The sequence below is a fragment of the Stegodyphus dumicola genome, chromosome 6 (assembly GCF_044657685.1).
Source record: "Stegodyphus dumicola isolate Sdum_Otavi_A_Nest chromosome 6, ASM4465768v1".
Lineage (NCBI taxonomy): Eukaryota > Metazoa > Arthropoda > Arachnida > Araneae > Eresidae > Stegodyphus > Stegodyphus dumicola.
The window spans coordinates 137,725,532-137,869,710 of record NC_140773.1 but is presented as its reverse complement, the minus strand read 5'-3'; the positions used below and the strand labels follow the sequence as shown (position 1 = coordinate 137,869,710).

At 34.3% G+C, this 144,179-nt stretch overlaps 1 long non-coding RNA gene and 2 other non-coding genes across 4 annotated transcripts; 1 reads left to right on the top strand and 2 right to left on the bottom strand.

Moving 5' to 3' along the window:
- Positions 1–46,065: 46,065 nt before the first annotated feature.
- LOC118194657 (uncharacterized) lies at positions 46,066–143,055 on the top strand. Of its 2 annotated transcripts, none has more exons than XR_015041488.1 (3): positions 46,066–46,243; positions 47,338–47,376; positions 142,187–143,055. It is a non-coding gene; the product is annotated as an uncharacterized LOC118194657 (long non-coding RNA). The 2 variants fall into 2 exon arrangements; XR_004759127.2 differs by lacking the exon at positions 142,187–143,055 and adding an exon at positions 56,823–57,094.
- On the bottom strand, positions 78,723–78,795 carry TRNAV-AAC (transfer RNA valine (anticodon AAC)). Its single transcript has one exon. It is a non-coding gene; the product is annotated as a tRNA-Val (tRNA).
- TRNAV-AAC (transfer RNA valine (anticodon AAC)) lies at positions 95,631–95,703 on the bottom strand. Its single transcript has one exon. It is a non-coding gene; the product is annotated as a tRNA-Val (tRNA).
- Positions 143,056–144,179: the final 1,124 nt, after the last annotated feature.

Below are 144,179 nucleotides of genomic sequence, written 5' to 3'. Positions count from 1 at the left end.
AATTCTCTTCTATCTATTCTGCTTTTTCAGACTTCGGGTCTACATTTCTAATCCGTTTCGAGTTTTTTCTCTGACATTGCCTCTGCTCGAATACCAGAAATTTTATAGACCTCCCCAGGGAATTTTCTCATCTGCTCAGCAGTTTTCCTTGAATGCATTTTTGCTATTCAACTGATGAATTTTTAATACATACTTTGTAACTCATACGGAGCAAAGAGAGCTTGGCTCCCGTTACTACATTCAACAAATGGTCAAGTCTTGTCTCATTCCTTTGTCTCGCCTGCTGCTGCTTGATTAAATCAAGTCTCTCGCTTCGCTTTCCTTTTCTACTGTTTAGAACGTAAACTACATATATAGAAATTGTGGGTAGCATTTAGCATTCCTAATGTGGTATCAATTTAAGCAAAAATGTATTTCTGAAGAATTTTTTCCTCTTCAAAATAAAAATGATATTTTTACGGTCAAGCCAATTGTCACTTCCCCTCTAGTCATCTGCGCAGCAGATTTTCTCGACTGAAGCGTGAATTGGTTTCTTCTTTCTCAAGAAATACAATATCACATAGAAATGTATATATATTTTTGGGTACTGCCCATTGCAATAAAAAAGGGAGGTGCACAACTAGATGTTATAGCAATATCCCATATACAAAATTTCGACGCTCTACGCCTAATTATTTCTTAGTTACACGAAATACATACATACATACCTCACGAAAAAAATCCATTCTGAATCCATTTTACAATCCGGTTTAGAATAAAGTGTTATCTATTCTGTCCGTACGTATAGACGTATCCAAAAAAGTACTCAAAATGGATACGGGAAATGTCAAAATGGATATTTCTGTTTAAATCTGAAAAACGAAATTTTCGCGATAACCAGCACGTCTTATACTTCGCCTGTTGACCTCAGTAGTAATGAAAATGATTCTTAGCACTAGCACCCTGACCATTTTGGAGATCTGCTCCGAGAGTTTAATCTAGTGTTGCCTCTTCCTGGCATTCTCTTCTGGCTCATGACCGGTACTTCATTAGGCAGCCGAAAGTGCTATTGCTTTTAAGGGTAATCATGCTCTGCAGACTACTTTGACGAGAATCCTCAGTAAACCTAAATGCCTTAAAATTGGCAAGGGAAATAAGATTTACCTCATCTGTAGGAAATGTAATACTGATCATTTCACTGCTAAACATCTTCTCACCTGTTTGGAACTTCTACAGGAGAATCTGTTGAAAAGATCTATCTTCATCTCGGATTTAATGATGGTTCTTGGACTCATGGATCTGGTCTAGACTAATGCTTAACCAGTTAGAATCAGTAACAACAACAACAATAGGAAGTAAAAAACCATCTCCCCCCCACACCAGCGAATAGCGATTGATATCTTTCTTTTCCTTAATTGTTATGTTAGTAGTGATTTCGATCAATATCATGTCATGATTTCATTTTCTAACGTAAACTTTCATAAGTAGGAAAACAATATATTTTTTAAACTTTTATTTCTCTTCTTTTGTTCGATTATTATTTCTGTTAACAGAGCCTTAAATCTTTCTTATAAAATAATGAAAGGTTTGATGCTTTTTAGTATTATCTCAATACCTGCGGCATTTCGCTGATAAGACAAAGGCCAGTAGTCTTTATTTTCTCTCTCTTTTTTTTTTTAAGGCAGTAAATAGAATTAACGCTTTCAAGTGTTTTCCCCTTCTCTTCCTGTTATCTAAGCATTTATTATACCTGGTAGCTCATTGTTGTTCCTTATAAACACGTAAAAAAGTTGTGATGACATTTAACGGAAATTTTGCCCATTTATTGTTAATAACTCAAGCTAATAGTTAAATAGTTTAGTCCAATTATAATTAATAATTGAAGGCCATAGCTAAATAGTTTTCTTTCAGTGCAATTTTTTTTCATCGTTAAACATTAGATAATGAAGAGTTATGCAGACTGGATTTAACGGATGCCTGGAGCTCCAGTGAATGTTTCAGAGTTTGAAATATTTTTTTTTGTTAAATTTAAATTTCTTAATTTTTTATTAATTTATAGAGAAACTTCCAATCTGACTCTTTGTTCAAATATCGGATCTTGTATATGTTATCTGTGAGGCATGGGGGCACTTAAAATTATTGCGAGCTGAAAGTCCTCTCGACTCGTTGGTCGTAAAACACTGTAGAAGAAGACAGGCGGGAGATCTTTGGAACCGTTTTCCGGGTGAGGGCGGTTATTCAAAACTGAGACGGAACTGGACAAAGTGTCACTGTCCGCTATAAGCTGCCGAGGTTTATTCCAGTGGCAGACGACGCAGTCTTGTTCCTCTCCAAGACAAAGTTCGTGAACTTTTCTTGGTGTTACTATCAGACAAGTGAGATAAGTCGAAAATGCGACAGCAGACCCCTTACGCATTCAAACCTTTAAGAATAAGTCGTCTATAAAGATTTTGTATTTGCCTAATTACTCCGATCTAAAGCACTGTGAACTATCTCGGAGCGACCACCTTTGAAACTGAGCATTTTCGAAAAACGTAAATAAACATGGACATTGAAATCATCTAATTAAGACCTTGAGGGTTGAGGGGTTTTCGCTGACTCTTCATAGGAAGGCACAGAGCCCTAAATATTTGGATAATACGTATCCGTGAAATACATGTGAATAAGAGGCGCCAAATTAGCTGCGTAATTTTAGAAACCCCTTTAAAAAATGAATTATGGTCTCTAACTTTCAATTTTGGAACGTATCGAGAAGCACCGTTTTGAAATAGCATATATAAAGCAATAAACCGATTCTTCAGCACTTCCGCATTCATAAGCTTTTTTACTTCCTTGTACGAAATAAAGGAAGTATTGCGATCGGGAAAAATTCCGGTTTTCATATTTTCCTGGAAATACCCAATCTTGACCATCCCTGAATCCATTTTGAATAGTTTCGGGTGACGTCTAGAGGTGCGTATGCATGTAAGTACGTATATATGTATATACGTGTTTATCTCGCATATTGAAAAACGATTAGCTGCAGACTGTTGAAATTTTGTCTATGGAACTGATATATCATGTAGTTATGCATCTCTCTTTTTTATTACAATCGGACCATGAATTCATTATCCATGAATTTTTTTAGTAGAGTCAGAATTCAGTTTTCTTAATTCAGTCGGAGGGTAACATTAAAGCGTATTCATTTTTTTGACTTCTGCTAATATAAATCGTTTTTCTACAACTTTTTGACATTGGCAAAGCTAAAACGTAATATGCCGCTTCTTGTGCTGACATTACATTACTATTCAAACACATGTTAGTAATTTTTCCGAATTTTTTTTACACTTAAATTACTACTATTAACATCAGATGCTGCATCACGTTTAAGTTTAGGCATCTACTTTTCCAACGTAATTAACTGTGTATAATGCTATTCTGCATTCTTCCAAAACAAACTGTATGTATCCAGCCCCCCCCCCAAATAAATGCAGTATGGTTTTCTTTTAAGAATTGATATTTATTTCTAAACTAATAATATTTGTGCACTTTTTAATGAACTTTTTAAAGCTAAAACATACTGTTCTTTTACTATTTTAAATTTGGATAAAATATATTCAAAGGAAATAAGTTTTTGCTTTTTTGAAAAATATAACATTAAACTGCTAGATCCAGACAAAGATTTCATCATTCTTTTCATCATTATTTAAAGTGATTGTTCTTTTCATAATACACTGTGCAAAATTAAATCGACATTTTATTTTATTTTTATTTATTTATTTATTTATTTATTTATTTATTTTTGTTTGTGACTAGGTAACATGTTCAAGTTTTTGCATTTATCAACATTTTCTATGTGTTTTATTTTTTAGACTTTAGGTAAGATGGGGGGAGGAAAGATCTAACGATGGCGAAAGGAGTGCATCGTGTTAAAAAGGTTGAGAACCACTGTAAAAGAACTGAGCTAAATAATTTACAGTGTGATATAACTCTTATTCAAAGATATGAAGGTATAGATTTCATTACCTTCTATTCGTACTTAAAAACAGATAAGCTCAGTTATTGCTTTTTGCACTAGGAATAATCACTTTGTTTGAGAATAAAATTATAAGTGAACAGAATTTTTTTGACACTTGAATATTAATTAAAAAAAAAAGAACCCGATTGACAATAAATATCTACAATCCACGATGAAAAGAGTTTCTAGTAATTTCTCTCCAAGGTTACAAACTTTATCAAAATCGAAACACTATGAAATTTCAAGCTGTAGTAAGAAATAAAGAAGTTTGAAATTATTTACCTACATACATATTTTTATTTATGCGTCGGAGAAAAATTTCATAAATTAGAGGAAGAGACTAAATTGTATTCTGAAGTTTTGTCCCAAATGGTAAATTTTCTCTGAAAACTTAGAAAGTTTTGAAGTTTGTTTATTTTTAGTTTAAATAAAAGTTTATTATTTAATTATTAATTAAAAAGTAAGAATGATTTGAAAGAAATGTTAGTCATTATTATTATCTAATACTTAGTATCTTTAGCTGATCAAATCAACAACAATGCTATGCAGGTACAAAACGGAAAACAAACATAAATTTGATTTTTTCTTATGCGATGCTACTAGTATTGTTTATGTATGTTTTGAGAAATACCGTATTTGCCGGCGTATAAGACACACCGGGTATAAGGCGCACCCCTTTTTTATACACATTTTTGAAAGATAAATCTTTATTACTGATCATTATAATTCCGCCAAGTTCTTATCCATTTTCTCAGTTAGGGGTGTCTCTCTGCAGCTTTGTTTCCATGTTCTTTAGCATACTCAATCACACGTAGCTTGTATGCTACGTTATAGCAATTCCGACGTTGGTTTTGAACCATAACTTCTCAACAAATTTAAGAAAACTGAACGGTAGAAATTTCAAAGTCGTTCACAAAAATTGGAAAGTTTAAACGAACCCAGCTGTGGTCGTCGATGACAGAGCATGCGCATTCACTGAGCTCTATGTAACTGTAATATTCCCACACTCCTCAAGGAAACAAAAACAAAAACAAAAAAAAAACAAAAAAAAAAAAAAACGAATAACTTAGAATAGAGGAAATTTCCAGAAATGAATGTAATCAAGAGTATAAAACGCATCTCGTTTTTCAGACCTATTTCAGACCTAAAGAAAAAAAGTGCGTCTTCTACGCCGGCAAATACGGTATTTAATAAATTTCATATAAAGTTAAAAATTTATTTAAAATATTTTTTATTTTAATAGCAAAATTTTTCATTTTGTTTAAAAAAGCGTAAAGAAAGATTTCGCTCGTTAGCTGTTTTCAGACCATGTATGCGGCCCATGTGCAATTTCAGTTTGAAACCATTGATATGCCATGACCTTAATCCAACGCCTGATCTCTGATTTTTGCCCAATCACCATGTGAATTAATAATTGTATAAATATTTGCCGTTAATAAAAACTAATATTTTTTGCAATTTTGAAAATATCTTCTTTATTAAAGACTTGAAATTTAAATGAAATAAGTTTAAATGAAGTGCAGCAAAAAATGTGTTTAATAGGCATACTAGGAAAAGTGTATGTGTGTATGTAATTCTGGTAAAGCCTCAAGGGCTATCTGCCTAAAGGGAAGGATGCCTTCGTGGAGGACTTTATAAGGGAAACTGGCTCGTACACACGTTACACATGGGGAAAACCACGAAAACGCCCATGCAGCCAGCCCGTTCGCGGGATTCGAACCTCGGACCAAACTACTAGTGTTCAGCGACTTTATCGCTCGGCCACTGGTGGGCCCATACTAGGAAAATCCTAAGAGTTTTAAAATCAGTTAAGCAAACCAAATAAAAAAACACTTAAAAATCATCATGACGTATTTTATATAATTTAATTTTCAGTTCGTTATTATTGTTTTATACTTACATACGGCATCAAATGAAAATTCATTGTAATAGGTTGAAACTCATAACATCTTAAAGCAAATCAGTTAAAATCTCATATACATCTTTAAGGAATTTAATACTGTAGCAAAACGAAACTGTAAAATAAACCCTTGCAATACAAAATTTGAATGATACAAAAGCTGCATGCTTAACAAAGGGATTAAACTAATATCCAGTCTCAGTGATGGGTTGTGAGCATGGGGTCTTCGTGGCTTCCCCCCATATGTAACTGAATACAAGCAAATTTCCCTAGAAAGCCCTCTTCAAAGGTATCAACAGACCCTTACCAACAGACCTTATCCCTTAGACTAACAGTTCTGGTATTTTTGCCATCAACGCCAGAGCGGTAACCTTGGTGAACACTGGTAGTTCGACCTGGGATCACATTCCGCCGAAGGAGCTAGCTGCATGATTGGCTTTCGTGGTTTTCCCCAAGTGTAACGTGGATTCGAATCAGGTCCTTTTAAAAAGTTCTACACGAAGGCATTCCTTCCTATAGGCAGATAGCCCTTGAGTGCTTTGCCTTAATTAACCTAACCTAACATCGCATGTTTTGCATATTAAACTAAATAAATAATCTCATCAGAAGGAATGTCTCTTTCTTTACGAAAAAATGAGAGAAAACATGTGCGAGAAATGTGAAAATTTAGCTTTAAGGGTGTTAACAGAACATGAACAAGAAGGAAAAAAGTAAGGCAAACCAGACTGTCAAGAATCAATTGATGACAGAGCTAATTTTGTCAGAAACATATTTTTTCATAGCTAAAATGAGAGTGATTTTTAATCTCACAATTAAAATATAGATGAAAAATATTACAGAAAGTTTCAGTTTCATATAGTGCTGAGAAATTAATATTATTGAATTTATGCATTTTAAAAAAGAGCAGCTTCACTCTTAAATATCTAAACCATATAAACGCTTTAGATATTCCATCAGAAATGTATAGTTTTAAAAACCAAGCTATTTCCATAATTCTGGTCGCTAAAAAAGCAAAATCATGTCTTTCGAATATAATTAAGAAATGCAGTTTAGTTCGATCGTACATGAATTCGGAAATTACACTAAAACTATTGCCTCTCACTAATGTTAGGATGAAAGAAGCTTAAGATTTAAAATAATTTTTCTTAATTATGCAAAACTATCTTCTGACTCCCAAAAAAACTTTCAAATATCACTGTGTACAATACAAATAATCCAGTAGATTTTGAAAAAAATAATATCCATTTTATTTCGTTAAAAGCAAGAAAAATTTAATTATGAACAATTTTGAATATTACTATAACACTTTTCGTATTAACCCTAGTATGCAGTGGATTTTAATTTTTTTTCATTCTTCTTATTTTTAATTTTCCATTGTAAGAGAATCTTGCGATAATCATAAACTCCCTATTGAAACTTTCTTTAAGTTCTTAAGCAGGTTTTGTACATATTTTTATCTTTGTTTTTGTTATCGCAAGTAATAAGCGTTTAATTATAATAAACATTTTTGTTAATTTTACAATGTTTTTGAATTATGGAATAGGAATATTTCTCATCGGAATGCGCGAAAACATATCCTTCAAACAACGACTTGTTTCCATGCGAGATTTTGGAAGAAGAATAAGTTTAAGAGTAGCGGACGATATTTCTTATTTCAAATAATAAGCTGTTAGAAATTTTTATACCAAATAACTTGCTTTTTTAAAAAATTCTTTATCAAAATCGTTTTTCAAATGTGCAAATACCTTTTGTATTTATGAAAAAGGTACTTGTTTTCATTCTAATTTTCTGAATGCATTAAGTTATGATTTAAAAATATTCTAAGCGTTATGGTATGATTTTGTATAGTTACTTATGTTGAGCGTATATGCATACAGATACAGTTAATTTGAAAGTATATAAGAGCGCGTATTCACCTCTTTCCATCAGATAAAAAAAATGTCTCAGCACGGCTCTGGTTTGAGCTGTTGCATTTCACAAACTTACGGATGTTTCTCTCTTCGCGTGTTTTTAATATTTAAAAGCTGTTTATTTCTTTAATTTTCATCATTCTTTTAAACTGCATTAAATCGCCAGTAACTGCAATCTCGGATATTGAATCAAAAGATACGGTTCCAAGTTTAAGGATATTTGACATGGTATAATTATCATGGAAATTAATTTTAAAAATGCAAAGAACCCTTCCTAAGGCGGCCAACGATTCCACATCATTTAGGTTTTCTGTAAAGGTGGTTGTACTAGGGAGGTACTTTAAAATACCAGTTTGTGTTTTTAGTGATATGAGAAATTTTAGAAAGTGATTATTTTAGGGAGGTGATGGCAACAAAATTTATTTAAACAAATTTTTATAATTTCAGTTGTCACTCTTCTGCCGACAGAAGGCTTTTCCTACGTGTCTTATTGATCAAATAGGTACTGAAAGAGTATAATACAGTTGAAATACATCTTTTACTTGCATTTTCTGATTTCAGAGAGTATGTTACTCACTTTAAAAATAAGTATGATTACTCTGGTATCAATGACCTTCAGAATTTCTTTAATGATCGTGCTGTTCCTGAAAGCATTAATGACACTATCTGCTCTCATTTATTTCTTATATTCTTATCTTCCATTTAGTGTAGCCAGAAAATCTAAACCTGAATTCCAAGAGTACTGAGAACCGTGAACAATCACCTTAAACAATCACCAATCACCTGGATGGTGAAATATGAAGTTACGGAAAAAAAAAAAAAAAAAAAAAGTAATCCGACCGGAAAAAATTAGGTAAAAAATAACATTAGTGATAAGGGTTATTTACACTACACAGAATCTACCGAAAGTGACATTTTAGTACCGCATTTCTCAAACTATTTTCAGGTGGGGATCATTTTCATAAATTAGAAAGGTTCTTCGGATCACCTTATTATTGTCTCCTTCGAAAGCAATTTTTAGCGCATGTTACCATCCGTAAACTTACACTTACTATACAATGTAATACAATGTAATCAAATTTATTTAATTTTATATTGGTATAAAGCAATTAAGGTAACAGATGAAAATTTTTATTTGCTTCTTAAAATTTCAAGACTATTAGAATTGGATAATCTTTATCTTATTAAGTAAAAAATGAAATAAATGTTACTAGTAACATTGTTGAGATAAATCAATCTGCCGATTCTTTCATAGATGTTCTAGTATATTTGGATGTGTGCTAGTAAGACCGCCGCAATCACAGTGCTTCAAGTCTCTCTTTTGTTGATAAGACTAAAATGGGAAACCGTAGTAGAGTAAGTGGTAATAAGTTAATAAAATGTCAATCTTGAGAGAAAAAGTGATAGACGGTTGCAATGCGTAATTTTCAGCCATAGTGTTGTATACACGAATGGTGGCCTGCGGATGTGGTGGCACCGGACGTATGCGGGCCCCAGAAGCAATTCTATGCGACCCGCGAATACAATTCACGTGAATGAATTAGCAGTATTCTGAAAAGAATTTGAAGAAAATGTTATACGATTTTAGCGGTTTGGAGTCCAATTTTACATTATTTTCATTACCAAAAATGAACGTGTTTAAAGCTCCAGAAAAATCTAGAAATCCATCTAATAGAGTGTATACTTTTGGTATGCAGAAAACGGATATTACAATACAAAAAACTACATTATCATTTGAGTAAAATTAAAATAAATATAATTAATCCTATCCAGGATGTCAACTCTTAAAAGTAATCCCTATTCCTAAATATCGGTACTGAATATTACCTGCTTGAAATGACTGCCTCTGTAGAAAATCAAAATCATTTGAAATCATGGATGATCTTCTTTCAGAAAATTCCTTATATTCATGTTTTCATGGGTGTCTTTCATTTGGTCCCTTTCATAGGTAGTCATCTTAGGAGAGAGATCGCTTTGAAAATTCTTCTCTGTATCGGTATTCAACATAAGCGGCCATCCTCACAAGACAGTACAAAAGATATGCGTGGAATACCAGAATGTCATCCCAGCGGACAGATTCGAGAGTCGTCCACTCTTCTTCCCCTACCACCAAACCTCTCGAGAGAATTATCGGCTGTCTTTAAGTGCCCCCATATCGCATGCATTTAAAAACATCCACGTGTTTCTCCGGCATTCGAACTCCAGACAACGATACGGCGGTTAGCATGACTAGTCACTTTAACGATCAAAGTCTATGACACTATGGATGCTATTCATTGCAGTATAAAGAAATGCGTATTGCTTTTAAATAGCTAATTTTTTTTCGCTGATAAACAATATACTGTTACAGAATGGAAAGCAAACGAAAATCTTATGATGCTCTGAATCTGTTTTCATTTCTTCACAGCTTTCTCTTGGATTGCCAGAAAATGATTTGACGCCACATATTATGGAGGGGGAAGAAAAGAAAAAGGGGAAATCGAAGAAAAAGAAGAGATTGGTAGCCGTAATGGCTGGTTTTCAACATTATTACATAACTTTAACAGTGACTCCATTACAGAAGTCCTACTTCAGTTCAAAAAACAATGCTTTACTCTGCCAAGGAGACTTAACACCTTGTCATCGTGATCCAGAGAATAACAAACATTCAAAAGAGAGGCCCAATTCCTCGCATGAACTGGGCCTGAGCGGTTGAAATAGGTTGATCTACGTGGGGCGTCTATTTGTGGCGTCTTCGGTCTGAGGCTGAATCATTCATCACTTGCGAAGCATTCCGCTGCAGAATGAAACGCTATTTTGCTTTGAATCATCATTTTACTCTTGTATGGAAGGATGAATAACTGGAATACGTTTCGTTTATACTTTTCAAATAATACGATAATATGTTTTCGAATAATTTCTCAGTTTACATTGCAGACGTATAAGATTCTTTTAAATGTGCATAATGTGACGTGCACAGACTATGAACTACTCCCCTAATAAGATCGACAATTTTTGACGAAAATATTGGTCTTTTTGAAATTCCCTTTAGAGAGATGATATTCGACACCCAGAGACAAATTTGCAAAACCAAAAAACCTTTGGCCTTCATTTCATTCAATTCAGTATCTACTGTGGAATAAACTTACTTAATATTCTATACTACATCGGTGGTTATGGATGTTATATTTCCGTAAATAAAGACACTTTCCTTTAACTAAATCTATTTATGAAGCAAGACTATGTACAAGTATTACATACAGATTATAGGATATCTAGTTTATACCACTTTCTACACACTCTTAACTCTCTCTGACAAAACTCTTAATTAGCTAAACATACGGTCGGCACAGCGCCCTCTGTCTCTTTTTCTACATCTACTACATTAAAAAGATGAGTATCCTTCTTAATTTTTTATTCCATCAATATCTACACTAAAGTGAACTACTGAAGAACTAAAGATGTGAGCCATTGAATATATACTTTCATTCAGTTCAATAGCTACTACATTGAAAAAAGCGACTTCTCGTCTTGATTTCTTACAATATTGATATGTATATAGAGGAGAATTAATAGAGAGTAGCCTAAAAGGCTAACGCGCGCTACATAGAATGTATGGCTCTCTCACGAAGTAAGTAGAACTTCACAGTTAAATACTTCTCCTCATTTGCATTCAAACGCGATTCTAAAAATACGATCTGGCTGGAAGTTGTAAATTGAAATTCAGGAAGACAGGAAAGTAACTTTCAACTAAAAATTAACTGTTAGAAAAATTAACATAAACCTTACAAACTTTAATTTACTAAATTACAGAGAGAAGACCAAATTAATGCAATTAATATAAAAATTTAGAATTTAAAAAATTTTACTTCTTTTCATTGGCAGTTAACTAAATGATAACGCATCGCTGTGTGAGTACGAAATGATGGCCTAGTGTCTGACTTAAATATCAAAAATTAAAATGCGAAGTTTAAAATTTTGTTTCAGCTCTTTTTTTAACTTTGAACTCAAGAACTACATAAAATTTTATACATTTTGAACATACTGTGAGAGGATTTGGTGGCTCAGAGCATGTGTTCCGTTTGCCTAGGCCCTCTTTACAATGTTATTTATTTTCATGATTTAGCATAATTTTAGAATCGCTTTCAGAAAGTTTGTTTTATGGGAGAAGATCGACAGGAAAAATTTCACTATACTTATTTAGATGAACGTTAGTTCCAATCTGGCAGACTTGCCAGATTGGCATTTTACAAGTTTCGATATTGTTATATGAAATATATAAAACTATATCACATACACAGTTTTGCAAAATACCAGGGCTTAATTTCTAAAATTAGAAGTACTAGGGCCCTACGGAAGCCCGTCCGGAAACAGGAAAAAAATGAATAAATAAAATAAATAATACTTGAAACAAACTTCAATAAAACATAGAAATATAAATGAAAAACAATCAGTTATTAAATTAATAATAAATACTTAAATAAAAAGTAAACTGTCGTACCAAGTCTTAGTTGAGCTCCAGCTCGAATTACAGTTTCACTCGAAAAATAGGGAGACTCCGGCTGAATTTAAGCCTCGAATATACGATATAATACACTATTTTAAGAGACTATAGAAACAAGAATTATTCTTTTTTCAGCACACCCAATGAAATAAAATGTAAAACGATTAAAGTGTCACTAATGAGATAAGGGAGAATGCTAGACACATTATGAGATTAAGATTTGAAAGCAAAGAGAGAAGAGTCCATCACTTTTGACCACGATGCCCTGCCGATATAATTCTGACTTCAAGCAGAATGTAACAGGATAAAATAAGTTTCCCCAAATCCGATCCGATAATTACCGGGGCAAGACTGTGTATGTGAGAAATTTCGTCCTTCCACCGTATTTGATTTCATGGTTCAAAAAGTCTACAGGAGCTTTGCAGTGGGAAGTTACTAGAATTGCATGTGCGCGACACTTTTAAGACTTTCTGGGATGAAAATTTTATCTTTGACTTATTGGTGCCGGCATTTTTCCCCCTTTAAAATCCCAACCTCCGTTAAAGTGTTAATTCACTGAGGAAAGACAGACGTACATTCAAAAATTAGAATCGATTTTCAAGGTAGTCTGCTGAAATTATGGTTTACTTACATAACGAAGTACCGGTGCAATTTAAACTCAGAAATTATTGTAAGTTTTGTGTATAATATAAATGCAGAGAAAATTCTGGTAGTGACAACCTACCGAAGACGACAATTCTGAAAATGACTAGCATCTATGTGTGGAATTTTAGAAATTTTTTTTTCAAAAGTGAAACCACGTTGAAAAGCAGGTTCATTATGCGTTGAGGTAATAATAAATTAATCAACAGCAGTCATTAAGAGATTGCTGTAATTATCTTTCAATTAATATTAATTTCTGCAGAAAAAGTTAAACATATTTAAAAAACGCTGAATTATTTTTCTTTTTATCTTCTTCTATCGAAAGAAAAAAGTGAGCTTATCTTAGCAATTTCGAAACACACGCAGTCTTTTTCCTCCTTGAAATTAACCTTAATTAAAAAGTTGATTATAATAATTTGTTAAAGTTCTAATTAGCTCCTCTCATCTGTGTTTCGTCAACTTTGTTTCATCCTCTTGGCGACTCTGAGGAACACGCTCTTTAATTTTGTACACAGAATTTAACATGTTTACTGGCACTAATTCTTGAAATATCGTATTTCCTGGCGTATTTTTTCTCTAGCCTTTTAACGCCAGGTACTGAAATTTTATAGCTTGGGCCGCAGGTTGGACACATCTGGTTTAGACAATACAAGTATCTTCTTATAGCTATTTTAATTTGTGGCTAACGTAATAAATAGACTGATTAGCGTAAAATTGTTCTCATTCCTTTCATCTATTCAGACATGCAGAATTCACTTAAAGTAATAATAAAATAAATAAATTAAATTAAATTAAAAAAAACTGAAAGATTTCCGGTTTTAACAGCGTACCAGACGGTTAGCTTAGGCTTTTTTATATGCTTTCTCGCTGAGCTTGCAATTTATCTATCTGGTCTCGTACTCACTCCTGCTGATACAACAGTTTTGTCTTTTTAACTTTATTATCGAATATCGCTTTCTTTGCTCTTACGCCACATAAATTGAACAACAAAGTCACAAATTTTTAAAAGCAGCATATCTAGAATTTTCGAGAGAGTGTTAAACGTTGCTACCCTTTTTTTAGCCCAGAAGGGCTAATAGACTCGAACCTTACTTTTGCGTGGAATCGCTATTATTGTTAGTTCCTCTTTTCAAATAATTAGCCTCTGCCATGGCCAACCGCATAAAATAGTTACTGAAAAAATAATAAATATATAATACTCTCAATAAATCCAGCTATATAATTTCACAGATCTAACTAATAATTAGTTAAGTTATATAAAGAACTGCGTGTATTGCTTTTAAATCGCTTAGTTTGTTGATCAGCGGATCGAGTAAATTCAGAAGAAAATTTAACCAACTTAATTTTCGCCAGATGGTAACAAACTGGGGTTTGGAAGATAAAATTATTTTATATCGGGTCGAGGACAACACATTTCTTTTAAATTAGTTACTAACGAATTAAATAAACGAAAAGTGAGATGCTGATGTCACTGCTAACGCTGAAAAACTAACTAAAGTAATAACTGTAACTAAAGTAATAATCAGTACCAAGTAAAGTAAACAATAATTAAAGAAGGCAACCCATTCTCTTAATGCTCATTCATCTCATAATACCTTATCACGAACACAAAACACATTAAAACAGTTCAAAGAATGGACATAAAATTAGATCATTATTATGATAAATAACCTATTGTTTAAATGGCTCAAAATAACCTATTGTTTGAATCATTGGAATATTAAAATTCACAGTTTTAAATATATAAAAATAACATCTTACTTGTTTTCCAAAATAAAAGTCCTAAAATTTAGGATTTCATTTTAAACTGCTTCGCACATCATTGCCATTCTCAGCTTCGGTACAAAGAATTATTAAATTAAACATATGGATATTTTTCATTGTTTTCAGATGCTGTGTTAGTACTTTTGTTTGCGTGAACAGTTCGTATAATTTTTTTGAATAAACATGACAGAAGCGAAAAAAAAAAAAAAAAAAAAAAAAAAAAATCAACTAAAATGTTTGAACCTTTCTTACAACTCCTAAGAGGAACAATTTCTACAGGTTTCTTCAATTTACTTCCAAAGCATAAATATTATAGCGAATCTATATAAATGTATAAAAGATGGAAACACTTGACAGTTCTTAAATATATATATACATGTTTTACTTTTTAATCTAATTGATTTAAGTACCAGTGCATTTAAATCATAAGATGTCTAATTAGAAATATCAAACATTTTTATGAAATGACACTGGATGGACTGATTAAAATAATTATACACTTTCTTCTTTTTTAATGATAATTCTTTGGCGGCTAGTTTCCAGAGAAATAATAAAACTAATATAAAAAAAGGGGGGACAACTCTTAACACTCTATTTGGAATTCTAAAGAATGTTGTTCTTAAATATTTTGCGGTTTTGCTCTTGAAATTTACGTGGCGTAAATGCGAAGGAGATGATGCTAAATAATACAACTAAAAAATAAAAAAAAGAAAGGTTTCAGATTTTAAATTACTTTCAAAGGGGATTTTTTTTAACATTTTGTCTGTTACCTTTATTTATTAAATATCATGTTCTACGAACTCAAACCATAAAATTCAGTTCAACAGCAATATCGCAAAATAATTTTAAAATGAGCATATCTTTAGAATTTCCGATACACACTCCCTCGCTGGAGATAAAAAATGTTTTTTCTGTACAAAGTTGCCATGGCTCGCTTTGGAATCCTTCAGTTTGTTAATCAAAAATTCGTTAAAGTATTACAAAATGTGAAATCGCTAATAAAACAAATTCCAAATTAGGGCTTCCAGATGCCCATATTTGGAGGAAGATTACGTTATTCAGAATTGGATGGCTCTAGGTACCGTTGTTTTATCACAATGCGAGAAATATACATACATTCATGCAAATTCTTCATTATATAATGTCTTTAAATATAATACAGGGCGATAATATTTGGTGGCAGCAATTTGAAAAGTGAAACAACGCGTATCGTTAATCGATGCCAAATGCCAAAACTAAATGAATAGTCATTCTGAGCCAATTGCCCCTTTGGACTAAATATGTTAGTGAGTCGAAGAGCAGATTGATAACCTAAAACGTTCGGCCAACAGCATTAAAAATTTTAACTAATCCTCTGGTGTTATGTTAAGATCTGAAACTTTTCAGATTTTTCTTCATACAGTCTCATTTATTTATTTTTCTCACTGGGCGTCCATAGGGTTCCGGCACTTCCCATTTTAAAACACTGTCCTTTCCACCTATGTTACATGTTTTATTTCAAATCAAATTACTGTGACTTGCAAAAATTGCTAATCACATATTTAGAGCTTTCTGCATTGCTTTCCGTCGTTAGCGTTACATTTAACACAAGCAAAGGCAAAAAAGAACGTGTGCTTGAATTTCACGCATCAAATTCAATATTAAACCGCCCCTGCCACAGGGAAAAAATTCAATTTCTGCTTCCCCTAGATTTATTTATATGGATTTACACTTGAACAAATGGGGAGGGGATAAAATACGGAAAGAAATGGAACGATGCTACAACGTGTGCCTTCACGTTCATCCGGTAAGGTACCTTAAAAGGCCCCACGCACCCCCAAGAAATGCCTAGAATGCACACCGCGGTGACGAAAAGAAAGTCCCGTTTTTTTTCCCGCCTAAAAAGGATTTCCTGGGCTTCATGATCTCCTTCGTACGCTGGCCAAGAAAGATGATGTTATCCTTGCTTACAGGAAGCGTGCGCACAAATTCTTGTTCCCCTTCTCCCGATAAGATTATTTACTATCGTATTCTCGACGTAGAGGAAAATACAGCCTTTTCCGCCTGAATAAAGAATGCTATCATAAGTTAAAAAATGGAAAGATCGAATTTGTGCTTTTAATAATGATACCAGTACAATACTCTCTAAGACGACTAATCCCAAATAGTTTTATTCCTCTGTGAAGACGATTGCTTGAGAAAGCAAAACGACCTGTGTTAGTCAGCACCGTTATTTTTAAGTTCTGTCAGATGCAGGTAATTCGGAATAACTGAAATATTCCATTTATGGATATTAGATCGGCGTATAGTTCGACCGTGTCAAAAGCAACCTTACCTGGCATTCTTCCAAAACGCTTAGAATCTTCCAGAAGGGGTGTTAATTACTTGCCGGAGGGTGAGGGGGGGATACATGAGAGTTCGTCCTTCTCCGAACAGAGGAAATTTACTAGAAAGGAGAAAGTTTCTCTGTCATTGAGTGATCCTGTCATCAGTTGTTTTTCGTGCCTTTATTTTATAATTGCAGGAATTAAGGCGAAGATTAGCATTGATTTGCAACACTGAAAAACAAAAATTTTGATTTTTTTCATAACGTATGAATTTGACGTAAACAGTGCATATCTCCTTGCTTACTTTTGAAAATAAGATTTTAAAACTTATGGAGCTATATTTTTTAGCGGAAGTATTCCTTTTTGTAGTAAAAAATAATAATAATAAATTGCCAATAGGTTTTTATCCGATTTGAGCGGGATTTTCCATGACCGTATTTGATTTACCAATATTGCAATCGTTTATTAACGACCGAGCAGAGTCGGGAGCTGTACACTGGTGCTTTGCCGTGAAGCTGTCTTCACCGTTATAGTCTGATGGCTGTGTCGCTGATTCTTACAGCGTGTCTATAGTACTTTTTCGACGACTGTAACCGTGGTTTTGGAGCTGTCCTGATTAATATTGGTTCAATAAAGTCATCAAGAAGTATCGTCGCTATTTCACTCCAAATTCGCACGAACCCCGTACGAACGTAAAGGAAGAAAATAACGTAACAATATTAATAAATAAATGCAGAAAATAAAACACGATGTTATAATTTCTCCCGCCTTCTAAGCATCCTTCGTGGTGTGGTGGTCTGCACGTTAGGCCGATATTCCAGAGGTCCGTGGTTCGATTCCCGTTCTCGAAGGCGTTTGCTATTTTTCATCTTTCTTGCTTCCAAAAATATACCTAATAGTATCTCTACAGTGGCGCCCGAATTAAAAAGGTGGTGGATGATGATTCTCCCCACCCAGGATTTGGCGATAGGATCTCCTAAAAACCCCAGTCGCCCTTTAAAAGGGGAAGTATATAAGGTATTTGTTCCGCCTTCTTAGCATGCCTTTGTGGTGTGTTGGTCTGCACTCTGGGTCGGTATTCCAGAGGTTCGTGGATCGATTCCCGGCGAAGGTGTTTGTTCTTTTTCATCATTCCTGCTTCCAAAAATATACCTAATGTCTCTACAATGTAAACAAAATGCACATCAGCATGTTATCTTAGGTTATTGAAAAGTAATTTTCTGTCTCCTTAAACATGCGTTGTTTGAATGTCTCAAAATTAGCAAAATAAAGTTTGCTTATTAGCATGAAGATTACAGCATAACGGGCAGTTTAAAGTCAATCAAATTATTACGCATGATGTAATTTAAGAAATCATGTTGCTTATTGATAAAAAGCGTCCCGTTGTATTATTTATGTTACAAAATTCAATTATGTCCCATAAAGAAAGCTACTGCTTGTTGCAAACGGATAGCGTTTAGTGTTTCAAAAATGCCGAACTGTGGCCATAGATGAATGGAAAAAACACCGCTTCAGATTCCTTAGTTTACATTTTATATAATATCAATTCTAAAAATAGTGAATTATTTTTTCTCTAGTTTTATTTGCGCTTCATATATATATATATTATTAGAGAGTACAGGCTAAAGGAATCAGGGGTAATTTTTATACATTTGCTTTAATAGTTTCGAAGGTTTGACTATAGAACCTTCTTCTTCAGCTGCAGGGCTAAATACGACGAAAGACAAGCCTGCGCTCACGTGATACCAATAAAAACAAGAAAATACTGAAAATAAAATAAAATAAAAAAATAAACGAAAAACCACTACTGGTGCCATCTGTTGATGAAAATAAAAACAGCAGTGAAATTATTCCTATTGCCTGAACTCTTTAATTATTGTTATTTGGCATGTTATTTTTACTTTAATAGCATACATATGCAGTAAATAATACAATGAAAACAAGAGTTAAACCAGAAACCAATTATGCGCTGCAAGCTGGAACAACCAGTGGAAATATTTTTAAACTGCATCGAAAAAATTAATTCCAAATGTGTTCAAATAGTATTTGAGAGTTAGGAAAAATTAAATAAATTATTTTGCAAAATCAATATATCACTGTGAAAAATTTGTAAACAAATTAACCAATTTCTGAATCCAGTGAGCAAAAACTGCGAAAAAGAAGAATTTTACATCTCCCGGTGCATCTTCTTCAGAGGACGGGCGTATCCAGAGACCGCCAACTCCCTGGCGCAAACTGAATAAGTTTTGAATCTTATAATATATATGTTACGGTGAAACACCGAAATCTGGAGAATGTCACCGGTGAATGTCAACATTCACATAGTCTCTTGGTGTATGTCCGAAATATTTTCCAAATACTCTTCTTTCTGACTTACACCGGTCAATGTCGACATTCACCATGTACTAATTACACAGTACGTTTAAAACTTAGAAGTTAAAAACTTACTTAATTACACAGTACGTTCTAAATGAGAAAATAAAATAACAGTAATAAAACACTTACTAAATTATGTGATTCAAATCTTATTTATTGCAACAACTTAAACTATTATGGCACTTTATAACCTCTCTTTTCAACTTTCACCAGAGCATATCTGTGATTGTCGACATACACCGGTGAGGGTCCGAATATACAAGAATGTAGTTCAATATTCGATCTTTCACCGACGTATTTGATGAATGTTGACATTCTACGGTGAAAGTCGACATTCTCCAATTTCGGTCTTTCACGGTAATTATGTATATAAATGTGTGTATGCTTGTATGAGTGTATGTATAACACCTATTCTATTCTTTATTTCCCGTTCTGCAATTCCCAGGCCTTTTTTCACTGATCTTTGAGAGTTTACAGTTTTATCCTTCTGTTTAGTTACATAGCTAATTATTTAATTGTCAATTGTTTTCGATGCGGATACTAAAGTTGACCTCCGGGATTCTCTAATTGAGAGTCCTTAACTCCTTGTATTCAAATTTACATTCAGGGCATTGTTTGGATGTTTTCTATCTTTCTCTTTGACGTTCAGTTTTCCAGGTGCCGTATTCTTTTAATCGGTGTCTACGCTGGAGAGAATTTCATAATTCGTATTTTCAAAGTTGATAAATCTGAGTGACGTCATCCGAGCTCTTTTCCTCTTCTTGAGCTACAACTGCGTAAAGTAATTAGATTTTCAATCTTTTCATTCTCGCAGAATCCTTTAATAGCTTGTTAACTTCCATGAGTATTTTTAGACACCAGGTTTTCTCAAGTTTCTTTTTAATCTTGGAGGAACCCTTAGTACTATTTCTTAGCTCGAAGGGGACCTTTGCACAAAAATGATAAAGAGGGTGTTTACACATTTTCAGAATGATTTCGGGGGCATTTTAGTTAACCTTTAAAATGTAAACAGTATTCTTTTATGTTTGAACTGGAATAGTATTCCAGTTCCTTTCCCTGAATTATGTGTCTGTATCTTGATTTCCATGTTTGAAGGGCTTTTTCATAAAATTTCTAGAGGTACTGATTTTTATTCCTCCTTCACTTCTTTCCAGAGTCCATCCATCATGGTGTATTTGCGCTTAATAAAAGCTCCTTTCAAGAGACGAAAGGCGCAATAAGTCCATAGGTGAAACATCAGAGGACTTCACACGAATATGTTGAAAAGTTATGTATACAACACCTGCACCAATCTTCATTTTTTCAAGGACTGTAGGGCTAGTTTTCGAATTATGACTTGTTGCTTTGTCTTAATGAAATGTCACTCAATGAAAATCATTAGGAAAATGAAATTGAATTTCTTTTCATGTAGAAGTAATGACTGGCGGTTCTTCCCTTTCCGATTGAGAATGTTGCTTATTTTACAATTTTTCGCTTAGAAACTTTAACAAACTTTATATTCTACAATGTTTTTGAATCATGGAATAGGAATATTTCCCTTCGGAAAGCGCAAAATAACATCCTTCAATCCACAACTTGTTTACATATGACATTTTGAAAGAAGAATAAAATTAAAAGCAGCAGACGATATTTCTCATTTCAATTAATAAGCTGTTCTTCTGTGCAGGGGTGGGCTGAAATAAACCTTTGCCATGAAGCCACTCACGTTTCATTAAGGGAAAAGAAGAGTTCCCAATGAAAAAAATAGAATGTAGTACAACTCAAAACATCTGCAAGTACCGGGTCGAAAATCCCTGGCAGATATGCGGAAAATATGTGTACTTGAAGTACCTCTTTCCTTCATCCCCTTCTCTTGCGTGACAAAGAAAAGTCCTCATAATATTTCTTTTTTTATCTTTTTAGACTAATTATTAAATCGATGAAAATAGGCAATTAAGATTATGCAAGTATATTCACGCCGTGAACCCATCTAAGACGCGATATTGAGCAGGTAACACACACAGTTCCATATGATTCGGTCTTCTGTAAGGTGCTCGTGTTAAAAGAGAGGATGTGCAATATTGATGTTCATTTATGTTAACAGAAAAGTCGCCTTGATCAGTATAGTGGTTAGAGATCTTGGCCTGCTGAACTGTTGGCGCTAGTTCGAATCCCGGAGAAAGCATGGATGTTTATAGGTGTATAATGTCTGTGCAACAGAGAGGACTCTCAAAATCCTGGCAAGCTGAAAGTCCTCTCCAGTGGTTTGGTGGTAGAGGAAGAGGGGTGGGACATCCTTAGATCCGTTCCTTGGGATATTTTTCATCAAAAGTAGGGTGAAGTTCCATCACATTTGGGGTACAGTTAATGAGGTGGGTGTATACCTCTACGACCAATGGTGAAACTGTGGTGTCTTGCTCTTTTCTATTTGTACTTGTGCGCAGAAATAGTGGTCAGTTTCAAAACAAGGCCTTTCAGGAAAAGTGATCGCCTCGACAAAGGATGACTGCATTTCTGATAACATAAACAAGCATCTGTAAACAACATCACGTCTCTAAGATGACAACCTTCTCATAAGACCAAAATCATTAACATTATTGGGTATGAGTGGTTTTAAAGAGCGTTATTACACTGATAGCTTTCAAAGATTTACCGTTGTGGTAGTGACGAGAGGAATGACCTCCATTGTAAGAAATAACTCACAAGAATTTTTTTATCAGATCACTAGTAAACATGGGTATTGAAATCACTTTCCAAGACGACCTCCTCCAGAAAATAGCAAAATCTTGGGAGGCTGTCTTACCGTAATTACAACTTCATTTTACACCGTTTTCAAAGACTTCACATTTTGCTGTAATAAATAAAAATAAAAACATATGTACAATCCTATACCTATATATATATATACCACAACAGGTGGCATTTTACAGCCATTTAAATCTTTTGTGTGAAAATCGTACCACCCAAAATAATGCCGTGTACCGTTAGTGGTACATATACCATAATTAGTAAGACCCTGTTTCTGAGATATAGGAATGCAACGATTTATATAGCGGGAACAAACATACTAGTATTCCAACAGCTCTCTCTTTCCTGTTGCGGTCAACCTTGTATTTTTCAAATAGAACTGCCACTTCTCACCTTCCTCCTAATCAGAAGGGTTCCATCTCGAAATCCTAATTTCTATTAATGTATAGTTATCACTCTGCAGCTGTATTAATGGTGTCACACGACAAGGTAGGACGGACCGGTTTCGAACTTGGAAAAGGGCAAGGCTGCTTGGAATGGAATATATCGGGAATCTTTTTCTCTTCTACGCGCACCCTCCCGTCAGCCCCCTTTCGACACGAGCAGAGACGAGAGGTGGAACTCACTTCAAGGTCAAGTTTTGTCGCATCGCTCCTCTTAGCGTCAGCCACGTGCTGGGGCTGCTTCGAAGGTCGGAAAATCCGACGATATTTCTCTCTTGGCTCCGTTTAGCTGATAGCGGTGACTTTCCCAGAAACTCAGCGCATAGGATTTCCCTCCTTGCGCACGTGGTCTGTCGAATATCCGTTGAAAAGCAACTAGTTACATCACGTTGAGTGTGTAAACGGTGTGCTTGATGTTCAAGTGTACCGGCGCGGTTTGTTTACAAACAAAACACAGTGTACTAAAACATGTATGAATTACGTCAGCATTCTTGTTATTACTTATAAGTAGGATTTTATTACTACAAAACTCGCAGATCCACATTTTGGGCCGCGATTTTTTCGACGAGACGAAATAAAATAAATGCATAACTATCAGGGCACCCTATATTTTATATCGCTTTTACAAGTATTGAAGAAATTAAAAAAAATACTACGCTAATTTAATTAATTACATATATACCTCACCTGAATGAATAAGATTCTCCCAAAGCTGTACAGTAAAATCCCTCATAACCGACACACAATTAACCGGCATCATCAAAATGAACGCATTTTTAAAAATCTAAATCTATATCCGAAATAAGCCTATCAGATAAAAAAATCATCAGTAGTACCTGTAGGGCTGCTCTCGAAGTTGTGCTGTACCGCCTACTGATTTATAGAGGAGGCATTTTTTGCATAAAAAGAAGTTAACTAACAATCTGAATACTTAAAATGTTGAATATATTAGTGCAATATTCTGCCGCCCCCAAATGCACCCTATTATTCTATCATAGCATATGCAGATGACGTTATTTTTATTATAAACGGGAAATCAAAACTAGAATCAACAGCTCAGCGTTGGCTTGATAAGTTCAGAAATAGGGCTATTGATCACAAAATTACTATTCCACTTCCTAAGATTCAAGCTATGATCATAGAAGCTGTAGCCTCTTTTAAACGAAAGCTCACAATTAAATTAAATAGCACCCCTATTAAATCAATTCAAGTATTCAGGCCTCACAATCGACCCCAAACGTTTTTGGCTACCGCACCTGAAAAATATTAAGAATCGAGTTGAAATCTCGATTAATAACATGAAGCGGCCCACTCCTAAAAATGGTGGGGGGGGAGGGGTCTCTTCTTTCTTACTGAAAGTTTGGTATCAGATAGTCACAGAAAGAATTATTTTGTTTTGTGCTGATATCTGGACAACTTTTTTAACTAACCATGAATGCCGTCAACTTCTCTCCATGCAAAGAGTGCCTCTTCTTCAAATAAGTAGGGGGTATCGCACAACTTCGTCAGTAACCCTACAGGTACTAACTAGTATTCCTCTTCTCGACCTAACTGCGGAAGGATAAGCAATACATTCCTGTATATTACGACTGAGCCAACATATCACTCTATAGAACTTTCATTTTTCACCTTCGGAGTACGAAACAAAGATTTCAGATTACCTTTACCACCCCTCCTACAACGACATCAATTCTACATCAAAATGGGAGCTGCTTGTATTGGTCATTAACCCCTTCGCGCCGACTGTCACATATACGTGCCAGCAACGAACGCACTTACCTACCGGCCGACACGCAGGCGTGCCAGAGGATTGTTCCATTCTCTACCGACTGTCACGTATTTGTGCCAGTACTTTGGAACGTTTTTCAAACTATAATTTCTGCCACAAGATGGCACTGTATGTCCATATGGTTTCAGATACATGTAAATTAGACCTTCTACTCGAAATGAGAGAAGCATGACTCACATACACGTGTTTTTGATTATATAAACAAACGGGGAAGTAAATGTTTCCGAATGGCGTGATTTATGACGTCTCTTTAAATCGCACTTTATTCGCACGTGGTAGTTGTACACTGTAAGTAGAGAAGTTTTATTTGCTCTAAAGCGTTGGGTATTTCGGTTTGCAGTTCAGTTTTTAGAAAATAATTAGATCTTGTTAGACGTGAATTCTTTGTTTTTACCGTTGCAATGTCGAAGCGTCGAAAATGTTTAACAGAGCATGAAATAGCAGAAATGATGCAAAATATTTCAGATATTGATTCTGAAATTCTGATATTCTGATATTGATTCTGAAAGATTAACTGAAAAACATTTTCCAAAACTTTGTTCAGAAGAGACTGATAAGAAAATGAGACGACGATGCTTCGTTTGTTCACATTCCCGGAAAAATCCTCCAAAACGGCAAATGAGTTATTACGAGTGCAAGGAATGTAACGTAGGACTGTGTGTAGATCCTTGTTTTCAAATTTTTCATACGAAAAGAGAATTTTAAGTAATATATTTAGTTTTCAGATGTAGAATGTTAAAATTCATAAAATGGTGAGTAATTAAAATAAAATGTGTAAAATATGCATTTAAACAAGAAATAAGGTAATTAAAGTATATATATAAAAATATTTATAAAGCATAAGCCGTTTAAATACTCTATAGAGCATTATTAAACAATGCGTTGATACTTCGGAAATTTCATGGATTTAGGCTTAGTAGCAAAAAAGCCCCCGGCCCTGGAGAGACGCTCGCGTAAGACACTGCCGGCCTCAGCGATAAGCGCGCGTTTTCGCTACCCGGCTCGAAGGGGTTAAATGACTGTATATTGTTTCATTTTCAAATCAAAATTTTAAGGTGGAATCTTCTTTGAGTTCCCTTTCCTGATCATCATTTTTTTTATTTTATTTATTTATTTTTTTATCTCAGCAATATTCATAGGTCATTGTTTAATTTCTAAATTAAAGCTGCTAGAAGTGATAGGTTTATTCTTCTTCGGATGCACATGTATGGTCTAGCACAGGGATGGGCAAACATTTTCGGTCGCGGGCCAAAAATCGAAAAGAAAACGTTTGGCGGGCCAAAATATTTTTCTAAAATTTTAAGAACAATATACAAGTATTACAATTTAATTATGTTAATGAGATAACTGAAATTTCGATTTCATTTTTAAAAGTTACTTATATTGAGGTTCGAGGCGTGATGTACTGATTCTAAGGAACGAAGCTAAATGCGCATGTGTCAATCTACTTCTGAAATAATTCTTTCTAAGGTTTATGGTTGAAAACACTTGTTCACATATCTACGATGAAGCAAACATAGCACTGATTTTCTGGGCGTGAGATATTAAATTCGGGAAACTTACTTTCGATAATGATTTGTAAAACTCTAACTTTGGCATATTTAGAAACAGCTGCTTGAGATGATTGTCAGATTGCAACTCGATTCAAACTGCAAATCTGACCTCACTGCTTCCCAGTTTACGTTGAAAGGCATGGTAAAAAATCCAATTCTGTTTGAATGGCATTGAAATCTTGACATCTTCGTTCGAACTCAAAATGCAGTTTTTTTAAGCCATCTTCATAATTCTTAAGCTTCTCTTCAATTACTGAGGGTATTGAATTTAACCTCAAACGAGACTAGCTAGCTGCCCAGCAAACATATTAAGATTTACTAAGTTAAAATTAAGTTCTTTATAAGAGGTCTAATTCACCTATAATTGGATTCCTATATGTCTGCTCCCCGAGAAAGAGATAACGCTCGTTGACGTCAATCTATAGCTATAACTAACAAAGAACTTCCGCTGCGGATTCCGCTGCACTTTACGGATTAAAAGCTGTCTGTGCTTGCTATTTCTGGCACTTTATGTTTTGTAGAACAAAAATAGAGAGAGTAAAAAGATCATCAGTCCTTTGAAAAAAGGAAGAAATAAATAATATTTAAACAAAATAGAAAAGTAGATGGATATATAATACATATCTCTTTTAAATTGCCTCGGACGGAAAACTTTAAATTCTCTCCGTGGGCCGGATAGAACCTTCCGGCGGGCCGGAGTTTGCCCATCCCTGGTCTAGCATATCTAGTGTTCTCAGCTTAGGCTGAACGCTGGCACAGTCATGCTTATATATATTCACATGTACTGCAGCAGCAGATGCGCACGTGCGCTGCTGATTTCGGTAGTTTGCGTACAATATCAGGTAGAAAAGGGATAAAAATGCGTTGCACAGAAGAATGTTGAAAACACGATAGTGGTAAATGATAAAATGAAACGACGGAGCATTTCTCAATCGGACTTAATTGAAAACAAAATTATTGAATCCTCCTCTCTAAGGTTTAAAACAGGAATGAAAGTGTTAAGGCTCTTTTGGGAACGGGCTCAATCAACGCTTTGCCTGTCTAAGAGGACCAACTGTACAGGTGAGCGAAATAATGTAGAGTCATGTACGGTCGTGTTAGAGAGAATACATAGAAATATTTCTGACGTGCACAGTGAAGAAATGTTTAATAATTTCAAGAATATTCGAGTTCACTTTCAGTTTAACGTTTCCTTCATTGAAATAAAATAATTAAATGAAAATTATAGAAGTGGATCGATACATTTCCCTTTCCCAAATCAAAACAAAACTGGGCGGACAGTATCTATGATGAAAAGCAAAACAGCCAATTACACCTGACTGTGCTTTACAACAAAACCGCAGCCTAACAATTACAGAAATCGCATACGACACGCCGTATGAGAAAATTAGGATTCTTTACGTACAAAACAAGAAAATTATAATTGAGAAACACAATTCCATTTTTTTTTTTTTTTTTTTTTTTTTTTTTTTTAAAGTCTTTAAACCTCTTTCTGTAATATTTTCTTTAACAATGTGTGACCTCAATCTCTAAACGTCAACACTGAATCACTCTTAATTGAATACTGGTAATAACAATCTTCTATTAAAAACCTGAGGTTGTCATGGTAACGCGTTCTGTTGTGAACGTGATATTTAAAATGATTCAACGTAAAAGCGTAACTCTTTTCTCCGATTTCTTTACATGATTTCTAGGAAATCGAAAGACAAGTAATAGTTAGGAGATTATTGTTTAGCGTGGGATATTTAAATTTCGGTAATTATTGTTGCACAGGAAATTTCTAATTGCCTTAACAGTTCCTCTAAAGGTGTTGATGATGAAATTAGCGTGAGTGCAAAACTTATGAATAATGAGTAGGAACATCAGTTCTTTTGCTTCTGGAAAAGAAAATTAATTTTAATGTGTTTTAAACTGGGTAATTAATATATTTGCTCTCATATTTTCCCCTAATTTATATATAGTCCGAAGACTGAGAGGCGGAAATAATAAGAGTAATTTAATTTCCGAAGAAAGCGATTACAGTGAGAACATTACAAATGAGAAGCAATCAGAGATAAACTACTGGTAGCTGTCACAACATTATATTTATTAAAAAAAAAAGAAAAAACTGAAGGATACATAATCATGTTAACATTACAATACCTAATAAGATATCTTCATTTCTTATTTCCCTGCAACTTGAATCTCGCCCGTTCTTAATGTCGTTTCTGCTACTGCTTAGACCTCAAATTATCTATAAATAATTAGAGAAGAGGAACTCCGCGAAATTGTTGACTGAATGTCAGTTCGTGTTTGCTTCTCTGAGGTGTGGCGGTTCTTGTATTAGGCTGACATAAAGCTCAAGCGTTCGAAGGGAAATGTTTGGCCTGACACTTGCAGGTAAACTGCAAGGGTATGTTTTTGTTAAGAAGACGAAAACACTCAGGACATGGAAGAAATGGTTCGATTCTTAGAGATTCCATTTCTGACTTTAATTCTTGGAAATTTATAACATATCTTATCAGTGTAGTTTGAGACTTATCGACCAAACGAAAAGAGCGTTAAAGTTTCGCATCAAGGAACATGAATATGTCCGAAAAGGCGAAATTAACAGGTCTTCGATAGCTAATCGTAGACGGAAATTTAATCATAACTTTGTATCTACAAAAATTATTCAGAAAGCTTCTTCCACAGGGAAATTGGAATTTCTTCAAGTTTTTCACATTCACAGAGATTAATCTCGTTTAGCTAATCACTTCAGTTCCAGTCCACTCCTTCCTAACGCTTTTAAAATGCTATTAGCTTATTTTTTTAATTTTCGTTGCTACTTCTTTACTTTTAGTAACCGCTATTTTTTCCTCGAAAAGAATAGCATGAAATCTAAATTTGTGTATTCCAACTGAACGTTTGCAAAACTTTCAGAAACTGATTTTTTTTTCTTTTTCTTTTCCGTATACTCAGCCGAAAACTGTCCTTTGCGTCAAACTTAATTTTTAGCCCAAATGGGCGTTTGCTCAGAAGGGCTATGAGTCTCGTAGCGGCATTTTGTGTCGAATCACTAGAAACGGCTGTATCACTTTTCAAATTGTTGCCATCAATATTATCCCCCCCGCAATATACTTAACGAAATTAAATAATGAAGAATCTGCATAAATGCATGTATGTTTCTCGCATTGTGAAAAAACAACGATGCCTAGAGCCATCAGATTTTGAATAATGTAGACCGCCACTCAAGTATGGGCACCTAGAAGCCCGAATCTTGAATTTCGAATATGTTTTATTATCTATTTCATATCTTTTAAACTTTAACGAATTTTTGATTAAGAGACTCAACGATTTCAAAGCGAGCAGTTTCAACACACTATACATAACGCGCGAGACTGTCTGTGGGAAATTCTAAAGATATGCTGGTTTTTTAAATATTTTTAGACCAAATGCTCTCGAAATGTGTATTTATGTGTAAATGAAAAAAACGCTTCTTTGGGTGTAATATAAAATCTGAAAACTTTCAGTTTTTTTTTTAAATTAATTTCGTAATGCCAAATACAGTGAGCCCTCTCTAAGAAGAACTCTCGCAGTTCCAGATAATATTACCATCTGTGAAAACAGTTATCTTTCAGAGATGATGTTTCATCCCAATATCTATATTCTCAAAAATACAAGTCAGTTTCAGAGTTATTAGTCTTAGAGTGTTCGTTTGGAGAGACTGTTAATTATAAAAGAACCGAGTGGGGATATCAGGAATTAAGAAATTTCCCGAAGCACGGATGGCTATAGGTCTATTTTGTCACTAAAGATGTCGGCACCTTTAAAAATCGACGATTGTTTGTTAAGACAGAAGCTATCATAAATGGGCTGTGACATAAAGATACAGGTACCTCAATGAAAGGTGCTTTTTCTCTAAGTTATTATTTGAATTTCTTAATGGTATTGGTACCTTTATAAGGAATTTGGCCTTCAGTCCGAATAAAGAGGATATGATATAAAGGTGCCAGCATCTCGTGGAAAGTTCCTTTCTTCAAGTCATAAATTGAGCTGAATAACGCATTTCCCCCCCTGGGGGTCGACTGAGGACAACTCCCGGATTTCCGACAGAGGCTTGTACTTGGAAAGACTCGGCTTTTGGAGTTTAAAATCAGTATTTAGAGTGACTAGAACCATCGATGGTTAGGTGGTCCGTCCAGGCGCGACAGGGACCGTAACGGTACTTTCAAATCTGTCTTGCGTTGTGTGATAGCTACACGGTAGATAAAATAATTGTTGTCCTCGGGAGTTCGTCTCCGTTGACCAGCTCAGGAGGATTGACTTTGTTAAGCATTGTCTTTATTTTTTGGTGGCCAGCGTTGTCTGGTCGCTCTGTTTTGCGTACATTTAAACCTAACCTTGTTCTTTGTTGCCCGAGGTTGACCACTGGGTCAACTGGGAGCTTCCACCACCGTGGATCGCCTGTAGTGGTCGAGGCGTGATATACCATGATAAGGGTTCTCGATAGCTTTGGTCAGGGAGTCTCTTCTCTCTAATACGCTACACTAGTGCACTGAGCTGAATAACGTTTCATAAGGGTCCGGGTACCTTTATACCAGGATATCCTTCGCAAAAGTGGTCCAATTGTATATGATGGTATGGCTATAATTTTATGCTAGAAATTTCGCCAAGACAGAAACCATTATAAAGGTACGAGACTTTGATGAAAGTTGCTTTCTTCGAGTTTTAATTTTAACTTCATAAGGGTGTGGGCACCTTTATTCCTGTCGGTAACTATTCATTAAAATAAAGGCCCGACGATAGGCATCCCAGCATCCTGTTAAAGGCTGCATTCTACCGTGGGGTAAATTGAACTTCATAAGGGTGAAGCACCTCAGTAGATAGAATATGTGAGTTCTGCGCCATGTGGCGCTGGGACTGCGTGGCGTTCATAGGGGGAAGGGAATTGAGCACGCAAGGGTTACTACGTCATCAGCCACGCAGCTTAACCTCAGACCAGTACCTCCTACATGAGGTACTGGATAAGCGCGGACATGAAACCGGATTACAACACCAACAGGATAAAACACGTGGCTGACGTAGAAAGATAATCCGAAGTGACAATGCGTGATGACGTCACGAACAGGATGCTACGCGTCTGAGGTTAAGCTGCGTGGCTGATGACGTAGCAACCCTTGCGTGCTCAATTCCCTCCCCCTGTGAGCGCCACGCAGTCCCAGCGCCACAGCGCCACATGGCGCAGAACTCACATATTCTATCTACTCACCTCTTATGTCTTGAGGAACAATGGCTTGCTTGCAAAAGGCATCTGTATTCAAGTTGTCGACTCTTCACTTACATCTTCAAAGGAACGTCCTGGAATCTCGATGAAGTACCATTCTTCATGATAGAAATTGAAACTTCTATGGGTGCCGGTACCTTTATGCGGTCGGCGACTGTTCACTTAAATGTCCAAAGAAATGCCCGAGAATGCTATGAAAGTTACATTCTTGATGATTAAGCTGAACTTCGTAAGGGTGACAACAGCCTTTGTGTCTTACGCTGAAGCACCCTTATAATTTGGCGAATATTGATCAACTTGCATAAAGTATCCTGGCACATTTAAGAAAATTGGCAGCGCTGGTAATCACCCTAATTTTCCCTGCCACTACATTCATTTCTGCGCACTATTTAGCGTATAATTCCGTGAGCGTCATTCCTCTGCATGTAACGTGTTTCGTTTGATGAAAGGCGTGTGAATCAAGGCTGACTTGAACTACAATATGAATTGAAGTGAAAAAACTAAGCACTGTGCATATTCTCTGAAAATTAAAAGATGTTCTTCCCTGTTTCGCGCACATTAAATTAGGCGACCAAAGCATTAATCATCTAGCGGCTTGGTAAACTGTTTTGCTATTTCGTGACACATAAAATCTTTCATTTATTTTAAAAACTGAAACGGTGCGTTGCTTAATCGACTGAATAAAATAGAACTATAATCTGTTATTTTTAAATAGGAACTTCAAAGTCATTTTATGCTTTTCCCGACTTGCCTCGTAACCGTGGAAATGAGAGCTTCGGCAGATGGTTCGGAGTCGCCCAAATTTTTTTCCTTCCCTTCATTTCCGTTTAGCGTGCTTCGCTTCATGAAAAGTCTCAAATGAGATGGGAAATATGTGGTGATGATGACAGGCATTGCGATCGCAAATGGGATAGAATAGCAGCAACCATGAAGTGCATGTTTTAACTAGACCATAGCCGTGGTTCCAGATGATTTTTATATCACACGGAGGTGATCTTAGAGGGGTGATGCTCAGTCTCGGTGTTTTCATGTTCTCGGAAATACTCGTCACTTTCAGAGACAATACTTTTGTAAGACGCTATTGCATTCTCCATACGTACTTAGCAGAGCAGCAGAATAATTACAGATGAAATAAAGTTTTTCTGTAAATTGTTAACCTCATTATTTTTGGAGAATTTTCAAGAATTGTAAATTCCATACCTAGGAACCTCATATGTCTCGTGAAATTCGAATTCAAAACTTTCTTTGAACGTCACCACCGCGATTGCGTACTATAATTTATACATAGCAAAAGCCAGAAAATAAACAAACAGATTTCTGGAAAGTTGTCATAAGACATTAAGTTTGCAAGATAACAGAATTATTAATCTCAATTGTCTGCCAGATATCAGAGAACGTATCGAAGTGAAGAGAACACAAGACCTGATAAGCGAGACTGAGAACAGGAAAAATAAGACAGAAACTGAAAATGAAAATATTAAGGACAAAAGGCGGTAGGGGGAAAGAAAAAAAAAAAGAAAGAAATAAAAAGAAATGAAGAGGAAGAAGGAAAAGCTGTAAAGCTAGAGAGATTTTATCATCGGAACTGAAAGCTGCTCTTGTCATTTATTCACATTACGCTATTATCATTTATTCACGTCTGTACGCACAATGGAATCACGTGACGCTTTCTTTTCCGTTTTATGAATTCTTTCTGCCAAGAAGCAGTTAAAGTGTTTATATAAAAATCGGGTGGAAAATAAGGTGGCATTCCACAGGAAAAAAATCTGTTCCAGAAGCACAAAGAATGCGATTCTCGCTTTTTTAGCTTCCTTAAAGACAAAGAACCCTTATTTGAAAGTGAGCATTATGATAACATAAGTAAACAAAGGCATTATACATCACCTCACTGAAACGACCACCTCCTCGGAAGACCAGAATTAGCTGGAACCATGGATGCCCGCTTAAAACTGGTTCAATTCAACTTTCATTAGTTTGACGCAGTGACAGGAATCGCTTGAAATGCAAGAAAATAGTTATTGCTTGTTGCAAAATAAATCACATAGAATTCAAATTAAAACATAAAATTTGAAATTGGTTAAAAAAACAAAAAGACAACGGGAACGGACGAGATTCAAGTTACAGAGAAGCAAGAATAAAAATATCTGATTAAAGTTAATATTGCTATATATTCTTACTGGGATGTAGGTTTCTTCTAAAGAAATAATATTGTGATAATTACCTGCAGTTTATCCATGAATAATTTTCATTTGTTACATTCTTACTGTAACCGAGTCCTTTGAAATTAAATTATTTGAAAAATTTTCTCTCTCTTAAAAAGAACTCACCATTTTTCGCTAAAACATTAAGTCTCTGTATATTCACCTATTCACCTTCTAAAATTATTTAGGGACGATAAGAGGCCTAAGGAATAGAAGAGACAACAATAAGAACGGGCCAGATTCAAGTTACAGGGCCAGAGCTTAAATACTCCAGGACTCACCGAAGGCTGGCTCCGGTACTTCTTACTGTATTCGATTAAAAAGTAGAAATATCAACCGATTAAATCAATTCGATTAAAAAGTAGGAAAAATATAAGGAAATGCTTTTATTGCTTTTAAATCGCTTGGTTTATTAATCAACAGCAGACAGATTAAATATGAAAGCGAGATATTTTACGCTTTACTGAACGGCAACACATTGGCGCGTGAAAGAAAAAAATGTTTTATTTCAGGTAGTGACGATGAATTGCTTTCGAATAATCGAGTTTGTTTATTAAAACTGAAATATAAATGTCTTACATTTTGCCGAATAGCAACAAGCTGACGCGAGGAGATAAAAAAATGTTTTATTTCGAACTGTGGCCATTGTTCGTTTCAAATCGCTGAGTCTATTAATCATTAAATTCTCACAAAAACATGAAATAAATAAAAAAACAAATTCGAAATTTACATGTGCGCATATTCAAGTGGAATGCTAAATGTGTTCCAAATAAGTACTAAATACGTTTTTTTCCATGAATGCAAGGAACAAGTAAACATTCATACATGTTTTTCATTATTTAATAGTAGATATTCATGCATAAAAATCAATTTCTGTAAATATTGTTAGGAATTTCTGTACATATGTAAATAATTTTAGTCAAATTACATGTGAAATTGTACTATTTCTTGTGTAATGTAACATGAAAAGCTTGAAAAGTCTAAGCTCTCGCCGAAGAATAAGGTTACAGAGGCTATTTAACATTACGTTGAGGTAAATAGCTATCTCGATAAATTTGGCGAGAACTCGCCAACTTGGCAACCATTTAACGCCATTTCGTTCGGTATATTGTAATTGATACTATAATTGACAAACTGTGATTGATCTCTATATGTAACTATACATCCGGCCGTTGTATGTAGTTTTAACCGTATATGGCTTCCAGTAATTTCGAGAAATGGAAGATAGTAGAGATTTCTCGGCCGTCGGGAAAAACTATATAAGACCGGACACAGCATCAACTCTTCGTTTTTCAATTCACAGTAGACTTTTCACTGAGATACCTCCGTGTGAGCTTCGCTTATTATATGAACTTTGCACTGCATTGGGTTTAACATTCTTAGTAATTTAAAGTGTAACTACCGATTGTGCTCTGCGATACTTTGAAGAGCTGTACTTTTTTGCGGAAAGTTCCAAAACTGTACAGTGTTTCGTTTGGTAAAATTTAATTTTATCAAACTATCCTCGGTTTTGTGGGCATTTAGTCCATTACAAACCTGTACGAACGCCACAACATAAACAACGCCGTTATGAAAATCAAGATTTCTGTGTAAGCGAATGGCATTTCGATATATTATACTGTACACGCAGAGATTTTCTACACTAAATAGTACCCTTTTCTTCTAAATTGTATCAGCCCTTTTTCCGTATATTTACCAGCCCTTTTTCTGAATTATATTGACATTATTTCTAAATCACATAGACACTTTTTTATACCAACAGGCAACGACTACTGACTTCACGCAACTGTGGTAAAAGATCTTTTCTACTGTTCTAGGAATCTAGCTGATCTGAAAGTAATTCCGAGTTCTGGAATAGGTTTTGGAACAAAATTAACTTGCAACATTTTTTTTCTTTCCGAAAAAATTCTAATGAAAGATAACACTAAAACTATTAAAATTTTAAAAACAATCTAGCAATCATAAGAAAGGGGAAAAACAAAAATTTAGAATTCGAAAACTGTCTGATATGGCCAATTCCATGTTTTAAGTAGCAACGAGCTTTAAATAAAATATCAAGTGAGTCTTTGCTTAAAGCTCATCGTTATTTAAAATAATAGAATTGATTGCTGGTTTGGCAAATAAAATCTAAGTTTACAACTTTTAGGCTCAATGTAAACATTACTCTTTTTTATTATTCTGTTCTCCCATACAATAGGTAGAAAAACGCGCTCACGTACGCATCCGTTCTAATGCAATTAGAAATTATCGCATCGATCGTAGTACATCCTCTGGGCATATAGTGATTTGGATTCACAAATCTATTACTCAAAAATCACAAAATCTTTAAAATTAGCATATCTTTAGATTTTCCGATCGTTTATTCTTGTCCAGGCTTTCTTATCTAATCATTATTTCCTATCTTGTTCCTTTGCGGTTTTGCAGCTGAGGATGGTGGTTCGGTAAAACCATCGAAACTAGTCCTGTGAAAATTTTGAAAATATAACGCTAATTTTTGTTGTTTGACTTCTGAAATAGCAATAATGTTTGGTGGCAGCATCCTTTTATTTGAAAAGTGATTCGATACAAAAGTGAGACGAAGACAAACTTGTGTATTGAGGCTGATACATTTAACTGCTTGGTATCCAGAGCTCTTCCTCATAATGAGCTTATTCTCGTTGCATTTGGCACAATTCCGAGAATAAATTTGATGCTTATAAATGTAACTGTCAATCACATACATGTTTTAAAAATAAAATTTGAGAAGCTAAACTGTCATACTATATTTCTTCGCGAAAATGTGTTCGGAGCTTCAAGTTAAGTATCACTTTCGGTTTATCATTTCAAGCCAAAATAAGTCAAAACCTAATAAGTTCTTCCCATCGATATAAAAATCTTGAATTCTAAAACTGGAAAAATTTGGATTACATTTGAATATAGGTTTTCATTAAAAATTCTTACGAGCTTATAAATAAAGTACCACTTCCAGTTGTCCCTTAAAAACTGCTATAGGTTTTATTATAATGTGATAATTTTTTCAACCTCCAAACAAAATCTTTTATTTAAAAAGCACGATCAGAAATAGAACTCTGTATTTTCGGTGTCTACGTATAGTCTTCCAATGAGGCTATCAAAGGGGCGATAACATGATGAAGTTAGGTTATCTGAATATATTTCAAAGCATGCGTATGGGGGGCGTTGTGTTCGTGGAGGACCTTTTTAAGGACATTGGCTAATATTCACATTACGCACGAGGTAAACAACAAAAACATCCATATTGTCACCTGTTCGCTTGGGTTCCAGCTAGCAGTATTTAGCGATATCCAATCTGCCGCTGACGACATAAAATTTTTTGCTTTGTCAAAATAAATAAATAAATACTATGCTGCAATCTGTCTCCGTATCATTAAGTGTAAATCAAGAAATTGCAGTGGACCTTCTCTAATGCGACCACCCCTGTTTTAGGTGACTTTATCCTTTCGTAGAAGGGGTCGCCTTAGGGAAATAATGTCCAGTACTGGTATTTATCTACCCTTATCAAAAATGCCGGTGACTTTAAGAGATGCTCTTCTTAGACATACTATAGCCAAGAAAAGATTATTATAATATTTGGTTTACTAAAGTTCGAAAAACGTGAAAAAACGAAAACGTTAAAAACGTAACTTATTTTATAATCGAGAAAAAAGTTGTAGCCGACTTTAAATAATTTTTTTTTAAATGCATGTAGCGTATTATTTAGTATCAGTTGCATTTTTGCGTTACAAATTTATTTTTGAATTGAACAATAAAACGCAGCTGATTCTAATAGTCCGCAAGGGAATCTCGCGGAGAAGAGAGGGAAATTCCGATCAGAAATGGAATATATTTTCTCACTACTCAATAACAGCATTTCTGGCGCCATCTATCAGGCAGCAGTATAACTTTTGCAGAATGTAAATGTTTAACTATTATTTACTAAATTATCGTTACCAGCACAAACAAATTTGTGGAATTTGAGATGCGCAACAGTAGTTGCGGTTTCTAAAGATTAGAATTTGAATTATGTTCGCTAAAACTAATTGGTTTTGATTAGAGCTGGAGTAAAAGTTAAGGAGTATAAAAGCACGTGCTTTTAGAGCATCAAGGGGACACCACAAAAAGGATCCTTCGGTATTCAGGAAACGGGGCACCACAAAATTTTCCAGTGTCGGTTGCACTATGGAATGCATGGTGCCGCTAAAATAAAGCCGACAGAGAGAAGGAGTGAAGAAAAACTGGGGTAAACTTAGCGAAAAGCGTGGAATTCAAAAACCTAAATCTTCGCGCTTTTTTCATTACTCAAATCTTTGCAATGCTTAGGTAAAAACTGTTATAAAAATGGTTTAATTTTTTAAGGATTAGTTTCACTCACATGTGGTAGGGGCATGGATTAAAAGAAATATGATGCAGATAACACATGACTTCTTTGTACGCCTATTACATTACACATACTTTTTGTTGTACTTCATTTAAACTTATTTTCTCGAATTGTTCTAACTTAATGAATCCATCCCTCAAAGCAAGTTGAAAATGACATCAAGAATTGCAAATTTTGAGACTAAATATCCCGTCAAATTTGCCGAACGGGGATGAAACCTCTTGTTTTTTCGTAATGTGTATAAAATTTTCCCAAATGTAAGTGTAGGACCTAGGAGGCAGCATAAAAACTTAGATTCCGCTATTTGTCCAATATTCATTTTTAAAATTTAAAATTGACAAAACTAGAGTATTTTCGTCATTTAAAACACTTTTGTATTTATAAGTGTTAAGTCATTAAGACTATTTAACTGTAAGATTACGTCATTTTTTCTCTTCTTGGCGCCTTGCATGGCGCAGATGTTCATTACAGCAACCCTGTAAACGCTTACTCAGTTTTATTTTTTATTGCTGTTGTTGTTAGTAGTAAGTCATCGCTTGAAAGATGGCACGCATTTTGATTAAAGTTGTCGAATAAAATATTTAGTACAGTCCACTTCTAGTTAATTTGAAATTGTTGTATAACAACGCACGCATCGCATGAACACTTTATGGCCCGTCGAGCCACAGGTAAAAGACATTGTTGCTAAAATTAACTTTTTAGAACATTTAGAATACTTTCGTTTGGTTGTATTACGCATAACTTCATATAGAGTGTTTGGAATGCTTTCGTTTTCGTGTGGATTACGCAATTAAGATTGAATACTGTGTCATCGTTCATTTCCGGTGTTGCTGTCGAGAAATCTGCAATCACGGTAAGTGATAAATTATTTATTTGTTCATGATCAGGGAATTGAAAGCAATTAAAGCTAACAAAAAGAGTTTAAAATGCAGTATCAGAAAGTTTGAAAATAAGGTAAATTCTACAGTGGATGAAGCAGATATTTCCTTATTGGAGTTATACGAATCAAAAATATTAGAATTTAAAAAGGAATTAAGTAACATTTTCGATTCTTTATTTGCACATTGTGAAGAAAAGGAGAAAAGGACACTGACGAATTCATTAAGGAAAAGGAAAATGTAGTAGATAATCTCGATGAAATTCATTTGAAAATTAAAAGAAAAATTTCTGAGATCCGTTCTCAAAGGAATAGCTGCTCAAATGAAAACGGTTCGAGTAAAGACATAATTGTTTCGGATATAAAATTGCCTAAATTGTCTCTTCCAATATTTAGTGGGAAAATCGAAGAATGGATTGAATTTGAGGATTTATTTTCCGCAGCTGTGCATAAAAATAGCAAATTAACTAATGCGCAAAAATTTCAATATTTAAAGAGTTCGTGTAAGGCAGACGCTTTAAATATTATTCAGTCCATTCCAATTTCAGATTCGAATTATGACATAGCATGGAATCTGTTGGTTGAGCGCTATAGCAACAAAAAAGATTTGATCAATTCTATCATAAAGAAATTAATTTCTATACCTCAAACGAGTGATTCTACTTCGTCGCTTTTAAAATTTATCGATAAGGTGCATGAATGTTTACGATCCTTGGAAGCATTGGAGCAAAAGGTGGAAGAATTTTCAGACACGTTAATTGTTTATTTATTAGTTGAAAAGTTGGATAGAAATACTCGGTGTTGGTGGGAAAGGTCACTTAAAAAAGACGAGATAGGAACGGTTAAACAACTGACATGTTTTTTGAAGGAACACGCTCGCACCCTATCACATTACAAACCTCCGCATGGGGAATCGAAACGTTCATTTAATACCAAAGCTCTTACATCACTTTCGGAAAATTCAAAAAATTGTCCTTATTGTAAAGCTGATCATTCATTGTTGAAATGTGCGCAATTCTTAAATCTAACAGTCAAGAAACGATTGGAATTTGTAAAGACAAAAAAACTGTTTCAATTGTTTATCTTCGGTCCACACAATCAAGGATTGTAAAAGTTCTAATACATGCAGAAAATGTCAGAAATTTCACAATTCGCTCTTACATTTTGATCGAAATGAAGAAAATTTCGATAAAGCAAATGGCACATCGAATCAAATCACAAACAAGACTAATAAATTAAGCAGTAATCTTTCTCCAAATGCTGATACATTTACTCCAATGGCAAGCAGCCAAAAGGTTAGTGACACTAATGAAACCAACCAAGCAAAGTCCATTAACGGTACTACGCTGAATATTTCCAGTTCTTTTAATAAACAAGTTCTACTTTCAACTGCAATTATTTTCGTTAAGGGTAATGATGGAAAATTTATCTCGCTGAGAGCCTTGCTGGATTCCGGTTCTCAAACTAATTTCATTACTAAAGAAGGTGCTGAGTTATTGAATTTGAAGAAAAGAAAAATAAACGCTTCTATTTCAGGTATCAATGGTACAGTTATGGGTGTTAAGGAAAAAGCTATAGCAACCATCGCTAACGCTACTAGAGATTTTATTCGTACCTTACAATTTTTTGTTGTTCCAAAAATAACTCGGGTAACGCCTGCTAGATATATAAACATTTCTGATGTTAAGCAGTTGCAACTCATTGGTTTAGCTGATCCAGAGTTTTATAAACCTGGTCAAATACATGTTTTATTATCTAACGAAATATTTTTTGATTTACTGGGAACAAATAGAATAAATATGCAAGACCTGATTCTCCATCAGTCAGTTTTTGGATACATCGTTAGCGGGTCAGTGCGCATGCCGCAGCAAGGCAGTGTTGATAATTTTTGTGGGTTTGTGGAAAATGGGGATAATTTATCTGACAACATGAGAAGGTTTTGGGAGATTGAAGGTATTAATGAAGCAAAAAAAGTGAAAAGTCAGGAAGAGGAATTTTGTGAACAGCACTTTCTTCGTACACACACGAGGCAAGATAATGGCAGATATGTAGTGGAAATGCCAATTAAGGAGGAAGGACTTAGCCTTTTAGGCGAATCGAGAGAAAACGCTAGTAAAAGACTGAATTATCTACTTAAACGCTTCACTCGCAATCCCACAATGAAACACTTATACGAAGATTTCATTAAGGAATATAATAAATTAGGCCATTCCGAAGAAATTGATGAAGGGGATAGCTCTAGTTTCTCATATTATCTTTCTCACCATGGGGTTTTCAGACCTGAGAAACCTAGCATTAAACTTAGGGTAGTGTTCGATGCCACTGCTCCTACGACTACTGGAATTTCGTTAAACGATATTCTGCTGAATGGAGGGTTAGTTCAAGACGAACTATTTGATATTATTTGCAGATTTCGAACGCATAAAATTGCCTTCACAGCAGACATTGTAAAAATGTATCGTCAGATTTTGATTAAAGAACATCAAAGAGATTTATTACGCATCTTATGGAAGAGTAGTGAAGAAGAACCAGTTAAGGTCTATAGACTGAAGACTATAACTTACGGTACTTCCAACGCACCATATCTAGCAACACGCACACTTAATCAATTAGCAGAAGACGAGAAAAATAATTTTTCGTTAGCAGCGCCAATAGTACAAAGGGATTTTTATGTCGATGACGTACTCACAGGAGCCCATACTCTAATAGAGGCTAAAGAATTACAGTCGCAATTGATTAACCTATTATCACGTGGAGGAATGCGTCTGCACAGATGGTGTGCTAATCATCCTGATCTTTTGCAGTTTCCGGATGGACAAGAGGAATATTCTTTCAGTAATTTCGATGACGATCAGAGCATCAAAACTTTAGGATTATTATGGAATCCAAAGATAGATTGTTTTTCGTACAAATCAACGATCAAGAAACCAAATACTTACACAAAGAGAACAGTGTTGTCTGATATTGCTCGCATTTATGATCCATTAGGACTGCTTGGTCCAGGGATAACAAAAGCAAAAATCTTCATCCAAAGGCTTTGGTTATTGAAGCTTGATTGGAACGATCCGCTACCCGAAAGGATAATTAAGGATTGGCAACTTTTTATTGATTCAATGCAATCTATCAACAATTTGAAAGTCAGTAGATATGTTTTACAGGATAGTTTTTCTGATATACAAATTCATGGATTTTCAGATGCATCAGAACACGCATACGGAGTAGCCATCTATTTACACTGTAGAAGTGACAATAATTTATCTTCACATTTGCTTTGCAGCAAGTCCAGAGTAGCTCCACTAAAACCGCTGACAGTACCTCGACTGGAACTCTGCGCAGCTGTACTGCTAGCACAGCTTGTTGCAAAGGTGGTGCCTTTATTGAAATTGGACATCAGTAAAATATGTCTGTGGTGTGACTCAACCATAGTGTTAGCATGGCTTCAGAATCCCCCGCATGTACTAAAAACTTTTGTTGCTAATCGAGTGTTGCAGATCCAAGAGCTAACACATACACGCCAGTGGAATTATGTGCGTTCAGAGGAGAACCCAGCAGACCTTATTTCCCGAGGACTGAGTTTTGACAAGCTGCATGATGCTGATCTGTGGTGGAAAGGTCCTCCATTCTTGAGTGAGGGTGTCATACCTAACAAGAACATTGACTTTGAACAATTAGAAAAAACAGAGACATTTTCTAATGAACTGAGAAAAAGAACTGACATTGCTTGTTTATGCACTTTGCCTTCAAAATTTATTGATAATGTCCTAGATATCACTAACAATTATTTAAAATTATTACGTATTGTTAGTTATATTTTCAGGTTCATTTGGAACTCTAGGTGTGCAAAACAGAAAGAAGCACAGAGAAGAACAGGAGGAGTAAGTTCAAAGGAATTAAATGAGGCAGAATCCTTTTTAGTAAGAGAGGTTCAAAAATGTAGTTTTTATTCAGATTACAACTCCCTCGCACAAGGTAAACCCATTAATAATAAAAGTAATTTACTTTCTTTGAACCCTTTTTTGGATGCAAATAATGTAATGAGAGTATGAGGCCGATTACAAGGGGCCAATGTAATGTTTTCACAAAAACATCAAATAATTTTGCCTGTTAAATGCAAACTAACTAAGCTGATTGCTGAGCATTATCATCAGAAATATTTACACGTAGGTTCGCAAGCATTATTGTGTTTTATGAGACAGAAATTTTGGCCATTACAAGGTAGGAATTTAACTAGAAAGTTTACCCATGAATGTATAATTTGTAGTAAAAATAAACCAGTCACTATGGAACAAATTATGGGGCCATTACCTGCAAAGCGCGTAAATCCAAGCTCACCCTTTAATCATGTCGGCACCGATTTTTGCGGTCCATTTCTTATTAGGTACAAGGGACAGATGAAGGGAACTCTTCATAAGGTATATTTAGCTCTTTTCATTTGCCTTATAACAAAGGCAGTGCATCTCGAACTAGTGAGTGATCTCACCACTGACGCATTTATTGCCACCTTAAAGAGATTTATTACTAGGCGCAGAAAATGCTCAATCATTTTCTCAGACAACGCAAAAAACTTCGTTGGCGCAAATGCCGAATTGCAAAGAATTAACAATTTAATTAGAAATCCTGACAAAAAATTAGCAGATTATTTAGGTGAAGAAGGAATAGTATGGAAGTTTATTCCCCCACGGACACCTAATTTTGGTGGACTGTGGGAATCTGGAATAAAATCCGTGAAATATCACTTAAAGCGGATTGTAGATAATGCAAGGTTGACTTTCGAGGAGTTATTAACTGTAGTAACTCAGATAGAGTCTGTTTTAAATTCTCGCCCTATTACTCCCTTATCTTCCGATGTAAATGATTTAGAGGCATTAACACCAGGTCATTTTCTCATTGGAAGACCCTTGAATGCTATAGTAGAACCCGAATTAATTGATATACCTGAAAACAGACTCTCAAGATGGAAACGAACTACCAGATTTGTCCAGTTGATATGGAATCGTTGGTATAGGGACTATTTAAACACACTACAACAGCGTTCAAAATGGAAGGTAGAACAAACGAATATTAAAATAGGTATGCTAGTACTAGTTAAGGAGGATGAGCTTCCTGTCTGTAGATGGGTGTTAGGGCGCATTACAAGAATTTTTCCTGGAGTTGACGGTAAGGTTAGAGTAGTAGAAATACAGACAGCAAAGGGCATCATTAAGCGTGGAATTACAAAAATTGCAATTTTACCCCAAGAAGAAGCTTCCTAAGTTAGTTAAGTGTTAGCTTATTATTATAAAACTTGTATTGTAAATTGTATTGTGCACAAAAATTTGTATTGAAAATTGAATATTATTATATTGAATTAAGAGATGTTATTCGTATTGCATTATTGTATAAGGTAGTAATTGTACAATTTTGTAGGTTATTATGAGTATTATCGAACGAAATTATTGAAGTAACCCTTCAATGCCGGGGGGTATGTTAAGTCATTAAGACTATTTAACTGTAAGATTACGTCATTTTTTCTCTTCTTGGCGCCTTGCATGGCGCAGATGTTCATTACAGCAACCCTGTAAACGCTTACTCAGTTTTATTTTTTATTGCTGTTGTTGTTAGTAGTAAGTCATCGCTTGAAAGATGGCACGCATTTTGATTAAAGTTGTCGAATAAAATATTTAGTACAGTCCACTTCTAGTTAATTTGAAATTGTTGTATAACAACGCACGCATCGCATGAACAATAAGAAAGGAGAACAAACTAAAAAAGACCTATATATATTATACAATTTTTTCAATATTATACAATTTTTGTATACAGAAATTATTAACATTTTTTAAAAATTTTTTAAAAATGTTAATAATTTCTTTTCTATAGTTTATCGTTTTTGAGTTAGGGAGATATATACATTTAAAATTCTACAGTACCTCACATTTTTTTTGGAAACTTCTGTTTTTAAATTTTATTTGCAAATGTATTTGACTAACTATTAAAAGCCAGACTTCATTTTTTTTCTAATATATTATTTTTTTGTTTTTGTTTTAAGACTTTTTTTTGGAAAGTAAATAGCATCAAAATATTCTTTATAATAAAATGATTTCTTCCAAAAGTGTTAATCAATAACTCACAAAGTAATTTGGACAGTCCAAAACTTTTGTTGAGCTGTTTTAGTAGACAATGTTTCTTGTCATAATTTTCTCTATTAAATTAAAATCCATTACAAGAATAATCGTCTGCGTTTTGAAAGTTTTACTTGTTTAGGAAAAAAAAAAAAAAAAGAAATTGAAGTGACCATCATATGACTTCATTGTATGGCCTATTAAATTAAACAGATTTTTTGCTGCATTTAACTTAAACATATTTCCCCGAATTTAATTAGAGATACATTTCTCAGTCAATTAATTCAGTTTTCACATCGCGGCAAAGCAAAAATACATCAAAACTTAAAATATCGTTATTAAAAACTGTAAAATAAAATAAATAAAAAAAAACACCAAATATAGTTAAAACAGTTTTAAAATAATTACAGTTAAAAATAGAGTTTCTACGCAAAAACAAGCAAATCAGCCAGCGGGAAGAAGACAGATTTGAAATGAAAGTTAATCAAATCTGTATCTTCACCTTTTTGAATAGGGTTTGTATCTCATTGTAAACTGATTATCCCCATTTATAGATTTTCTGCTGCGCTATTCACGTTCGTTTATAATGGAAATGAAAATAATATAAACTCGAACTTCAAATGACTAAAATATTGAAATCTTTGCAACATCGTGTTTGCAACAAATACATAACTGAAAGGTCTTCGCAGGCCACATTTGGTTCGGGGACGTGGCATTAGATTTCTCACGAGAGTTTTAAAATTTTCTGAAAAGAAAATAGAAAATCAGTTATGCTCTCATCTGGATCCATTGACACTGAATGAGACAATTCCTTTTAAAAGAGGCTAATTTTTCAAAGAACATAACTAGCACAGAGTTTTCCCGGTACAACCGAAACTTCATCAGCCGACCATACCACAGTTCCTTACGATTTTGGTCTTCTATGGAAGTAGCCTTTTTGTAGAGTTAATGTTTAATACTGATGTTTATTTATGTTTTAAGAAGTACTGTTACTTTTAGAAATTGCCATATACGACAGGCAGGCAGGCACCTTGGGAGATTTCAGTGTAATATAACAAAGTATTCAGGACTTGTTTTTAGCTGTTGTATACAATGCCTAAGTGTCTGTTTGGCAGATAACAGCAAAAACCTGTGACAGCTTATTTTTTATTTTCAAATTTATACTAATGAACGATCGCGACCAATCGCGAGTACAGATGTTAATTTTCAAGAAAACACCACAAACACCTTTATCGCAGAGGCAACTTTCCCGCGCAGAAGTTAGAATATGAAGATGTCAACAAGGATTGCTGTGTCACATACGAGGACACGCTCAGTTGGAGTTTTAAAAGAGTAACATCTGTCTGTCCCTTTTTTATTTTCTTTTTTTAATTCGAACTCGTAACAGACGGTTTCCAGGGAGGAAGTAGAAAATGCAGGTGTTAGAAGTAGAAGTCCGTTTTTTCTATAAAGCCCGACTTGCTTCTGATTCCCTTTCTCCCTCTCTTGTCGTGGGGGCATCTTTTGTCGGAGACGGTTTTCCAGTTGAAGAACATCCGAATCAAATTATTCCGTCCTTTTTCCTAAGATTCAAATGTAGGTTTAGAATTATTTCTTGAAACTGTTTATTTAAAATTTGCTAAAAATGTATCATTAAGCTTACGTACGTACACACGTATCTATGCATGTTTCTGGCATAACTCAATAAGTAGCCGTAGAACGTTGGAACTTTGTATATGGGACTGCTATAGCATGCAGTTGAGCATCTCCCTTTTTCGCAGCAATCGGCAGCAGCAAACGTGTATACGTATGCTGTTATCCGGCTCGGTGAACTCCGTTTTTTTATTGTGCATTTTTTGCTTTAAAAGTGATTATGTTGTTTCTATGTTCCGGTTAAGGTTTTTATTCCTTTAATTAATCTGCAAGCAATACTTGTAGAATTATTAACAATTTAAAAGTTTAAATGGCGTTCAGTCTAACGAGACCGCCATTTGTTTATATTTGAAACTTAGTACAATAGTCAGCTGGCGTACCAATTTCAGTACCTTTTTTCCGAGTGAGTAAGTTAATTTTCGATTTTGTGCACCGAAAATGTCTTCCTACCTGCTGGTCAAATTGCTTTTATGCTTAGAAATTCTAATTTTAACTGTAAAAAAATATACTTAATTGTTTTTAAATGTATTTCGTGTTTTGTGTTTTTCTGTATCTTTCAATTTTTAATGAAGATATTTTGAGTTTTCATGCATTTTTGCCTTGAAGCGAAGTGAGAACTGAATTAATTGAATAAGAAATATATCTCTAATGAAATTCGAGGAAATAAGTTTAAATGAAATGCAGCAAAAATATGTATAATTTAATGGGCCGTACATGGACGTTATGCGGTGTCCACATCAGATATTTTTCTGTTATGTTTATGCTGCATGATGTATTATATAACATGAGACTGATGCTTAAACTTTCCTAGTAAACGCTGCGTACTATATCTTCGTTCCCCTCCACAACGAATGTTTTCTATTTTTTCTATAAATGCTAGCTCTAAATTTCGGTGATTTCGTCAATAATATTTTTTTAAAAACTTATTTTTAACGTTGTTAATTATTTCTATTTTCGAAAGAGTTGAGATATTTATTCTTATAGTGTAGTATATATATATAGTGAGGCCTCTGTAAGATGATTCTTTATTTTTCTAGATGGTTCTGGTCTTCTGTGGAACCGGTCATCGTTCAGAGGTAACAATTCTAATTTATGTTCCCAAAAATATACGTCACTTTTATTGGTGGTTGTTTAGAGAAGTGATCACGACGAATACGTCTTTCAGGAATACTGGTCACTTTCAAAGGTGGTTGTCTTGGAGAGATTTTCGTTCGAGATGGTTTCACTGTACATATAAGACTATATTAAAATCTAAACATTGAATTCTAAAAATTTCGGATTCTAATATGAAAAATTATGTAAACCGTTATCCTAGCCAAGGCCGAGACGAGGGTAAGGCACTTGCCTCAGGTGAACAAATAGAAGGGGGGCCAAATTAGCTATTCTATCAAAAATTCAGAAAATTATTTTTAAAACATCTGATTTTTAACTTTTAATTTAGGAATACAACAGTGAATATTAAAAGAATTTTATGTTATAAACAATACAGCTGAAAAAAGAAAAGAAAATCTAATAGTATTAATTTATTCTCAAAAGACATGAGCTTTCACAGTATAATACTTTGTAACATTAAAATTTGTTATTGGAAGTAGCTTAAGCTCTTTACTTTGTCACAACAAACTTGCCAAAATCCATTAACTGAACATAGACGGCGACATAACTGCTGAGTTTTGCAATTTCATAAAATAATCCTTCTGGAATAGCATCCGAAGAATAAATAACGGTGATTGAAAATGAAATGTACCATATCATTAGTTATTGTACTTTTTTCTTTTCTTTTTAGTCCAAAGGGGCTTTGTCCCTGAGGGACGATAATTTTCGTTTTGCGTATTACCGTCGAATCACTCTGAATGTCCGTTTCACTTTTCAAACTGTTGCCACCAAATATTATCGCCCTGTATTATACTTGAAGAAATTAAATAATGAAGAATCTGCATAAATGTATGTATGTATGTTTCTCGCATTGTGATAAAAGAACGGTACCTAGAGCCATCCAATTTTAAATGACGTAATCCTACTGAGAATATGGGCATCTGGAAGCCCAAATTTGAAATTTGGAATTTGTTTTATTATCAATTTCATATTTTGTAAAACTTTAACGAATTTTTGATTAACAAACTCAACGATTTCAAAGCGAGCAATGGCAACGTTGTACAGAAAAACATTTTTATCTCCAGCCCGTGAGACTGTGTATCGGAAATTAATATGCTCAATTTAAAATTATTTTGTGATATTGCTCTCGAACTAAATTTTATGGTTTAAGGGCGAAAAACATGACATTTAATAAATAAAGGTAACACACAAAGTGTTAAAAAACGTCCATTCGGACGTAATTTAAAATCTGAACTCTTTCAGATTTTCTTTTTTGCAGTTTTTTTTTTTTTTTTTCTTTTTTCTTTTTCTAACAAATCAACCGCTTCAACAAATTTCAAGTATATTAATATTTTTTGGCACTGTACAGAGGATTTATAATTTTTTTGTATCTTCAACGAGTAGATGGAATGCATTTATATCCGTTTTGAAAACAACATTAAAAGATCATACAGATACACAATCGTCATAAAGAGCAAATGCTGTTTAAGAATTAGATCTACAAATAACAGAAGTATATAGATTATTGAAGGATATGGGTATTAAATCACAAATCTTTGCAATGGGCTGAGAATAACAACATTTTCAAACAAATCAATTTAAAATTTTTATGTTTGTTATTTGCGTGGAATTTAATATTGCGAGAAATCGAAAAAGTAAATAAAGCCTTGCAGGCAAAAACTATAACTGTGTATAAAGCCGGCACGCTTAATAGAGGGAGTATGTATTTCATTACAGGAAATGAGAGAAAATATTTCTCAATGCATTTTTGAAAAATGTAAAAATTTAGAGATTAATACATCATCAGAATTTGAAGAGAAACGAAAACGAAAAGTTAGTAAATGAAATTGTGAGGGATCAATTGATATAAACACTAAAACAAACAGCCGTCCAAGGACATCCCGGCATCCTCACGAAGTTTGCATTCTTTGTAGTTTAAACTGAAGTTTACAAGTAAGCCAGGTACTCCTTTTGTCTTGAGGAGCATTAATTAACTTACAAAAATTGCTAGCAACTTTATTTTAAGGATCGAAGTGAACAGCCAGCGACTGTTCACTTCGATCTTTAAAATCACGTCTCGGAATCTTGAAGAAGGTTGCATCCTTCAAGGCATAAATTGAAAGTCCTGTGGGTGACGGAACTTTTACGTTGAAATCGATGGCTATTCAGTTAGATCTTCTCACGGATGTGCAAATTGGTGAAAGTTGCATTCTTTATAGTAGAAAATGGAATTCATATGGGTGCCAGGTATTCCTCATATCTTGACGAACAATGGCTAAATTTGCATGAAGATTCCGGTACCTTTATGCTAGTTTTCCGCGCCCGTCAGATCACCTCCATCTGTCCCTGGTTTCTCTTATGACATGCAAATCCACACTGATTTGTATCGTCTCTCTCTCTCTCTCCTTTTTTTTTTTTTTTTTTTTTTTTTTTTTTTTTTAATAAACCAAAAACGTAATGTTTCGAGAAAGCATTGTTTGTGTACTTCTACACTCAGCATTTTTCAAAATCAGACCAAAAAAATTACAGTTGGCATCAGGGCATAGCCCCCAAACGAGACAGGTGATATTTCCTCTATGTAAAAATACCAGGGAGCGCGCAGCCACGTGTCTTTGGGGAGAATTATTGTATTCCTTTCTTAGCCTCTTTTTTCACCCCTCCCCTTGACGGGGTGCAAATGACCTCCATGAACTCGTAGTTTCTTGGCTATGAAAAATAAAGAGGTAAAGATCTGCAATCATGCAAAAAGAGGAGTTTTAAAAACAAAACTGGCAAATAATTTCTAAAATTCCTTTGTCACTATTTGTTGGTAACGTACTTCTGCCCGTGACGAATGATTTAGAACTTTGTTTGATATGATAAACGATGGAAAGGGAGAAAAAAATACCTAATTTTAGATTGAGAGAGGAAGAAAAAATGTAGAAAGTCGCCTATCGTGTAAGTGTGCCTATGTGTGCAATGAATAATGCGAAATTTATGTGTCTTTATGATATATCATGTCTCTTAAGAGCGTATTATATGTTTTATTAAATGATGTGTTGAAGGTATTAAATAATTATGAAGAATAATTTAAAAACATGGTGTTTGCAATGCTTCGTTGCAAACCTTCGAGCACTTCTGAACATTTGTTATTTATCAAAACTTTAAAATGAAGCTGAAATACTCTTATCAGGAATCTGTCGCTACGGAGAAACTTAGAGTATTTAAGATAGTTATTATCAGCGTAGGCAAGGCCAAAAATCAAATGAAATGGAGTAAAAATAAATTCTATAGATGTACACCCAAGAACACGCTACATTATAATGTATACCATATAAATTTACTAATTAAATTTATATATATTATAGCTTTATATATATTTACAGTTTTATAATTAAATTTGAAACATAAATATCTTACTCTTTCCGGAATGGCAAAACAAAAATTTAAAACCGCCGAATTTTTAATCAAACCTTCATAAAAAAAAATCTGATGAGGATACCACCATGACTTTCTTCTACGAAATATTAAATTATACGCATTTTTTGCTGCATTTCGTTTAAATTTATTGCCTTGAATTTCATTAGAGACAGATTTCTCATTCAATTAAATTCAGTTTTCACTTCGCGAAAATGCAAAAATGCATAAAACCTCAAAATATCTTCATTAAAACTTGAAAAATAAAGAAAAAATAAAACACCAAATACAGTTAAAATAATTAAAAAAACAATTTTTACAATTAAAATTAAAGTTTCTACGCAAAACAAGCAATTCGGCCAGCAGGCAAGACGGCAGAGTTTTCGGTGCACAAAACTGAAAGTTTACTTTTTGGGCCCATTCGGCAAAAAAACACTGAAGTTGGTGCAGAAATTGACTTAATTCACTATTCTGCTAAGTTTCAAATGTAAACAAATACGGCTGCTGTGGTAAACAAAAATTAGGCTTAGCCGCATTTAAATAACTTTCAAATTAAGACACAATAACACGCCGAATAAATACTGATTCAGAAGTCAAACAACAAAAATCAGCGTTAATTCACAAAATTTTCACAGGACTAGTCCTGTGACACAGGACTTCACAGGACTTAGTTTAGGTTCACAGGAGTTAGTTTCCTGTTTCACAGGACTTAGTCCTGTGAAAATTTTGTGAATTAACGCTGATTTTTGTTGTTTGACTTCTGAATCAGTATTTATTCGGCGTGTTATTGTGTCTTAATTATAGAAGCCCCAAACAGGCTTACATTTTGCTTTCTTTTTTGCACGTGGTGTGGCCGCCATTTTGTGATTGTAGGAGTTTCGGTGAGTACATTTTTGCAATTTTCAAGTTATGTTTATGTTTTGTACATTTGGATATTGTGCTTTGCTTGTCTGATTTCATGCATTTTGCTTACAAACATTTTGTTTTCTATTCATTTCAGTGAGGGATTTTTCTGCTATTTTGTGTGTACTTTATTATTGCTCAGTTAATTTAGTTTGATTTTCTGCATTGTTTATCATGCCTTCATCCGTTAATCGTTTCACTAAATTACGCCTGAAACGGCAAAAATTCCTGAATCATCTTGACTTTTTACTTAAATGTAAATGTAAAAAATTGATCCCCAATTTTATTCAAATCAAATCTAATCAAAAACCTTCGAGTCGAGTTTCAAGAATTCTGTTAAATTGCAAACTTGCCTTACTTCGGTCCGTGATAAGGGATACACGTCAACAATTGTCCAAAATTGAACATGAACTCTATAAGCTTCATCTGGAACTCGCTAAAACATATCCAAAATTCACTGCCCTTGAACAAAAGTGTTGGTCTAGAACGGAGAATGCAGTTAACCGTCATAAAAACACCCTTGCAGTTAAATTCGAAAAACTTCCTTTACAGTCTTCCAGTTCAAGTAGTTCAAAAAATCTTCCCATTGTAAACATCAAGCCAATAGTTAATATTTCTAATGTTAGTCTTTCAGAAGAACAAGAGAGAATTCTAAAATATAATTTTAACTTCTCACAAACCTGTAAACCCTCGATTCCAAAGATTTTGGCTCCTATCGAAAAAGCTTTCAAGTTCAGTAAAATTTCAGATTCACAGAAAGAAATGATTAGGCATCTTATCGCTCATAATGTGAAATTCAATAATAAACCTTTGAAACCAAATCTAACTGCGAGAGAAAGAGCTACAATGCGCGAGATTCATTCTAACCCGGATATTGTCATTTCAAAGGCCGACGAAGGTGGCCAGATAGTCGTCATGGATAAGAACACTTACATCGATGGTGTCACTAAACTCTTAAACGAAGGACCATATAATCCGATCCCTAAAGATCCTTCACCTTCGGACTTATCCAAAATAAAAACTGCGATCAAATCTTCGCAAATCATTTCAAGCAACTTAAAACATTCGCTTATCCCATCTGTTGCGAATTGTGCCAGATTATATGCTCTTCCCAAAATTCATAAAAGTGGTATTCCTTTCCGCCCTATTGTATCAAATTTAGGTACTGCCTCGTATCCATTAGCTAAATATTTAGTTTCTAGATTTTCCACTCTATTAGACAATAACATTTACACCATAAAAAATTCAATAGAGTTTGTAAAAAAGGTTAAAAACATTTCTCCTCGTAATTTACTCAGGTTTCTTTTGATGTAAAATCATTATTCACCAATGTCCCAGTGGAGGGTGCATTAAGATGTCTAGAAACCAGACTTCGCGAATTTCATTTCTCTTGCATCGAAATTGATGAGCTAATTTCTCTCACTCAACTCTGTTTGAAACAAACACATTTTGTTTTCCAAAATAAATATTACAAGCAAACTGAGGGATTAGCCATGGGAAGCCCCCTCAGTCCCATCCTGGCTGATATCTACATGTATTATTATGAATCAAAATTGTTTGAAACTTTAAACTTCCCGGCATGGTTCTGCTACGTAGACGATACTTTTACCCTGTTTGAAGGTAATAAAGATGATTTAAATAGAGTTCTTTCAACAATGAATTCTATTGATCCTGCTATTCAGTTCACTTTTGAACTTGAGACTTGCAATTCTCTTCCGTTTCTCGACATTCTGATCACACGTAACACATCCAACTTCAGTACTACAGTTTACCGTAAACCTTCATCGGTTTGCCTTCCACCACACTTTAAATCATGTCATCCGACTAAACAAAAGTTAGCTTCATTTTATTCCTATGATTTCCGTGCTCTTCAAGTTTGCTCCTCCAAACTAGCCCTTGATGAGGAACTAAATTATTTAAAAGCAATAGCTATTGACAGGGGCTTTTCACCCAACATTATTAATCAAGCAGTTAAAAAATTCTCATCTCAACACACTAAAAGCCACACTCTTATTTTAGGAGATTATAAAAATTCTGTTGTCATTCCCTTCTTTCCATCAATTAGCTATAAAGTTGCACATATTTTGCAGAAATTTAACTTTCGGGTTGTTTACTCTCCCATCAATAAAATTCCAACTTCTATACTCAAGGACCCCATTCCGGATATGAATTCCTGGGGTATTTATAGGATTCCTTGCCAGTGCGGTTTAATTTACATTGGCCAAACTAAGAGAGCCTTAAAATTTCGCGTCAAAGAACATGAGGCATATGTTAGAAAAAAGGAAACACAGAAGTCTTCTGTTGCTCAACATTGTTGGTCCGAAAATCACACTTTCAATTTTTCTGCTGCCAAAATTATTCAAAAAACATCTTCCATTGGAGAACTGGATTTTCTAGAGGCATTTCACATTCATAAAAATCTTTCTGTTCTAGTTAACGATCCTAATTCCAATCCAAATTTGCCTTCGGCTTTTAGAGAAATTATGTTTTAGTTCTGGTTTCGCCAACAGATGGCGCCACTTGCTTATTCTTGTCCAGGCTTTCTTATCTTATCTAAACATTATTTCCTATCTTGTTCATTTGCGGTTTTGCAGCTGAAGATGATGGTTCGGTAAAACCATCGAAACTAGTCCTGTGAAAATTTTGTGAATTAACGCTGATTTTTGTTGTTTGACTTCTGAATCAACTTTCAAATTGTTATTAATTCTACAACTATTGCATGTAAATTAACTAAAGGCTTCAAAACCTTAACCGGAAGATAAGAATAATATAATTCAATCATTTTAAAGCAAAAAAAGCCCAATTTACCAACATATAACAACACACACACACACACACAAAAAAAAAAAAAAAAACAGCTCACTCAGTTGAGTAATAGAGTGGGTATGTACAGTGGTGGCCAAAATTGTGGACACTTTTGGAAATTTTTATGTTTTTAAACTTTGTATGCTTATAGAAAATGTTACGTTTCGCAAAATGCAAACTTGTATATATCATTTTAAAGATAATTTATTACTGAATTCAATACAAAACACAAAATACAATTATTTGCAATACAAAAAACGTTATACGTACTTTAATATAAATAAAAAACACAGTTATGAAGTGGTTTGTAATGTCTAGCTTTTCTGGCCAATCACTATTTTTGTTCTGAGAACCAATCAAATGTTAGTAACTGCCAGTAGAAGCTGACATCATGCTTACACTTGAAACAATTCATTATTTTGCTTTGTTCTGTAGAAGGAGGACCTGTTTCTTATACACTGCAATTAAAAGTAGGAATTTTTGTAAAAATTTTTAACATTTAGTCAAGAAGCAATGACATCAAATAAAAGAGTAGATTAGACACCTAGAAAGAGATGTAATATTATTGTGTTACGAGAAAGTGGTCTTTCCTATGCTGAAATTGCAAGACAGGTGGGTTGTTCAGTGACTACATCTGGAGTCCGAAAGTTTTGTTTACGATATCAGGAAACAAATTCAATAAAAAAAATATGTAAGATGTAGAATAGGAAAAGAGCTACATTCTGACTGCATTCAAGCAACTGTGAAGGACCCAGTTAGTGTTATGATTTGGTCATGCATGTCAACAGATGGTATTGGTCGCCTTCATGTCATCGATGGGACACTGAATGCCAGAAAATACATTGACACTATTCTAGAACCAAAACTTCTACCTTCCATGACAGATCTCTTTCCCAACAGTGCTTCGTTTATTTTTCAGCAGGATTCTGCTCCTTGCCACACGACCAAAATATCGAAAGAGTGGTTTCTTACAAAGAGCATTAAATTATTGTCATGGCCAGGAAACAGTTCTGACCTCAATCCTATCGAAAATTTGTGGCACCGTTTGAAAACTCTTGTCCGAATGAGGCGCCCATCAAATAAAAGGGAACTAATTGAGGCTATAATTGTTTCCTGGCATCATGTAATAACGAAAGAATAGCTTAAAACTCTTGCCAGCTCAATAAAACGTCGATGTGAAGCTGTAATCAAAAATAAAGGGTACCCTACTAAGTAATGATAACTCACTGCAATCATCACTATCTAATGTATATCGATAACTATTATCGTTTAACTTTTTTTGTATTGCAAATGTTGAATTTTGTGTTTTGTATTGAATTCAGTAATAAATTCTCTTTAAAATGATATATACAAGTTTGCATTTTGTGAAACGTAACTTTTTCTATAAGCATACAAAGCTCAAAAACATAAAAATTTCCAAAAGTGTCCACAATTTTGGCCACCACTGTATATGTATTTTTGGTGCCGCCGATTGCAAGCACAAGGGAGGTGCACAGCTACATGTTATAGCAGTCGTATACTCAAAATTTGAACGTTCTGAGTTATGGGAGATACATACATACGTACAGACGTTACGGAAAAAAATTTCTTCTGAATCCACTTTAAATCAATTTTATAATCCATTTGGAGAAAAGCAGTCTTTCATTCTGTCCTTACGTACAGATGTCAAGCAAAAACATCGTTAAAACGCATTCGATAGCGGTCAAAATGGATATTTTCGTTGAAATATAACACTCGGAATTTTACGTGATTAGAATACTTCATTTACATCGTACAAGGAAGTAATAAATCTATGTATATAAATATATGTCGTAAGATATATGTATATAATGAGTGAGGACCTCACAGAGTGGTTGAGAGTCATTTTGAAGGTTAAGCGTGAGAAGTTCATTCGGAATAAAACTATAGATTTGTATGAAAGACAAACGTACGGACACTCTTCTTTATTTATATTTTAATAAATAAAGGTGACACACTGTTAAAAAAATATAATACAGGGTGATAATATTTGGTGGCAAGTTTGAAAAGTGAAACGAACATTCAGAGTGATTCGACGCAGAACGAAAACAATAGTCCCTCAGAGACAAAGCCCCTTTGGACTAAAAAATGAAATTAAAAAAAAAAAAAAAATAAAAAAAAAAAAAAAATAAAATAAAATACATGACTCCCTCCCAAATTTTTACAAAAATAAATAAATATAATAAAAATAATGATTATTAGTATTTTTCCTGTCTAACCTCTCTCGAGTCATGCGACTCTCTTTAGCCATTTTTAGCTTTTATGTATTTTCCTCTTTCTGCTCAGTTTTAATATTTCTCATGTGTAGGTAGGTTTCGAACCACATGTGCTCCGTAAGACATAATCCTTGGCCTTGACTAGAGAGAGACTGGAAGCTCTGACAGCGATAGTTAAAGTGCGAGATTTTTTTCATCTGCCGAGGTCAGGTGCTTCGGATGTCATCATGGCCCGTTTTGGCCGCCTTTTGAACGTGTCACCAATACGGAAATCTGTTAATATTTCTAAACGTGTACAAATTTAAATTTATGTCTGTGTCTTCATGTATTGTGATAGTGATGTAAATAAAAGATTGATGCATCATTATGCTATCATTCTTGCTTCTGGATTTTTCATGACTTCACAAGATACTCAAGACAAAGGGATTTCATTTGCGGAAATTAAATACTAATCATTCCTATGTAAATTCAGGAAGGGAAAACAAATATGAGAAAAATATGGATTTCGGGCAAGAGACAGGTTTCTTGGGGTTGAAGTGGGATCCGAATGAGGATAAAATTAATTACATTTGAGAGATTTTACATTCCATTGATGCTAGAATTACCAAGTGACACGTGCTGAGAGTTCTTTCAAAGATATATAACCCATGTGCAATGATTGTCCTTTTATAATAACAGTGAAAATTCTCCTACAAGAGATGTGCCAAGCGACTTAGAAACTTAATGGAGGACTTGGTGTTCTGAACTTTGTGAACTTGGATCAGTATCTTTTGAAAGAAAAAAAAAATTTGAAAGTGCAGTAATTTTTTTTTCTATGTATTAATGATGTAACTGTGCTCACATATATATATTAAAACTTAATATTTGAATAATTTTATTTGGAATGTTAAAAATCAAGTTTATATTTGTATGTCAAATGATTGTGAACAATTCTGATGCTTCGTATCATGATGTAATATTCTATTTGTGTTTTACTTCACGTAAATTCAAAAAGTTCCTGAATATAAACTTTGCAGAAAATCAATGGTAAATGAACACTGGAGGTCAGGTGGAAAGTATTATATAGTTGCTGCGCCATTCGATTAGAGAGCGTTGTCTGTGCTTCGGTAGTCAGTGGCAGACAAGGTGCTAGACATGTAAGATACGAAAGTTATAGATAGCCTAATAATGTATCGTAAATGAATTTATTTTTGTTACTTTATTGTTAATAAATTTTGTTATGAGATTTGAAAAAAATTCCTGCACCATTAGCCCCACTGAATCTTCAGATGTAATACTTGGCTCATTGTTAGTTGTTTAATCAACTCTGAAGCTTCTCTCGCAAGAAGCAACAGTAACACACACTGCTCTAGTGCCAAATAAATTAATGTAAATCTTTAGTGTCAAGTATGAATTAGGGACTGATTCTTCGAAGTCCATTTTCACGATAAACTTTTAGCATTTTAAATGCAGAGTATTTTTAGCTTTGTTCTTTTTTATATTTCTACATAAAGGTTTAAAGGTACATATAGTTAAATAAAATAAAGGCACATATAGTTAAACGTAAGATTTTTTGGAGGCCCCCTCTATCAGAGGCGCGGGGCGCTCCTGCTCCCTCGGTATGCCCCTGAATACACTAATTAAAATTTACTTATGCTGTTTGTTAAGCTGTAAGCTTATGCTGTAAGCGATGTTAAAAATTATTACAGCTTAGCTGTTAATAAACCACCAAGCTATTTTTATTTCAAAGATAATGGTATTGTTGACTATCACAAATCATTTAGCAATTAAAAAAAAAAAAAACTGACCTTCGAATTATACGGAATATCGAGTTTACGAGATTCTGTCGTACATTTATATACTATGATCAATTAGAGGGGACAGAAACTATCTTAATGTTCAACCAACTATGTTTTTTAAAAAGCGTGGCTCTTGAGTGTTCCATCAAAAATCAGTACTTGAGTGATGTCTTTCTGAATGTCCGCTTCGTCTTTTCCTCAACTTTTACGATTCTTAACCCCCCCCCCCGACTGCCTTGAGTAACATCTACTCTTCACAGCAACGTCACAAGAGATTTAATTTTTTTTTCTTTTACAATGGTAACGCAATTTTCCTTTTGTTCGAAACGACTTTCTTGCGTAATACTGACTCTTTCACCAAGTCTTGTTATCGCCTTCTTGTTATTATTATTTTCCCTCTCTCTCTTTTTTTTTTTTTTATTTACCGCTTGAAAGTTATTATGCAAAACTCATGTGAGAAAGTTTCGGCGGATTGAGTAATTTCTATCTTTACGCAAAAAAAAAAGTATTCAAACATGGCCATAAGATTTAAAACAGAAATTCTATTATGCTCTATTCTGAGATATAACTGGAACAGCGAATGATCAGTTTAAAGAAGATTTCACTCCTTAAATTTCTCTTAATCCTACCTCTTAGTAGATATGTCCGAAAGTGGCCAATAATTTTTAGAATAGGAAAAAAAGCATGGAAATTATCTGCGGATGGAGGTGATCTTCTCGGAGCTGGCAGTTTTCATAAATGTGCCTGCAGCTTTATGCAAGTTAACCAGATAGAAGGTTCAGATTCAAGTTAAACCAGATATAATAATGCCCCGCAGCATGAAGACGCAAAGGTGCCTGGCATTTTTATGAAGTTCATTTGATACCATAAAGAATGCAATCTTCATCAAGACCTTCAAATCTAATACGTTCCTTTGAAGATCTGTCGCCGATTTCAGTAAATGTGCCCGCCATATTGCAAGTTAGCTAATGTTCATTAAAACAAAAGAACTGCCTGACACTCTTACTAAGTTTAGTTTTTAACTCGATAAACGCATTTTTCATCAAGGCGCCGGGATGCCCGTGGTCGGGTCTTTATTTTAGTGAATAAAGGTGCTTAAATGTGTTGCACACTTATGAAGTACAGTTTAGAACTAAGAAAAAACAGCTTCTATTAAAGTGCCGTACATTTATGGTAGTCTATGTCTTGGCGAAATGTCCATCATAAATAAGTTGCTGGCACCTTTATGCAAATGAAATACTGTTTGCCAGCAGTCTTATGAAGCAGGTACCATTATTAAGTTCAGTTTACGACTTGAAGGAAGCAACTTTCATCGAGGTACTGGTATCTTTTATATCAGAGCATCTTTATTAGGACTTCTGGCAAAATTCTCTCATCAAGGTACCGGCACCATTACGAAGTGCAATTTATAACTTAGAGAAAGCACCTTTCGTCGAGGTTACGATTGCTATTGTCTTGACGAACAATCTCCAACTTGCATAAAGGTGTCGGCATCTTCAGCGACAGAGGAAGAATTTTAGCCCTCGTCTCCTCTGGAAAGTTTTCGAATTCCTGATAACCCCACCCGCCCCTGGATATCATGCATTCCCTCTGAGGCACGATTAAGAGAAAAGCCGTACTTAGGTATTTTTTTTACCTGAGGCAAAGAGGTAAATATGAGCCCCTATATACACTTATAATGTTTTGTGTTTTTTGCAAACATAAAAATGTAAGAAACGTTTGAAGACAAGTGAATTAACATTATGTCTTATAGGGTACCACAGAGACTGGGAAAGGGTATAAAGGACCCTTTATTTAACTCAAATAAAAGTTAACAGACGGACCCACTCGTGTTAATAAAATATAGCCAGCAATTATGGCTTAAATGAAGATAATGAATTTGATTTGACTAAGTAATAGTAAGCTAGCGTAACGACTACACAGTTAACGGACGCGTAAGTTGGCTCTGACATAAAGGTCCGCATGATAAGCCTAATGGCGAGAATAACGGAACGCCGCAGAATACTACTTTCAGGAGAATCGAAATTAGCAATGTGGTCTGATTCTACTTTCTAAAATCTTCCTTTAAATAGTACCCTCTCTCTTTCTGCCTCATTTGAATATCAAGCGAGCTAGAAATTTTTATATATTTAAAAAAAAATTTTACTTAAATTATTATATTTCAAAACTATGTTTCTACATGTGTTTCAGAGTCTAAAGTTAACAATCAAAATTTATTTTCGAAAATGAATAACCAACTCTTCGTAACCAATTTCGTGCCCCTTCTAGGTGTTTACCAATAGGCGAATGCTTCACTTACTAGTTATTTTTTAGAACAGGAAAATCGATTATCTGAATCCATTTTGTTCTTTTCGGTAAGAATAATTCTATTGCCATATAAAAAGCACAAAACGATAAAAATCAAATTGCGTTAAAAATAACTCTTAATGTCTTAAGAATAATTAATATTTACTAACACATGTAACTTTATTTTGCATCGAACAGCAATTTAGTAAACAAAAGGAGGCAAATAATAACAAAGAAAACCTTCTAAAAAGTTGATGAATGGAACTCCAGAACACTTTCCCGCTGTAGGGGGAAAAAAGCAGACTATCATAAACGAGAAATCGATTTTCTCCATCTGCTGCGAACTCAGATAACATATGCGCCATCTAGTGGCTGCGAAGTGTGTTAGGAGAATCCGATTTAAAATTTTGAAAATAGGAATGACTTTCACATAAACTGAAGTATTCTTTCTGTCAGTGGAATAACGTACCATTCCACCAAATGAAAAAGTTTTCATTTTCGAATTTCTTTTTTTTTAAATATTTTTTTCATGTTTTAAAATTTTAATAGCATTATTTCTATTAATCTTAAACACTCTCATAGCTATCTCATAATGTATTCTAAGGAAATGCTTTTTATGATTAGTTTGCTTTTTAGAAAGTGAATAAAGTGCACATATTACTGCTTCAAACTACTTCTTATGTGAAATATCTCCCCAATGGGGTCAGTATTGACTTCCCACCGGGAGGGGGTTCGATAAAATTTTAAAGGATAAAATTTAAAATTCGTGATCATTGATGATCACGAAGGCCGTTTGGGTGTCTACAGCCTAATATGAACCGGCAATCAAGATTACGTTAATTACCAAAAAAAATATTAGTAAATTTGGTAGTCAATTGTTTATTGATTTATACAGTAAGGCTGAACTGCGATATGTCGAATCTTGATATTATGATGTTAGAAGAGTTTATTATTCTGAAAGAGAATGTTCAAGCACGAGTTTATTCAAAACACATATGTGCGCTAATATACGGAATTTAAAATTCATCCGAAAGAAATATCCCAGCTAGAAAGTTGTTACTGAGAGAGAAATGCTGCATGTCGTTGTCTCCTCTATCGCTAGTCGTAAAGTTATGACATACTATAATATTAAGTAGGAAGACTACTGGGGAAATTATTACTTCCAGGGGCGGATGGGGCAATCGGTAATTCGGAAAATTTACGGCGTCACCAGCAGCTGTAGGTCTTCTTTGTTAACATGCCGTCACCTTTGAGGTAAATCGGTGATAATACGCTAGTATGGAAGTTATCATAAAGGTGCCGGCACTTCGACGAAGATACTTTCACCGGGTTATAAATTGAACTTAATAATGCTACCTGCATTATTGAGTTTACTTACTTAATGAGGGGATTAAGTACGATTCTTAATGAACATGCTCTGATATAAAGGTACCAGCACCTCGATGGAAGTTGCTTTTTTTCAAGCCATAAACTGAACTTAATGGTGGTACCGGCTTTATAAAGTTGCTAGCATCGTTAGCTTCATAAAGTTATGAGTATCCTTACCAAACACTGGCTCAACTATACAAAGGTGCCAGCACCTTATATAGGAGAGTTCAGTAAGATAAAAATCTGCACCTATGATGCATGCTTTCTCAATCTAAACTACACAAGCGTGCGGGCAGTTTTATACATGACAGTGACTATTTACTAAAATAAACAGCCGACCATAAGCATCCCGGCATCTTGAGAGCTGCATTATTTGTGGCGTCAGGGAGTTTCGCCACAAATAATGCAGCTTTCGTCACGATAAGGGTGCCAGCACTCCTATATCTTGACGAAGAGTGGGTATCGGAGACTGTTCACTTAGATCTTTACAAAAGCGTCTCCAAATCTCGACGAGGTTTTTAAAGTATGAGCTGAAACTCCCCTATGGGTGCCGGCATCTTTACATCTTACGTTATCTAAGTGATCAATTGTCGACGTGAAGTCGACAATTATTCACTTAGATCTTCATATGGGCGTTCCACCTTGATGAAAGTTACATTCTTCATTGTAAAAGCTGAAATTCATAAGAGTGCTAGGCATGTCTTGATGAATAACGGTTAATTTGCGTGATGGTGTTAGCACATTGGTGCAATTTCTCTACGCCAGTCAAATTCCTTCCTCCGCTCCTGATTGCTTCAGTACTCTCATAACATATGCTCACATCTTTTAATGGTTCAACTCTTAATAGCAGCTTTTAATGGCTCAACCGCTCAACTGATCGGCGTTGGGCTTTATTTTGCAACTTGTGCGGCAAACACTCGTGAATATTCTTATCCTCATGTGGACTGGCGTCAAATGAACACAAGCATTTTTCTAAAGGCAAATTACAAAATAAAGCAGCGTGGATATAACGTAGATTTTATTTATTTATTTTTTTCTCTTTTAAACTGTAATTATAGTCTTATATGTTTACAGAGATCACATTATTCCGGCAGGACAATTAAACCAGAAGGGGTAGGGAAAGTTAGAATCTCAAGACTTCATTGAAATTAATGTCTCCAAAAAGAGTTTACCAATAAAGATTTTTAAGTGCTAAAATAATATTAAAATTTATAAAACATTAAAAAGATTGTGTGACACTTACCATATATAATACGCGACATTAGAAGATCATTTCGTAATTTCAACAAAGCTGCAAACATTTATTTAAATTATGAATGAGATATATTATAAATTAAATAAATTTTAATTTTTATTAATTAAATACACTAATAAAAATTTTAAATAAACGTTTAATTATTTTGTGTTTTTAACTCGCACAATTTATTAATCCATGACAGATTAATTCAGTCTGAAAGATAAATTAGAGATCTTATGCTTTGCTGAACCGCAGCGACCTGAAAATCGGCTATGCACGAGAGCTTGTGGAAGACAAATTAAAGATCATACGCTGTGCGAAATGGCCAAGGATTGCTTATGAATTTTTTTCTGTTCTTACCTCATCAGTCTTCGAGGCATGATCGTATTTATTTTTTCGCGATGTGATTTTACACGTAAAGTGGAAACAATACACTCCATGGCAGAGCTGAATTAGACATTACGCAAAATAAGTACGTACTTGGACTCAAGGATAAAGAGCACCACGAAAAAGTTCTTGGAGCTCGTGGAAAATTCACCAAGAAAAATTCTCATTACTGGTTTTACCATGGAACATATAATGCAGCTGCGCGAGAGACAATAAATTGGGAATAAACAGGTTTTGTATGGTAAATATGTTACGTTGGGAGCGCCAATATCTTTGTAAGTGTTTAGGACCTCTAAATATCTTAACCCGACCCTGCGCCGTGGAAGTGTTAAAAAAAATTCAAAGTGCTCTTATTTCTAAAATTTTTGAATTTTATGCAGTGAGACCTCAAAAATCTCCTTTATGTTATTGAGGTTGATTAATAACAGTGGTAATCTTTTCAAAGTAGATAATGAAATCTTTATGTAATGGTTACTACTTCTTAAGATGACCACTTCTTAAAATAGCCAGTACTTTTGATAATATAAATAAATAAAGGTATTGAATATCTAAGGAAATAATTTTCACAAAAGACAATAAATCGTATGGAGCTTTGGGTAGTTAACTTATCTTACGGAAGTTTCGCTGTATTGTGAGGCTAATAATTATTTTCTGTATTATTTTCTGAAGTTTCGCTGTATTGTGAGGCTAATAATTATTTTCTCAAGATGATCAGTCATGGAATAAAGTGGTCATCTTAAAAAGATCACGCTCAATATCAGTGCTCATTTGTGCTATCAAAATTACTGGCCACTTTCAGAAACGGTCTTCTTAGGGAGAGTAGTAGAAGAATAGTATAAGAAATAAAAGCAGCAGAATGCGTAATTATTTTCCATTAACAGAAATAAGTATATATATGTAAGAATATGTAAATAATGTGTAAAAAGATTAAATTAGCAGCGAAAATTAATTTCCCTTCTCTATTCTAAAAATAGTAACCTCTATTTGCACTGCATCATTTCGAGAAAAATATATGTCATGATCTATGTATGATATGATGATCTATGCATGATCTATGATAATCTATGTATGACTCTTACGTAATTCTGATGATGTAAATTGGACTAAAACTCAAGCAGCCAATAATAATTTTACAGCAATATTAACTGTCCAATCAAAATGCTTTGAAAACCAAAACTAACTCATACTGCCTTCAATCAGTAAGATTTTAGAAAAAGTAATTTTGCAACGCCTTAATTTCCACATGTGCAGGAACAAGTCTATAAACGAAAAACAATATGGCTTCTGCGCAGGAAAGTCCACAGATAATGCCTTAAAACAACTGCTAGACAACATAGAGCAGAACAAAGACAACAATATGGACACACTGGTTATTTCGTTGGACATCAAAGGGGCATTCGACTCGTTGTGGTGGCCAGATGTAGTCGAATGCCTAGACATCATCAAATGCCCAAAGGAAATCCTGAATCTTATACGCAGCTACTTGCAGGATCGTTGGATACAGGTTACAACGGACAATGATGTACTCAAAGTCAAGTTGGAAAGAGGCTATCCCCAGGGTTCCTGCTTGGGACCTACACTTTGGAATCTTGTAGCGAACACAGCCTTTGCGCTTTATGACCAACAGCAAGGAGTGAGTATCCAGGCGTACGCAGACGACTTTTTATTGGTCATTTCTGGTAGCACGGACATTAGGTTAAAGGCACAAAACGCAATCAATACTTTTGCAAGCTGGGCAAATCAGCACAAATTAAATATCTCAGCAGATAAAACTAAACAACTGTTTATATGTAAGCATGGAGCGCGAAATAGGATTCCCAACATTAAGCTAAATGGAGTCTCTATAAAAAAGGTCACTGACCTTAAATATCTAGGTATTATATTTAACAATAGGCTTTCCTGGGTACCGCATATTAAAGAGCTTAAGCAGAAAATAAATCAAATTAGTAATACCATGGTTAGAACATCAGGACCTCATTGGGGCACTCCAATCACTATGCTCAAAAGCTGGTACAGAACAATCTCAGAAAAGATCATATTATATGGGGAAGGAAGCTTACTGCCCACATGAGAAGACAGCTTCTCACCATACAAAGAATGCAACTTTTGATCATATGCAAAGGTTATAGAACATCCCCAACTGCGGCACTGCAAGTGCTGGCCGGTATCCCTCCACTGGACCTTCTAGTGGAGAGAGAATCACTATTAGTAAGGACATTGCGCCTAGAAAATAACGTCTCTCTGTGGCAAAAGACATTCTACCATACAGACTATGAGAAGCGCAAGCCGATCATGCTTGGACACCCTGCAGATACTGATTTATCGCACACAATATACATGCAATACACGCCGCCAAATGAGAAGGCATTTGCCATTTATACAGATGGCTCAAAGACGGAAAAAGGCACAGGCTGCGCCTACTGTGTACTCCAAGAAGGAGAAATGGTTAAAACTTGGGAAAGACGACTGGCAGACAAAAATACCGTCTTTCAGGCAGAGCTTCTTGCATTAAAAGCAGCCATCAATTTGGCAAAATATCAATTAGGATTAAAGGTCAGCATATATAGCGACTCTGCCTCAAGTTTGGAGTCCATCCGAGGGCACAAGACAAGGAGTCCTTTGGTGCAAGATATTCAGAAAATTCTTCTAAGTATCCCACCAGATGACAGACCTATCCTGATCTGGGTTCCAGCTCATGTGGGTATTACTGGCAATGAAGCGGCAGACCTGCTTGCGAAATCGGCTGCCAATGACTCCAGTAGACTGGAAAGCGCAGTAAGTGTTCCGCAGTCCTATTTAAAAAAAACCACGCTCAATAGCCTTTTTCAAGAATGGCAGAAAAGATGGGAAAGGGAAAGCACAGGGAGGAGAACCTACAAGTTCTTTCCAAAAGTCACGTGCTCAGTTAATACATACAGCGGAGCACAAACTCAATTCTACACTGGCCATGGTCCCTTCCCACATTACCTTAAGAGATTCGGCATACGAGCATCAGATTTGTGTGAATGTGGTGCGGTAGGTGATGCAGATCACTTCCTCTTCAACTGCCCACAAACCAATAAACTGCATTTAAAAATGCCAAGCAGTGAATACTGGCCGCAATGGGCAGAGAATACCCGCGGCAACAAGCAGACGAAAACTAAAATAGAGGAGGTAATCAGGCTTTGCTCAGCAAGATTCTAAGAAATTCTCCCCCTCTCTTGAGAATTGTATCTTCGCAGCATAATTTTAATAGCAATTCAAAATACTACAACAACTGAACATCAACACTAGGAAAATAGCTCACCCCGTAAAATAATAACAGGACTGTAAGAGCAAAACTATTGTAATGTAAGCATATTACTATCCAGTTTATATGTACTTGATAAAAATAATATTGTAAAGCAGTTTAAATGATATTGAAAATCCAGTCAATGTGTAAATGAATTACAAGTTTAATTTTGATTATCTCAGTAAAAGTATTGTAAATATGAATTCATATAATGTCTAAATGTACACATAGCTGTCATGATTTTATGTATCTGTCATATGTAACTTGTACAAGACAATGATTGTAATCAACATATCTATGCTTATTCACAGGCCTTGTATGCCCATGTAATATTTATATGTATATTCTTACACGGAGGAAATTTTCCCTTCTGCCAGGATGACTACTAACACTGTAAGACTTTTACAACAAAGTTAGGTCAGTGGTTATCTCAGGCGGCGCTCAGTCTGACTTGAGATTTCATCCTGACCATTACGCACTTGCTTTCCACACTTTAGCCTACCTAGACTGCTGTCTGTCTGCTGCTGCTTTCTTGCTACAAAGTTATCAAAAATGTAAGCCTTTTGGAACATGCACATTTAATGTTCCGACTTTTGTGTAGCCGTAACATGTTGCTGAAAATAAAACTGAAGATTTAATCTGCCTTCGCCTCCAATTTCCTGGTCATTGCTTCTGAGCTTGAATATTATTACATATATATATATATATATATATATATAGCTATTTGAGAGTTACTTGGAAAGGCCTCCGTTCCTTTTATAAGGTAACTGGTCTTTGTGAACTGCATTATAACACTCCATTTATAAAAAAATTAACCACATTCCATTATATTAAAAAAATAAAAGTGGGAGCCTTCAATCTGAACATATAATGATTCGTAAATTTTAAAATCAATTAACATAGTTCCATACTACTTATGATTCCTATAATACTACTCAAAAACACTATTTGTTTAACATGTACTAATTTTTGATAATTATTTCATTCACTTAAAAATTCTTCAATTCAACAATTTAAAATTTTGAACATAAATTCAAAAATATAATTACCTACTTTAATATCCTTCCCTATAAATAGTTTAAATAACTTAAAATTCGTTACTTAATTTGCTTACACATACTTATAAAAAATCAGAAAAATTAATGAAGAAGAATTGCACATTTTCGCAAAACAGCACAATCAAATTGCAGAAATTTTAAGCAAAACTGAAATAAAAAGTATAGAATCCGCAGCATAGTAAATAATTCTGTCTCGTTCCTGAGTTAAATTCACGCGAAGATAACTTTTGAGCTGTCGATTGACGAAGTACTATCAGAACAAGCGGAAGCACAAATAATTTTTTTGTCGCACATACTTGAAGCAAAGCACAGATCGACGACCTTGAGAATATGCTGAATCTTCTTAAGCGGTAATTTACTGATAATTTAAAGCACTTTTTCCCTCCTAAATACTGTAGAGATCGTCGAAGCAAATTCAATATTCTTTTCACTAGACATTCGAATCGGGAGATTAGTTTCATTATGTAAACGCTACGCGTGATTATTATTATTATTATTATTATTATTTTTGAAGCACTTGCAAAACACCACAGCAGAAGGACGATACGTTATTTTTTAAATACTGAAAAAACAAATTTGACGATTCATTCTTTCACATTGCCTAAGAGCTGAATAAATTTTCCATTGTCTCAGGCTACTGGTAAAGACTAGTTGAAATAATAAAAGCAAAGAAAAGGCGAGGCACTGTTGATGCGCAGTAATCAGATAAGATAGATCGTCGATCCACATTCAAGAGGAAGGAAGCACTATGATTGCGTAGTATGCTAATATGTTGAGTTCGCAACATCTAAGAAACTTGGCAGTCGAGGCTGTTTGAATTTCATTTTTATTTTCCAGTTAACATTTGTGGCCACAGTTCGCTTGATTTTAAATTTTATTAGCAAGCAAGACAGCGAAATTACATCCTAGCAGGGCAGAGAGCGAAGCTGAAGAGCGTAGTTATGCAAGATGGAAGCACACGAAGAGAAAGGTTTTGGTTTGAGTTAAAGTTTCGGTTCCCAATTGTTACGACATCAGCCCTGTGCAGGCCATGCAAAATGGAATGATCTAGAAATGACTCAATCCAGAGAATTTAATGCGATTTTTAGAACCGAGAGGGTGAATTAAAGGGAATTAGGGGTTAGTTTAAATTATAATTTTGATTTACATATTTTTTATCTTGAAAACACAATTAAAATGTTATTTTGATTCTGCAAACTTCCCCAAGAAACTCCTCATCTGGTTACACTCTTGTACTAATAAATTCCTTTTAAAACAAAACAAAAAAAAAAACAAAAACAAAAAAAAAAAAAAAAAAAAAAAAAAAATTCATTCTTGAAAACTACGACGAAATACAAATTGTTAAAGACATGGTCCTTGATTTTTGTAAATTCAGATTTTCTAACTGTCTGGCTCTACGCAAAATTTATTTTACAGAAAATTTTCTGCATCTGCAGTTTGACAATATTCGAAACTCTAGCATCTTCAACGAATGTAAAATTTACTTCCCAGCTGTAGACACCAAACGAGTAGTTGCATTTAAATATCAAAAGATGTTAAGCAGCTTCCTTACTAACCACCATGAAATAGATGAGTCGGCAGAATGACATTGCAAATTACCAGTTTACAGTACTTACGTAGATGCTCATCACCAGCACATAATTACTGGCAGCCTGGATATCATGCAAAACGATCAACTAAAAACACTAATGAGTTATGCAGCAAAACATAGCCCAGTGAGATACATCAACAAAAATTGCTGTTACAAGACTTTCGAAAATAGCATCAACGAATTTATAGTTAAAGCAAGCTGTCAACTAAATTTACCTATAGATACCCTTTTATAAATGGAAAGATGAAATACTTAAACACATTTCTACCGCACTTAATCCCATTAAGTTTTAAAGTACATTAAATTAGTCACACCTACTGTCTGATATTAAAAAATAATAATAATAAAAAAAAAACTCTTTACTGTTACCAAAATAGATAAAGCAAATAACTTTAGCATTATATGAAAACAATTCTACGCAGCAATTATTAATAAAGAACTTTTCAACGCAACTTATCAATTAGCAAACAATACAGAAAAATCTATAATTAACAGAATTAAAACTTTTCATAAAAAACTAAATATCTCTTTAAATCTAAAATACAACAGATTTACTAACCTATATGCTCTTCCCAAATTCCATAAAACACAATTAAAATTCAGATTCATACCAAATGGAACTAATAACTACAAGAAAAATGTAGACTTTCAACGATTGTAAAATAATCATAAATATTGCTGAATCATTCATAATAACACTCCTGTCATTAATGCCATTCAGACAATCGACATATAAAACATTAACTGCTATGACTTACATATACTCATTTTTTATATACCTCATTTCCTTTAGAAGAAATCTATACTAGTCTACTAGATCTGCCTAAACTCTTTCCTGCTATGCTCACGTTTATGAACTTCAGTAAATGGAAAACCTACCTAAAATGCCCCATTTTCCATATCGACATTAAATTTCAAAATCAACTTTTTAAGCAAGTTAGAGGACTTCCAATGGGCACACATTCAAGTATTTCCATATGTAATCTCTTTTTATTTATCAAAGAATTTACCTTCCAAAAAATTTACAACAGCAAGAATTAAATTACTACAAGCATACTTACGGATATATAGATGATCTTATTACATTTAATAATTTTAACAAGATTGAAAACTCCAAGATTTATCCAGAATGCCTTAATAAAACTAATCATTCGCAAAATAACATCGACTATCTTGATCTTCAAATAATTAAGTACAAAAAATTTTACTGTTTGACAAAACGAGAAACTTCAATTTCAGTTCTAACAAATTAATAAATTGGACTTCCAACATCTCCAAAAAAGTTATTAGTAATACTATCTTAAATCAAATACAATGTATTAAAAATATTTGCACAGATACGATAGCTCTACAACGCGAAATTATGCTCCTTATTAAAATTCTCAAAAATAATCTAATACCAAATCAATTTATTAACCATTGTCTTAAAAGAGCAGGCGTTAAATACTCTCTCTAAATCATTTAACTGATAGAGATAATTTGTTACTAAACCTGAAAAGGCGGTATAAGTTGGATGACTGTTAGTCATAAGATTTGTAAATAACGTAATTACAGAAATAATTGTATGTAATGTAAAAAATCGTTGTTTTCTGGCGTTTTCTTATTTCTTTTTGCTATTACTAAAAAAATGAGCCTATTTCAATACTCTAAGTCTGCTCAATAGCTCGTTGGCAGTGAAGATTACTTCTCTTCTTCGACAATTAGCCAGAAAGTAGTTAATTTCCATTCACTAGTTAGTATATTCAAAATTTTAACAGACGCTTTCACTCACATAAGAACTCCGCAACAACCCCCCTCAAACATATCAAGTCCCTCCCACGTACCAAAAATAACTTCTCAAAGGTTCACCGCCTGTAATAAGTCAAAGTCTTCCCACTGCCGATAACGGAATCTCGGATAGTACGGCCTATAGCACCCCTTTTGAGTAAGAAACAGAAGAGAATACATTACTGACATCTGACTAGAAAGAATGTAAGTTAATTAATTCATATTCTGGCCTTTTATATTTCATGTACATTTCACATTTTACATTTCATATTTCTTATTATATATATTTCCATTTTTCAACTTTTATTTAATTTGTTTTTGCAAAGATAACATAGTTTATTATGTTTATTGTGTTTCTCATGTTTATTTCAATTGTTTTGAGTTTTGTTTCATAATTCCAGTTAAGATTATTACTTTTTATTATGTTTATTATTTTCATAAAAATAGTCTTGAATTAACATGCATAAAAGCGAGGGTGTCGGGGGACATTTACTCAAGTATCTTGTAAATTTTACTACATAATTTGGCTATTCACTCAAAATTTCTAAAGAATCTATTTATTGTATTAGCGAAAATGCTTCATTCAAAACGAGTTCTTTGGTACTCTAATTTGGCTTTAGTGTCTCAAGTTTTCTAAAAATCCAATCACTTAACGGAACTATAATTTTGGCCTAACTTAATTTGCCAGTTTGGCAGCATTCTTACTTGAGTAAACACCTTCGCATTTATTAATTATTGTTCACTGAATAGGAGTTGGTTTGTTCCCTTTGAAAAGTCAACTAGTTTCCGATCAATGACGATTAATTACTTGGTTTATTAAATTTCTTTTTCAAAGTTCGAATTTTTGTTATTCGTGATTTAAATTCTAGTCCCCTTAAAATGTTTTTTTTCATGATTTACATTCAAGTTCCTTTTGAAAAACTATTTTCGGAATTAAATTTCCTACTTCTGGGATCCCTCATTTTGATACATTCTGCTAAATTCATATTAGGAGATAATACAATAAATATTTTTTTAGTAAATAAATTATCAATGAATTTTAGTTCATTCAATATATATATATATATACTAATGCATAAAGAATGATAAATACTTTAAGGCGTCAAGTACCTTTAAAATGTCAAAACTTACCCAAAATACAGCACAATTAAGGCTCAATATCTTTACAATTGTTTATAAGCATGAAATTGTATACGCTTATTTCGATATAATTAATAATGTATTTACTACTTTTATTTTATATACAAAATATTAAAATACTTTAAATAAAACTAATTTTTTGCCATCTCATAATAATATTGTAAACGGGCATTTTTTGTCATCTCATAATATTGTAAACGGGTGCCTCCCGTTTACAATATAATGATTTAATATATAAGTTACAATAACAATTAATATACTTGTTATGTAAATAAATCAGTATTTTTAGCTGATTATTTTTTTTTTTTTTTCTAAAATAGAAAAATAATGTACAATTTAAACGAACTACTTTGAAAATAATATAATTTTATAGTTTTCTCAGAAATAACGTTTTTTTATTTGGAATATACACTTCTTAAGAAAAATGATGTCAACATATCATGAAGCTGGCTGATTATTTCTGACAGGCTGTGCGGAAATGTCACTGTGCATAATTAGTTAACACCCGCTAGAAAATTTCAAATTCCGGCAGAGCTGATATGCGCAAATGCCACTTGTATGGAGTTGTCATGCACGCATCACCCCCAACACACTGACGTAAAGCTCCACTGCAATAATGATAAATAACATCCCCGGGAAAGGATCCGAGGATCTCCCACTCTTCCTTGGCTTAAGGCCGACTGAAGCCCGTTCCTAAAAGAGCCTTAATACTTTTGTTTCCGTTTGACCCTTACATAGAAGGAATCAGTAATTTTATTCCCAACTGAGCCTCGATCGGGAAATACCGTCTCATTTCATTTGCAATACAGTCTGTGTTTTTAAACTCCCTTCTATAGATAATAGAAAGTTAAGTCGGTGTTTTCCGTCTCATAACACTTCTTTATTTTGGAATATTTTAGCAGAACCTTTTAACCTCGTTTTACACGTTTCCAAGATATGCCATAAGGCAACTTCTGATCCAAAAAATTTTAGGCATTAACAATATTTATCATAATTTTAAAGTCACAGTACAAGTTTACTTAATTTCATCTTTTTCAAAAGTTAAAATGTTAAGCTTTCCAAATTAAAATATCGATTTCCGTATCAGAATTTGGTGTAAGGTTGACGTAGTTTTAAAATAGAAAGTCAAATGCGAAGACAGGCAAACCACACCTATTTTGGTTTAACAAACGGAGGGTAAAGAGTCATGAACTCACCCGCCTTTACGTTTATACCAGGAGGTGGAAAAGAAGAGCTAATATCAGAAGGATGGTCACCAGCCAATTCCGGTTCGGGCTAAATCTGGAATAAATTCGTCAACCGGATAAGGCGGTTTTTGGCCCACCTCCTACCATCAAACCACACGAGAGAATTTTCAGCTAGCCAGTATTTTAAGTATTCCCATGCTGCACAGATATTGTTCACTTACAAATAACTGTGCTCGGGAATACCTTACCTTAAGGGAATACCTTAACAGGTTTTAAAGTAGATAATCAATAGTATATATCTGAAACAAGTTTTAAAATAGATAATCAATAGTATATATGTGAAACAAAAATAAAGTGGTTCTGCTAATATTTAGTAACTGATATTTGGAAATAAAAGTGAAAAGCGCAAGTGTGAGAAAACAAATGCGAGTCAGCGTGTTAAAACTAAGGGTATAGCATAGATCAGATAATTTCCAAACATATTACGAACAGTTCATAAATTAATTACTGTAAAGACATTATGAATAGTTTATTAACAAATTTCTGCACTTTCCTACTTAAAATTATGTGAAAGTACTTATTTATATGTTCTTGTTACATTTAAATTAGATAAATTCCGTTGCTGTTTTGAAGGATATTTATCTCATTTGTTTTAATGTTATCAAAATAGCCGGGGACACACGTAATCATGTTAAGCTGCGCTGTACTGTATTTCTCTTCATATTTTAAAATACGAAAAAAACTGATGTGGACACCACATGACTTCATTATACGGCCTGTTAAATACTGCAGAATTTTTGCTGCACTTCATTTTAACTTATTCCTGGAATTTTATTACAGATACATTTCTCATTCAATCAGTTCAGTTCTTACTTGGCGGCTAGGCAAAAATACATAAAATCTCAAAACACCATCATCAAAAATTGTAAAATACAGAAAACACTAAAACACCAAATGCATTTAAAAACAGTTTAAAAAGAACAACTTTTACAATTAAAATTACAGTTTGCATGCAAAAACAAGCAAGTCAGCCAATTCATTATTCTATTATGAGTTCCAAATGTAAACAAATGGTTGCCTCCTTAGTCCTAGCGCCACTTTTAAATTTTGATAAAGATTGCGTGCAGATCTTTAAAGGCATAAAAACCTTAGTCACTTTTAAAGCAAGAAATGCGCAATTTATCAACATATAAAAATAAAAACACAGAGCTTAAAGCCGGGTAAGAGAGTGGGTGTATATATAAATATATATGTAAAAAATAAGGAATATGTAAAAGATAAATTATAATTTAAATTAGCAGCGTAAATAAATTTTCCTTTCTGTTCTAAAAATAGTAATCTCTTTGCACTACGTGTTTTCGAAACGAATCCATGTTATATGTCTCTTACATAAATCTGATGACGTAAATGGAACTGAAACTCAAACACCCAATAATAACTTTACAGCAGTATTAATTATCCAATCAAAATGCATTGAGAACGAAAACTAACTCCAGTCTGAATTAAGATTTCATCCTGAACCTAACACACTCGCTTGCTAATCTTCGGCCTAGCTGGACTGCTGCTTCCTTCTTCAAGACGTATAAAGTTCTTGATGTCTTGATATTGTCTCGAAGTTTCACAGGTTGTAAAAACTCAAGTCATTTGCGAAAACTCAATGTTGTTGACAACAGAAATTTTTTCCAAAACATAGTTACGAAATGGTACTAACATAGTTACAAAATTGCATTACAACTAGTTTTTAAAAATGTAAATTTTTTGAATATGCTAAGCTGCTTGTGGCCGTAACATGTTTACTGAAATAAAAATGAAGATTTAATCTGCATCGGCTGCCAGTTTTCTATTCATTGTGCATCGGTATTTCAGGATTCTACGCCATCAAAATTCTTGCTCTTCATTACGAATTCAACCTGCGTTCTACACCATCCATATTGCAAAGTCCTTTTTTATTACATAATATATATATAGTTTGGTGCGACCGACTACACAAAAAAGGGAGAGTTCATAACTACATGTTATAGCAGTCCCATATTCAAAATTTCAACGTGTAATCATTTTTGAGGTATGCGGGATGCATACATACGTACGAACAGACGTCACAAATAAATCCACTCAACAATCCGTTTTTGAAAAAAAAAATAAAAAATAATAATAATCCTTTATTTAGTTCGTACGTACAGATGTATTGCAAAAAAATCGTTCAAATGGATTCGAGAGCGGTCAAAATGAATATTTTTGTTGAAACATGACACCCGAAATTTTTCGCAACTATAACACTACCTTTACTTCGTACAAGGAAGTAAAAAATATTATTTTTTTACTCGGTTTTCTGGAATAACAGAAATAAATTTTTGTTGCAGATTTTAAACACTTTAATTTTCCTATGGTAATTGATTAATTCTGTTGTTATCTGTCCATAATTTCCATTAGTTTCTCTTTCATCTGCCCACAAGTAAGCGCCATGAGCTGCTTTCCTCAAAACAAATTGCATATAAACCGTTTTATTCAGAAATAAGACGTACATTCATGCGTAAGCAGATCTACATCAAGTGCAATTACACTCGCAGAACCCGCTGCCAGATATATCTATGCCAGTAAACACATAACGCTATAATAACGATTCTGTAATTGCCAGGGAATGAGCCTTTAATTTGCAGTCTCTGCTCCAAAGAGAGCAAGGCCGTAAGCAAAACTTGCACCGGGTAGCAAAATCAGGAGCGTTTAATCGTCTCAGGGCGTGGTATATGAATGAGCAACATGAAGCAAAGGGTTAAAGTGAATTTGATAACAATTCGTTTACTCAAACATACGTTACGCACAATTACGGTGTGGCATTTCAAGCATCAAATCATGTTTTCATTCGTGACCCCCGCGGAAAGTTAGGCAGAATGGTGACAATTCGCTGCTCTGAGAGAGGTTACCACACGGGAAAGTTTGGCGATTCATGATTTGTTTTATCGCCAAGCAGGAAATGGAGCATTTCGCTGGCGCACTCGTCGATTGTTTTATTTAACCCGGTTCCATCTGTGAATTCTTGCTTCCGCTTGCTGTAGTAAAGGTGGGGCATGGCACTTGTGCACTGATGCGATCTTTCTATTAAAAAAGAAGAAAAAAGAGGGGGGGGGAATTGTGATTAAAATGACCATGAATTGGAGTTGCTTGTTCTTTATAGTATACATTCATTCACAGCATGGCCTTGTTGAAACTTCTTGGCTATATGGTAGGTAGCAAGCGCCATCTATGTGTTTAAAATAAAACTAAATGCTATTGAACTTTTCTAAGGCTTGCAGCTATAATTCTTGATTTTGTTCTTAGTGGAAAAAGCTACAAGTTGCACGGTATACGTTTAAAAAAATACTGGTCCTTTTAAAAGAGGCCGCCTGCAGGGGGAGATAGTTATGAAAAGTTTAGCTGCATCACTTTTTAGTCAGGGGTTCTGACCCGAAGGGAGAATTTATAATTTCAGGGAGATGTGGTTAGCTTTATTTTTCAGTTGTTAATTTTGCTTTTCATTAATTTTTATGTATCTTTTTATTGAATTATTTGTTATTAATTAAGCTCTTAATTAAACTTTTCATGGTTTTTTTAATTTGTCTTCTTATTTTTTTAATTTAATAGATTATACTGTGGACCCATTTTTATTTTGTGATTTTCTTTCATCTTTGGGTGTTCTGTCTACAGGTGGCTTTGTAATCTGCCGTTACAAATAAATAAAAAAAAAATGAATTTAATTATTAAATCTTTATCGACTAATTTATTTATTTTTGTTCATTTTTTCTGACAGTTCTGACCATAAAGCTATGGCACTTTTTATTTTAGAAATTAATCTTATATGACAGCTTAATTGTACTGTTTTTACCTCAGGACTTTTATTAATTTTTTATTTATCTTTTTATTTTTTACTAATTATTTGTTAATAATTGTTGAGAAAGATTTAAGTTTAATTGGAGTTAACCAATGCGCCGAATAGGGTCAGGTGGAGGAAACCTGGAGAGACAGCTTTGGCCTGTGAAGCTTATGCAAATAATTTTCTTATTTTTATACAACTGTTTGCCATTTACTTACCTTTTCATTGTTTTTTATTTATGTTTTTATTTTTAATTTAGTTATATATTTTAAAATTTTTGTCATCTAATTTATTTAATTTTTTGTTCTCTTTTCCTGACACCCTTCCATAAAGCTCCGGCATTTCTATTTTAGAAATTAAGTCTTATGTGACAGGTTAATTGTGCTATTTTTAACTCATGATTTTCAATAATTTTAGAATGTACAACTGACGCTCTTTAAAATAAACCGTCGAGTCAAAAAAGAAGGGGGAAGGCGTTGTAACAAGTTATCACTGTAACGAAAATTGGTTTAATATTCCGTCATCAGCTCGGGAATTTTTATACAGATCTTTGTAATAAGGATGGTTGCTATAAAGAGCAATCTATGATGAATTTCTACTGTAATATAAATATTTTTTTAAATAGAGAATTTTTAAATATTAGGTTTATTAAGTTATTTATTATTTAAAATTGAAATGAACTTTTACAGGCTGAATCACACATACTGAATGTAAATTTGCTTTTTATTTATTAATTTTGAAATTCTCTAGCAAGCGAAGAAGTTCTAGTCCTTTCATGGAACTAGAAATTGTCTAGTTCATGAGATAACATGCTTGATTCAGTAATTTATGAAATTTTGTTTTTAAATACTGCAAAATATTCACTGATTTTCTCCCTTCTGACTAATCTAGTTATTTTGAAGAATTATTTTAATTGCCCCTGCCCCCACACCACTTTCTGTATTACAATCAAAAACTTTTAAATTAAAAAGTTAACGAACGATGAATTCATAAAATTCATTCTCGAATTAAAATGAAAAAGTTCACCAAAATGCTACTGTCGTCAGCAAACCTTAAGAGGGGAAAAAAAAACACTTGTACCCGCCAGGGTTCGAACCTAGGACCTTCCGCGTGTTAGGCGGATGTGATAACCACTACACCACGGGTACATACGTCTCATTAGAAATATGGAATTAAAGTTACGAGGACATCATAATTTTCAAACCAATGATTAAAAAACAGTTGAAAGTTTTTCCCTCGGCACCCGAAGGAATTTTGTATTTCAATAAGATAATAGATATTTCGGTAAAAGCGCAGAATAGGCTGCATCAACAAAGTTCAGTAGGAGGAGCTGCGTGACGTCCATAAATGGGTGGGACTAAGCTTATGACGTCACAATGCAGTCTCGCATTTACACTAGGTGTACTTTCTATGTTCTCTTAAAAATAACAATAATAAATTGTTTATTATTGTAAATTAATATCAAATTCTTTACTTTTAATTTACATTTATAACATTTAACCTTAAGCATTACTGATAATAAGTATAATAAATTGTTTATATTTAAAATTACAATGATACAGTGAGCGAATTCTACCAATTATTAAAACGATAAACAACGTCGCAGTCTCTAATACTTGTAGAGCTTCAATATTTTCAAAGATTTTTATTAAATTATTATTATTTTTTTATTTATACAAATAAAATATTTTTTTTAAATTTAAATTTATATTGCGGAACGTTTCAATTTTATCATTTTTACAAATTACCTTCTTGCTACGTAACGACATAATTCCTTACATACCAATAATTAGACAGTTTTCATTATTTCTAAAAATTTTAAACTTTACATTAATAAAAAAAGAAGAATATTTTTTATTGCATATGAACATCATTACACAGCTTTCATATCAGTTTCTAAAATTCCTAAATCACGCCATATTCTGTGTAGGCATGCTAGAAATCTACGCATTAATAAATAAAAAAATCTAATTTCTCAGAATGAAAGAAAATAATATAATAAAATAAATACTACAAACTTGGAACACTAAGCAATGCTTCACATACGCACGCGCACACATATTATCAATGAACTCATATTATCAAGTGCAATTACGATACCAAACACTACGTATTAAAATATGAGGTAAACGTTACTTCAAGAGTTAAAGTTAACAATTTTGCTACTGTTGAGTAGATCGTCGGGCTATCGATATATGTCGTAAGTCGGAAAGCGTTATAAACATATCAAAGCCAAAAAATTAAAAATACAATTTAAATGAAAAATGACGTCTTAAATATAATTCACAATTAAAACAACAATACAAATTTAAAATACATTAACGATATCTTAAACATTGCACATAAATAAAGTTACATTACTGCTCGGCATCACACACAACCTCGTTTTCTCTTCTACACAACGATCAGTATTCGCTCGAAAAACAGCAAAGAATTCCACAAACTCGGTGTCCATGTGTTCATCCATCTATTTTCACTTAAAGAAAAATCAGAGAATTGCTCAAACTCAGCATTGCACAACACATTGACTTTGACCATGTGCACATCGATCTATTTTCACTTAAAAAAACATCCCAGAATTGCACAACCTCGGCATTGCGCACCACACTGGCTTTGCCCATGTGCACATCGATCTATTTTCACTTTAAAAAACATCCCAGAATTGCACAAACTCGGGATCGCGCACCGCATTGGCTTTGCCCATGTGCACATCGATCTATTTTCACTTAAAAAACATCCCAGAATTGCACAAACTCGGCATTGTGCACCACTCAAAATCGTCTATACGTCTCAAAACCGTCTCTCTACTAGTTTCATATTTGTTCCACAAATTGGGCACTTATATGATATTGCAATCAAACTTTTCTCCATACACCACTCAATAGCGCTCTTTTCGCCTCTTCGCTCCAACTGATTAAAAAAATCCAGATTCAGATACTCGTCCATTCTGCAGTAAGCACCGATTTAGACACACTCATCAATAACCAAAACATTCTTTAAGCAAAAGAATGCTTTTCTGTATTTTCAGAAATTACGGTTATAATTTTTAATTCATGCATTCAATATTTTTAATCGTTTGCTAAGGATCGTTTGGTATCTTAATAATACATTTGTGAGAAATAATTTGTTGCATTAAATGCTAACACTACCACACAACACACAAAAGTAGATTTATAATTTAAAAAATCTCGCACAGAACATTATAAACCTACCATTTCAACTCAGTTAAAATATAATTTAAGTTTTCTTTAAATACGAAGCTATAGCATACTTATAACTTGTTTTTAAGAAGAGGCGTAACCAATATTACGTCATAAAAAGGCGTGTCCAAGCATAAGAGAAGTAAACACAGCATCGACTGATGCAGCCTATTCTGCGATTTAGCCGATATTTCAAAGGATAATGATATTTTCGCCGAAAAATTATATTTTCCGAAGATGATTTTTCAGTTCTGTATTTGCAAATACGGTGTCGCAAAGATTTGAAGATTTTAAGCGTTTGAAGTCCGAGTTTATATTATTTTCATTTCCATTAAAAACGAAGGTGAGTATTGCACCAGAAAAATCTATAAATGGAGGTAATTAATTTACAGTGTGATATAAATTTTATGCAGAGATTTGAAGATACAGATTTTATTAACTTCATTCACATTTCCTAAAAATTAAATCAACACAGTTACGAATTTTTGCACTAAGAATAGTCGCTTTGTTTGGGAATGCATTTACATACGAACAGCATTTTTTCACTTTTTGAAAATTACTAACAAAACAGCCGATTGATCGAGGAGCATCTGCAATCCGCGATGAACATAATTTTTAATAATTTCTCTCCAAGTTTACAAACTGTGTCACAATCGAAACGCCATCAAGTGCCAAACTATAATAAGAAATAAAGAAGTTTATCATTATTTACATACCCAAACATTTGTATTTTTATCCATGTGCCGAAGAAAATCTATGAAATAAGAGAAAGAGACTAAATTGTTAATATTTATACTAAAGGTTTTCAGCAGCTGGTCAATTTTCGCCGAAAACTAAGCAATTTTTCTCAGTTTGCTTATTTTCAATTTAAATTAAAGTAAGTTACTTAGTGATTAATTAAACATGCAAGAGTTATTTGAAAGAAATGTCAGTCTAAGAATTTAATGTTTAACTATCAGTATATTTGATCTGCAAAGTATAACCAACAAAAATTTCTTATAGGTACCAAACTTTAGATTTCAGATAGGCGGAAAAAAAAAAAAAAAAAAAAAAAAAATCTGAATGCTTTCAGATTTTACATTATGCCCGAGGGGGCATTTTTTTAACGTTCTGTGTTATATCGCAAAATAATTTTAAAAGAAGCATATCTTTAGAATTTCCGATACACAGTCTCACGCGCTGGAGATAATTTTTTTCCCTTACAGTGCTGCCATTGCTCACTTTGAAATCCTTGAGTTCGTTAATAAAAAATTCGTTACAGTTTTACAAAATATGAAATCAATAATAAAAAAAATTCCAAATTTCAAATTTGGGCCATATTCGCATTAGGATTACGTCATTCAAAACGAATGTCTCTAGGTACCGTTGTTTTATCACAATGCGAGAAACATACATACATTTACGCAGATTCTTCATGTTTTAATATCTTGAATATAATACAGGGCTATAATATTCGGTGGCAACAATTTTAAAAGTGAACCGACATTTACAGTGAACCAACGCAAAATGCCAAAACGAAATTAATAGCCCTTCTGAGCTAACGCCCTTTGGGCTAATAAATATTATATTTGAATTACTTTCTTTGCAATAATATTATTAGTCTTTATGTATATTTTGATAAATATTTAGTGGGAAAATGTTTCAATTTATTTGAAGTATTTTTAAAATTTTGTTAGTAAAATTTCTTATTTTGTTAAAATGAAATAAACCGGTACGTCAGTTGTTTACAAATGTTGCATTCGGCCTGCATGCAATTTGAGCTTGAGGTGACTGGCCTAGAGCACACTTTCAATTAAATTTTTGCATTATTATTGCATCTAAGGTGGACACCATCTGCTAACTTTATCATCATTCGATGATGTACGCTTTCTTTTATTTTTGTGTACTTAAACTAAAGTTATTTAATGGTTATTTAAACATTTTTATAATTATTTGGAAAAAATGTTAGCATAAAAATCTAATATTTAACGTCAATATATTTGAATTATAAAATACGTCCAATCTTACAGTACCAAACTTTAGATTTCAGATTAAAAAACAAATTTGATTTTTGTTTCCCTTTGCTATATTAGTATTATTGTTTATGTAGGTTGTATTGTTAAGTCAAATAGAAAATTTATTTATTTTTTAATACAGTTTTTCATTTTGTTATAAAAAAATTCTGGCCCGTGAGCTATTTTTAGATCGTACATTCCAGTCCGCATTCAAAATTGGACGTCTCTAGGTACCGTTGTTTTATCACAATGCGAGAAACATACATACATTTATGCAAATTCTTCATTGTTTAATGTTTTTAAAATATAATACAGGTCTATGAATTTGAGATTCCTGATTAATTCTTAAATACCATCGTTCAAAAATAATTGACCTGCTTTTTGTTTTTCAAAGTAAATCATTGATCTTGATCTTAGTGCTCACATGCATTTCGGTTAACACTAGTGCTTGGACATTCTTTTTGAATGCAATCATCTCCTTGCATCATAATGATATCAAGATCAAATATATCGTTGGTCAGCGTTTCTATGAGCCATGCTGACATATTCAGATTTTCAGTATCTTGGAAAAGAACATTAAAATCTTTTAAATTTCGCAAAGCGGTTTGTATATAACCCTATATCTTTCGATAAAATTTCGCGCTCCCCTATTTTTTTTTTTTTTTTGTGTTTGTGTGTGCGTGTTCATGCGTTTTCTTTTTTATAATGCATTTTTTGCATAAAAATTCATATATTTTTTAAAAAATGTTACTCAGTTTTAAACTATATTAAATAAGTTTAATGTTTCCCCCCTTATTTTATGTGGCTTTTTCCTTACTATGTGATACAGCTTTACTTTAATAAGCAATTGATTATCAATTTTGTTAATAAATATTTTTGTAATCAATGGGATCTTAATCATGGCAATCCACTGCTGGTGCATATCCGGCTATCGACCCCTTAATTATCAACCATTAACTTTCTTTTACATTTCGTCGACCCGTATGGGGTCAGTACCGACCCCATTGTTAACCTCTGATCTAAGACGACCGCTTCCACAGTAGACTGAAAGCATCTGGAAGCACTGGCGGTCCTTTGAGAAAGCAACCGGGATAGTGATTAGTGACTCTGACTGCCGTGCCTAAGGGCCCGGTTCAAATCCTGGAGAAGGTCTGGATGTTTGTAAATGTATCGGGTCTGCGCGACATGGGGGCACTCTATGTATGCGGCCAGCCGAAATTCCTCTCGAGAGGTTGGTGGTAGGGAAAGAGGGGGTGGAAGACACTTCGGACCCATTCCCCCGAGTTGCTGTGCCTCAAAATTGGAGGGGGGAGGACTGAGCTAAAGTCGGGCTGTCACCTATATGGTACTCAGAGCTCATGCCAATAACAGGCGCATTTGACTCCTTGTCATGAAGAATGCCGTGGGCTTGCGCTGACCATTGTGAGGCAAGTGAGATTTGTAACGACAGGATTTACTGTCATTCTTTGCATCATTGACTACATTGTTACTAATGCCATGATAAAAAAATTCAAATTGGTCGCGCCGCTCAGATCACTTCCATTTGCTCCTGTATATTGATGTTCTTAGAAATACTGATCGCTTTCAGATTTGATCACGAGAGGAGTGTTCCATGTATAGGAAGAGTAAATAGATGAAAATTTACATTAGTACAATATACATTATTGGAAAAAAATTGAGTTAACATAATTATTAATGCCCTGAATATTTTGTACGACTATTAATGCGAGCATTTTATTTTGAGTATTTAAATGGTATATAGTCTAAAAGTATTTAAATGATATACTAAGAATTTTAAGCTTCTGCCTTCATTGTAGCGGTTTTTCTTAACAGGCCGATGAAATAGAAGATGTGCATCGACCGATGACCTCCCATCCTACTGAGAACTCCCTCCTTCGGACTTAAAACACAAACAATCCATGGTACCTCTTCGAAGTCAAAATGAGGTAAACGACGAAGCTATTCCTCCGAAAATATGACCTCGGTCACCATAGCAACGATCCGAGACGCAGTGGATGGTTACCATGGCAACCGATGAGGTCGGACACCCCGCGAAGGCAGCCCGCTTCCCCGTCCCCCTTTCCGTACGCCAAGCGGTTGTTGCCCCAGGTGTGGGGAAATTGATCCAATGTCTTGGGAGGGAGGGATTTTATTCCCTTTTCTGAGGGAAAAAAAAAGAGAATCAGCCCCGAGTGATAATCGGGGTTGTCAAAGCGAGAGTTTTGTCATTGCAGAAAAACGTGTTATGGATTTTGATTGGATTATCGCAGTCACGCGAGTTGAATGAGGATGATTTACGCATCACGCAGCGATAATTAATTAATATTTAAACGGTTTTGTTATTCATAACTGCGAGTTATTAGTGAAAATTGGCTCAAAATTTGCAAGAAGGGATAAATAAAGTAGGATAGGGTTCTGAAGTTTGTCGTTAGGGGTAATAAGATAGGCCTCTTGGCCAGTGCAAAAATTTTGTTCGGTCTGAAACTTGATGGTTTAAGATGGTAGATAGCTTAAGATTAGTTAGCGATACCTGTGCTAAATAGTAATTACTACTGTTGTAATTTTAATCAGCATGTTCCAAAAGTAATTCATGTCAAAAGTAGAGTACTTCATGCCTTTTGATCTCAAAGGATAACTAATTTATTTTCCTGCGTCTGGTATTTATTTAATTATTCTTTTCAAAAATTCTAAATTTTTTATTCTTTTTTTTTTAAATTTCTGAATTAAATTTTCTAGCCCAAAAGGCTATTAATCTCGAAACATAATTTTGTGTTGTTTCAACTTTATTCGACTCTGCTACCATTCGGAAAAGTGTAACATTTTGGAAGAATGGATTTTTTTTCATAATGAATCTGTCTATGATTAATTTATGTTAATTAACTAATGTTAATTAATGTTAACTAATGTTACTATAAATGCATATTCATCTAACACCCTACAAAAATTCTTCGCTATTCCACCTGGGGCATCTCTATGGATAATCCCTACTTTATCTACCTCTATGGATAATCCTTACTAACCTACATTGATTAAACATATTACTAAACTTTAATAGCGCCATTTTGGACGATTGTTAAAATTTGAACCCTTTGAGTTTTTTTTAAATTCTTTTATTTATTTTCCCTTCCTATTTAAGTTTTAATTCATCTAATTTTATTATTACTATTAGTTTTTATTTGATTTATTATTTATTTTGAAATTCGGAAAGAGCGCAGCCGTTTACGGATGAATAAACTTCGTTCAGCAGCTTATGTTGTTCTGATTTTTTATTTTATTTTATTTTTTGTTTAAATTATTTTATGATTAAAAATTTTCATTTTTAATCATAGACGCATTTCTTTTCAATTTGATCGCCTGTCCACATCTTAGTTTTTACATTATTTTAGTCACACCGATTAAAATCAACTGTTTCTCAGAAATCCAAATCCTTCGCAAATTAGCAACAAAATATGCGCACTTGTACTGATTCCGCCAGGGTTCTGTCCTGAGATTTTCCGCGTATTAAGCGAATGTGATAACCACTATACCACGTATATACAGCCTAACGTGGAAAAAGGCAGACTACACTAACAAGGTTATTACGGTAGCCACTAAAACTGGAGAGAGAATTAAAAGAGCTGAAAAATTTCTTTTTGGCATTCACTTTAGCCGTGCCACGATATCTGTCACAGGTTATTAGTAGGAGCAGATGGGGTTATCGGAAATTCGGAGGCATCCATCGCTATACGCATGCTTTATCACTAAAGATGCTGGCAAGAGTGGCTGGCAATAATCATGCACTAAAATGGCTGGCACTAATGATGCTGAATCTTTATATAAGTCGACGTTAGTTCACCAAGATAGAAGCCATCATAAGAGTACCGGCACCTTGACGAAAGGTGCTTTCTCCGAGTTGTAAATTGAACTTCATAATTGTACCGGCACGTTTATGCTGAGATTTCATCAAGTCTCCGAATAAAGATGCTCTGCAGCACTTGCACGAAAGTTGCTTTCTTCAAGTCATAAACTGAACTTAATAATGGCACTAACTTCATAAGGGTCCTGGCACTGTCTTAAGCACAATGGCCCACTTAAACGTACGGCACCTTTATGATAAATATTTAGCCAAGAAGAAGCCTTTATGAAGATACGACACTTTGATGGAAGTTGCTTTCTCCAAGTTATAAATTGAACTTCACAAGAGGGAAGGCACCTTAGTTCACGCCAGGGCATCATTGGCAAAACAGCGACACACTTGTGCAAATGTGCCAGCACCTCTAACATGGAAATTTTGCCATATAAGTAAAGAAAGAGATCGTAAAAAATTATGAAAATGGCATGCATCCTGCGGGACGGCTACTGCATATACCGTATGCCGAGAATGACGGTATCTACGGCTATGAAAAACAAAGACGTCATTAAATCACCATTTCAGTACAGTACATTTCCCACAATTGCATTTGTATTTTAGTATTAAATATCGTTATAATAATAGAAATAGCACATTTTGGAAGAAAGGATTAATTATTTTCTCTTTATTTGTTATTCAAAAATTTCGTGTGGTACACGTCCAAACGGATCTAGAACTGCTTTATGTCGTACAACCGAGTTATTACTGTACATTAAATCTTTCACAGTTCCTCATCGAGTGAACCAAAATCACTGTAACCGTGGGTAGTCGTCTTTAAAATGTTTTCAGTGTACTTTTCTCAGAAATTTTCATCACCTTCAGAAGCGGTTACCTGAGGAAAGGAGTCACTTACAGGAGGTTCACTATTGGGCTTGCATTTTAATATGTTTCTTAAATAAAATTCTGAAGAATTTAAAATTATCATTCGTAGCTTAATTTTTTTGTAAAACGAGTGACCTTATCCACAACGTCAGATATTAGCTTATTTGGAAATGTTTTTTTTTTTTTTTTCTACCGTATCTCTGACTGCGTTCCCGATTTAATTACAGTGGTGGCCAAAATTGTGGACACTTTTAGAAATTTTTATGTTTTTGAATTTTGTATGCTTATAGAAAATGTTACGTTTCAGAAAATGCAAACTTGTATATATCATTTTAAAGAGAATTTATTACTGAATTTAATACAAAACACAAAATTCAATTATTTGCAATACAAAAAAGTTATATGTACTTTAATATAAATAAAAAACACAGTTATGAAGTGGTTTGTGATGTCTAGCTTTCTTGGCCAATCACTGTTCTTGTTCTGAGAACCAATCAAATGTTAGTAATTGCCAGTAGAAGCTGACATCATGTTTACACTTGAAACAATTCATTATTTTGCTTCTGTAGAAGGAGGACCTGTTTCTTATACACTGAGATTACAAGTAGGAATTTTTGTAAAAATTTTTAATATTTAGTCCAGAAGCAATGACATCAAATAAAAGAGTAGATTGGACACCTAGAAAGAGATGTAATATTATTGTGTTACGAGAAAGTGGTCTTTCCAATGCTGAAATTGCAAGAAAGGTGGGTGGTTCAGTGACTACATCTGGAGTCCGAAAAGAAGGAAAAGGCCGAAAAAGGTGCACTACATCTATTGATGTGGAAGAATAAAAAGACTATGTCTCCAAGATAGAAAAATGTCATCAGCGGCCATCAGAAGTGATCTGAATGATGCTGGTGTTTTTGTCAGTTCAAGAACAATCAGGAGAAGATTAACAGATGTTGGACTGAGAGGTAGAATTCCACGAAAAAAGCCTTATCTTAATTTTCAGCAACGAAAAAAAAAGACTACAATGGGCAAAGGAACACATTAATTGGACAGATGATCAGTGGTCACAAGTTATATGGAGTGATGAAACTAAGATATCGTTATTCGGTAGTGATGGGCGAAAATATGTAAGACGTAGAATAGGAGAAGAGCTACATCCTGACTGCATTCAAGCAACTGTGAAGAACCCAGTTAGTGTCATGATTTGGTCATGCATATCAGCAGATGGTATTGGTCGCCTTCATGTCATCGATGGGACAATGAATGCCAGAAAATACATTGACACTATTCTAGAACCAAAATTTCTACCTTCCATCAGAGATCTCTTTCCCAACAATGCTTCGTTTATTTTTTAGCAGGATTCTGCTCCTTGCCACACGACCAAAATATCGAAAGAGTGGTTTCGTACAGAGAACATTAAATTGTTGTCATGGCCAGGAAACAGTCCTGACCTCAATCCTATCAAAAATTTGTGCCACCGTTTGAAAACTCTTGTCCGAATGAGGCGCCCATTAAATAAAAGGGAACTAATTGAGGCTATAATTGTTTCCTGGCATCATGTAATAACGAAAGAAGAGCTTAAAACTCTTGTCAGTTCAATGAAACGTCGATGCGAAGCTGTAATCAAAAATAAAGGGTACCCTACTAAGTACTGATAACTCACTGCAATCATCACTATCTAATGTATATCGATAACTATTATCGTTTAACTTCTTTTGTATTGCAAATAATTGAATTTTGTGTTTTGTATTGAATTCAGTAATAAATTCTCTTTAAAATGATATATACAAGTTTGCATTTTCTGAAACGTAACGTTTTCTGTAAGCATTCAAAGTTCAAAAACGTAAAAATTTCCAAAAGTGTTCACAATTTTGGCCACCACTGTAGATTGTGAAATTTCTTTAGCAATAATTTAAGTCTTTTCTTATCTGACAGTCATTGGATTTCTTTTTGTTTTGACTATAATTTAATTTCATTTCTCTTTGACGATAATTTGACTTTTTTTAAACTAAAATCTGATTTTTTTTTCCTTTTCTTTCTTTCTTTCATTTTATTAAATCGTTTCAGTCTCCCCCTTCGTCTTCTAGAAATTCCTTTTTGTTTTTATTTAACGATAATCTAATTCCTATCATCTTTGACTATACTTTAATTTCTTTTTCATTTGACAATAATTTGATTTTTCCTTTGAAGATAATTTGCTTCTTTTTTAAAGATAATCTCATATCTATGATTGCAAAGTTATAAATCTGAATCCTTTTTTTCCCGTTGATTTATTAGTTTGACTTTTTTTATTTAATGATAATTTGCTTCTTCTTGTCTAATTTACTTCCCTTTTCTTTGACGATGATTTGATTCTTTTTCTTGTGACGGTAATCTGATTCCTTTTTTTCACTAAAATCTTATTTTATTGTTTTTTCCCTTTCCTTTTCTTTTAATTCTCTCACTCTTTTTCTTCCCTCATTTTTTTATTTAACTATAATTTGATTCCTCTAGTCATTGGTTGTGTCTCAATTCCCTTTTCATTTGACAATTGTTTCATTGATGATAATTTGATTCTTTTTCCAAAGTTTTTTATTTATTTTTTGTGAGGGGTAGTAGCTATTTTTCGGCTTTCGCCACTACTAGACCCAGAGGTGGTGGTCATTTTATTATGGAAGCACCTACAGAGGTTCCATACCTTCTCTCGGATTTGAACCCAGGCTCTTCGGTATTGTAGTCGCCTCCCTTCACCACTATACCACCTGGGCAGCCTGCTTTTAAGATAATCTAATATGTTTTTTCTTTGATTATAAAACTATAAATGTGATTCCTTTTTTTAATTACAATTTGACTTTTTTTTTGTCTGATGATGATTTGATTCTTCTTATCTGCCCGTTATATTGATTATAATTTAAATCCTTCTTTCTTTGACGATTATTTAATTTATTTTATCTATGACGATAATCTGACTCCCCTTCCTATTTTTTTTATCAAAAAATTTCAAAGTCAAAAAATCAAAAAATATCAAAGTTTTCTCTCTTTTATTCTTCTTTTTTTCTTTCCCCTCTGTCCCCCTTTTTTTTCTTCCATAAATTCGGCCTTTTTTATTGAAAGATAATTTCATTCCTCTCATCTTTGTCTATAATTTAATTCTTTTTCCTTTGACAATAATTTAATTTCTCTTTTTTCTTTGATGATAATTTAATTCTGCTTTAAAGATAATCTAATTTCTTTTTTCTTTGACTGTAAAATTACACATTTGCTTCCCTTATTTTTAATTATAATTTGTCTAGTTTATATTTTTTCATGATTTCATTTTTCTTAACTTTTATTGTATAGTAATTTAATTTTTTTTTCTTCGACAGTTATTTGATTCCTTTTTCCCATGATGATAATTTAATTCCTATTTATTAAAATTATAACTGATTTCTTTTTTATTTGACTGCAAATCTATCCCACCTCCAGTTTTTTTTTTTTTTTCCAACAATTTTACTTTTGATGCTCAGGGTTGCGTTATTTACTCGTGGTTTTAACCAACGCCGCGTAGTAACCGAAGCCGCGGTATATCTAGTAGCGATTGTAACAGAGAAATAGTGTTCGTAATTTTAGAAATATTGGTGCTTTAAAAAACGAAGACTACTCTACCGTAGGTAAATATGTAATCACTTTGCAAATTTACTTCGATGTTTCCTCTTTCTTAAAGAAGGAAGCAGAAATATTTTGAAATTATTGAAGCGGGAAAAGAAGCATGCACTAAGGAAACGGGTTTTTTTTTCCCCTCCTACATTTTTTTAAAAAAGAATATATATTTCTTTGTCAGAAACCATCCAATTTTACGGCGATGAGGCAGTGCTCTTTTGGGGGAAAATATGTTGATTATTTTTTCGTTTTCCCGGGAAAAGGGAAACGAAATGTGGTGAAAGTGCAACGCAGGCAATTTGTGTTACAGGTCTCCTAACAGCTGCATCAAAATATACGAGAAAAAGTTTTGTTTCGTTTTTTCTTACGTCTGGATTTATGGGCAAAGTGATTAGTTCTATATGTAAATTTTTTCTGTAAATATCAAAGCTAGGATTGCAATTTAAACGATGCTAAAATTGAAATATTGTTTTTAGCAATCATTTCCTGTAAGATCGATTATAATGATGCTTTTGCATATAATGTAAAATTACCGTGGAAGCTGAATCGACAAAACGTTGAAATCAGTTTCGGTAAATGACAGATACTGGATTTTAAAGGCTTTAAAAGAAATAAAGAACGAATTTAAAATACAAGTATCCCTTCTATAACACAGTAGACAAGTACCTAGAAAATAGTGCGTTGTGTGAAACCCTGTTGTACGAGATTAACAACCACAGCATATTCCAGTGTATAACGAGCACTTTTAGTACAAAAAATAAGATCGAAATTTACGGGTGCCCGTTATATGCCGGATATAAAAGTGATACATTTAAAAATAAGGGAAAAAAAGAGCATGCAGATATTAGATTTCTACAGGTACCTAAATGCTGTTTGTTTAAAAGAAATGACACAACTTAAAAATTTTCATTATCGGATCAATTCTCATTATCGGATAATTTCCTTTGCGTATTGTGCTTTCATTCATTCAGACAAAACATCTGACTCCTAATTCCGCGAAAAATCGGGTCAGAAGTGCATTCTTACTCGAAATTATGTCTATCATTTCTTGAAACCCGAGAATAACATTCTTGTGTGCATTTGCATTGAATACCACCCACCACCTTTGCAAAACTATTTATTGCCTCAAGCATTCACCCCAAACATATTGTTCCGATTATCGCTTGTCAATTTAGTATCAGCCAATTCAGTCTGGGAAAAATCTTCGAATGAATGACTTTAAACGCACATGTATCTCTCTGTTTTTTTTTTTTTTTTTTTTTTTTTTTTTTTTCCCTGAAAGAACACGGTGCGCGTTATACGGCGAATATACCTTAAAAAAAAAAAAAAAAAAAAAAAAAAAAAAAATTGAAATGACAGGTGCGCGTTATACACCGGTGCGCATTATACGCCGGAATATACGGTAACATAAAATAGAGGGATCTGTTCCGAAGACTTAAAAACAAGCTATTTTTCTTAATGAGTTTCACAATTGTCTCATTCACATTTAGATTTTTTGCAATGTTATATGCCTTTTCTCCTTTTAACAAATGATTCATTATTTGTATTTTCATCTTTAAAGATATAAATTTTCTTTTAGAAGTGTTTTTCTTTCTGTCAGAAGTATTTTTTCAGACATCGTTCGAAGCTGAAATATAGTTTTGCGATAATTACTGCCGAAAAACAACAAAGCTGATAAGTAACACATATTAAAAAAAGTTTTTCTAAAAAGTTACATCCAAAATCACAATTACACAAGTCATACAATCTATCAACTGAATGCTTAGAACACAAGATGCATTGTGTAAATGATGAGCACGACTAAGTTTCAAAAGAATTTTGACGTGGAAGACTGTGGGTGTTCCAGGAATTTATTTTATTTTTTGTCTTTAAATATACAGGTTGTTTTTGTGTACTACACAAGACGGAATAATACGTAACATAATACTGTAAATATTTAGAATAAAAATCGTGGGATGCCATGAATTTAGTAACAGTTGCAGGTGAATTCTTAATAACGGTACACGGGAAACGCCTGGAAACCTTACAGATTTCCAGATTTTTGCTTGAAATGTTATATTAAGTCTTTATGTACGCAGAACAAATTTTTCATGTAAAATTCCAAAGCATATACATGTAAAAGTTACGGATATTCTCTTTGTAACATCAAAGTAGCTAAGCATGCAAAATGTATATTTCCTAACAAAGGATATATCTGTGAAAGTTACACTTGTTTATAGAATTGACTTACTATTAACACGCATTATTTCAAAAACTGTAAAATTAAGTAGACAAGCAATCATAAATTGGCACAGATTTTAAATAAAACTCTGATTTTAAAGGGGAATTAACACAGGTTCTTGTTTTCAAAACCGAAAAGGTTTTGATTTTTTATTTATTTATTTATTTATTTTTAAATATATATATATATACGTGAGGAAGAGAGATCTGCATCAATTCTTTCTCGAAATCGATAAAGTTGAACTCAGCAACCTTTCGTAGCAACCTTTACAATACGATGACCACTTTCGAAATTGACCGGCATACATTTGAAAACGTAATAAATAATTATTGGTATTAGTGATTATCTCTCTAACACGACCCCTCCACATAAGTCATCTGAAATTGCCAATGAGCGTCTCAGAAAAGATTCGCTAAATTTAAAATCTACGTCAAGCTAAATGTTCTCTCTCTCTCTCTCTTTTTTTTTTTTTTTTTTTAAGGCCAAAAGGGGCTATTAGGTTCAAAATGGGGTTTTGCGTTGGTTCACTATAAACGGTATATTATTTTTCGAATTGTTAATAGCAAATATTATGGCGTTTTTAATGAAATTAAACAATGAAGAATCTGCATGTATGCATGTATGTTACTCGCACTGCAGAAAAACGACAGTACCTGGAGCCATCAAATTCTAAATAGCGTAGTCCTCCACCGAAACATGTTCACCTGGAAGCCCGAATTTTTTTCCTTATTTACTTTATATTGTGTAAAACTTCAGTGAATTTTTCATTAACAAACTCAACGATATGAAAGCGAGTAGTGGCAACACTATTTTAAATAAAACATTTTTATCTCCAGCGCGAGAAACTGTTGTCATTCAGAAAAATGTCAAGATATTTATCTTTCAATTCTAATTAAAAGCTGGGCTTTCTAAAAACAATGTGCTGCCGCTTTTATCTTCTACGCACCAGAGTGTTGCCATTCAATAAAGCCTAAGGCACTTTTAAATTTAATATGGAAAATGACTAAAAAATAAATTAATCGATTTAAAACATAAATAGTTCACATTTCTTGAATATATATTTTACAGCTCTTGATACACACAGTTCTTGAATACACAGTTCTTGAATATATATTTTGTTATTTTTAATCTGATTGATTTCGGTAAACATGTAAGAATTCATGAGATGCCAAGTTAGAAATATTCAGCATTTTTAGGAAAAGGCACTAGCTGGACGCATTAAAATCATTGCATAGTTTTTCTTTTTTATAAATGTTTTAGGCTGTTGGCCGTGCTCGAGGCTAGTTTTTAAAGAAATAATGTAACGAATATAAAAATATGTATGACAACTTCCTAACATTCTATCCGGAATTCTAAAGATACGCTGTTTTTAAATATTTTGTGGTTTTGCTGTTGAACTGAATTTTATGTGCGGAAGGTGCTAAGAACGTGACACTTAATAAATAAACACATGAAACTTAATAATAAAAAGACAAAAAAAAAAAAAAAAAAAAAAAAAAAAAAAAAAAAATTAGACATCTTACTAACAAAACTGAATATTGAATGATGAACTCAGAGAAGCCTGGGGGGGATATATAAAAATGTATGCCAACATTTAACACTGGATCGGGAATTCTAAACAAATGCTGTTAAGCAGCTTTAAAAATTTTGTGATTTTGATGTATTTGGCGTAAGTATAAGGAAATCGATCCTTAATAATAAAGCTAAAAAGAGAAACTAATAATAATAATATGTGAGCAGGAGTGAGTGCAAGAGCACTCTGGTAGACTGCGAGCTGAGGGAGAGCGAAAAAAAAAACAAAAACAAAAAAAAAATTAACAAACCCGTTTGCGCAAAAGTTAAAATCGAAAAACATTCAGATTTTTTTAAAAAAAACTTATTTTTCATTTTATATGGATTATGCCTTTTCCATTTCTCGAAATCTATTAGACACACGCATGTTAGAAATATTATGTTGACTGCCACGTTTATTTATACGAAAGCTTACCTGTAGCTTAGCTATTCGTTTGCGCATATGCCTTTCCATGTAAAATTATTTTTTAACGTAGAATTTTCTCTAATTTTAAACCTTACGATGAAGGTTCCATAACGGAATATTTTAAAATTCGAGAAATAATATTTGGTTCTGATTGGGAAGGGGAACTGAACACTTTATCAAAGATTTCCCTAAACCTTTAAAAATAGCTTTATTTATTATTACAATTAACACTGCTGAGAAATAATGCTTGAAATTAACAAAAACGATACCTATACCCGCCAGGGCTCGAACCTGGGACCTTCCGCGTGTTAGGCGGATGTGATAACCACTACACCACGGGTACACGAGCAAAGTGAGGAAACTTTGATTAAGTACTAAAAAGTGTCACAACTTAATAATAAACTAGAACGGTTAACAAGAGTATTCCCTTGGTTATCCAGTTGACCGACTTTCGCGTTAAATTGCGACGTCTAGCGGAATATTTTGGAGGCATTTCGTTTGCCTGCAGAGCCTTTCTTGCGGATTTCATTTTCTCAGTTTTATGAGATTGTGAAAACGGCAAAATTATGAAACTGAGCAAGAAATATTAACATATCGAATGAATTTCATATTGAAAGAGAAAAATAAAAAGCGGCGTTAACAAATGAAATAAATAAAACATCAATTTTAGATATAAATCGCTCACCTTTTTCGTTTCCTAGTTGCTTGCATACATGCTTGGTTTGTTAATCTGTAACAGACACATTAAATTTGAAAGTTAAATATCTGACGCTTTACTAAATGGTAACATACTGGTGCGGGAATGATAAAAGTGTTTTATTTCGGGCACTGGCAACACATTTCTTTTAGATAGCCGAGGTTGTTGATTAAAAACTGAAAGATAAATATCTTACATTTTCCTGGATGGCAACACTCTCTCGCCTTGGAAATAAAAATGTTTTCTTTCGAATAATGTTACTGTTCTCTTTCAGATTTCAGAGTCTATTAATCAAAAATTCAATTCGTATAAAATAGGAAATAAATGGAAAATAAATTCAAAATTCGGGTTTAGAAGTGCCCATGTTTGGGTGGAGGAGCAAGTGGGTTCAAAATTTGGTAGCTCTAATTGTCTTCTTTTTTCCGCAATGGGAGGAACACAGAAACCTATATACAGATTCTTTAGTATTTAATAGTAGAGGTAATAAAATATCTAAAACTCATTATTATCACTAGGCTAGTTTGCTTCTGGTTTTTAAATTCATGGTCCTGCTTTAACTATTAATTTAGTAGTAGGTTTCCGTAGGTATTGTGAAATTGTGATAAAATAAAGTAAATTTACAAAAATATTTACCAGTACATTTTTTAGCGGATAAAGAATATAATTTTACATCCCCAGACTTATCCCAAGGTGACGAGTGGCAGAAAATGTAATTTTGAATTTGTAATTTGCAGATACTGTAAAACCAATGTGACACTTTCAGTTTTTATAAATTTTTAATTTTATTGTGGTTATTTACGGTAAGTAAACAAGTTCTTAATATGTATAAATATTAGTTTATATATAAAAATGTATAGATTAAAGAAAACAAACAATTAAAATTTAAAATTCAAAATGTGTCGCTTGCCGCTATTTAAATCTTTCGTTTAACTGACATAATTACAGATTTTGCAGTTGGATTTTATTTATGAAGCAAAAGCAGACAAAGCAGTTTATTCATTTAAAAATTAATTGATTAATTAAATCAATATTTTATTCAATAATAAATAAAATAATAATAAACTTAATAAAATTATAAAAATAATAATAAATAAATCACCGAAAAATTAAAATCTGAAAGGGTTCAAAGTTTTAACGTTAGCCCAGAAAGGCTGTTTTAAAGTTTAATATGGTTTATCATTACAGATTACCTATAGAGATAGCCCACGTGGAATAGCGAAACATTTTATAGGATATTAGATTTATTTAAGCTCACATGAGAACGTTATATAACTTCTGCGTATTTAAAAAGTGAAAAAATATGTAATGTAGTTCTATATACACCTTTAATGTTTTTAATTAGATATATCACGAATTAGATGTATTTTTAATTCAATCAATCTGATCGGAAAAAAAAGAGAAAAAAAAAAAAATCTTAAATGTCTCAGATTTTAAATTACGTCCAAATGGGCGTTTTTTTTTTTTTTTTTTTTTTTTTAACGTTTTGTGTGTTAGCTTTATTTATTAAATATCATATTCTACGTACTCAAACTATAAAATTCATTTCAACAGCAATAGCGCAAATTACAAGGGGTGATCAAATGAAAACGTACGAAACGACACGGTAGGTACAAATGTAGAATTTATTCAAAATATACACCATAGGCCTGAGGACAATGATCCCACTGATGAACAAGCCGCAGGATTCCTTGTTCCCAGAATTTCTGTGGCCGTGACGAGACCCAGTCCTTCACAGCGTCCTTGAGTACGTCGTCCGAATTGAAGCGCTTCCCTTTCAAGTGTTTCTTCAGTGGACTAAACACATGGAAATCGCAGGGCGACATGTCCGGACTGTAGGGCGGATGGTCTAACGTCTCCCACCCACTTGAACTTGGCCAGTTCCATGTGTGTGACTGTAGAGACGTGTGGACGCGCGTTATCATGGAGCAGAACCACACCCTCCATGAGCAGCCTCGTTTTTTTGTTCTTGATGGGCCTGCGTAGGCGTCGTAGTGTCTCACAGTACACATCGGAGTTAATGGATTTTCTGTGCTCGAGGAATTCCACAAGTAGAGGACCTTGAACGTCGAAAAAGACGGTGAGCAACACCTTGCCTGCTGACGGCACGGCTTTGAAATTTTTAGGGGGAGGTGACGACGCATGCTTCCACTGCATGCTGTCCCGCTTTGTCTCTGGCTCGTAGTGATGGCACCAGGTCTCATCACCTGTGACGATCTGCTCCATGAAAGCGGGGTCTTCCTGATACCGAAACAGATGTTGCAGTGCTAGCAGCACACGCAGTTCCTTTTGCTGGTCGGTGAGCTACTTCGGAACCCAAGCGGCACACACCTTCCGATATCGCAACCTGTCGTGAACAATTGCCCACACGGTTCCATAGCTGACATTCACCTTCACCGCCAACATTCGCAATGTGACATGCCGATCACTTCTCACTAGGTCGTCTACCTTGTCGATGAGATCGCTCGTGATGACAGTGTCTGCCTGGCCTGGTCTCGGGTCATCACCCACACTCTCACGGCCTGCAAGAAAACGGGCACTCCATTACCTGACAGACTTGTCAGAGACAAATTTCTCCTCGTAAACTGTCACCATCCGGCGATGAATAACTGCCGGTTTCTCACTTTCCGCTGTCAGAAATCGGATAACACGTCGCTGCTCCTCAGTCGTCGAATTTTGCAACGCGAACGTCATCCTGTCCTCATACGGACTGCCGCATCATTTGGACGCCGCTTTTGATAAGAGCCTCTGCTCTCTCCTGCGCATGCGGGCGCCCGCGCATGCTCCGATCCCAGTGAGAGACTCCAATCACATCCCGAGATGTCTCGCTACATTCTCCCATGGCGGAATATGCAAATATTTAACTGTTACGTTTTTACGGCGTTTCGTACCTTTTCATTTGATCACCCCTTATAATTTAAAAATTAGCATGATACACAGTCTCGCTGGGCGCTGGAGATAAAAAGGTTTTTTTATTTTCGTACAGTATGGCCATTGCTTGCTTTGAAATCGTTTAGTTTTTTAACCAAAAATTCGTTGAAATGTTACAAAATCTTAAATCGATAATAAAACAAATTTAAATTCAAATTAGGGTTTCCACATGCCCATAGTCTATGGAAGATTACGTTATTCGATGACTCTAGGTACCGTTGTTTTATCACAATGCGAGAAACATACAAACATTTATGCAGATTCTTCATTACTTAATTTCTTTAAATATAAGACAGGGCAATAATATATGATGGCAACGATTTGAAAAGTGATACAGGCTTTTAAAGTTTTCAATGCAAAATGCCAAAACGAAATTAATAATCCGTCAGGGTAAATTGCCCCATTGGACTTAAAAAAAAAAAAGTTTTTAATTAAATAGATTATGCATTTTTTAAATAAATCAGATTAAAATTAAAATATTAATATTTTTAAGAACTGCATCTCTTGCTTTTAAATAGTATAGTTTGTTTATTAATAATTGACCGATTAAATATGAAAGAATAATGTCTTATGGTTCAGCTTAGAATTCCATGTGATCTAATGGTTATCATTTTTCGCATTCACGCAGGCAGTCCGGTTTCAATTCCCAGCATGGGAATGTTTTCCTGTTTAGTCAAAGTTTGAAAAATGCTTCCACTTTATACTGGAAATAGGGTCATGTCCCGATGTCCCAGAAAACGAAAAGGCTTCTTCAAGACGGGGAAATAAGTTTAAATAAAGTGCAGCAAAAAATGCGTGTAATTTAATAGGCCAGTACATAGACACGTGGTGTCCACGTCAGATTTTTTTTTACTAATTTTATCGTCGGAAAGTCAAGAGCGGGAAGTTTTGCGAAGCATTTGATTTCCGAAGGATGCGATTATAATAAAAGAATAACAAGTAAAAAATATTCGTTGGTAAACTATAGGTAAGTATCATAATATTTTTCTTTCGAAGAAACATACTTTCCAGTAAGAATACATAGTAATATTAAAATTACAGTATATAATGAGATATTTTCATTCCTACTTTTCTTATCTTGAATCCCGCCTGTTACTACTGTCTCTGCTTCTCCGTAGATCTCAAATCAAGCATGAAGAATCACAGAAAGTGACTGTAGAACCGACTCGGCGAAATCGTAGACTGAATGTCAATTCGTGCTGGCTTCACTATGATGGGTTGATTTTTATACAGGGCTGGCATAAAGTTGACCTTTGCAGATAGTTTGCTAGCGTGCTTTAGTGAAACGAAAACAGTCATTTCGCAGAAAGTCCAGTTTACAATTTAGGAGAGATCATTCTCTGAATGCATTGACAAAAAGGAAAACTACGCTAATACTTTTAAATTTTTTGTATTGTCATGACATAACTGGTCACGTCGAGAGTCATGAACTCTCTCAAGGAGACGATTTTTGAGAAAGTAGATAAACACCAGTATTTAACTTTATTTTCTAAGATAACACTCTTCATAGCAGACCAAATCATCTGAAATTGATAATGATCCATTTAAAATATTCACAAATTTTTGTATTAACCTGTAAAGAGAATATTGTTACGAATTTGGTATTTAAAAAGCTAATGTTAGTTTAATTATAAATTAAATGGTTTTATTTCTCGCGCAGTGCAGCGCGTGACGAATATTAAAAGAAAGCTAAGCCGGAAAATTGAAAATACAAGAGCGCGTGCATTAAATAAATAAATATCTCTTTTTGATTTCGAGAAAGTACTGGAAAATTCTAGCGCGTGATTTTAAAATCTTATAAAAGGAGGAAAACATCTCAGTTTGTAGTAGTTGCTTAGTTTGTTGTTGTTTAGAAAACTGCTGTTGTTGATTATAGCGAATTCGCGGATTAGCGTTCTTTAGCTGTTTTGAATTACGTTCTATTGTACATTTGAGTAGTTAAAAGATAACTACTGTGAGATATTGTAATACTGCATGATAATTTGAGAAAATTTAAGCATTTTTGTTGTGATAATAAAAAGTTTTGTTCATTTTTCATCGGACTTGTGCATTCACTTCATAACGAACCCGTACGCACGCAACAATTTTTGGTGTCAGAAGTGGGATTTGAATGCCAATAATAAGAGCGATGGAAGAGCAATTAAGGCATTTAATATCAGCCTTTGCCTCATTTAAAGAAGAAATGAAATTGGGCCAGGAATCCGTTAAGGACGAAATGAAAGCCGTTCAAGCTGGTCAAGAAGAAATGAAAAGAGAAATTACCTGCATAATAGAAAATAAATTTGAAGCTATGGAAGGCAGAATTGACACAGTTGAAAATAAAGTTGGACAAATTGAAGAAAAAGTTTTTTCTGTAAAAGATCAAATTGAAGAAAGAGTTTCTTCGGTGAAAGAAGAAATAGAAGAAAGAGTTTCTTCTGTAAAAGAACATATAGAAGGAAGAGTTTGTGCCGTCCAACACCAAATCGAACAACAAATTGATGATAGGGTTTCTGCAGTAGCCAAAGAAGTGGATATTTTAAAGAAATTCGTAGCGACGGCAGGGAACAATAGTGATGGTTTTAAATTTTTACCCATGCCTGCTCGTCCCTCTCTGAAGTTATCCACTTATGATGGGAAGACCTCCTGGCAAGTGTATAAAACACAATTTTCTATAGTGGCGGATGCGAATGGATGGGATTCCCAAACTAAGGCCTGTCATCTCGCCGCTTCGCTGAGAGCAGACACAGCGGATATCCTGCAGACGCTTCCTGAAAACCAAAGACTTGACTTCGAAGCTCTATCCGGCGCATTGGAGCTGCGCTTTGGCAAGAAATGTTTAAAAGACTACAGCAGGCTTCAATTAAAATCCCGTCAACAGAAGCCCACCGAATCACTCCAGGAAATCGCCACGGATGTTGAAAGGCTGTCCCACCTCGCCTTTACGGAGTGCCCGAGAGAAACGAGGGAAATCCTGTCGCTGCAATATTTCGTCGATGGCATCCGGGACCCTGAAATACAGAAAGCACTGCGAATGGCGGATGTTAAAGATTTGACAAGCGCTTTAGCGTACGCCATGAAATTCGAGGCAGCCCAGCAAGCCACTCGTCGAGACCGCCACCCAGTCAGAGCTGCTCAAGTCCGGGAGCCAGGGAATAAAGTCACCGTTCGCCTAGACGATTTAACTAGACAACTGAACGCCTTCAGACGGAATATTGGTGAGAAGAAACCGACTGTTAAGTGCTGGAACTGCGGTGCTGAAGGACACATACGACGAAACTGCAGAATACCCCAGGGTACGGATGTTAAGACCGCTCCTAAAAAACAGCAGGGAAACTAATTAGTGGCCATCTCGTGGGGCGGAGGTTGCCAGATAATGAAAAGCCCCAGTTTAAAGCGTTTCAGATTTCTGCAGTGAAGGGCGGCAGTAATGGACATTTTATAATAGGACATATTAATGGAGTTCCTTGCAATATGACGATAGATACAGGAGCTAACGTTACCATCATCCGAAAAGATTTGGCTCAACAACTGGGAAACAAACTTATCTGGACGCCGCCCTGCGTTACCCTCCAGACTGTGTCCGGTGAGAAGATCGACATCGATGGAAAAATAAACGTTAATATCACGTTTGGAAGTGCCGCTTACCATCACACGGCATATGTAGCAGAGATCACTGATTCTTGCATACTCGGATTGGACTTTCTAAGGAAATACAATTTTTCCTTGGACTTTAAAAATAACGAATTGCGTTCTACATCTGAGGACATAGCCCTATTCGGAATTAATGATGGAGTGAAATCTATCCACAAAATTATAGCTCAAGATGATATCACAATTCCCGCAAGAACCGAGTTTTTACTTCCTGGATCCATAGCCGAAAATAGAAATTTCCGCTACGGCATCATAGAAAATCCCGATAACTGTAATAGCCCAAAAGGAGTACTAGTAGCCTCAACACTCGTCGACCTATCCAGAACGGTTATCCCGGTGAGAGTCGCCAATGTAACTGAGAAGGCGAGAGTTATTAAGAAAGGTGAAGTGGTTGCAACATGTACTCCAGTAACCACCGTTGATAGAAAGAGTAACATCCAAGAATCCGTGTCTTCAGAAAGCATTACATCAGAGTTACTTCAGAATGCGCAATTAAACGATGAAGAGAAGAATGCTGCCGATCGCGTTATTAAAGATCTTCAAGTTGTTTTTTCCCGCTCGTCTTCTGACGTGGGTCAAACTAGTTTGACACACCATAGAATAGATACCGGCGATCATCCCCCCATCAAGCAACATCCAAGGCGTCTGCAGTTTGCTAAACAGGAAGAGGTGCGAACACTGTTAAAAGATATGGAAGAAGGCGATGTCATCGCGCCTTCAACAAGTCCATGGGCATCTCCCATCGTTCTCGTCAGAAAGAAAGACGGCTCAACAAGATTTTGCGTTGACTATCGCCGGTTGAATGAGGTTACGAAGAAAGACAGTTACCCTCTTCCTAGAATTGACGACATTCTAGACACTCTTTCTGGAAGCAAGTGGTTCTCAACGCTTGATTTAAAGAGTGGGTATTGGCAGGTAGAAATACACCCTCATGACCGAGAAAAGACGGCATTTACTACGGGACAAGGGCTTTGGCAATTCAAGGTGATGCCGTTTGGACTGTGTAATGCGCCGGCAACATTCGAACGCCTCATGGAGACTGTTTTGAAAGGACTTTCCTATGAATCCTGTTTGATATACCTGGACGATATCATCATCGTCGGAAAGAGTTTTGAAGAGCATCTACAAAATCTTAGAAAGGTGCTTCAGAAACTGAAAGAAGTCAATCTAAAGCTGAGTCCCGCTAAATGCAAATTGTTCCGAAAGGAAGTGACTTACCCTGGGACATGTCATCTCTGCAGAAGGTGTGCACACGGATCCTGAAAAGGTATCAGCGGTTAAATCCTGGAAACGTCCCGAAAATGTCCATCAGCTGAGAAGCTTCCTAGGGCTTTGCACCTACTATAGGAGATTCGTGAAGGACTTTTCTTCCATCGCAAGACCCCTTCACAAGCTGACAGAGAGCAACCAAAAGTTCTTGTGGACAAAAGAATGCGACGATGCATTTAACAACTTAAAGGAGGCTTTAACATCTGCTCCAATCATGACGTATCCTCAGCACGACCGACCATTTATTCTCGACACCGACGCAAGCAATGAAAGTGTCGGTGCTGTTTTGTCCTAAGAAATAGACGGCCAAGAACGTGTAGTGGCGTACTGGAGCAAGTGCCTGTCTAAACCGGAGAGGAATTATTGTGTCATCAGGAAAGAGTTGCTCGCCATAGTCAAAGCTGTAGAACAGTTCCATCACTATCTATACGGCAGAAAATTCCTGCTCCGCACCGATCATGCATCATTGACCTGGCTTTTAAATTTCAAGAATCCTGAGGGTCAAATAGCCAGGTGGATACAGAGACTCCAAGAATATGACATCACTATCCGTCATCGTAAGGGATCATCACACGGAAACGCCGACGCCCTGTCTAGAAGACCTTGCCAAGAAAACTGTCGATATTGTTCCAGGGTGGAAGCGAAATACGAGCTGCTGACTCCGGTCGCAAGACAAATTACAACATCAACATCGGCTGATCGAGAACCGTGGAGTGATGATGAAGTCAGGAAAGACCAGCTGGAAGACCGTGACATTAAACCCATAATTGATTTAATGGAGTCATCAAAAAGAAAACCTACCTGGCAGGACATTTCTATTTGTAGTTCTACAACAAAACAATATTGGGCACTCTGGGATTCACTTCACATTCGAAACGGCGTCTTATATCGGAAATTCGAATCGGATGATGGGAAGACGTTCCGATGGCAGCTGATACTTCCAAGATCTCGCATTCCTGATGTCCTTAAAGAACTACATAACAGCCCTACGGGAGGTCACTTTGGAATAATGAAGACCTTACAGAGAGTTCGTGAGCGCTTTTACTGGAATAATGCAAAGAATGACGTGCAAAAATGGTGCCGATCTTGCGATGCCTGTGCAGGTCGGAAAGGACCTAAGAGACGCAGCCGAGGCAAGCTGCAACGTTACAACGTAGGGGCGCCTTTTGAACGAATCGCCTTTGACATCCTGGGACCTCTGCCACGAACTGCTGATGGCAACAAATACATACTCGTTGTCGTTGATTACTTCACCAAGTGGCCTGAAGCTTATCCTATTCCTGATCAAGAGGCTGTCACAGTAGCTGAGGTAATGATACAGCACTGGATTTCCAGGTTCGGAGTGCCTCTTCAGTTACATTCCGATCAGGGAAGGAATTTTACCTCGGTAGTAATCAAAGAACTATGCAAACTACTCGGCATTGACAAGACCCAAACGACGCCATTACATCCCCAGTCGGACGGCATGGTAGAGAGGTTCAATCGAACCATCCTTAATAACCTCTCATTAGTGGTTTCCAGAAACCAGCAGGACTGGGACAAGAAATTATCGCTGTTTTTACTGGCTTACCGCAGTGCTGTCCACGAGACTACCGGCTATTCTCCATCACAGATGCTATTCGGTCGTGACCTTCGTCTGCCTTGTGATCTATTGTTTGGCCGCCCTCCAGATGCTCCTTCATCGTCTGAGGAATATATTCAAGATCTCCAGGCCCGGTTTGAAGTGATGCACAACTTTGCACGAGAGCGAGTCAACTTAGCGACGGAGAAGATGAAGACCCGATACGACACAAGAGCTACTGAACATCAATTCCACGAAGGAGACAAGGTGTGGTTGTGGAATCCGACTCGACGGAAAGGACTTTGTCCGAAATTACAGTCACCTTGGGATGGGCCCGTACACAGTTCTAAACAGGCTGAATGACGTCGTGTTTCGGATTCGTAAGTCTTCGAACTCTAAACCTAAAGTCGTTCATTACGACAGGTTAGCTCATTACTATGGCCATAGTACGTAATGTAAATAATTGTAAATAGTATCAGACCATGGTCTTTTTTTTTTAAATGTGTATTTGATTTGATTTGTATTTAGTATTTGATTTGCATTTAGTATTTGATTTGTATTTAGTGTTTGTTTTGTATTTAGTATTTGATAGCATTTGATTTGTTTAAGTTAGTTATTGCATTTATTGTTCATGTTGTTTGATATTGTAATGTAATGTTTATGCCACAGTTGTAAGTTTAGCTTCCTGTCCAGGGATTGTACTGCCCGGGACGTGCAGTCCTTGGGAAGGGGGCAGTGTTACGAATTTGGTATTTAAAAAGCTAATGTTAGTTTAATTATAAATTAAATGGTTTTATTTCTCGCGCAGTGCAGCGCGTGACGAATATTAAAAGAAAGCTAAGCCGGAAAATTGAAAATACAAGAGCGCGTGCATTAAATAAATAAATATCTCTTTTTGATTTCGAGAAAGTACTGGAAAATTCTAGCGTGTGATTTTAAAATCTTATAAAAGGAGGAAAACATCTCAGTTTGTAGTAGTTGCTTAGTTTGTTGTTGTTTAGAAAACTGCTGTTGTTGATTATAGCGAATTCGCGGATTAGCGTTCTTTAGCTGTTTTGAATTACGTTCTATTGTACATTTGAGTAGTTAAAAGATAACTACTGTGAGATATTGTAATACTGCATGATAATTTGAGAAAATTTAAGCATTTTTGTTGTGATAATAAAAAGTTTTGTTCATTTTTCATCGGACTTGTGCATTCACTTCATAACGAACCCGTACGCACGCAACAATATTGTTATGATTACTTACGACTGCCGTTAATGCTTAAAAAAGATGAAATTTCCCTCGGTTATTGTCTTTAAACAACATAATTCCAAACATTGTACTATCGAATCCCACAATAGCGAAACCCGTTTTAACGAAAACCTGGATATAACGAACGGAGCTTTTGATTCCGTCCAGTTTCCTACATCTTTATCATTATTTTATACTGCTAGTATATACAGATATAGCGAACTATATGGGTATCGTCTTTGTATTTTTTCAGAATTTTTGCAAGTTTTAACGAAAATATTACTATACTATAAAATCATCAACGTTTAGAATGTATATATTCCACAATCAGCTTCCCTTTTCTCAGTGTTCTAAATAAAAACTATATGCGAAACATTTGTGACGCCCATTCTATGAAAGTAAGGAAGTCTTAGGACATCCTATGGCGTTTTTTGTATGCGAATTTTGGACCATTAAACCAAGAACATAAGTAACTTCTTTGATTTCTTTAGAATTCTTTGACTGAATTGTCGGCTCAGGCAAAACAATTATTGTTTGCAGTTTGGGTTCCCGCGCTACAGCACTACCCCTGTGTAATCTTGGTGACCGATTTTCGAACACATAACAGTCTGATAATTGTAACAGAGTTCGTAGTTGCGAAGATACGGCATAAACAAAGACTAGAATCCTAAGGGTGACACATAAGAGTTCGTAATAATGTTGGGAACACACACACGAACAAACGCTAGCCGATCGATTCCATTAGCTAGCCTGGGGTGCCGCCTATGAGGCGACCTACGTGGAAGGGTAAGTGCGCAACCAAAGAAATGCCTTTTGCAACCAAAGTGGAGTTTAAGAGTTTTCATACATTTCATACAATCGATATAACATACAAATAACATTAGAATATAATTAAGTAATTACATACTTTTTAATTATTATTATATGACATAGACACATACACAAACATTAGAAATATATAAAAGTTGGCCAAGAGCTAGGGAAGATGCCTAAGCACCGTTACGGGTCTTTTTCTATTTACATTGCTTGTACAGTCATAATACAGAATAGGTATTGTGGGATTCTGAACTGCATGGATTTTATCAAAGAAATCCCCAGCTATCTTGGCTATGTAAATATGAAATTCAGGTATTTTGAATTCACGGTAAATTGCCGAATTTCTGATAAACCAACGATAATTTAACGCTTCACGAAGTATAACATTTTGTACAACTTGAATTCTTTTAATAGAGATAATGGATGTACAACCACAGACGGGACAGGCATAAGTGAGCATGGGGCGCAAAATAGCCTTGTAAATCAGTAATTTATTATCTACGGATAGATCGCTGTTCCGAGCAATTAAAGGGGCAAGTATACGTTTACGTACTCGGAACTTGGATAGAATATGTGTAATGTGATGGGACCATGTGAGCAAGTCGTCTAAAATAACGTCTAAATATCGGGTCTGCTTAGTCCTGGGTATAGGAGTTCCGAACATTTGAAGTTGGGTATTTCTGTCTATATCTTTCTTCTTCCTTGTGAAGAGGATAACGTCTGATTTCTGCACGTTGATGGCAATCTTCCAGGCGGTAAGCCAGGATTCCAGTGCTTGTATGTGGCTTTGTAATGATTGTATGACTGAGCTAAAAGATGCATTTTGTGAGAGAATCGCAGTATCATCTACATAAAGTGCAGGAGTGGTGTGCGGTGTCTGTGGGATGTCGTACGTGTTGAGATTGAATAATAGGGGCCCAAGAAAAGACCCCTGTGGAACCCCAGTTTGGATGTGTCTAGGAGTTGATAATGTTTTATTTGCACGAACGACAAAGTGTCGATCTAAAAGGTAAGAGCGAATGATGGTTGTGATGTATCCTGGTATTCCCAGGGTGATGTGTTTGTGGAGTAAGCTCTCCAGCCAAACACGGTCAAAGACCTTGGCCATATCGAGAAACAGGACGGCGGTGATGGCTTTGTCCTGGTAACCTTTTGAGATAATCTCTGTAACTCGGTACAGCTGGTGTACGGTAGAGTGCTTCCTCCTGAAGCCGTGCTGTTCGTCAATAAGTAGTTTATTTTCTTCAACATACTTCAGAAGCCTTTCCAAGATAATACGCTCCGCCACTTTGCTCATCGTCGGGAGTAGGCTGACGGGCCGGTAAGAAACCGGGTCTGTCGGAGATTTGTCAGGCTTCAGGATTGGAGAGATTACCGCAGTTTTCCATGCAGCAGGATAATGTTCGAGTTTCAGCATACAATTTAAGATTTTCGTCAGCTTGAGCAGCATGCGTAATCCCATATTCCTTAGCGTCTTATTTGAGACTTAGTCTATGCCAGGGCTCTTCTTGACTTTCAGTTTCTCAATGTGGTCTAAGTAGTTGGACAATGTTTGTGAGACAGGTGTTTCAGTGGGAAGGTGTGATATATTGTTGGTGCAGAACTGAGTAGTATAGTGATCGGCCAGCGACTCAGCTTTCTCAGCCTCTATGTAAGCGATTCCGTTGTGGCCATTAAGGAGCGGAATGATGGTGTAGCATCTTTTAAGTTTGGAGGTTACCTTCCAAACAGAATTATCTTCTCCAGAGAGGGAGGAGAGATAGGTAGCCCAGTCTTTGTCATTGTGTTGCTGTGTTAGGAACCTGACGTGATGATTCAGTTGGTTCAGCAATACCTTGTCTGGAGTGTAGCGAGAACGCTGTCATTGTATTCTCACAGCATTTCTTCTTTGGATGAGGTTTGTTAGCTCTTTGCTGCATTTTTTAACATGATTAGGAGCAGTAGTACTGTTTTCTTGTGATGCATTTTGCATCTCTGCAGTGAAATTACTAACTAAGCCTTCGATAACTTATCGCTTGTGTGTGGTGTTGGGATAAATAATGTAGTGTTGTTTAAGGTTTTGGTATAACCCATCCAGTTGATGATAAAGGCATTAGCGGGTGGTGTGTTACGAATAGAGACGTCCAGCTCAATTATGACTGGGTTATGATCTGAGGAGAGTTCGCTCAGACTTCCAACGTGTCTCGAGGCACAGCCTTTTAACATGAAGAAATCCAGCCCTGATGCTGAAGAGCTATCGTAACGTGTTGGGTTTTGTGGAGCTGCTATGGTAATACCGGCCGCACGGGCGAATCGGCATATTACTCGTCCAAGGTACGTGCCGTTATTACAATTCCACTCGCGATGGTGTGCATTAAAAATCTCCTCCCAAAATAATTCTGTTGTTGATGCGGGATAAGGCATCAAAAACCTTGCAAAATAATCACTCGTGATCTGTGGGTGGGTGGTACATAAGAGGAGATGATAGTGATTGGTCGTGTAGTGAGTGGTGTGATGGTGATAGCTACGGCCTCTAAGGCTATAAGCTGTGGCAATGTTTTTTGGTAATGAGAGATGGAACGCTTAATTAGTATAATTATGCCCCTCCAGGACATTGACTGGTTCTGTTTCTGTCATGCCTGTGTTGCACATAATTGGCAATGCTGAAAGAGAAGTTAGGACTAAGCCTGTGTTTCTGCAGGAGTAAAACCTCAGGACTATACTGATTTACAAAAATTTTCAACTCATGTATCTTAGGCAAGAGGCCATTTGCATTCCATGTCAATATTTTGAGGACACTATACATAACTAGCTCTGTGCAGATAGCCCGTTTACCTCTTCGAGGACTGGACTAAGTACAATACAAAAATTTTTTCCATATATGTGTCATATTGTTTTAATTTAGGCATATGTTTCTTAAATATCTAAATAATTGAGGGTACATTAGTACCGATTTCCTTCTGGAACTCATTCATAACATTGAAAAGAGATGAAAGTTAAGAGAATTGACTATTAAGCATAAAGTTTTTTGAGCCAGAGCTTTGTTGAACATTGATATGTACAGCAGCAGTGGTGATAGAGGACGGATTGCTTTAGTAGTAACAGGCGTAGTAGATGTCTGTGCAGGCAGATTAGGTGGCTGCTGAGGTTTGAGCATTTGTGCAAAACTTATGCCAGGCTTAATCAAGGGGTTTTTGTCTTTTTTGGATTAAGTTTTTTCTTGTAGACATGGACTTTAGGGAACTCCCTGGACGAGGCTGTATGAGGCCCGAGGCAGTTGGCACATTTAGGAGTATCTATGCGACCATCAATGTCACAATTGACAGTTTTGTGAAATTTGTCAATTTCACAAACACATTTGCACATTGCATCTAAAACTAAGTAATGTAACAAATAAATATCATGTACGGGAACAATTACGTTTGTGAAATATAACATATAAGTTAAAAATCAGGGTATGTTAAAAATTATAAAATATATGAAAAAAATAATATGTCAAATTAAATAAAATATTGCAAAACGTTAAGTATTAAAAGAATATGACATTAAACAAATATGTTATCATGAACAAAAAACATAAGAGATAAGTTAAATGTTCATGGAAAACTAGAAAGGATAAAAGTATCAGGATAAAGTAATAAAAAATTATCTAGTATTTTTTATATTTATTTCTGTTATATCGTTTTCAGAGTCGCGCATTGAATAATTTTAACATCATACTTAAAAATATATTTCTAAAACGTATAATTCAGTTTTTCATCAACAGAGGGCAGCATCGGTCCTGCATCAAAATTAAGATGCAGAAAATATCTCCCGCTGCCAATTTTGAAAACCTAAATTCAAATGAAAAGCAGGAGGTCTACAACTCGATTAGCAATCTAAAACAACTCAACTCAACTCACGACGTCATTAGCTACGCCCCCTGGTGTAATGTCATCGATGACGTTGCCTTTGGCTCCGCCCTCTGTGTGACGCCCTCAGCTCCTCGCTCCTCATGGCGCAGAACCCTCATTCTTATACTACTAACATGATTTAGATCTGTTATAAATCACGCTGGTTGTATTATTATTAAAAATAAAATAAAAATACAATAAATCCTCTCAGTACCTCTGAAAGTGACAAGCATTTTTGAGAACATAAATTAGCATAGATATTGAACATTACCTTTCTAATACGACTAATACGCTTGCATTCCGGTGAGGACCTCGGAAAGAAGAAGTTTAAGTAAAGGTTCAAGGTATAATAAATTGTAAATGAACATAAAATTTTACAAATGTGAGTATTTCGTGTTTAATCTATTAAATACGTTCGGCGAACAGTAAAATTTCCATATTCTTGAATTAATAGGTGCTAACCACCAGTTTTTTTTTAAAGCCGAGAAAAAGCGTTTAAATGATTGACAAAATAAGTAAAGATCTTTTCCACGATGTTTCCCACATATTCGATGAAACCATCGACACCTAAGAACCTTTCCATTATCCATTTTCTCATTAGAGACTGATAGGAGGCTTTTACAAGTTTATAACATTTCCCTGCAATAGAATTTGGAAAAGGAATCGTTTCTAAAGAATTCCACAGTTTAGTCAGTAACCTTTCCATTTACAATAAGAATGTGTCTAGAAAGAAGGTAATGTCCTTCATTCACTCATTGTGGGGAGTGGGGAATCTTTGGGTATATTTCATGGGTGGGCGGCCAAGATTCTTCCGCGAAAAAAAAAAAAAAAAAAAAAAAGAAGACTTCGGAAGCAAAATATATAAAATGAAAGTGTTCGATCTCATCTTTTTTTCCATTTTTTTTCTTTTTCTTGAACGTATTCAGTGAAGCGCATCCCTGCGAATCTTCTTCCCACTGCTTTCTCCATTCCACCCATTCGGAACTCTGCACCACATTTCGATACGGTTGCTGTAACTGAAAAGACGAGAGAGAGGTTGCAATATTTGGCGAAGTTATCGATTATTGAATCTTTTAATAAATTTCATTTTAAATTTGGAATGCGCCTCTACTTCCGATGTTGCCGAACCAGGCCTAACGGTCATATTAATCAGAAGTGGATGGGGGATGATCTGATTGGCGGGGACAGTTTTCATGAATGAGATGGCATTTTTATGCAAGCTGACCATGCATTCTTCATCAAGATTCTGGTATGTTCCTTTGAAAATCTAAGTGAACAGTCGGTAGTTTCAATGAAGGTGCCTTTTCCTTTTGCAAGTTAGCAATTGTTCATCGAGACGTCTGGAGTGCCTGGCACCCTTGTGAAGTTCACTTGTTACCATGAAAAATGCAACTTTCATGAAGGTGTCGCGATGCCCGTGTGAAGATCTCAGTGAATAGTAATCGGCTTCAATCAAAGTGCCGGAACCCATGAGAATTTCAGTTTATACCATGAAGAACGCTGCCTTTGTCATGATTTTGGATGTTCCTCTGAAAATTTAAGTGAGCAGATATCAATTTCAACAAAGGTGCTAGCATTTTTTTTTTTTTTTTTTTGAAAATTAGCCATTGTTCCTCAAGACGTAAGGTGGCATTAGCACCTTTATGAAGTTCAGCTGCTACCATGAAAAACGCAACTTAAACATCAAGGTCTAAGTGAATAGCAGTCGAGTTCAATAAGTACCAGCACCCATAGGAATTTTAATTCATACCATGAAGAATGCAGCTCTCATCAATATACCAGGATATTCCTTTGAAGATGTAAGTGACGAGTCAACGACTTGAATAAAGGTGCTGGTGCATTTTGCAATTTAGTCATTTTTCATCACGACATAAGGAGTGCCTGGCACCCTTATAAAATTCCGTTTACACCACGAAGAATGCGACCTGCATCATGATACCAGGATCCGAATAAGAAAAATATCTGATTTTTTTCTTGAAAGTTTTAGTATCATTCAGCAAACATCTACAATAAAATTCGCAGTGCATTCCCTAAATCGGTGAAATGTTATAAATTCTTTCAAAAAGAATAAGATCTGTTCTAACAGTCTATAGTATATTGAAATGTTTGGTAAGGAACAATAAAAATAATCCATAAATTTTAGTATGTTTTTGCAATTATTAGTGAAAGTCTCTTCCTAAATTCTGAAATAGTAATGTGTTTTCTCTTAATATTTTCAACTGCTCTTACTTTATAAATTAAGAAATTCTATATATGCTGTCAAGTTTAGGAAAAAGTAAAATATTTTTTAATTGGTTAAAGTAATATGAAATCATTTAAATAATTTAGAAGTAAAAAAATGACATGCTAGGCAGTTTCTGTCAGAAATATATCCATATTTGATAACTCTACAGATAATTCGCTTAACCGAAATTGGTCTGAATTTTTAAAAATATATGGGATAATATGATGTTACGTAATCTGGAGTATCTTTTATCTCTGCAAATAATGTCTAAAATTATTATATGAATTAAAATTTCTGTCAAGAGTGGAATTTATTGGTATATCTACAAGAGGAATTGGAAACAATTTTCATGTTTTCGTAAACAGTAATGTAGAATCTGTTAGTCATTATGATAGAAAGTGTTTTGCTCAAACATTTCAAAGTGGTAAAATGTGATTCTGAAGTGAATGTTTTGGAAAATAATCAATATATATTTCTCAATAATAGAATTTAAAATGGACAAAACTAGAAGTCTTTTACGGTGTATGAGTATGAAAGGCCATTGAAATATCTGTGACATACATGTAAAATTTACCTCGGAAATGAAAATCGATACATATATTATTAAAAAATATCAAAGTTTGGTTTGAAATTGAATTATTGAGTGATAAATGTATATATCATCGTGATTCTTTCAAGGTTAGGACAAGTAAAAGCATTTTCTTTTCCGATGAAAGTATGTCGGAAGCTAAATTTACGGAAGGGTGTGAAATATTTCGTTTTGGTTTGTTAGGAGAAATGTGTTTGCCGTCATAAGAGAAATGAAGGTTTCACTGAATTTTAAACTTAGTCTAAAAGGATAGATTTAGAAAATGAAGGAAAATTTTTAAAAACACTGATTTATTCATTACATTACTTTTACTTCTTAAGGGTCTATAAGTTATAAGCATACTCTTTTTTACCGTATATTATTAATAGAAATATCATACTCAGGAATAAAATGATATCATACTCAAGTTTTATCATAATGTATTACAAGATTTTACATTTCATCGAAAAATAGACAAAGTTTCACTATCCCTAATGGATGGGATTTTGTTAGTGTGTATATGGGTACTGGGGTGACGGGAAAAATGCCCACAGGAAAAAAGCCCACAGGAAAAATGCTCACAGAAATAAATGCTCACAGGAAAAAAGCCCACACAGAAATATGCCCACATAGAAAAAGCTCACATGGGAAAATGCTCACTTAGAAATATGCTCACACGGAAAAAAGCTCACATAGATATATGATCACATAGTCTTAGATTAATCAATAAATAATTAATCGATTTGAACATCGTACACCTACTTCAATTGTTCAAAGAAAAATTATTTAAATTATATGATATATATATATATATATATATATATATATATACCAACACATCTATGGTATATATATATATATATATCTATATAAATATAAATATATATAAAAGCTGTATAATTTATGTGTAGATTCAGTTGCTATATAGGATTAGTAAATAGGCCGTTTTAAATTTTGAAAAGGAGAGAAAGAAGGAAGAAAGATAAAACAAAATGTACAGTAAGAAATTATTATAATTTTAATTGTTAAAAAAATAAAATAATAGTAAATATAAGTTACACATTTTAATAAATGATATTTACTTAATTTGTTTCACAAAAAATAATCACTTAACACATGGACTGTATTCCTTCACTTTTATTTCATTACACTAATTATAAATAAGATGTCAGCGATGCGAAATAATTGATACAAAATAAGCGAGCCATTCTACATGGCTGTCACAAACACAATTCTACCAATCAATTATATTGTTGCCACACATAAAGTTCAAAACTAAAGGAAGAAAACAAAAGAAATTTACGCTGTTTGCAACAATAAAATGAAGCAAACGATACTCACATAAACATCCTGGCTCTCGTTGAAATCCCAGGGGATTTCAACAGTTGGAGCATTTTGAAACTTCTTTGTAATAAAAGATAAACATAAGAAAAATAATACAAAATATTATATGCGAAGCAATTTATAGTCTTTAGTCTGAATAAGAAGAGGACACAATTTCACAACTGGTCGTTTTATGACACCATGACCAGTTTTAATACTAACAACTCTGACTCTATGATCTAAGCCCGGATGAACAGTAATAATTCTCCCTAACCTCCATTTAAGAGGCGGAAGATTGTCTTCTTTGATGAGGACTAAGTCATTGACTTCTAAATTGTTTTGACTTTTTTGCCATTTAGGTCTTTGCTGAAGCTGAGACAGGTATTCTCGACTCCAACTTTTCCAGAAGTGCTGAAAAATAAACTGTCTCACATGCCATATGTCAAGGTGATTGAAAGAACTATAATTTAGGTCTGGTTCAGGTATGGCAGTTAAAGACGTTCCTATTAGGAAATGACCAGGTGTTAATGCAGTTAAATCATTTGGATCAGCCGATGTTGGATACAATGGTCTAGAGTTGAGACAAGCCTCAACCTGCGCTATCAAGGTCTGAAATTCCGGATAGGTCAGCACAGTATCACTAGCAGTCCTTTTTAGATGTAATTTCATTGACTTTACTGCCGATTCCCATAGTCCACCAAAATGGGGAGATGATGGCGGGTTGAATATCCATTTTATTTCCTCTAAAGACAAAAATTTGTGAATTTCTTGATTTTGCTTACATTGCAAAAAACATTTTCTGATTTCTTTGTCTGCACCTTTAAAGTTAGTACCGCAGTCACTATAAATCTCAAATGGTTTCCCTCTTCTTGCAATAAATCGTTTCAATGCACTTAAAAATGCCTTTGTTGACAAATCCTCTACCACTTCAAGATGTACTGCCTTCATTACAAAACACACAAATAAGCATACGTAACATTTAAATGATTTTTGTCCACGTCCTGCACGATGTTTAATCATGAACGGTCCAGAAGACTCTATTCCAGTTCGATGAAATGGTCGGGATTGTGTTACTTTAGATTCCGGTAGATCAGCCATTATTTGATTTACAGTTTTAGCTCTAAGTTTGCAACACGTGATACAAGATCTTACTACTTTTCGGATAGCAGATCTAGCAGCTATGATCCAAAATTGCTGTCTAATTAAAGATAGAAGAAGTTCCGGTGCTGCATGCAGGTATTTGACATGAAAGTGTCTAATTATGATTTCTGTCAGATTGTGCTTTGAAGGTAATAAGATTGGATGTTTTTCATTTTCTGATAGTTGCGCATTTTTCAGTCTTCCTCCTACACGTAACACTTTGTTGTCATCTAAAATTGGACACAAGCTAAGGAGGTTGCTGTTTGTATGTAAGTCCTGTAAAGAACGCTCCTGAACTCTACTAGAAAGACCTATGATGCTCTTGACTAGAGAGAACGTCGTTAGCAAACTCCTCACACTACGAGTACTATAATTCATTTTAACACCTTATTTAAAGAACTGAATGGCAATGACTTAACTGAGAATTACGCATGCGTAAAGAGATGAGAGTTCTGTTGAGACGCCTGTGAGAGAGTTTTTGGGAAGCTCCGCCAGCGAGCTAAGGTGTGGAGACTTTGTTTGTCGAGTGATGACGGGTACCATCTTCGTTAACGTCTCTGATCGTGTCACCAGCTCGGATATCTACTAAAGTTTTCTAAATGTATTAATGTTGTATCTGTGATATGTTGTGTTATTAAAAAGTGATGCATCACCACTATCAGTGTTGATTCCGTTCCCACTGAAGCATCCACGACGTCACAGACGAAAAGAAAATAAAAAATTGGAGGTTCCACCGAGATTTGTGTGACAAGAGACCAGGTATGTGTTCTCCACAATATTCATTTCCAGGCCTGAAGTGTATAATTTAGTTATTTATTACTTATTTGGGAAATCAATTCCCAAAGCAGAAGTAGCACATCAGTGCATAAGAGTTTTAAACACTCAATGTGTTTGGTTTATATATCTAACAAGATATTTTCCTTTTGTGGTATATTCGGGAAAAAATTTTCCCATTAACACGTAGCACATCAGTGCATTTTATAGCACGTCAGTGCATAAAAGTTTTTTAAACAATCAAAGTGTTGCATTTATATATCTAACGAGATATTTTTCCTTTGTATGATAATGGGAAAAATCTATTCCCGTAAATAAACAGCACATCAGTGTATGTTTAACGTTTCGTTATAAATTGGTGTGACAGAATCTGAACTGTTTATTTTGTGTATATGTGAAAGCACATCAGTGCAATATTGCAATTTTCATTTCTAAGTCATTAGAAGAAAATTTATGTTAAATTCTTGTGAAAGAAATAAGTTGTTGAAGATATTAAAAACTTGTTACTTTGGTTTTCTCATGAAAGCACACCAGTGCTGTATTTTAATATGATGTGTTTTTTCGGATAAGTAGAATGTTAAATTTTTATCATTTCATTGTATAAAAATTAAAACTTTGAGCAGTAAAGAAATGTTCTAATACTGTTCTGATTTAAACCTGCGCCTATCGAATTTACGTAGTAATTGCGTTGGCCATATGGTTGCAGCGGAAGTAGCTCTCATGAAAACGAGAGTTAATTAAAGGTGTTTATATTTATTGGCGCCACTCTAGTTTTTTTTCTGTCTGGCTGTACTAAATGAAAAGAATTTGTTATTTTTTTTATACGAAGTATTCAGTAAGGTTGTTTATTCGTTTTATGTTTGAATGGAAATAAATCCAAAATGATTAATGCTTTTATTAACCTTTTATTTTTATTTGCCTAATTTTGTAAGTAAGAAGAAAGTGTTTTTTATATCTCTGATATATTTTTATGTGTATTACTTGTGAATAACTATTTGAGTTATTTGTTTTGAACAATTACTTTTGTGAAAATGGCATTTTTGGGAAAAGCTAAGAAAAGGGATCTATTCCTTGTCGCTTCAGAACTTGGGGAAATAGCTTTAGAAGATATGAAAGTGATAGATTTAAAACAATTAATAACGAATAGTAAAAATTATGAAGCAGAATTTGTTAAAAATTTGTTAGAAAGTATTATGACTGATAGGATAGAAAAGGAAAACTTAGAGAAGCAAACAAGAGCGAAAGAATTACAGTTAGAAAAGGAAGCTAGGGAGAGGGAATTTCAGATACTACAACAAAATAAAGAAATTGAAAAGCAACAGTTAGAACTAGAATGCCTTAAAGCAAAACAGAACACTGAATCTGCTAAACCTGGAGGTGAAACGGTATTTAATCAGAATTTTCAGAAACTTATGCCCAAGTTTAATTTAAAAACTGATGATATTAGTTTATTCTTAGAACTCTTTGAGAGGCAAGCTAAAGTTCTAAAATTGCCCACGGATCAGTGGGTGTCATATCTCATTGGTGTCCTTCCGGTTGAAGTAAATAATATAATTGCTAGGGAACCTGAAGAACAGGCTAGAGATTACCAACATATTAAAGAATTACTACTTAAAAGATTTAAATTAAGTGCGGAAAAGTTTCGGCAACTCCTTGTTAAGACTCAGAAAAATCCGGATTCTACGTGGTACGATTTTTATCACGAAATTAAGACATTTTTAGATGGGTGGCTTAAGGGATTAAAAATCGAAACATTTGAGCAACTCAAGGATTTAATGTTGGCAGATCAGATTAAAAGGCGCACGCCTAATGAGTTTAAGGAACATTTTATAGATGAATGGGCCACGATCACTTCACCAAAACGGTTGGTGGGTAAAATAGAGGAATTTGAAGATGCGAAAAGGACGATGGTTGGGAAAACGAAATTGGGTGAAATGGAAACGAAAATATCTGGTAGACAAATGGGTGTTTTTCAGTCCACTGGTAACGTTTTCAAAAATAGAAAAAACCCTCAAGGTACACAATTTAAAAAAGATGATGATGCACGCAATGTTGGGAAAAAGTCAGACTCGAATTTTGATAGGAGAAAAAGACTCCAGTGCTATGAATGTGGATCTTTTGACCATTTACGTCCTCAGTGCCCTAATTTTAAAACCCAAAAGGCAGATTTGTATCGGATAAGCGGGAGATCAGAGAAGAATCTGTTAGATCCCTATACGTTAAATGGAAGAGTAAATGGTTATGAAGTACCTATTCTAAGAGATACAGGAGCAACGGTAGATATTATTTGTCAGAAATATGTAGACAGAGATAGAATGAAGGGGGGAACATGTGTGGGTTCGACATTTATTGGATGATCATATGACTTGTTTACCTGTTGCTGAAGTAGATATTGAATGCGATTTGGGTACAGTAACCACCAAAGCAGCTGTTATAGGAGACCACTTAGACCAAGGACGATATATATTAGGCAACCAGACAGCGGCTCTTCTCAGAGGAACTGAGAAAAATTATTCGTCGTATGTCGGTAATGTTAATGCGGTCGTTAAATCTCAAGCACGACAATTAAAGGAAGCGGAAAATTTAAGTGAGACGAATCAAAATTCTGAGCAGAATGAGTTAGAATTGGAAGAGGAGGACGATGCTCATGAGAGGTCTGAAAACAGAGAGATATTACCTCCTGTCGACCTTTGTGTCCCCACAAGTCCTGCGATTCAAATAGACTCAAGTACTTTTATTGATGAACAACAAAAAAGTAAAGAACTTGCCCCTTTATTAGAACTAGTAAAAAGCGGAAGTGAAACAAGTTATGGGATTAAAAATGGGGTTTTAGTAAAAAAGAAGGTAAATAAGTTAGGAGGAGAAGAACATTTAATTGTTGTTCCAGAAAACCTCAGAGAGCAAATTAAAGCAATTTGTCATGAAGGAACTTCAGGTCACTTAGGAGTTCTGAAAACAAAAGACCGGTTACTAAGACATTTTTTCTGGCTAAATTGTTATAAAGACATTGAGGAATTCGTTAAAACATGCGACTCCTGTCAACGTGTAGGAAAAGCAAGTGACAAAAAGAAAGCACCGTTGGTAATGGTACCTGTGATATCTGAAGTCTTTAGTAAGGTTAATGTAGATGCTTGCGGACCTATGCCTACATCTACTGAAGGTAATAAATATCTTATTACAGTTATGTGCTTAGCATCTAAATATCCTGACGCCGTCCCGGTACCGGATATAACGTCGAAATCTGTTGTAAGTGCACTCTTGCAGGTATTTAGTCGGATGGGTTTTCCAAGGGAGGTTCAAACTGATCAAGGAAAATCTTTCATGAGTCGCTTAACCGTTGAATTTTTGAAGAGGTTTGGTATAAAAATTTCCAGAAGTTCGGTTTACCACCCCCAGAGCAATCCTGTAGAACGGTTCCATAGGTCAATAAAAAGGGTCTTAAAGGTATTATGTATTGAAGCTGCCCCAAATTGGGAAGTACAATTACCTGCCGCTCTCTTTGCCCTGCGAACAGTAACGCATGATAGTACAGGATTTAGTCCAGCTGAATTAGTGTACGGGACCAACCTCAGAACACCTGTCGCATTATTGTATGAGAAATGGTTAGATCCTCAGGAAAAAGAAGATACCGTAATAGAATATGTTTTCGAATTAATTAATAGGTTAAAGAAAAGTAGAGAATTAGCTACAGAGAAAATGGAAGAGGTGAGAGACAAAAGGAAGAAATGGTATGACAAAAATGCCGTGAAAAGGGAATTCCAGCAAGGAGATTCTGTATTAGTATTAGCAGTGAACCAACCCCATAAACTCGCTCCTCAATGGAAAGGGCCGGGGAAAATAGAGAAAAGATTATCAGAAACAAACTATGTGGTTAGTTTTGAAGGGAATCAGGAAGGGAATAAAGTGTATCACATCAATATGTTAAAACCTTATCATAAGAGACCTGAACTTTTGAATATGGTGCTCCTTGACAACGAGGAGATAATTGAACCCTCGGAATTAGAGGAGGATTTTCCTTATATGTTACCCGACCCCAATGTGTTTGATTTTAATGAAATAATAGCAAAAGATAATCTTAAAGAAAGGCTTAATGATGAACAAATCCTGCAGTTGGGAAAGTTATTGGTAAAGTTTTCTGCTATATTTTCTAATATTCCAGGGAAAACAAATTTAGTCGAACATGATATCGAACTAATCAGTGACAAACGCGTACAGCATAAGCCTTATAGAATGACAAATCGACAGAACGAAATTCTTAAAGTCGAGATTGAAAAAATGTTAAAATACAAGATTATTGAACCAAGACCCTCTGAGTATACTTCACCCATGATCCTTGTTGAAGCACCAGGTAGGGATCCTAGGCCGTGTATTGATTACAGAAAGTTAAACGAAATAACGCGTACTGAGTTCTACCCAATCCCCAATATAGAGCAACGTGTTGAAACTGTTGCAACAGCCAAATTTATCACCTTGATAGACTTAACTAAAGGTTATTGGCAAATTCCGCTGACCCCTAGGGCTCAGAAAATCGCTGCATTTGCTACGAATTTTGGCGTATATAGGCCATTGCGAATGCCATTTGGGCTTAAAAATGCTCCTTATTATTTTAGTAAAATGATGAGCGAAATATTGTGCGGATGTGAGAAATATGCAACCCCTTATTTAGATGATATTGCTATTTTTTCTGAAACGTGGGAGGAACATTTACAACATTTACATGAAATTTTAGAAAGAATAAGAAAAGCCAATTTAACTATTAAACCCTCTAAGTGCAAGTTTGCACAAGAAGAAGTGCAATATCTCGGTCACATAGTAGGTCGAAGAAAACGTTCTCCAGCAGAACTAAAAATCGAGGCGGTTCAAAATTTTCCTGTTCCCACAACTAAAACTGAGATTAAAGCTTTCTTAGGGTTAGCTGGATACTACAGACAATATATACCCATGTTTTCTGCTATAGCCGCACCTTTGACAGATTTGTTAAAAGGGAATAACAAAAAGGGTAAAATTGTTTGGAATGATGAATGTAATGAATCATTCAAATCCTTAAAAGAAAAGCTATCTAGTAGGCCTGTGCTACATGCACCCGATTTTTCTAAACCATTTATACTACAGACAGACGCATCAGATCAAGGATATAATGTTGTTTTAGCCCAGGAGGATGATAAAGGAAAAGAACATCCCATATTATATCTCAGTAAAAAGTTTACTGATAGTGAGCGGAAGTATTCCACCACTGAAAAAGAGTGTGCCGCAATTCTGTATGGAATAAAAAAATTGAAAGGGTATATAGATGGGCAGACTAAATTTTCAATTCAAACGGACCATAATCCCCTAGTATGGCTAAAAAATAATGCAGGTAGAAATGGTCGATTATTACGCTGGGCCTTAGCCTTGCAATCTTATAATTTTACGATACATCATAAAAAGGGAAGTGACAACATAAATGTAAACTGCTTAAGTAGAAACTCTGTACATGCCAGTTAAATAGACTAGTTATCATTTCTTTTAAGTTGTCTTGTTATTTGATTATGTATATTCTATTTTTTTTTTAAATTCATACTATATAGTAAATTGTTAGCTTTATTCTTACAGAGAAAACTTTTTGTTTTGGTTTTTCATATATTGTATGTGTATTGTTATATGTGTTTTTTTATGATGGCCTGGTTATGAGAGTGGAGAACCTTTGTAACAGTGTGGTTTAGAATTAATTGGTAAAATGTTGAACAATCTCTATTGAAACCAGAAACAATAAACTGTGAAGGTTTACTTCTCCTGTGTCCGGAGAAACAAAATCTGGAGACGGAAGGTGTTTGTTTGTAGCGAACGCCTGCCTGAACTTGTATTTTATCCCGTAGGAACTTAAAAAAACGTTTTTTTTCCTCTGTGTCCGAGGAAAACAAAATCTGGAGGCGGAAGGAGTTAGTCTGTAAAGAACGCTCCTGAACTCTACTAGAAAGACCTATGATGCTCTTGACTAGAGAGAACGTCGTTAGCAAACTCCTCACACTACGAGTACTATAATTCATTTTAACACCTTATTTAAAGAACTGAATGGCAACGACTTAACTGAGAATTACGCATGCGTAAAGAGATGAGAGTTCTGTTGAGACACCTGTGAGAGAGGTTTTGGGAAGCTCCGCCAGCGAGCTGAGGTGTGGAGACTTTGTTTGTCGAGTGATGACGAGTACCATCTTCGTTAACGTCTCTGATCGTGTCACCAGCTCGGATATCTACTAAAGTTTTCTAAATGTATTAATGTTGTATCTGTGATATGTTGTGTTATTAAAAAGTGATGCATCACCACTATCAGTGTTGATTCCGTTCCCACTGAAGCATCCACGACGTCACAGTCCTTTCCCAACTCCAAACATTGAATTTCTTTAAAAAAGTGAAATCGCTGTATTATTCGGACAATGCAGGAAGTTGTAGCTCGAATTTCATTACTAGTTAAAAAAGACGTGTTTCTTTCTAGATATGCTACTTTAGAATTCGATATGAATCTTAATATCCAAACAAATATGCGTTGTAACTTTGGAAATGAAGATATATTTGATATAATAGCAAGTTCCTGTATAGGTTCAGAAACTACAAATGAGACTGTTTTACGTGCATCTGGTAATGCCTCTTCATCTATAAGAATATTTTTAGACAAGTCAATCTCACTGCACTTTAACCAAGAAGGACCATTCCACCACAGTTGATGAGATAAAATTCTGCAGGAAATAACCCACGTGAAGCACAATCAGCTGGATTTTTCTTTCCATCAACATGACCCCAGTTCTCAGGTGGTAAGATAGATTGTATTTCAGAAACTCTATTGGATACGAATACTTGCCATTTTTTAGGATCTGACCTTAGCCATGCCAACACGATTTGTGAATCACACCAAGCTTGCACTAAATCAAAATTTATAACTAATGCAGCTTTTACAGACTGAATTAAGCGTGCCAATAACACTGCTGCAGATAATTCCAGTCTTGGAATCGTAATAGATTTTAATGGTGCTACACGAGTTTTAGCTGTTACAAGTTTAACATTAATGTGAGAGTTATTGCAAGTTTTGATATAAATAATTGCTGTATAACCCCTTTCAGACGCATCACAAAATCCGTGAAGTTCACATCGAAAATAATCAGGTAGCAGAATTTTCCTAGGTATATTTATAGAATTCAAAAGTTTAACTTCTCTACATAGATTTCTCCAATTTCGATCAATCTCTTCTGTTACGGGATCATCCCATGATAATTGTAATTTCCACAATTGCTGAAGGGTCATTTTAGCGAGAATTACAAACGAAGCTATCCACCCCAATGGATCGAATAGCTTTGCTACGAATGACAAAATAATCCTTTTAGTCGGAACACTTTGATACTCTATTACACCGACATTACAATTGAATTCATCATTGTCCGGATGCCATTCCAATCCTAGAACTTTCAATGTTTTGTCTTCTATTACACGGTGAATATTGTCACTATCTGTGTTTGTTAAGCCAGAGGGTTTTAACAATGACGGTTCACTTGTCGACCATTTGTGAAGCTCAAAGCCATCCCTTTTTAGCAGTTCTTGCAATTCATCTATCAATGCAATACCTTCCGAACTATCTTTTACACCAGTTAACATATCAAAAATCTCTTAAAACTATATTCTTTGCCTTTGGAAAGTTCAATCCTTCATCAATCGCTAACTGACTCAAAACTTTGGTTGCAAGATATGGAGCAGCTGCAGTTCCATATGTAACTGTTTTCAAACGACAAACTTGTATTTGTTTATACGGGGTATCTCTCCATAATATTCTCTGAAAATCTCTATCTTTTTCATGAACCTTTATCTGTCTGTACATCATTTTAATGTCAGCGGTTATTTCAATGTTATGAAGTCTAAATCTTAGTAAAATACAAATAAAGTCATCTTGTATTTTTGGGCCTATCATTAGAGTATCATTTAAAGAAACACCTGTGGTTGTTTTAGCGCTCGCATCGAAAACAACTCTCAATTTTGTTGTTAAGCTAGAGTTCTTCAACACGAAGTGATGTGGGATATAATAGTGTTTATTCTCTAATTCATTATCTGTGTCTGGCACTAATTCTACGTGTTCTAGTGAAAAGTACTCTTTCATAAACTGAATATACTGGTTGTAAATTTCTTTCATACATAACAGCCTCTTCTCCAAGTATTGAAATCTTCTGTGCGCCATTTCACGGGAGTCATCTAGAATATCTCTATTATGTTTGAATGGTAATGCAACTGAATAACGACCTGATGTGTCTCTAAAATGCGAGTTTTTAAAATGTTCTTCACAAAGTTTTTCTTCATTTGTTAAAGGTTGTACATTTGGAAACTTTTCTAACTCCCAGAAAGAATTTACTAACTCATCTGTGTTTGTATTCAAATGATTTACATATACTGGCTCAAAATTTGTAGATTCAAAATTTGTAGTACCCGAAATTATCCATCCCAACCTCGAATTTAGAGCAAATGGTAGATCAGGACCACGTTTGACAATTTCTTCCGTCATTAAATGCAGAAATACATTTACTCCAAATAAAATGTCAACTGGTTGTGACTTGTAAAATAATGGATCAGCTAATTGTAAATCACTAAAGTTATCGAAGATGATTGATGGCAAACATACATAGGGATTGCTATCTGTCACCTTGTCCAGTACAAACGCTGATGCTGATATACGGATATCACTTTTAAAATGAGAAGTGAATACTAAATCGACTTCCCCATTACTTATAGTATTAAATTCTCCTAGACATGATACAGAAATGGAATTATCTTTCACTCGTAATCCTAATTTCTTCACACAATCCCTTAAAATAAAAGATCTATGAGATCCAGCGTCACATAAACATCTAGACTTCACAAATTGTTGTTCAGAATTTTTAACTTTTATTAAAGCAGTACACAATAAAATGTGACTGGTTTGATTACTTTTTGCATTCGAATCATAATGAGAGGCACAAACTGTTGCTGAAACATCCTTAGGACTCGTTAATTCATCTCTTTTAGGGATAGATTGCGTATGCGGAGATACACTGTTTAACTGAGTTTTATTCTTTGAATTATTTACAATGTGCAAAATACTGTGATGCTTCTTAAAGCAATGTTGACATGTATTTAAACTCTTGCATTTTTTGAGCAAGTGCATATTAGATAAACAATTAAAACAGTAACGATTAGATTTTACAAATTCTATTCTTTGCTGAACCGATAAATTTAGAAATTTCGAACATTTGGCTAAACTATGATCTTCTTTACAATAACCACAACCCAAATAGGCAACCAGAACATTATTCTTATTTTGAAACACAGATTTAGGTACCTTATTACTTGTTGATTTGCTATTTTGAAGTTTTCTTGCATAGTTTTTTAGAAATTCAATTAAAGTCATAAGTTTTGGAATCTCATTACATTTTAACTGACGTTCCCACCATAATTTTGTAGAAGGGTTTAATTTTTGAAAAATTAAATAAGTCATAAAAGTGTCACCAAAATTATCAATGGTTTGATTCAATACTTCTAATGAACGAATTAGTTCATTAATATTGTCAACTAAATTTAAAATAGCAAATGCTGATTCATTTTGAATAGTTGGTAAGCTTAGAAAACGTTTAATATATGTAAAAATTTGTTCTCTCTTATTTGAATATCTTTCGTATAACAGATTCCATGCTATTTCAAAATTACAATACGAAATTTGAATGGTTTGAATAATGCGATATGCTTCGCCTTTCAACGAAGCCTTCAAATACTGCAATTTCTGAGCATTAGATAAATTTGTATTATTTCTTACACAAGTACTGAAAAGATCTTTAAAAGCTATCCATTCTGTAATATTACCACCAAAAGTCGGTAATGTTAACTTGGGTAATTTAATATTATCAAGAACTTGTTCTGAAATTACTCTATCAGAATTATTTTTACTATTTTGATTTTTTAATATTTTTTCACCTTTAAATTTCCACAAATAAATTTTATCTGTGTACTCCTGAACATTATCTACTTCGTTTTCTTATTCTTTAGTATCTGTAATTAAACTTTCGATTTCAGAATCAAGCTTCCTTAACTCAGTTTCTTTTTGTGTCAATAATTCGACAAATTCCTCTACTTCTATTAAATTAATTTCATCTGCATTTAAAATAGTTTCAATTTTCTTTACATAATTAGTAACACACCTGCGTAAAACCGCTCTTTTTGTTTTAAAAGTTATAAGTTCACTCATAATTGATCAATTCAAAAACAGAAATTGTTCTTAAATCACTTAGCACTATTATTAAAACGAAATTGAAACAGTTCTATGTTGTATTACAATATTGTTCTTAAAATAAGTTATAAACGAATTTTTAGTAGAATGTAAATGTTCAAAATCCACTTACCTCACAAAGTGGAGTAATTTTTCACCAACCATATGCATATTTGCGTTGTTACAATGCACTTAGAACAGTCACTATCTTCACTAGCACTCTGGCTAGACTTTTGACCAATAGTAAATTATCTTTACTTAATAGGTTTCACAAAAAATAATCACTTAACACATAGACTGTATTCCTTCACTTTTATTTCATTACACTAATTATAAATAAGATGTCAGCGATGCGAAATAATTGATACAAAATAAGCGAGCCATTCTACATGACTGTCACAAACACAATTCTATCAATCAATTATCTTGTTGCTACACATACAGTTCAAAACTAAAGGAAGAAAAACAAAAGAAATTTACGCTGTTTGCAACAGTAAAATGAAGCAAACGATACTCACATAAACACATTTTATAATATAAACATTTAGAAGAATAAACAAACATATGTAATTATTTTATTTAAATTACGTATAATACTTTATTATATATAAATCATAAATATACATTTCAAAAAGTTATAAATACATAAAATTACTGAATATTAGCTAATACATGTAAATACCTAATTTTATCATCGATTTCATCATAGTTTCTTACATGATTCGCCAACCCAAATGTAAGTTTTCATATTTTTTTTTTTTTTTAAACTTCAGCACACCCTGTATTTATAATAGCTAACAATAAACGTTGACAGGATAAATCTTTTTTCAGTCCGTCAAATAAAAACCACATACTGGGATGGCTACAATTAAATAATGAATTTAGTACCTTATGAAAGCTTTCGTAATAATTTGTGGTTTTAGGAGATTTTTCGAAAGCTGCTGCATAATGATTCCACACTTCGATTAGAAATTGTGATCTTCTAGAACTTTTTTGGCTCCAGCCTTAAATAACTACATTCAAACATCAATTTCTGTAGATACACATCAAAAGTATGCAAAAATAGAGTAAATAAACAAAAAATAACTATTGCAGTTACAGGAATAAAAATGTTGTACAGGGGCAGCGATATAAAATATTAAAGTACATGCAAAATTTTACTATAGTTTTCAATCTTTTATATACCTTCCTGAAAGTGTTTATGTGAGTATTTGTTCAGTAATTTTTTAAATGATCAAATAATTTTTCTTTTAAAAATTAGGTATGTGTACGATGTTCAAATCGATTAATTATTGATTGATTAATATAAGGATATTTCTACGCATTTTATTTACTGAAAATTATTTATTTTATTTATCAGTGCGCTTATTTCCATGTGAGCTTTTTTCTGTGTGAGCATATTTCTAAGTGAGCATTTTTCCATGTGAGCTTTTTTCTCTGTGGGCATATTTCTGTGTGGGCTTTTTTCCTGTGAGCATTTATACCTGTGAGCATTTTTCCTGTGGGCTTTTTCCTGTGTTTTTTTTTTTCCTAGAACCGGGTACTGGATATTTCACTGCATTCCCCCCCAGTAAAGTTGGGGACTAATTAAATAATATGTAACATAAGTATGCTTATCTTTTAAAATTCATATGTTAAAGTTAATCAAAGTTAGTTGAATCAGTAGTAAATGTATCGAAAGTGCTTATTGTACTACAAAATGATCCATGACTTTTTGTGTATACTGATAAGGCTAGATAAAGTGAACTTCAGTTTTTCCGCTCATAGTAAATCTGAAGCCGATAAAAATATGTTAAGACTAATTTTTTAAATGATTGTAAATGCTTTCTATGTCAAATTTCCTAAGACTTGTTAGGAATTCTGGGAAAATGGAAGGATTTGGCTAGCACAGTAGATATTCTGTAGTAAAACGGGCTTATTTCATATTTAATTATTAATATTACGTTAATAAAATAGTTCAAGGTGGATATTATGTTCTAAAGTAGTATGTAATGTAAAAATATTTGAATATATCATACAAACTTTGGAATTTTCGTCTCGGAGAATGGTAACATTTAGCAACTTTAATTAAACTGCAGTTCTCGAAAATGCGTAGAAGGCTTCTATCATATACACTTAACATCTGTAATTATGAAAACGCTGAACATTATTTAAGAGTAAAATTTTTTGTTAAAAATATATTATTCCTCATTAAATGGGTATTAGTAAAAACATTATGTGATATGATGAGGATTTTATGAAGAATTGTCTGCATTCGGAATGCAAGTAAGTTAAAATGTTCGAAAATATATTTTGGTAAAATATGTCTTATTTTTTCTTTCTGTGGTTCCTTCTGCAAGTACATGTTGTGTAAAGGTATAATAGTGTTCAACAAGATTTCATTCCTAAAATAATGCTTTGGAAAATAAATTCTCTGAAATAGACTAAGTGAAGTTGGCGAGTGAATTAGTTTGAAATTTGAATTAAGTTCGTATAAATGTGATAACCTTATGTGCTATAAATAAAACTATGTCAAGAAAACAAAATTTCGAGAGATGAAATAGTAACCAATGTGTAAAATCTTTGAATACTGGGTTATTCACTTCTGATTCGATGCTGGAAATGTTGATCTTCAGAATTTCTTGGTTCAAGTAACGTAAATAATTATTAGTCTCTCTTGAAAATTGTCCATGAAGGCAGAAATATCTGTAATTAGTACATGGAAAGAGTAATAAAGTAAAGTTTGTATAGGGCAGTTAAAGTGTAAAAAAAAATGGTATGGAAGCAATCAGTTAGCAAAGAAAAAAAATCTATTAAATGTTTCAAAATAATAGAAAAATAATTTTTAGGAGTATATGAAACAGTCAATATGGCATATATTTTAATGATGGACGAAAGTTGAGATTTCATTCTATATATACAGAATATATCAAGAATATATCTAATATAGCTTAATAGCAATCGAGGTTCGAAACTAAACATTGCTAGCAGTTTAAAAACATTCATTCAAATATAAATGATATTAAAAATTACAAGAGAATACCTGAATATGGAAGAAATGATAAATGTTGAAAATGCGGATGAAGTTAATATTGTAGTAAAATTAATAATGGTAAGATTACCTTAGAATGAGAAAGTGCAGAATATGTAAATTATAATAGAACTATAAAATATAGACTAAGTAAGGATTATTTAATGAATTGCATATAAAAATAGTTAACGATTATAAAATAAAATGCTTAATATAAATTAAAATCTTAATTTTAACATAACGTTATGTATATGAATAGAAAATATCACACATGAGTTAAAAGTAAGCCTCTGTTGGATATGAAACAAATTCTGATAGCCCTAGTGTGCTTTGCCATAATTAAATACACCCCACCGAAACAAATTCTGTGTAAAATGAAATAAAGCAAAAGCAATAGTAGCATAAAGATTATAGAAAATGGGATTATGAACAAAATATATAAGAAATAAGTTAAAATTCAGAGTGAGTAGGAGTTGAATTTTTTTTTTTTTTTTTTTTTTTTTTTTTTAATATACGGAAGAAAACATTTGAATAACCATTCATAACCATAACCGAACATATGAATTAACCATTACCTATACAGTAAAATATGTAAAAAAAATAAGTTTAAACGCATATAATTAACTAACAAAGGTTTAATATATGTTTAAACGGATAAAAATTGATAACAAATTGATTATCATCGGAAAATAAATAAAACATAATCTCAATCAAAAAGTCCCTCTTATCTTGATCCTTTCTCTATGAGGTTGCTGCGCCTCCGCTTGCGGACTCTTGCGCATTGCACTTGCAAGTTTGAGAGTCTGGCACTTTTATTTTCATTAATGATAAAAATATCAATAACTGTCTATTTTTTTAATAATAAAAGCAAAAAGTTACTTGACTTGTAACATGCCTTATCATGCCGTCTACAACTGACAAGACATAGCGAGTACTCCTTCTTGCCACTACTACAACCTACAGTGTAGCAAAAAGCAAGTTTTCGTGGGGTACTAATGTTAAAAGTATAGCATCCTCTGTCCTGAAACTGTCATTTTCCTACTGCTGTTTTACTTGTGTTACAGCCTAGTGAAACCTTTCAAATTTGGCTTTCCACCGTAAGCCCGGCTTCAGCATTTTTGCCGCCCTTGGCAAGCTGTACAGCTAGCATCATATTTAAATTAAGCATATTAATAATTCAAAGTAAAATGTATCTTTATTTAGTTTTTTGATGGGAGAATAACTTAGGAGGCGCCATTGGAATATCAGTGCCCTAATCTGCTACTTACATTGAGTATAATTAGTGTCGGCTCTAATCCATGGTTCTTGTCAATTTTATATTGAAGTTACGCAGTATAAGTATACAGTTATACAGTATAACTTTATCTGCAGTGAATCAGGATTTAGAATTTATTAGATTATGACAAAGCACATCAGAGTTATCTGCCTAAAAGAAAGGATGTCTTTATGGAAGAATGGTTTCGTCTTCACAATACACATGTGGATAACCATAAAAACCCTTTATATACCCAGCCTGTTCAGTAGGATTTAAATCTGAGTCGAACTACTAATATTTAGTAATCTAATCCACTCGACCATTATTGAGCCAGCGCCTACAGTAGAAGAGGTGGGTAAAGCAGCGAGCAAATTTATACCGTTCTTGGCAGTAAAAATCATTTTAAGAAACAACAAGAAGCTAGCCAGAAGGATTTTTACTTCCGATTTTAGCGCTTGTAATTTTGAAACGTTGAGAGTTTCCGGACATAAAATTGCAATGCTCGATTTGTTTCAATTTCGGCAGTTTGTGCACAGTTTGACATTTACCAGCAAATTCTCGTAGATCTCGTAGAAGATAGGTTCCCAATAAGCAGAGAGCTCTACTAGTTTGATTCATAATTTAGAGAAATTCGCCATTTATCATGTAGGAGGAAGAAATAATTGCGCTTTCGACTTGTCGCTGAAGATCTTGCTTCTTATTGTTTTCTATTCGTGAAAATTTCGCGGGTCAAGCCCAAACCCTAAGTGAAGTACTATTTTGTTGCGGCAAGAGTTTTTGTTGAGCGGCCATAAAACCTTCATTAATTCTCCATTTCACATTTTTCTAAACACTGCATGTTAGAGGTACAAAGGGATAAAGGAATGGAGCGCCATCCCAACTGCTCACTATTGCATGCTTATTAGGGAATAATGGTGACATTCAAGAGTAATTCATACTAACCTAACGAGCACTACCAAGGTAAAGACTCTGAAAATAGTGCTCCTAAAGAATAGGGGGTGGTGTGATATGGGGGCACTCTGAAAATAGTGCCCCAATATCACACGGCGTTTGTTTCACACGAACAACTGTTTCGGACAATTTTTCTGCCTGGTTTACTATTGAAAGAAAGACTTGGGACTTTTTCCTTCCTTTCCAAAAAAAAAAAAAAACTGCAAGTTATTCATTTTCAACCAATCAGCTTTCAGCTTGTTTGTAATGGGGAACCAGATTTCCCTGTGTTAACCCCAAAGCGATCTATGATGATTGGCTGCTGTGACAAAGCAGAAAAATTGTTCCAGCTGTTCTTCCGAAACAAACCGACGTGTGATAGCAGCCTAACAGACCCAGCAAAGCGGAGGGCATCTTATGGTGATCCTTCCAGAATCTACGCAGTCCTAACGAGCTCAATTGAGAAGGTCAAGGGAGTTTTTATTTATTTATAGCATAAAACTATAACATCATAAGCTCAGACAGCATATAATATTGATGATATTCTTTGCGTCACTAAAAATGATGCCTGCTCTGGTGGTCGACTATTGCATTCTCTTTTAAGGCTTTTGCGTCGTTAACGATAACAAGCCACTATTTACCTTTGCACCAGACCAACAAAATTCCATATTAGGCTTTTTACGTCACTATAGATACGAGCCACTAATAGTTACCTTCGTCTACTCAGAACCTTGAGTCAATTTCAACAGGCTGATTCTGCCCACCGGTATTATCATAGCAACATATCAGAGATACAGTGGGGTTTTTTTTATTTATTTATTTTTTTATTTATTCTTTTAAATTTTTCCTCCTCTAGAAGAAGAGTTACGAATAGGACCATATTGATGGGAGAGTAAAATGTATTGCCAGCGCCCCTGTGCTGCAGTTTTCTAGCGTTACAGTGAACGCCTTACTAAAGCGGCTCGGTGACCAACCAGTGTTTGTATCAGGAGACAGATCCAATTATTGGCAACGAAGGCAGAAGTGCCTTTTTGCTTTGGCAGTAAGATGTTTGCTTTCTACTTTACAAATGTTGCTTCAATTCCTAAGGTCGTTTACCACCTTGAAGGGCACATGGGCAACGTTACAATTTCTCACCAAAAGAGGATGCTGCAAAATAGAGCCATTTTCCTCCACATTAATTATCATTGCAGTTTTGCACACCCTGGAAAACGATGAACGGTGTTCGGTCGACCACTTTCTCCACAATGCAACACTATCGAAGAGATATAGTCATTTTCAGAGGTAGTCATCTTATGGAAGTGGTCGACAGAAAAGGTTTAAGGTACGCAAGACTAAGAAAAAAAATCTGATGCGTACACCACATGACTTCCTTGTACGGAATATTAAATTATACGCATTTTTTTTCTTGCATTTCATTTTAACTTATTGGATTGAATTAAATATACTTCGTCGTCAGCGCATAAACCACACAATTCACTATATTTGTTTACCATAGCGACACTCTGGCGCTAGGTTCACTTAACAGAGTTACATCTCTTTCATTTTATAACTCAGAATGCACAAAATTTATATTATCTGAAGAACTATCTAATCATTGCCACATGTTCTATTCAAATACTATAAATAATATAATAAATATAAAACATTGTATAAAAAATTAAACAAACATAAAACAAGAAACAGTTTTCACAGACAATTCAGTATTTCTCATTCAATTAATTCAGCTCTCACTTCGAGACAAGGCGAAAATACATAAAAACTTAAAATATATATATTAAAAATTATGAATTAAATCTTAAACACTTATTTCCTCGAATAAATTCCAAAATGGATTAAGCATAATTTAATTTGAAATAATAAAAGAAGGCGTTATCTTTGTTGTTGCGAAGCTTAGTTTCTCTAGATTGGCAACAAATTCACTATTCTGCTAAATTTCAAATATAAACAAACATGGCTGCTATAGTAAAAATAATTAGGTATATTTAAATAAATGGTATCTTACAGTTGTAAAAATTTTGCACACACATTACTTATTTTAAATAATCAAAAAAATTTCAAAGTTTTCATAACATAATTAATTTTCAGTATTATAACTTATATTTTAACATCATAAATTTTATAAAGTATTACTAGAATAATAGTTTTTATTGTTGCTGCTACATTGCTAATTTTCTTATTTTACACAAAACCAGAAGACCCCTATAGCTTTCTCTAATTCAAACATTTGCAGCTACTTTAACGAACTCATGTACTGAATTTTCATGAGTGGTTAAGGGTTGCTTCTGGCAGTTGCTTATAAAGGCCTCCGTTCCTTGTTTAAAGGCAACTGGCTTTTTGAACTGCACTACACATTCCATTTATTAAAAAAACGTTTACACACTCCATTTATATAAAAATAATAACTATACGAAAAAATTATAAGGTTGGGAGCCTTCAACATTTATATCTTCTGATACGAGGAGGGTAAAAAACAAATAACAGAGGTAAAAACAGGGCCTCTGTTTTGAACCAGCACTTGCTCATCATACTCTTTCCTTACATGCATTTATTCCCTTTTTAAAATTTTTAGTATTTTTGTATTCAGCACACTATGCTCAATATTCGGAACATTACATATTTTCTAAATTACATTCAAAAACTGTAACAGTTTTTCAAAATTAACTCATTCATTTTTCAAATGTAGCTCGTTATTAAAATAATTCAAAATTCCTAAAATTCAAATTTTTATATAGTAATGTCGAAGTTTTATAATGTAATTTCTAATTATTACAACGAATAACGAAGTTTTATAACGTAATAATAACGAAGTTTTATAATGTAATTTATAATTATTACAACAGTAATTTTAACACCCTTCCCTAAATAAAATAATTATAAATCTTTAAATTTGTTATTTAATTATGTAAAACAATTTGAAAAAACTATATTTTTTAGTGTCAAACTTGAAACAATAAAAATGGTACTAAAATTTTTTAAATTAATCCTGAATAATCAGATACCTGAATTTCAAAGCAGTACTTAATTAAAAATAACCTACTTTATAGTAATAGTTTAGAATACAAGATTTTTAAAAATAACATTTAAATTAATCTAATTAATTATTTCACAGTAACGAAAAATTTAAACATACTCAAGCCGCAGAAAATATTAAATAAAATGCGCCAACAAAATTAATAAATGCCCAAACCACTAAAACAAAATTTCAGAATACTTGTGTTTTCATTCTTTGAAAACTATATATTACGCTTTTATCTTAAAACAATTAAATTAAATTTCAGGAATTTTAACTAAAACTTTTCACACAAAATTTAAAATCACTAAACCAGCATTAGGCTTGTTGCACTGAAACAACAGTAATTCAAATACACATTGACCGAAAAAAAAGTCACTTGGATAAACATACGGCCATATAGGAATCAGAAACGGATTAAAAGGATTTCCCACAGTTCAACACGCGCGAAGTACATGACACTTGATGACCGCTGTAAATTTTCGATGCGAAACGGAAGTATCTCGCATATGGCACTTCAAAACACTTTTCATAAACACAGACTGATGACTGGAGTATTTAATCATTGTTTTAGTTGATTGAAATATACGTACTCCTATTGAACTTAAAGTACTGATTACTTGCAAAGCGCTTAAATCGTTGATGATCACACGGTATAATTTTTTTTTTTTTTTTTTTTTTTGTAGACACTGACAGAACACGAGAGAGAGATTATCAGCATAGAAATTAAAAATAAGCATGGCACAAACTTGCATCAGAATTCGTCTCATTCGGTATGCAGAAAAAAGTGGTGAGTGCGGCACAGGACAATACTTGTCAGGATCTTCTCCCTCCATCAATATTTTCGAGAACATTCGAGCATATTACGTAACCGCTCCTATAAATGAAGAACTCGCGCCATTTTGCGTCAGAGACCGCTTTCTCCCTGTGGCTGCTGTTAAGACCTATGCTGCTGCTCTTCTCATCTGCCTCTCTTTATTCGAAAATACTATGACGCAGTGAATTTAAAGTTAGTCTTATTTAGTAAAGAATAATGATCTGCCTTTTGAACTGAATAAAGATATGGAGCTATAAATTTAAATCCTTCAGTGTCGTCATTGGATGCCGTCTTACACTCAGCCACAACAATGTCCAGAATTCTGATGTGACCAGATTGCCAAGCTTCACTCATGTGCTCGACTGCCAAAATATTACATATATACATGTATTTAATATACTTTTGGTGCTGTCGATTGCAACCAAAATAGGAGTTGCACATCTACATGTTATAGCAGTCCTATATATAAAATTTCAACGTTCTGAAGCTACTCGGTTTTGAGTTATGCGAGACACATACATATGTACGTACGTACGCACAAACGCCACAAAAAATTCTCTTCAGAATTCATTTAAAATCAGTTTTATAATTATGAGTAAAAAGAGTCCTTTATTCTGTCCTTACGTACAGATGTCACGTAAAAACATCGTTAAATTGCATTCGATAGCGGTCAAAATGTATATTTTCGTTGAAATATGATACCCGAAATTTTTTGCGATTACAATACTTCCTTTTTACTTCGTACACAGAAGTAAAAAGTCAACATTTTGACAACGTCGATGACAAAGAAAAACTTGTATATATAGATACTTTCAGAGACGTCAAATGTTCGTAATGTAGAAAGAGACGTCAGGAACAGAGAATATTTGTGAAATGTTGGAAATTTTTCTTTAGGAGGATAACAATTTTATAAAACTTCCCTTAAGTTGCGCATCTAATTGCAGCTCTGTAATCTATGCATTCCTTTAGCAAATTAGGAAATCAAGTTTTCTTTTAATTGAAATAGATAGCAAATACAGCTAACCCTCTCCAAGACAATTCTAGATAATTTTGTTTTCCTGCGAAGATAGTCATTTTACGCTATTTACGCTATAGTGTTTTCGCTATTTACGCAGTCTTACACAACAGAGCTCCATAATCAACTATATTGCATTTCCTAATGTGAGATTACCACAACCTCAATGAAATTTCGACTTTCGAATCATCATTCGTTAATTGTTCCTGGCTTGGAAGACGCATATTTAGTTCATTTAAGCCACATTCTTTCTAAGTAATTCAGCGAGTTTTTGATTTTAAATTCAGTCTTTCATTACTTTACATTTTATTCATCAATTAGTTAAGCAATCTGAGCTCTTACGACTATCGGTTACTCCTGTGTTGCTCTCTAAGCAACGTCCTCAGCGATGAAACGGCTAAATGATTGATTATTGTCAACGAATGTTTAATTATCAAGTGTCCGATCGCTGAGCGCGGAAGGGCAGGGGGAAGAAAAGGAGGAGGAGGAATTTGACGATCGTAGATTGATATTCTTTCTGTAAGGCACTATTTGAGAGGCGTTGATCGAATTATTACAAATTCCTGTATAACAAGTATTTAAAATTTACGCCGTTCAGCGTATGATTATGTTAACAATATGCAAAATACCATAACGAATTTTAGTAAAAATTGATCAGGATAAAAATCAAAATGCTCTTTTTTAATATTTCGCACGGCGCTTACGGTTTATACTTATTATATTCTATATGTTACACTTGCATAATACACAGTAAAAACTGCGTAAAATGGCAAACTGTTTTCTTTTTGAAAGTAGCTGTTTATATTCCTTTGGAGGTAAGAAACACGAAGTTGGAAGTGAATAATCTGCTGGCCTAGAAAATTTTGGAGCTTGTCTATTAGGGGTGCTTTTGTAACGAAAGTAGAGTTGGACGATTCGCTCCGAAACTGATTCAAAGAACCGATTCCCTCTACCGAGGGAATTTACACCGATTCCAGAAGGCAGAGATGTAGCTCTTTTACAGTTCTTATTGGGAGCAAGTACCTTATTATTTTACAGTTCTTATTGGGAGCAATGTAGCTCTTTTACAGTTCTTATTGGGAGCAAGTACCAAGTGTAGAGATTTGCTATGCGTTCACGAATTCATTAGCTTTATATAATTGATTAGCTTAGTGTGCTTAAGATCATAAATTGGTATCCGAACTCTTAACAGACTTTGAGTCAACTATCACTGTCTCTGAAAAGAACTACAAAGTCTTAAAAAGATTTTAAAACAAGCCTTTCTATTAAATAAGAATTTGAACATAAAAGCGCGTTTCCTGCTTGACATATCAGCTAACCACTTGTGGCGATGTAATTTAAAATAACAGTGATTTTCAAAGATTTAAAACTAAGACTAGTAGTCAAGGGCTGCACAACTGAAATAACGGGAAACTGGCTCAGACTTCTCACTGGTGAAACAGTTTAAATGTCGTCAACTATTATCTAAATCCGAAGAATGCAGTTTTATCTGAGCTAGTATACACCTAGTAATACAATCTTGAAAGGCAGAAACACGTTCTGCCTTAGAATATAACAACCTCATTTTAAATACACTTAGCCTGATTTGCATTCTGGTAGGAAAACGTAAGGGGAAGTAACAGTAAAGATCTAAATCATAACTGGCTAGATTAACATAATGTAACATTACAGCTTTAGTGCGCGAGCGAACGCCTGATTCGCGAAAAAAGAGTGGAGCTCTGGCTGGAAGCGTGCCAAGAAAGTTCGATTTCCATTTTAGGGAAGTAAAGAATGTATATCCTTCCCTATTAAAGGAGAGCTTAATTTTTATCATTTCTCGACACTTTTTTTATATGATTTTAGAATGTTATTGTTAAGTCACTGAATGCTATTGACAACAAAGTTTTAGGGAATTTTGGAAAAAGAATGTAGAATTTGAAAGTTAATGTAGGGCGTTAGCGTTTGATTGATTCTTCCGATCCCATGATTCGTTATTCTTTCCGCTCGAATTTCCCTAAGCGGTCTCGATTCCAATGCTCGTTCGATTCTTTCAGCTCTTCGCTCTATCCTCGCTAACCGCTCTCGATTCACCTCTCGTTCCGGATATTTTTCACCAACGTTATCATTAGTAAGCGGTGAGAACTAATTCAAGATCTGATTGATATCACTGAGCGAACAGTTCTGATTCAATCTCAAAAAACCGTTTTGCCCATATCTAGACCAAAGTAGTATATTTATGTGGTATAGCAAAATGTTTTGTATTCAGAGTTATTATTCTTCTGAAAAAGATCTGATAAACGCCAGCATGGATAACGGTTTTCTTCGAATGACTAAATAACAGAATTTTGCAAAATATTTGGACCCAAAATAAGAAGAAAATAACATTTGCAAAAGCAATTGCTGAACTGAATGACGTAGTTTCTAACTCTGTCACCACGAAACCCATGAGAACTTCCCAAGCAAGGCATTTATAGTTGAACTACAATCGCCAAACTACTGACTGATGAAATGAAGAGAGAATGATGGAACGTTCATCAAACTTAGACTACTGCGCTCTAGCCTGATAGAGAATATACTTTCACAAAGTTTCCAGTTAGTTGGCGTGCGAAGTATATTAGCTCATAATCCGGATTCTGGAGGTTCAGTCACTGTTTGAGCAGCCATATTATGTTATTCTGCAGTTACAGTCCTGCAAGCTTATGTCGCTCTCAAGAACTATTTTAGCAATTTGAGAGACCAAGTCCACTTTGAATTGCAAATATTTTTAATCCAAAAAGGAAGTTAGGCTCGAATGGGATATTAATCTTGAAATGGCATTTTGAGTTAAATCATTGTAAACAGAGTATCATTTTTCAAATTGTTGCCGCCAAATATGATCGCTGTGTATTTTATTTAAAGAAATTAAATAATGAAGAATCTACGTGAATATATTGTAACGAAATGTAAAGGCGCGGTGAGATGGCTTCTCCGCAAAGCAGTTTTAGGGTTGCCATAAAATGGCAAGGGAAGGCAGGGTTGCCGCATTTTGCGAGAAATCGCACATTTGGCGACAAAATTGGCGATATACCATGGACGGTTGGAGAACCTTCTGGAACGAATTCTTACCGGTTTAGTCCAGAATGTTCCCGAACACAAGCCGAAAGCTATATAAACCTGCTGGTCTGCAGTCAGGAAGTGTGTGTCTCTCATCGAGAGTGTGTGTGCCTCGTCTAGCGAGCTGATAGTCAGTCACTGAGCGAGTGTCTCGAAGTCTAGCGCCGAGTTGGCCGTCCAGTGCATCGAGAGAGTCTTTTAGGGCATCGCGAATTAGTGCATCGTCGAGTTTTGTCTTAGACTGTGCTGAGTCGAAAGCTATACTCTTGTGTATCGTCGAGTGCATCGCGTGGAGAGTCTCGAGAGTACGTGGAGTTCCGAGAGCGACCAAACGGAAGCTGTACTCTGGTGCTTTGCAGTGAAGCTAGCTCCACCGTTATTGCCTGACAGTGTGAAGGCTGTGTCGCTGATTGTTCCAGAGTGTTTGTAGTAGATTTTCGACGACTGTAAAAAGTAAGTGTTATTGGAGCTGCCCTGATTAATATTAGCTAAATAAAGTGTGTTTCGATACTTAATCAAGTGTCGTCGTTATTCTCTCCAAATTTACGAACCCCGTACGAACGTGAAGGAAGAAAATAACGTAACAACTGGTGTCAGAACAGAAGAAAAGAGAAAAACGCAACAATATGTATGTTTCTCGCACTGTGAAAAAACAACACAAATTTTGAACAATGCTGTCCTTCACTCAAACTGAGCACCTGGAAACCAGGATTTGAATTTTATATTTGCTTTATTAACAACTTTATACTATTTTGTAAAACTTTAACGGATTTTCGATTAACGAAATCGAAGATTTCAAAGCGAGCAGTGGCAACACTTTAAGGGGGGATATTATCTTCAACGCCCAAGACTATCTATCGGAAAAACTAAAGATATGCTGTTTTCAAATATTTGGTGATTTTACTGTTGACTTGAAATTTATGTGGCGTAAGCTCCAAAAACATGATATTTAAGAAACAAAGTTAACACAAAATATTAATAATAAAAGGACAAAAAAATTTTGTAAAGCTATCTTAGCAAGAAAACTGAACATTGATACGATAACTGAGAAAAGACTGGGAGGGAGAGAAAGCAGTAACGGGGATGCCAATACTTAAGCAGTATAAGCAGTATACATTTAGAAACAATCAGGAGTTCTAAACGTATTCTGTTACACTGCTTTTAAAATTTTCGTAATTTTGCTGTTGAATGTTATATGGCGTAAGTTCGAATAAAATGATGCTTAATAATGAAGCAAAAAAGACAGGAAAAAAAAAAAAAAAAGATTAGTAGAAGTGAGTGTAACAACAAGCTGGTAGACTGCAAGCTCAGCAAAAGCGTAAAAAAAACATAAAAACCCTTTTGAGCGACCGTTAAATGAAACTTTTCAGACTTTTCTATTTAATTATTATTATTAATATTATTATTATTATTTTCTGCAGGAGCTGCTACAGATGAAGAAGACAAAGATCTTAGTTCGTGCGTCTCATATCGTCCAGTCATGATTTTCTGAGCATGCTAAAGATGTTTTTGATGTTTTTTATTTGCCATGGCTTCCACAATCACTAGGATTCTCTATTAAAATGCCCCTGTATAAGTTTCGATGAGAAAGGGCTCAAGTTCGGTATCCGCCATGAACATCTTTACTAGAACTTGAGCAAGTTATTTAGGGCAAACGTAATAACATTCCATTACTTACCATCCATAACTTTTCATTCCGACTAAAAGTCATTATTCATAGGGAATTCATTCTTTTACTCGCGATTCCATATATCAGTGACCTAAAACACAAACTCCATACGGGTGCATCTACAATCTGAAAACAATTGAAAGGCCAGAATTTGTTCCCTTTTTTCTTTCTCTCTGTCCTTTGTAAGGATTATGTTAATTTTATTAACAGTTAAATTTGAAGTTCCTTTCCTGTCAAATTCTTAACTTCAACTCACTACTTCCGGCCAGAACGTAGTTTTTGAATCATTCTGAAAACTTAATGAGGAGGAGCGGTATTTAAACCGCGAAGTTTACTTGCAGAGTTACAGAGAATTAGAGTTTCTGATTTGCGCGTCTGCCTTTTGGCTACTCTCTCTTTCAAAGCTGTTATTACGCTCGGCCGTACTCAGGCCCTTGATAAGCTTCGTAGTCAAATAGAGTTAAGGGTCCAACTCGTTTAGAATCTCGATAGCTTCGGCTATATCTCTTTAGTTAATCTTAGTTTTAGTTTATTTCTTAATCTCTTAAGTTCAAGCCCAAGTGTCGGCTTTTATTGTACACTCCAAGACGGAGTTTTGTTAAATTTTATTGGAATAATAAAGGGTTAGTTACCCTTCTTTCTTGTTGTTTCTTGTTACACGAACTTAAGCGATTATTCGCTAACTAGTTCTTAAGATTCGTCACTTTCTACAGTAACTGAGAATTACACTAATGAGAATCTTACACCTTTTCTTTTCGTGTCCTTCTTTCTATCTTTACTTTTTTTTTCTTTTTCCAAAATGAAAAAAAAAAAAAAAAAAAAAAAAAAAAAAAAAGTATATATATATATAATATATATATATATATTTAAAATAAATATTAAATTTCGCTCACTCAACATTTATTAAAACATAACTTAAACAATAATAAGATTACCACATGACTTCCTTGTACGGAATATTAAATTATATGCATTTTTTCTTGCATTTCATTTAAACTCATTGGATTGAATTAAATCTACTTCGCCGACAGCGCATAAACCACAATAGAATAAATGCATTCTTTAAAATTCACTCTAGTATTTGTTTACCATTGCGACACTCTGGCGCTAGATTCACTTAACAGTATTATATTACGTTCATATTATAACTCATAATGCACGAAATTTATATCATTTAAAGAAGAGAATTATCTCATCGTTGCCACATGTTCTATTCAAATACTATAATAAAGCTAGAATGATGTATAAAAGAAATTAAGCAAACAAAACAAAAAAGAAACAGTTTTTCACAGACGATTGAGTATTTCTCATTCAATTAATTCAGTTCTCACTTAGCAAGAAGGCAAAAATACATAATAACTCAAAATATCTATATTAAAAATTATGAAGTAAATCTTAAACACGTATTTCCTCGAAAAAATTCCAGAAAGGATTAAACATGATTTAATTGGCAATAATAAATGAAGGCGTTATCTTTGTTGTTGCGAAGCTAAGTTTCTCTTGATTGGCAACAAATCCACTAGTCTGCTGTTTCAAATGTAAACAATCAATGGCCGCCGTAAAAAAAAAAAAAAAAAGGCTTAGCGGCAAAAGGCTTAGCGGCATTTAAACAACTTTAAAATTGTTAATAATTCTAAAAATATTGCACACATATTTACTAAAGGCATAAAAATCTTAACCGGAAGATAAAAACAACGTAATTCAATCATTTTTAAAGCAAAAAATGTACAATTTACAAACATATA